Here is a 122,463-nt window from a genome sequence, read left to right as displayed (position 1 = left end):
ATTCTGTATGAGGCTTTGTCTAATTTTCATATTTTTAGGTTGGATCTGTGTAAGTAACAATGCTCTTTTGCGTGTAGAAGAAAAGTGGTCTCTCGGAGAGGAAATTACAGAGTCTAAGTATGGCATGAAGACCAATAATTGAATAATTTTTCTACATTTACAGATAGTTGATTTGATCAGTATGTCTGCCTTGCCACCAGTCGAGGTCGTTTAAATTCAACAAGAGTTCTCAAATTTTTTAGTTTTCTCGAAGATGACTCTGAACTCCATCAAGGCATTATCACTGTGTGATCGAAGCACATATATTAATTTGTTTATGTGGTCATGAATTGTCTTTAAGTTTATATTTACTTGTTGTAGTTGGTTGCTCGTGTTCATGTTTGGCAGAATAGACAGCAGACACTAAGAGCTTAACAATATATGTTGGACTTGTTGCAGTCATGTATAGATGAAGCACTTTGGTTTGTGTTTTCAAGTTTGATGCATTGTGTGAGAGTTCTTCTAGAGCTCATGTAATACTAATAAGGTTCTCAGAAAATTTTCTGATACTCTTGTACTTTGCTGTCCAATGCGTTTCCCAGAAGGCAGGGATATTTTGGATTTTATGTTTCTGCAATGTAATCTGTTTTTTTGTGGCTTTGAGTACATGCAGTATTATGGTCTTTACACAGATGCATATCTTGCAGAACTTGGAAGCTGCAGGTAGCAAGTTTGCAAATTATCATAAAAAAGGTTATGTCAGTATGATAGATATTTCAGCAAGTCAACCATATATTATTAAAACACAGTGAGTACAGTATTATGCTGGAAGTGGATCAGAGAGAGCTAGTTATTCACCTGCCTTGCGCACCTGTTTTTTTCTTTCTTTCTCTTGTTTCCATGTTTTCCCAAAACATAAAGATGTTTACACAATTTCACCTGACTAACTTGCTAATGCAACTGCAGTTGTGACATAATCCTGAAATGGTCTGCTGTTAATCAAATCATTGAGGACAAGTGAAGGGCAATAACTTATGGAAAGGTCAATGGTCTGCTGTTAATCAAATCATTGAGGACAAGTGAAGGGCAATAACTTATGGAAAGGTCATGATTTGTATAAAAATAAAAGTGTGTTAACTTCACTCATTATAAAATCCATATTAATTCTTTCACCAGCTATTGACAGCCGTTCGAAGAGTTATTTATCTCATTGAAAAAGTGTCTAGTCATTCGTATATCACAGTACATAAGAAAGGTGTGCATGTTAGCTATGTAGCAAAATACTCACTGCTTTGCATGCTATCATTTGCCAAAAATTGGTTTCGGTTTGTCAAACTGTTAACGAGTTCTGAAGGATGATATTAGTATTTCGCTTCCACTGTGATTTTCACAGATGATTGGAAGAGAGTGCACTACATACAATCCATTTTCTCAAGATTGGGAATAAATATAGATCTCACCCCAAGTTTAAAGAAAAATTAAATATGTTAGCTCCATTTCATATGCAGCAATACATGGACTAATGTGCCCCAAATGCAAACTCCTAGTGACCCCTATTTTTTGTTGCAAAATATTCAAATTTAGCACATTAAATTACTACATATAGAAATATCACAATAACTGACTGTTAACAAAATGGTAGGCAGTTCATAGTGAAGCTGACAAGTGCAGCTATGAGATGTGCAAGATTTTTTACAAAATAGTTTTAATCATTTGAGAGAGGTTACAACCGGCATGTAAATACCAGCATTCCTAAAGTATACCCAAGGTGAGCAGAGAATGTTTTGGTTGTAACGGATGAAGCTCACTGTTCAGTATGTGATAGACAAGCTGCCACCTCTTTGAAACCGAGGGGTGGACTCTCCTAGTACTGAGAACAAAAATTTGTTTCTGTGCACCGACCAACCGACCAGATAATCCTGTGCGAGCTCTACTTGTCTTTAATAACATTTCGGACACCAGTTATATGACCACCCATTGCAACACAGACCTCATCCCTTCCAACAAGCTGGTTCAGATCCAAATTACAATCTTCTAGAAGCTGAATAATATTCTCCAAAATGGCTTTTGCTTTACACTGTTGGAGTGGCACATCTCACAAAAATTCTTCTCAAATTATTGGTGTTTTTGCTCACTTGATCTCAGGCAGAAAACTAACTCCAATCACTAATTATTGCGTGCCACTATGTTAGCACTCTTGTCTGCCAAAACCAAAAAAGCAAAAGTTTGCTTCACCTCCTCAATTATTTTGCTTCCTAGAACATCACAACAAGTTTCAGTCACTTCAGTTGGAATTTCACGAGATATATACCTGGAGGTTTTACCTCGTAATTCTAAATTATTTTTCAAAATCTCATCTCCGGAGTCAGCTAGGAAGTGCAGCAAATCTGTGAAAACAGAGCCATCATCAACTTTCCTGCAAAGCGGAAGATTATGTGAAGACTATTGATATAATTGACTGAAGTTTCACACAATTTTCTTCAACTTGCCCTTGATATGCCATATTTAAACGTTCATGTACATTTGGTCCCTTTTTGTCCATTACTCGTTCAAATGTTTCTGAAGAAGCCAATCCATCATGATGCTACTTATCTTTTACTTGAAACTGTGCAGCTTCATGAAACTTTGGAAATTTAAGGCAAGGAGAAATAAATGAACTGTCCTTGTAGACCGTGATGTACTAGATGGCTAAATAGGCCAACCATGGGTTGATTGTAATCATTCAGGTTTAAAGGCTTGTTTACAATTAACACTTTATGTCATTTTTAAAATTTAAGTTTTACTAGGTGTCCAAGGATTCCTTAATAATTTTGAACACAAATCATCATTGACTTGATACTTAGTCCAAACACAACCCAATTTCTAATAATAAATTAGTTGTGCTGCTGCTAGTGAAATCAAGAGATGTCTTGTAGAATACCGTTACTGAAATTTTTGTTGACTAAAGTATGTGTGGTATGTATGCTTACACAATAAAATTGAACTAGTGAGTGTTCACCAGAAACTTGTGAATATTGTCTTATTTTTTAGTGAGGAGCATGTAAAGTAAATCCTATTTTGGCATTTTACAGAATGTGCTTAACTGCCACATTTTTTAAATTAAAAACAATGTACTGGTAAAGCACACAGTTGATACGCGTGAGATATATCACATGCACAATATCCATTAAATTGCTACGAACAACTTATAAATCCAACACAGATTCTTTGGCTATTGAGTTGTTCTGCGGAGACACATTGCAACCGCCCGGCAAATTCATCAACCAGCCAAATTTCTTACACTGCCTGCAGAACCCACTAGCACATAGATCCATCCTCCAAAGGCTTCATGTCATGGCGCACCACTTTGTTACTCCATCAGGGCCTGGATCACTGCTCACATGTCATGCTCCACACCAATGGTGTAAAACCATCTTTAGAACCTCCATACACTGGCCTGTATTGCATGTTAAGGAAAAGTACAGAGACGATGGACATACTGGTAAACAGGAAGCCAGCAACCATTTCTCTGAACAGAGTAAAGCCTACATACATTTTTGAAGAGGCAATACCATCTGTTACCCAATGGATACATCGGAACCTGCTTGAACAATATGCCCTGCTGCTAGCACCACCACAACTGCAGCTGCCTGCAGAACATCCACCGATGCAGACGACCCACTCTGGACGCCTCATCTCTTTCCCTGCCTGATTCCGACTCCTCAATACCGACATTCCACTTCTACTGAGGGAGCTAACATGGCATCTGTTATGCGCTAGTGCAGAGAAGTGAAGTGTTAACATAGTGTGTGTATATACAGTGTCACGCGGTGTAACAGCTGAATTGCGGCTGTCAAGATAGTTCCATGGCTGTCAGTCAGAATTGGAGTTTTCAAGATACCAGTCTGATGACTTTTGAACAGTAGAAGAAGAGATACCTGATACTGTTGTGTCCATAGTATAAAGTCCATTGCGGCTGTCAAGATAGTTCCATGGCTGTCAGTCAGAATTGGAGTTTTCAAGATACCAGTCTGATGACTTTTGAACAGTAGAAGAAGAGATACCTGATACTGTTGTGTCCATAGTATAAAGTCCATTGCGGCTATCAAGATAGTTCCATGGCTGTCAGTCAGAATTGTGGAGTTTTCAAGATACCAGTCTGATGACTTTTGAACAGTAGAAGAAGAGATACCTGATACTGTTGTGTCCATAGTATAAAGTCCAAGTCTTTGAGCACAGTGAGAGAAGCCACTGACCAGATGCACAATAAAGTTGTAAGCACACAGTGGTCCACGACATTACTGGACTGTGTATCGTTGATAGACATTGGGTCAAGTGCACTCAGCACACACAATGATAGAATAATAGTGAAGACAGCATTTCTGGTTAGACAGAGAAGTGTGATGCAAGAGGGAGAAAGACAGAGGGTTCTTCGTGGGCACAATGTTACGTCATGGGAAGCCAATGAAGGACTTAAGGTGCAATATTTGCCCATATTAAAAGGGCACCTCCACCCAGCCTCTGAAGAACTACTGAAGAATAATGCATAAACAGAGCCAATAAAGTGGCAAGAGACCTTTGACATTGTCATGGCAAGCACTGGTGGGGCCAAACAGAAAAGGTAAAGAAACTTGGGCATAGGATGCTCAGCAGGATAATCAGAGCAGAGAAGGACAGAGAAGTTAGGCAGTCACCAGTAGAAAAAGTTACAGGCAGATTAGTCGTCTTAGTGTGAAGCTGCAGGCTGGCAGTGGGAAGAGTGACTCAGAGGGTTGCAGCAGGACTGTAGCCACAGGATCATACAGGACCTTAGGTTGCTAAACAGGGGACTCTTTGTGTTTATTGTGTGGCTGTTGTTACTGACAAGTTAACTTAGAGCATATGGAATGGTGATAGTCACTGTTTCTGTATTAAGACTTAGCCACTTTGTGGGTAAACCTCAGCCTGGGCAGTTAGCCTAAGATTGTAATACTTCAGAAATAAACTTAGAAGTTGTTAAATACTTCTAACAGGTATAATTTCAAGCCACATCTCAATCCTTTACCTTCATACAAGGGATTTTTAACATCTTAGATTAGGTCTCCCTCTCAATGGTCTACAGCTAAATCCCTTTTATGAACTGTGTCACAATACCCATGCTTGGGATTCAACATAAATTTGGTGTCAGATGTGGGGTTCAGAAAGGCATTTAGTCATTAGGGAGTTAGGATTCACAGAAGGAAAGTCAGTAGAACTGCTACAGCGATTGTGACACGTTGCAGAAAAATGTAGTTATCTTGCAGATAGCACTGACAGATTGCAGGCACACAGGCAGCTCTTGCACCAAGTGACACAACCAGCACAACTTGTCTTGTCACTATGCACCACAAGAAAGCAGTATGTATAAAACCTTATAGTAACTAATTGTATGTTTAAATTGTTAAATTTGGTAAAATGCTTCAGGTAGTGAAACATCTTCATCCAACGACACTGCCAGACTTACGATTAAAGAAGCGTTGTGTATAGTTTCTAAGCCGTTTCATGGCAACAAGCAAGATCTTAGGGGCTTTATAGAGAATGTAGATGCCATATGTGGTTTAGTGAAGCCTCAGGAACATGAAATTTTACTGAAGTTTATTAAAGCTAAAATAACTGCTGAAGTGAGAGCCAGGTTGCAAGTATGCGAGATAATGCTTACATGGGAAGAACTAGAGAAGGTTCTTCAAGAGAACTAAGTGAGCAAAAAGGTGACAGATTATTATGCTAGTAAAATATTTCGGGCACGACGAGGCCAAGGGCAATCCATTTTGTTGCGGTTGAGTAAAATAGGTGCATTGCAGAGAGATTTTTGGGAAGCTGTGAACAGGGTTACAAGTTGAGAGAACCAGAGGGGTATTATAGAACTGTAGACTCTTTGGGAATAGCATGTTTTATGCCAGGACTAAGCAACGATAGGATTCAGACAGTAGTGAGAAGCCGAGGACACAAAATTCGTTTAGCTACAGGAGTCAATTTAGGATTACAGGAAGGAAGTGCATTATCAAGGAGAGAGTAAGGATTGATACCTAGAAAAAAATTTAATCATGGAAGAAATACTGTGAATGGAACCCAGAGAAAATAAACACTTAAAGTCCAGAATGAGATTTTCACTCTACAGCGGAGTATGTGCTGATATGAAACTTCCTGGCAGATTAAAACTGTGTGTCGGACTGAGACTCGAACTCGGGACCTTTGCCTTTTGCGGGCAAGTGCTTTACCAAGGTCCTGAGTTCGAGTCTTGCTCCAGCACACAGTTTTAATCTGCCAGGAAGTTTCAAACATTAAAGTGTTTCGCGTGTGAGTTGAGAGGACACACAGCAAGTAATTGTAGAAACAAAGAATGATGGGTGCGCGTTATGATGGCAAAATTACAAATCTCTGTTACAGATGTGGCAAGCAGGGTCACACCAGTGCAGAGAAAGATCAATGAAGTTCATTAAAGGGGACTGTAGGGAGGTTGACAGGTTGTTAAAATGGAGATGCCATGAGCGTAATTTGCCAGGTAAATGGTGTATGATGTACAAAAATGAAAAATGTGACTTGTTTTAAATTCAGGTAAAGAGGATACTATGCAAAGGACTGTCATGAAGATCTGTGCCACACACAAAGAAAGTGCCAATGACAAGTAAAACTGTGAAAGTTCAACGGAGACTATGGGGTGAGAAAACTGCACAGTCAGGTATTGTCATGTTAAATAGCTCATAGTTAGGATATTAGTATAACAGAAATGGTGTTTTGGTGTTATACTGCGTAGAATTAAGAAAACTCGAAGGTATTGATAGGTACAGCAGCACAGTTGTGTGTGTTAAAGAAAATGAGTATTCCTGCTAATTGTACTATTAGAATAAATGAAGCAGAAAGATTTTGGGTGAAAGGTGTCACCAGTGAAATGGTAAGTACAATGGATGCAGTGGAAATACACCTGACTGTGGAAGGTGCCAGAAAAGTTGGTCACAAGTTTCATGTGTATGGTCAGTGTTAGACATTCCATACATAAGGTTTAGTTAGAGTATCCAGAAAAAGTGCTAACAACACAAGGGCAAGACATACACATAACCACAGAGGAGCAACCAAAGTGTTATGATTTTGAAGTGGAGTATGAATCTGACAGGGAAATTGGACCAAGAGAAGAGTGGGTGAAAGGAAGATGTTGTTCCGAAACAGCAGATTGTACGTGGGGTGTACATGACAGAATCATCAATGAGAGTTCATAATAAGTGCAATGAATTGATCAGAGGGCAAAGTACAGTTGAAGAATGTCAGGTTAGTTATGGAAGACTTAGAGCGAATAGTGAAAGTACACAAATTAGAAGGCAGCAATGAAGCCATAAATAAGATAGAAAGCTTTATGGAAACAAGTGAGAGTTGATTACTTAAATGCAGAAGGGAAGAGTGCATTAGTGGAGGTTTGCATGGAGTATAGAGACATACAGTATTCCGTATATCACGTGACAAATTTTTATATACATCCACAGTAAAGCAGCAAATACTGATAGCACCAGAACATGTAGGAAAGGTAGTGAATTCCAGATTGTACTGGATTCCAGAAGCACAGAAATAAGTTTCAAAGGGACAGATTGAGAAAATGCTTAAAGATGATGATATCATTGAAAGCATGAGCGCCTGGAGTGCAGCATTATTCTTGGGTATGAGAAAGATGGATTCCAGTGGCAAACAGAGGTGGAGAGTCATAGTGGACTACAGACAATTAAATCGTATTGCTGTAGGCAATGCATTTCTGCTGTCAAATATCTTTTACCAACTATGGCAGGCAAAGTATTTCTCGATGCTTAACGTTGCGGGAGGATATCATCAAGTATTGATGAACGAAGAGGATAGAGAAAAAACTGCATTCAGTTCAAATTATCAGCATTACAAGTGTAAGAGAATACCAGCGGTGCTGAAAGGAGACCCAGGATGTTTTCAGCCACTGATTAAAGCAATTTTGGCGGGTCTGCAAGGGATAAAGTATTTTGTTTATCTAGAGTCTATAGTGTGCAAAGGAAGAAACCTGCAAGAGCACAGTAAGAAGCTCAATGAAATTTTTAATAGGTTGTGAGAGCATAAATTAAAGCTGCAACCAGAAAGGTGTTAGTTCCTAAAGAAAGAAGTGAGCTGCTTTGGCCGTTGTATTGTAGGCAAAGGAATCTTACTGGACATGGCAAAGGTGGAGAAGGTAAAGATCTTCCCTCAGCCAAGAATAACAAACAAACTGAAAGGGTTTCTATGTTTAATTGGGCACTTCCGGCAGTGTATTGCAAACTTAAGCAAAATTGTGAAACTACTTCATGAATTGTTAAAGAAAGAAGTGGAATATGAATGAGGTGAAAGACAAAAAAGAATACTTTTGAGAAATTGAAGGAGAAATTGGATAATACACCATTACCTCAGCATCCAGACTTTGAGAAGCCATCCATAGTGACAACAGACTTCTTGGCTGTACTTTATGCACTGAAGCAGTTCCAACCATAAGTATATGTATGAAGGTTCATTGTGGTAACAAGTCACAAGCTGTTAACATGGACTTTAGGTGTAAAGGATCTGAGATTGAGACTTCTGAAATTTGAAGAGAGTGACTACGAGAAAATCGACAAATCAGGAAGGTTAAACAGTAATGCAGATGCTCTGAGCAGAATAAGGCCCAGAGAACAGGAACAAATAGACAAGAAACAGGTAGCTTGCAAAGATACTAACATAAGAGACAGATAAGAGCTCTTAAGCAAAAGCAGGTGGGAGAAATAATCCTGTGAGTGTGGAACAAGTGCAGCTAACCTAGGCATAAAAAGATAGGGAAACAGATAGTGAAGAGGAAATTGGTCCCCAAGAGAAGGAGAATACATTGGGAGATGTACAATAATCCACTGTGAGGACATCAAGGAATGTAAAGGACTTTCAAGAGAATTAAGTCATACAAGCAGTGGCACAGAATGAAACTTGACATTGAGGACTATATAAGGAAGTGTTCATGCTTTCAAAAGAATAAGTACCCACAAGCGAAAACTTGAATGCCTGTAGGAATTACTGACACAACTGAGACAGTGTTCAATGGACATCGTCAGTATTTTAAACAAATCCAGTACAGGTGAGAGCTATATGGTACTATTTCAGGATGACTTGAGTAAATTTACATAGGTAGTGCCTGCAGAACAACAAGACACAAAACAGTAACTGATGTGTTTGTCGAACATATAATATTAATGTATAACATACAGTCAGTTATTTTAACAGACTTAAGGTTCAAATTTCCTGGGTGAAATTTTCAGAAAAGTGTGTAAATTGTTAAGAATTAAGCATATACAGACTACATCTCAACACCAAGAATCTGGAATTGTACACTTGTCGAATATCTAAGGCATTTTGTAATGAAGGATCAAAGTTCTTGAAACAAGAGGATTTCACTATGCAATTTTTATGTTTAAACACCATACAGCAGTGCAGGGTACACACCATCGAACTCCTGAAGGGAGAAAAGCGAATATACTAGAAATACTGCAATAAGAGTCAATTATTAATTGTATATGAACAGATTCCCCCATGAACCATGGGCCTTGTCATTGGTGGGGAGGCTTGCATGCCTCAGCAATACAAATAGCCGTACTGTAGGTGCAACCACAATGGAGGAGTATCTGTTGAGAGGCCAGACAAATGTGTGGTTCCTGAAGAGGGGCAGAAGCTTTTTCAGTAGTTGCGGGGGCAAAGGTCTGGATGATTGATTGATCTAACCTTGTAACATTGACCAAAATGGCTTTATGTGCTGGTACTGTGAAGGAAGGGGGAACTACAGCCATAATTTTTCCCGAGGGCATGTAGCTTTACTATATGGTTAAATGCTGATGGCGGCCTCTTGGGTAAAATATTCCAGAGGTAAAATAGTCCCCCATTTGGATCTCCAGGCAGGGACTGCTCAAGAGGATGTCATTATCAGGAGAAACAAATCTGTCATTCTACGGATTGGAGCATGGAATGTCAGATCTGTTAATTGGGCAGGTAGGCTAGAAAATTTAAAAAGGGAAATGGATAGATTAAAGTTAGATACATTGGGAATTAGTGAAGTTTGGTGGCAGGAGGTACAAAACTTTGGGTCAGGTGAATACAGGGTTATAAATATAAAATCAAATAGGGGTAATACAGGAATAGGTTTAATAATGAATAAAGAAAAAATAAAAAATACGTGCGTGGGTAAGCTACTACAAACAGTATATGAAAACTTTATTGTAGCCAAGATTGACACGAAGCCCACGCCTACCACAGTAGTACAAGTTTATATGCCAGTTAGCTGCGCAGATGGTGAAGAGATTGAAGAAATGTGTGATGAAATAAAATACACTATTCAGATAGTGAAGGGAGGCGAAAATTAAGTAGTCACGGGGAACTGGAATTCAGTAGTAGGAAAAAGAAGAGAAGGAAAAGTAGTAGGTGAATATAGAATGGGGGTAAGGAATGAAAGAGGAAGCCGCCTGGTAGAATTTTGCATAGAGCATAACTTAATCATAGCTAACACTTGGTTTAAGAATCATGAAAGAAGGTTGTATATGTGGCAGAACCCTGGAGACACTGGAAGATTTCAGATAGATTATGTAATGATAGCCAGAGATTTGGGATCTGGATGAACTGAAAAACCAGAGATTGTAGAGTGTTTCAGAGAGAGCATTAGGGAACGATTGACAAGAAAGGGGGAAAGAAGTACAGTAGAAGAAGAAGTATGGGTAGCTTTGAAAGATGAAATAGTGAAGGCAGCAGAGTATCAAGTAGGTAGAAAGATGATGGCTAATAGAATCTTTGGGTAACAGAAAATATGTTAAATTTAATTGATGAAAGGAGAAAATATAAAAATGCAGTAAATGAAGCAGGCGCAAAGGAATAGAAATAGCTCAAAAATGAGATCGACAGGAAGTGCAAAATGGCTAAGCAGGGATGGCTAGTATATAGATGTAAGGATGTAGAGGCATATATCACTAGGGATAAGATAGATGCTGCCTACAGGAAGGTTAAAGAGGCCTTTGGAGAAAAGAGAACTACCTGTGTGAATACCAAGAGCTCAGATGCAAAACCAGCTCTAAGCAAAGAAGGGAAAGCATAAAGGTGTAAGGAGTATATAGAGTACCTACACAAGGGCGATGTACTTGTGAGCAATATTATGGAAATGGAAGAGAACATAGATGAAGATGAAATGGGAGTGAATTTGACAGAGCACCAAAAGATCTAAGTCGAAACAAGGCCCCAGGAGTAGACAACATTCCATTATAATTATTGATAGCTTTGGGAGAGCCAACCAAGGCAAAAGTCTACCCTCTGGTGAGCAAGATGTATCAGACAGGCGAAATACCCTCAGGATTCAAGAAGAATATAATAATTCCAATCCTAAAGAAATGAGGTGTTGACAGGTGTGAAAATTACCTAACTATCAGTTCAATAAATCACGGCTGCGAAATACTAACACAAATTCTGTAGAGACGAATGGAAAAACTGGTAGAAGTCGACCACGGGGAAGATCAGTTTGGATCTGTAGAAATGCTGGAACACGCAAGGCAATACTGACCCCACGACTTATCTTAGAAGATAGGTTAAGGAAAGGCAAACCTACTTCTCTACAATTTGTAGACTTGTAGAAAACTGTTGACAATGTTGAGTGGAATATTCTCTTTCAAATTCTGAAGGTGATAGGGGTCAAATACAGGTAGTGGAAGGCTATTTACAATTTGTACAGAAACCAGATGGCAGTTATAAGAGTAGAGGGGCATGAAAGGGAAGTAGTGGTTGGGATCAGAGTGAGACAGGGTTGTAGCCTATCCCCAATGTTATTCAATCTGTATATTGAGTGAGCAGTAAAGGAAACAAAACAAAAATTTGGAGTAGGGATTAAAATCCATGGAGAATAAATAAAAACTTTGAGGTTTGCCGATGACATTGTAATTCTGTCAGTGACATGGAGGATATAAGATAAACATCAACAAAAACAAAATGAGGATAATGGAATGCTGTAGCATTACATCAGGCGATTCTGAGGAAATTAGAGTAGCAAACAACACACTCAAAGTAGTAGATGACTTCTGCTATGTGGGGAGCAAAATAACTGATAATGGTCGAAGTAGATACACTATAAAATGTAAACTGGTAATGGCAAGGAAAGCATTTCTGAAGAGGAGAAATTTGTTAACGCCGAGTATAGATTTAAGTGTCCAGAAGTCATTTCTGAAAATATTTGTGTGGAGTGTAGCCATGTATGGAAATGAAACATGGACAATATAAATAGTTTAGATAAGAAGATAATAGAAGCTTTCAAAATGTGGTGCTACAGAAGAATGTTGAAGATTAGATGGGTCAATCATGTAACTAATGAGGAAGCACTGAATAGAATTGGGGAGAAGGGGAATTTGTGGCAAAACTTGACTAGAAGAAGGGATTGGTTGGTAGGACATGTACTTATGCATCAAGGATCACCAGTTTAGTATTGGAGGGCAGCGTGGAGGATAAAAATCATAGAGGGAGACCAAGAGATGAATACACTGATCCATACTGTACTCAAAGTCCAAGAACTTGATAATTACTGGTGACTTTACTGTTGACTTCCTAAATGAGAGCAATAGTAAAGCTGATTTAGTACATTTAATGGAGTCTTATAATCTGATGGCAATAGTAGATTTCCCAACTAGGGTTACTGTTAACAGTAAAAGTCTGATAGATAATATATTTATAGATAAGTCTAAATGCAATGAGATCACTGTACATCCAATCCTTGGCCTTTCTGATCGTGGTGGTCAATTGCTTAGGCTCAATTACATCAGTGTGTGCAACAGTTCCGAGCATTCTTGGAAATCTTTTAGGATAATAAATGAACAGGGCCTTAAAAAATTCAACGACAGCCTAAAAGAGATAGATTGGAGCCCAGTTTATAGGGAAACAGATGTAAACAAAAAGTACAATTCATTTTTAAATGAATTCATGTCTGTATTTGAATCCATCTTTCCCAAAAAAGTAGTTAGAAATAGTCATATAGGCAATGCCAAGAAGTCTTGGATCACTGCAGGGATAATAACATCTTGTAGAACAAAGAGGATGTTATACAGTTCTCTCGGGACTTGTAATGATCCAAAGAAACGCCAACACTACAAACTTTACTGTAGCATTCTCAAGAAGATTATAAATAAATCTAAAAGTATGTGCATAAAATCAGAAATTGAAAACTCAGAAAATAAAATTAGAACTATATGGAATGTAATAAAGAGGGAAACTGGCAGGACAACAGGGAACATGTCTCAGGTAGAGATTAAAACAGGGGACAGTATCATAAAGAAACCTGAGTTGGTTGCAGAAATATTTAATAACCATTTTTTGAGAGCAGCAGAGAAGACAGGCTGTAATGGTTCTATGGAAGAATCATTGTCCCTCCTACAGAAAGCTATTAGCAACAGATCCCACAGTTATCTTTACCTCCAGTTACTGTAAGTGAAGTCATAAGAGTAATTAGATCATTAAAAAATAAAAATTCTGCTGGTGTGGACAATATTTCTAATAAAATACTGAAACACTGTTATAAATTTGTTAGTCCCGTCTTATGCAACATATACAATACATCCCTACAAGAAGGGATTGTCCCTGACAGACTAAAGTTGGCTGTAGTGATTCCTCTCTTTAAAAAAGGTGATAAAAGCATTGCTACAAACTATCGCCCAATATCCCTATTAACTACCTTTTCGAAAATTCTAGAAAAACTCATGCACAAGAGGATTGTAGACCATCTCGACTTCCACAGTATCTTAAGCAAAAATCAGTTGGTTTTCGTGCCGGTCTTTGTACTGAACAGGCAATATTCTCTTTCAGCAACCAAGTTTTGGAAGCCATTAACAAAAAAAAAAATGTCTCCAGTGTGTATTTTTTGTGATCTTACGAGAGCCTTTGACTGTGTAAACCACCAAATTCTTTTGAAAAAGGCAGAATACTATGGTTTAGGTGGTCCTGTTGGCTTGTGGCTACAATCATATCTACAGGATCGGAAGCAGACTGTAATGCTAAATGGCTCTTCTGGAGAACCTGCCTCATCTGAATGGGGCACGATAACGTGTTGTGTGCCTTAAGGCTCCGTTTTGGGCACACTGTTTTTCCTCGTCTTTATTAATGATCTTCCTCTTTGTTCTAAGACAAACAGCAAATTTACCCTGTTTGCTGATGATACCACAATTCTAATTGACAATTTGATTGATCATGATCTTGAACGAACTACAAATACTGTTTTTAATGACATCTTAAATTGGTTCTCCTCAAATGGTCTCTCACTCAATGCAGATAAAACTCGTTATATGAAGTTCCATACATCACAAAGTAATCTCGATGAAATTAACATAAAATGTAGAGATCAACCAATACAGAAAGTTGAAGATACAAAATTCCTGGGTGCATACATAGACAGTAAATGTAATTGGTCAGTTCACATTCTTCATCTATGTAAAAAACTTAGCTCGGCAACATTTGCATTACGGGTAATTTCTTCAGTGGCTGAAGTTGACACCATTAAGGCTGCGTACTTCGGCTACTTCCTCTCATTGATGTCATATGCTATCATATTCTGGGGGAACCAACCACTTGCAAAAAAAGTTTTCACCATCCAAAAAAAAGCAATCAGAATAATGTGTGGGGTCCATCAAAGACACTCTTGCAGGCACTTGTTTCGGGAGATAGGTATCCTAACAACTGCCTCACAGTATATTTTTTCCTTGTTGACCTTTGTGTGCAAAAATTATTCTATCTACCAAGACAACAGTAAATTCCATGGCTATAACACCAGAAACAAAAACAATCTACATTTCAAAATGAAACGTTTCACTCTGGTACAAAAAGGAGTTTACTACTCCAGCATTGAGCTGTTCAATGCTCTACCACTACATATCAAATGTTTTCATACATAACTGCCAAAATTTAAACAAGTTCTCAAAGATTACCTGACAGAGAAATCTTTTTATACTGTGGATGATTATCTGAAAGAAAATGTATACCATCACTAAACTTATTGTGTCTAGAGGTAGTTCAATTGATTTTATTGTGCATTTGAGCATTAGCACACTTTTTGTAACAACAAATTGGCTGTACCTGTATTTACTCTTGTAGGCCTAATATCTGCTTTAACTTTGTGCTCTTATCTTTAACCTTTATTTGAAACTCCTTTTTCTGTTAAGTGGTTGTTATGTTATCTAGCTGACATTGTATCTGTTACTGTATTTATAGTATGTCTTACTTAAACTATGTACAATTTGGCATTGAATTGTTGTTGTATTTATTGTAAGTTTAAATTGAAACCTGTACAATTTGACACTTTCCATATCCTTGTGATTGACTCACTAACTGGATCTACGGAACAAGATGGATGGATATGTGTGTGTGTGCGAGTGTATACCCATCCTTTTTTCCCCCTAAGGTAAGTCTTTCCGCTCCCGGGATTGGAATGACTCCTTACCCTCTCCCTTAAAACCCACTTCCTTTCGTCTTTCCCTCTCCTTACCTCTTTCTTGATGAGGCAACAGTTTGTTGCGAAAGCTTGAATTTTGTGTGTATGTATGTGTCTGTCTGTGTTTCTATCGACCTGCCAGTGCTTTCGTATGGTAAGTCACATCATCTTTGTTTTTAAATATAATAAAAATAAATAGATTCAGAAGGATGTAGGTTGCAGTAGGACTCAGAGATGATGAAGCTTGAACAGGATAGTCACTGTTTGTGTATTAAGACTTGGCCATTTCATGGACACATCAAGTAGGACAGTTAGCTGGAGATTGTAACATTGCAGAAATAAACTTTAAAAAAGTTAAACACTTCTAACAAGTTTGGTGAACTGCATCAAACCTATCTTTGGACTGAAGACGACAACAACAACATGAGCATATTAAAGGCAGGAAGCACATAGATTAGTGAGAGAGTTACCAGAAAAAAATAAGAAAAACAGTAAGAAACAATACATTAAGAAACACAATCCAAAAGGGTTTAGAGTAGATAATAATGTGTTGCTTTATGACAGGTCAGTATGGCAGATCTAGAAAGTTAGATTCACAGTGGAGAAGTCCACCTAAAGTATTAAAAGTTGAAAGACATAATGTATTAATTACAATTTAAAAGAAACAAAAGTACATGACAATAGGTTGAAACAGTTCTTTTAAAGTTCAAGCATGACGCTCAAATAGAGAATATTCCAGCTCATCTGATGGTGGCAAAATACACACATTCAGCTACAGCATATTCACAGAATAATTTTGAAGTTACAAAGTTCCCTGTCTTCATGATTGTATTGTGACAATATAGAGCAAGTAGAAATTTACAGTACTATATGGAGAATTGTTACTTACGTAAATGTGAATGCCATAACATAGCGGTTTCCAAAAGCAGAAGGATGTGGCATGGCAGTGGTGCAGTGATGTAGACGCACACTGCATAAACAAAATGTAGGGATAATAGAGTGTTGTCTGTTAGGCCACCAAGTAACATACCACACAGAAAAAATTACAGGTCCTGAATAACTTGTACAGCAGCTGACAAAGCACAAGACCCAAAGGTGAGGGGTCTTCAGGTTTGTAGGATAATTGAGTGAAATACATTTTGGCACATTAGAGGAAGATATATTACACAGAGCACGTAGATAAAATGGAAAGAAATTCAGAAGGGTTACTGAGGTTAACTAAGAAACATGCGGCAGTGGTGAGGGCCACACTGTCAGGAGTAAACCAAACTGTCTACACCCTGGAATTGAATGAGAGGTTCTTATATCAAGGTTGGAAGGACAAGCATTTCATGAAAACATGTTAAAGAAATGGGCATGGAATTTAGATGATTAACTTCATATGTGACTTCAGCAAGCATATATTGCAACGATTAGCAGTATTTCAGCAAACTGAGGAGGAATATGAAGCAAAACCCATTATTACTGGTAAGAGAAATTCCAGAAGATTACGTAAAAAGAACTGTCACATTGAATCAAAGCATTTGGATGAATCTAAACAGTGGTGAGTAGTTATATGTAATCCCAAAGAGAAAAAGGTTTAGCTGTTTTATATGGGAAGGAAACACCTAAAAACTTAACAATGAAAGATGCTGGTAAAATAAGTTTCTATAATAAATGTAAAGATTATGGAACAAGTGTGTACAGACAGAGTGACTCTCAGTAATACCAGGGAGAAAGATGTGACACCACAAATAAGTTTAGAATTTGGCTGCTGCATAGTAGATGATGAAAAGAGAAATATTTTTGTAGTTTAAGATCAGACTTATAACATTCCATATTCTAACGCATTATTCCATTACTACATACATGACCATAACATTGATTGATATATTAACATGTAGGCAATGTAAATTTTGCAGTTGTGTGTTTTAGAAGTATGTAGAAGTACTGTGATGGCAGCTCTTGTTTGGGAAAAATGTAAGAACTACTATTGTAAGCCAATATCCAGAAGCCTCTGTATCTAGAAGATCCCTTCAGGATACTGAAGAGACAGTAATTTCTGAGAGAAGCACAAAAGATCAGGATGCCTCAGAATTACTTAGAAATAGATGCTAAGATAAGCTGTGTAGTGCAGCAGTATAATCTGTCTTTCCTTCCAGAAAAAATTTTATGACAAAAATGTACATATCTATAAAAGAAAAAATGTAAATGTATAAAACATGTTCAATATCTATAAAAAGATTATTTTATGCAAAGAACCACACAAACTCTAATTAAACAGTTTCACTCATGAGTAAAATGTCAAATGTTGATGCTACTCTAGAGTAATACCAATTTACTTGGTGGAAGAAGTGTTGTTGTTGTTGTTGTTGTTGTTGTTGTGGTCTTCAGTCCTGAGACTGGTTTGATGCAGCTCTCCATGCTACTCTATCCTGTGCAAGCTTCTTCATCTCCCAGTACTTACTGCAACCTACATCCATCTGAATCTGCTTAGTGTATTGATCTCTTGGTCTCCCTCTACGATTTTTACCCTCCACGCTGCCCTCCAATGCTAAATTTGTGATCCCTTGATGCCTCAAAACATGTCCTACCAACCGATCCCTTCTTCTAGTCAAGTTGTGCCACAAACTTCTCTTCTCCCCAATCCTATTCAATACCTCCTCATTAGTTACGTGTTGTGTCAGCAGGAAAAAGCCAAGTTTCATGTTAGAATTAATACACTGAGAATGAAGTCAAATCTTAGGGTGTGGCAAGTGAAGCCACAGGGCAGCGAGCTGACCAGCCAGGTGCCAAGCTGATAGGTAGGTTTGCATGATAAAGTTAGTGGCCTATTGATAGGCATTAAGTCAAGCACTTTCAGCACATGTAATAATATAGATGTCAGCATTTCTGGTTAGACAGAGAAGAGTGGGGTGAGAGGCAGAAAGAGAGAAGGCCTTCGATGGGGACATTACTGTTTCATGAGAAGCCAATGAAGGGCCTAGGACAAGTGTACGCCCTTATTAAGAGAGGCATCTCCACCATTCCACCCAGCCTCTGAAGAACAGTGCATAACAGAGGCCAACAAGGTGGCAAGAGCCCTTCAGTATTACATCATGGCAATGCTGGCAGGGTCAAAGGGGAAAGCCAAACAAAACTCAAGTGCACGATGATCCGAGCAGAGTTGGACAGAGAAGTTGAAGGCAGGTTAGCTGTTTTAGTGTGAAGTGGCAGCAAGGCAGTGCGAAGAGTTAGTCAGTGGTTGCTACAGGAAGAATCTGACAGGATCTTAGATTGCTAGCCATGGGACTCTGTGTGTTTGTCATATGGATATTGTTACTGGCAGGTTCCCTTAGAGCAGACAGAATGGTGATAGTCACCGTTTGTGTATTAAGACTTGGCCATTTCATGGACACATCAACTAGAACAATTAGCTTGAGATTGTAACATTTCCAAAATAAACTTAAAAGAAGTTAAACACTTCTAATAAGTTTAATTTTGAGCCATCTCCCAGGGCTTTACCTTCACACCAGGGATTTTTAACATCTTAGCCATATCAGGTCTCCCTCTCACAACAGTCAACCCTCTAAATCCCTGTTACAAATCGTGTACCCACGTCGCATCGAGTACCCATGTTTGAGCCGCAACAATATTGCTTGGTGCAATTTATATGCTATATGTAATGCATCAGGCATTTAAAAGTATCTTTCACTAAGCAAATTTATTCTCCTTGTTCCTCACAGTAATGCTGGCAGCGAGAAATTTTTTATTATTGTTAGAAAAAACAATAGTGAATATCGATCTAGTGTGGTTACAGCAATGTTGAGTGCTTTGATGATCAATAGAATGAACCATTTGTCATCAGGAAGAGCATGCTACCAAAGTAATGTCACAAAGGATCAGATTTGGAGTGCAAAGAGTGGAAAAAGATTTTTACTGAAGAGAAAATGATATTCAATCACCAGATTCTGTATTGTATAAGTATAGGTAGGTCCAAAAAGAAGAGCAGGCAGTGAATGAGGAAGGGCTAGGAATATTTTTGTACAAAATGCTGAAGATAGGCCTCTCATTTAACAATGTAAGTGGATTTTGTTTCCATGTTTTCATTAATTATTTATGAGATGTATGTATATTGATTTTGGAGTATTTGAAATTTACAGAAATGTTTCTAAAGCATCTATGGTATTTACCAAACTAATTTTTAGGCTTTTCCACTCAACATGATTTTTCTTCATTTACAACTGTTTTTAGTTCTGGAAGATCTTTTTAGGGTTGGAAACTGTCTGAAATACAGTGTTTAAAGGCCTATATCAGGCCTCTAATTTATAAAATTTTACTGGGTAGAGCCCCCTCCATATTTGTGATGTGGCTACTGAGAGCTTCTCCTCAAGGTTGGCAAGGTATACAGAGCATCAAGCCAGTTCTTGAAGAATATGATTAGTTCATGAATACTATTAAGAAGAGTTCTTGTAAATCTATTTCTTGTTGACATCACATCATTTACAATGAAGATCTGAAACCATGAGTAATTTCACATCTAGAATATTAAGGTTCAAATAGAACCCAATGGGTGAAGAAATTGTCACAAGTAGCACGCACCTTAACTACTCTGACAACCTCTTCATAAACAGAAAGCTGGGAAAACTAATGGGAGAATTGTGTAATCAGCTGAACAAAGATCAAATATAACTAACACTCACTCAAATGTAACAGCTAATCAGATTGCCCACCAGATTCTGATGAATGGTGAAACGAAACACAAGTATAAACCTAAGCTACCTACATGAAGGCTGTCTCCATAAAGGAATGAAGAAACAGAACATATGCAAGATTTTAGCATCAGTGAACTGGAAAATTCTAATAAACCAGTGTATATCAGAGAAAGCAGAAATTTGGATGATATTAGAGCATAATAACTAAAGAACTTTGGTATGGTCACTAAGGAATGGCTGACAACTATTTAATAGCTGCTTACAGATGTCCAACATTCCAAAATTATGGTGGAAAGCATACCTAACAACCATTCCAAAGCCGGGAAAACACAACAGGTATCCTTATAACTATAGACTGGTATCTCTCCTGTCAGTTATACAAGATATTTTGCAGAATGCAACTCAACCAACTCATTGAAGGTTTAACCTTCAGTGACCTTAATGCTGCATACAATACTGTTAACCAAGTATCACACTATGTACAAAAAGTATCTGCTATCATCAAGGCTACAAAAACTAATCAGGCTGATATCAATACTGTTGCAGAATTGAAAGTTTTGTATTGATTTTCAAGGACAACAATGTAGAGTATCCAGAAAAATAATCTGGCTCAAGGAAGCTTGCTGGCTCCATTGCTGTTTAATATTTATACAAATCACCAGCCACTTCCTTACAACACAAGAAGTTTTATCTACCCTGATGATCCTCCCTGGCTTGCCAATGTGAACATTTAAAGAGAGAAAACTCATTCTTGATGGTGCTCTGAAAGAATATGACAAAAGAATATGAAAAATTCTGTGCTCTCCATCTCAGGAACAGGGAGGTCTCAAGAAAATTCAAAGTGTCTTGGAGCGCCATCCTCTTGGAACACTTAGAGTGAAGCAAAGAACCTATGAATAACACTTGACCACTCCCTCACCTTCACACGGCGCTGTTCTAATGTTAAATAAAAAACCACTACTCCGAATAACATCTTGAGAAAGTTAACCGGCACAAACTGGGGACTTAAGACACAATTTTTAGAAGCACTGCTTTTGGCCCTGTGACATTCTGCAGCATGCTTTACGAGACATTCGTAAACAATGCAGGAATAGAACTAAAGTACAGGTTCGATGGAGGATTATTCAACCAGTCCAGACTCCATTCAAAAAGGTTCACCAGTACCACTCGTGTGACAGAGCTGCAGTATGCTGATGACAATGATTCTCCAGCTCATTCACCTGCAGAGTTGCAGCTGTCAGTTGATTCCTTCAATAGGGCGTACGAACGATTTGGTCTCTCCATCAATATTCCAAAGACAAAGGTAATGGCGCAGCCAACTCCTGTCTCCTCCGTTCCTGATTTCAGCATATCCATTTATGATACACACTTGGAACAAGTGGACCATTTCCTTTACCTAAGAAGCAATATTGCTGTGATATGAAGAAACTAGAATGCTTCAACCAACAGAAGCTAAGATATATCATGAACCTGAAATGGGATGACTTCATCTCCAACACGGCTGTTCTTGAGAAAGCAAAAATGTATAGAATGGAAGCTCTTATCATTGGGCATCAACTCAGATGGGTTGGACATGTCCAGCGGATGAAAAATGACAGACTTCCACGCCAAATGGGGTACAGCGAAGTGAGCACAGGTAAAAGGCCACGAGGTGCCCCTCTCAAATGTTATAAGGATCAGTACAAGAAAAATCTGAAAAACTTGAACATTGATCCGAGTAACTGGTCCACAATAGCAGAATATCGAAGTTTCTGGCGCTCAGTTACCTCAAATGCTCTTCAAAACTTTGAGCTGGAACGTCGAAGAATGGAGAATGACAAACGCCGGAGACGTAAACTCCTCCAGGCTCAGCCACGCCCTCCACCTTCCATCAGCTGTAGTGTCTGTGGCCGCCTGTTCTACACTACAATTGGATTGCTAAGCCATCAATGACACTTCCACACCTGAACCGTGACAAAGGAAATCTCAGGAGAGAAATGAAAACTCGGATACAAGTATCAGCCGACGACGATTCTGCAGCAGAGTAAGCTTCCTCTACTTGGTATAAATCATCTCATGCCAAAACTGTGGATTTGCACTGATTGAGGCTCGGAGGCTGAGTACAAGGTGTCTAAACCCTATACCCGTTGAAAAGATTTAATGTTTTTCTGGTATCACATCTTCAAATATTCATCTTGAAGATGCTGCCAATCAGGAATGACTAAAGGCTGAGAATGTTGAAGCTGATCTATTGCTTAGCTATGAAGTACATCAGTTTAGACAAAAACTAAGATAAAAGTTTCCTTTGAAAAGTTGAGCCTTTGATGAAATTCCCTCCAGATAAGGCAGCTCTCTTTCGATGGAAATCCATACAAGATAGGATGGAACTGTGAGAACATCTTCCAGCTCACCACAATGAGAGGTGACACGTTTGGAGGTTCCTTAACTGCTTAAGAACTGGTGTTGGTAGTGCAAAGTCCTCCCTTAACCATCAAGTTTCACATCAAAGAATAAGTGTGAATGTGGAGAAAAGAAAACTATGGAACACCTGTGCCAATGCCCTCTTTGTCCATTTATCTGTTCACCACAGGACCTTGTGTTTGCAAATGATAGTGCCCTAGTTGTGGTTCAATTTTTGCAAATTTGGTCAGTGATACTTTTGAATGTAGTTTTTTTCTATGTATTACTTGTCACAGTGTATTGGTAATCTCCTTATGGTGATAGTGCCATTATGTTTACACCAAAGAAACAGGGAGGGGGAAGTAATAGTGGCACACACTCCTGCTGTATTCTTACAAGCGGAGCACTGTAACCCACACTGCCCCCCCCCCTCCCCTCCCCTCCCCAATCAGTTAGTTATCAGTTAGGATGAATGGGCATAGGCATAGAACTGGCAACAGACAATATCCTTGTTGTGGAGTATGTTCTAAAACATGACAGTTGTGACTTTGGTACCTGTTTCACCACACTGCCCCCCCCCCCCCCCCCATCTGGATTCTTCCTGCAGGCACCAGTTTCTCAAAACTCCACAGGTGGGAACTGGTGCTACAACATGCCCTTGATCAGCTTTTTGCTCTTATTAACTCGTGCGCGATGTTTTAGCAGTAATCTCTGTTGTGGGTAATACCCATCTTCCATGGGTTCTTAGCTTTTCAAATATCATCCAATGCAGTCCCCAACAATGTCTTTCCTTCTCATCCCATCTGGTAAGTCTCCCCCAATCTGGGGTTCTCGGCAACTTTTCCAAACTCTACACCTTTCTCTAAACCTCACCAGTCCTTATCCTTCACCCCTCTTCCTTGCCATTCATCCCTTCTGCCGGAAGGAGACAGTGGCTTTGAAAGCTTGCAAACTTTAATACCTTTTATATGTGTTTTCTCCTGTTGCTGCTTGGTGAGTAGATATTTAACTATCCAATTACATTATATTTTCAACAGTTATTTCGTTGATATTTGCTGACCATTTTGCTTTAACTGAGCTGTATTTAAACATATTTTGGATGTTTTATATTTACTTGTGTTAGAAGCCTACCTTTACAGTACTCAATGTTGCACATATTTATTACCTGGCAAGATAAAGTGGTGATGCAGCAGTAGCAGGAACTAACTTGGTCACGTGACTCAGATTAGCATGCATTGTTATGTCACAGTACAAGCATGGAAGATGAGCACAGAAAATGCCATCACGGGAAGGTCAGACTGCTTGCGTTTAACACGATTAAATTTGTTGCTGATGGGAAAGAAAAGCAGTTTATCGCTCCAGCAGAGAAAGTGATGGAATGTGCAGAGAAAGTGTTAAAGTTGAACAACAAGATGGTTTGCAAATTAGGAGGAAGATGAAGGCGAGCAGAGATGGAATTCAAGTTCCTGTGCAAAAGGAGGAGAAGCAAGGTGCTCACAATAAGTATGCCATTGATGATAAGGATAAATATATTTATCAGGCAGCAATTTCTATGGTATTATGAACAATATAAAGAAATATTACACTGTGGGCCCTGAAGAAACAGTGAAAATCGCGTACATAATACCAAAGTGAATCGCAATGAATGTTCTCGAACAAATGGAAATACATAAGCACACATTTACGCAACCACAGAACATCCTAAATGAACAAACAGATTTTAAACATAAAAACTATATAGAAAATTTTATTGAGATATTAAATTAGCATTACGGACAAACATATATACCGAGTGAAGATGGTGCAATGGTCAGCACACTGGAGTCGCATTCGGGAGGATGATGGTCCAAATCGCTTCCAGCCATCCTGATTTAAGTTTTCCGGATTTCCCCAAATCACTTCAGGCAAATGCCATGATGGTTCCTTTGAAAGGGCACAGACTATTTCCTTCTGTATCCTTCCCTCTTCTGAGGAGACTGATGACCTCACTGTTTGGTCCCCTCCCCCAAATCAACCAACAAACATATACATAATGAAAACATTTCATATTAAAGATCAAATAAGCAGCAAAGACTACACGATTTATCAACTAACTTCATAAACTATGTAAAGCAACTTTGTAATCATATAGCATCATTGATGCAGCTATTAAACATGCTGTTAGAAATTCATTAACATATAAAAATAAACTAAAATACCTGCAAATCTCTCACAGCTGTAACTAGTTACCTACATAAATTTTTAATTAAAACACCTTGGATAGCATACACTGACGTGAAGAAAGTGCAACTTGCTGTCACAAATTTCCTATAAATCACAAAATCATAACAAGCATTTAATAAGTGACAGTACCCACTGATGTGATATGTAAGTTGGGAATAACTAGGCATAAGTATCAAAATAAACACACCATACAGCCAATCATCTAAAAAGGGCAAATAATGCTAAAATCCTATTTATTGTTTACAGATAACTTGACAATGACAATTGCAGCCAAAATAGAAATTCAACTGAAGCAGAGGGCTTGATTTGTAAAATGAAAGTCTGGGTACTGTAACCTTACAGAGGGGCTATTTTTAGAAATTCAGACTTCTTTAACTGTTGAAACTTCCTGGCAGATTAAAACTGTGTGCCGGACCGAGACACCAACTTGGGACCTTTGTCTTTCATGGGCAAGTGCTCTTTGTTATTTTAACACTTTTCCAAGCATTTAAAAAGGGTGAACACATTTATATTGGTGAAAAATAAAGTCCTCTCGTACCACATCTCAAAATCTGTGTTCTGATTTTTTTTCCATCAGAAGTACCAGTGAGTACAGTCACAAATCAAGCACTTGCATCACACAGCTTTTCTCACACCGAACTGAACTTCACGGCTAGCAAGGAAGCTCTTAGAAAAATTGTTCTGCCTGTGGAATTTACTTTTAAAGGGACCAAAATAAAGGTTTTATGTGCAAATGAAAGGACATACTTGCAAGAAAGGCATAATAATTAGATTTTTACAGAACAGCAAGGCATCAGAATCAAAGAGCCATGGGTTTACTTAGATGAAACATAGATTCACACATATTACAGCACAAATAAATGTTGGCAAAGTGACAGTGTGCAAGGAGTATCATCAACATTTAATGTTTGTGTACGCAGGAGGTGACATGGGTTTCATTCTGGGTGCACTTTTCATGTGTGACTCAAAAACCCAAAACATCAGACTATCATTCAGAAATGGACAGTAAAAAAGGATTTGTTCCCCTTTGACTCCTTACATACCATCCAGACCTATATCACCTTGATTCGGTGCAAAGACATTTCAAGGTAACAAAATGGGCGGAGGACAGGTGCCCTTAAGATGTTGCAAGGCACGATGATGGATGGTGGTTGCAATGGCCTCATACCACCGCGGAACTGTCCGGCAGTGATTGGGACCTGTCGAGTGTGGAACAGCTAACCTGGCCACGTGAATTATCTTATCGGACAGATCAAGAGTGACTTCATCATAAAACCTGAAAAGTAGGTGTGAACATGACCTGGGAGGTGTATAGAGGCCAATCAGTATGATGGAAAGCCCAGTGAGGTAACCTGGCCATCAGGAGGTGGGAAGGGAATGAGAGAATCAACAGGAAGTGGCCACTACTATCGCAGAGGTCGTTTTGTGGCGACCATATAAGGAAGGAAGAAGGGGTGGGGATCTGTGCAAAAGGTCAGTGGTAGAAAAAGTAGAAGAAGCACTATCCCACAAAGGGCGATGGGCATTAAAATCTCAAAGGAGGAGGAAGAGAGGGGAGAGTTGCCGGAGGAGGGCAGTTATGGCAGCGAGTGTAGGATGGAGATAAGGATTACAAACTGTGACCACACAGTCCAAGTGGACCCAGACAGTAATGGCTTATAATGTGGAACAAAGGGGGATCCATGTACTAACAATTTCTGTAGGGACCAATGAGCAAACACTACTGGATCAGTCACAGGGTCGACCTGGTTCCGACAGAAAGCATGTAACCCACTGAGGGTCAGTGAGTGACCATCAATAAAATGAGATTCCTGGAGAATGACACAAGCTGCCGAATAAAAGGAAATAAGGGATTGCTACTCCAGGAGCTGGCGGCAGTATCCATTACAGTTCCATTGAATAAACACGGAACAAAGATTCAAATGGGAGAACATTCTGGAGCCAATCACGCCACTGGGTCACCATCCTTCACCAATGAGGATGGGGTGACATCCATAAATAAGAGGTCAGACACGGGTTGCAATGGTGGTTTTATGTGTGTGTGTGTGTGTGTGTGTGTGTGTGTGTGTGTGAAGTGCTTGCTTGTGTGAATGAATGGTCTGTTTTTCTCTTCCTTTTCCTGCTGAAGGCTGTGGCCGAAAGCTTAGATGTAAGTGTCTTAATTGTGCCTGTCTGCAACTTGATCTGTCATCTTTAAGGTAAGTCCTCAAAGGATGAAATACCATCAACTGAGGCTACATTGGCCATTATGAGGCTACTTTGGCCCATAGGGCAAAAAAAAAAAAAAAAAAAAGAGAAGAAGAAGAAGGAGGAGGAGGTTATTGACATTCCGTGCATCAATGCTGCACATAGTGCATGCACGTGGTTTCGTGTGTGTGTGTGTGTGTGTGTGTGTGTGTGTGTGTGTGTGTGTGTGTGTGTGTGTGTGTGTAAAAATGATTTCTGTGTATAAAAGAAAGAATGGGGTGAGAAATTGCGTCAGTTATACAGAAGAAGATCTCAGAAAGTGTTTAAGAGAAATTAGGGCAGGTCAAAGAATTGCTTAAGATCTCTATGGGATTCCTAGAAGCAGCTTAAGGAATAAACTGAAAGTGAAATTTGTGAAACAGCATGGTGTTCCAACAATATCTAGCGCTGAAGAAGACAAAATCTTTGCAAAATCATCTCAGTAAAATGGATGAATTTGCCTTCCACTTTTTCAAAGAGCTCTTAAATTTGTCATCAGAGGTATTTAGACAAAAAATGTGTTATCGTGTGATTCAATGATAACTGCCCGGCTACTTATTTATTAAATAATTTATTAGAAGGCAAAATAAAAGACACAATTCTGTAGCAATACCCTATAACACCTAATCCAGAGAAGAACTGAGTAAGATGCCAGATGTGGAGAGGAGACACAGGAAATTAAATGTCCTGCCAGGGAAGAGGATATGTACAATAGAATTGAAAGATTCACCTGCATTTTCAAGAGGTGATAGGTCTGTTTCCAAATAAGAGTAGGAGGCCCAGGAAAAGACAGATGAGGTTCTCTGAAGATGAACTCAGTAAGCAGCAAGAGCCTGCAGCTGTGTGACTACTTCAGAATCAGGATCTATCTGTGAATCTGAATGTAGGCATTTTGTATCTGTTATATACAATGAACAAGACTACCCTTGAGTAATCGTAGCGATGGATCCAGTGGAATGCCTTACAGTAGACCTTATGGAGAAATGAAGAAAGATGCTGAAAGTGGCCTCAGAAAGAAGATGTAATGACATACCCCTGGCTACATGTTCTAAGCAAAGTATTTCCAGTGAAACTACTTGCCAGAAGGGGATATTTTCAAGTGCCAGAGTTAGACACTTTTGTGTAATGCAGAGACCAGAGTATTGCTGTTCTTTTGTTTGAGTATTTTAATTAATCTGTGTTAATCGTATCTGTCTTATATGTAACAAACTTTGTCTGAATTTATAAGAATTTGTTCAGTTTACCTGAAAGTATTGTGACTTCGTATGCTTTCCTGATGTAACAATTCTTGTCAGCCTCCTTGGGTTTGCTGCCAGATCCTAAAAAAAACAAGATTCAATATTTAGGTGCTCCACCTGTCCGCCATCATCAAAATGGCCTGGCCCAAAAGTGTTGCTATCTCACCATAATTCCTTATCACATGTATTTTTAGGCCAAGACAATTAAAATAGTCATTATTTGGAGAACAAATTTCCTGGGACAATGTAGCCCCACTCCGATACATTTGCCCACATTTTGAAAAGGTAAGAACCATGTAACCAAAATCACAACAGCAGCCCTGAGTGTGGTGTAAACATTGAGTAAAGGTCTGTTCATTAGGAAACAGTATTTGTGAATTTATTAGAGCAGACTCAATCAAAAAAATTAAAAGTATATCTGCAAAACATTGGGTTAAAGTAGTCACAGTTGATGGTAAGTTAAAATTTATACCCTAAACCCCACTTTTTTTATATAAAAGAAAGATGTAGAAACAAGACTAATTTTCACCTCTGATGATAACTGCTATTGGAAGAGCATAAGATGTTACTGTGAAATACTGTAGGGCACATTCTCATTTCAGATCCTATTGTGAAATACACTGGGTCAGTACAGTGGAAAAGATAATGGTGAAAAAGTGTATGAGTCAATGGAATATTCCATACAAAGTTGCTATTACCACTGTAAAGATGAACACTGTCCTGAGATCAAAGAAAAACCTGTATATTTTGATAAGTAACGCTGTATTTATATTGATGCCGATATTTTATTCAAACTGCCAAAATCAAATACTTGCCAAAAATGTGATTCAAATTAAATGGAAAAGATAGCTGCAAAAAATGACTGAAAACATTAAGAAAAATAACTACACAGAAATACTCAATTATGCTGGAATACCCAAACAGAAGAGCTCTGCAGTAAGTTGGCAAGAGTTTTATATCTCCTTAAGAAGCTTAAGGATTGTGTTACTAAGGAGTGCATGCTTATGGCATACTATGCCTTTAGCCAGTTTGGAACCGCGCGACCACTACGGTTGCAGGTTTGAATCCTGCCTTGGGCATGGATGTGTGTGATAGGTTAGTTAGGTTTAGGTAGTTCTAAATTCTAGGTGACTGATGACCTCAGATGTTAAGTCCCATAGTGCTTAGAGCCACTATGCCTTTTTCCATACACATTTGCATTATGGAATACTTCTTTGGGGAAACTCTGCTGGAGCAAAAGATGTCTTCCTCTGGCAGAAGAAAGCCATTAGATGCATTTGTGGTTTGAGCAAATTAACTTCTTGCAGACCGTGCTTTGTTGAGCACAGTATACTTCCAGTCATACATACTCAAAGCACTTATGCAAGCCAAACAGAATGCCCACATGTATGAAAGTAGGTCAGATGTGCACTCATATGCAGCCAGAAACAGGAACTTATTAGACATTCCTTGGATACATTTGAGTAAAGTCTAAAATAATTTTGCACGTGCTGGCAAAACATTTTTAACACAATTTCACATGGCACAAGGGAGCTGCATGAAAATAAATTTAAAATGGTGGTAGAGACATGGTTGAAAGAGAAAGCATTTTATAGTACAAGTGAAGTCAAACATAACAACAAAATTTGATGCTCTTTTATACAATGAAAAATATGATACTATTTTATACAATGAAAAATATGATGCTCCTTTTATATAACAAAAAACGAATGTGATTGTGAACTAACAAAATTGTAACTACAACAAAATTTGTCTGTGCAACCAGTGTAACTAATATGGATGAGTAGAGGATTTGCAATATTTATGTAGTAATATCTATATATGTTAACCTTTTATATAATCATTTGTATAACCATCTGTAGAATTATGTGTCTACCCTTTGTATAATTTGTGTAACCAACTGTATAATTATGTAACAAATGATGATGCCTTATACAACACAACAGCTGTCTACAGGTAAATAAATCCAATTCAGTTAAATTCAATTCAGTTACATCTCAGAACAGTCTAGATATAGGCAAGATAATATAAAAGTACAAAAAGAGCTGCATTTTTTTGTTCAAGAACACCATGTGATAACAGTCAGACAATGGAAAATACAACATGGAATGTAACAATATTATGAGAAGGAAAGTTGCCACTCACCATATAGAGGAGATGCTGAGTTGCGACTTTCAATCTACAACAGGCATTGCCCACTCCTAAACTCTCTACAGGGACTATGTTCTATAAGAGGAAATTATGGACATATAACTTCACTATTAACCTCTAACTTGTCAGCAGGTCATTTTCTGTTCCGATGTTGTACGAAGGACTAGCATCATAGTGTTCATAGGAAACAGGCAGCTGCTTACTGAAGTATTTTGAAGATACAATATATGAGAGAATAAGTTGATTGCAATTTCAGAAAACAAAAACTGGAACACTGCGTATATTTGGCTGCTGCTGCTTACTGCAAAAGGAAGATTTTCACCATTGAGCACCATTTCCCACTTTCTGGGCGTTAAACGTTGCCAATTGATCAAGACTTCAGTGTCAGGGAGCAGTGAGTTTACTAACGTACTGTTTGTACATACCCTTAAAGACTAGCTCAACACCTTTAAGAAGTGTGGCCAAAACAGACCATTTTGTGTCCATGTTATGTCACCAGAAGATTTTGTATGCTCCAATGACAGATCTGTGGTCGGTCAGAAAAATACCTCGGGAAAGACACCATATATTACTGTGAGGATGCTGTACGGCTCATGCTCACTGCAGATGAGCCAGTTATCTTGTTAGAATTAAATACATTTTACGGAGGAGATTGGCAGAAAATCGACTTAAACAAATACAGTTATCCTCCAGTCTCACAAGATACTAGTCTGAAGTATACCAGTCTCTTTCAATTGACCCTAGAAGAATCAATACCTTAATTCTGCACTGAAGTGAATGCCTCCTATTTATCACAAATTCTACAAAGTCATAAAAACTAAGAGGACGTCTACAACTGAGGAGGAGTATGTAGGTGCATTTGCAGATGAGATGTGAGAACTTTCAGCAGTGTTATGTTAGTTGCAGCAAACCAATGGTACATCACAAAATATGTTCACCAATGATGGGAAAATATAATCAATTGCACATTATTAATTCAAAGTTCATAATTTTTCTATTGATTTCTGGGCTTCACTCTTTCAATAGTGAAGACCATTTACATTGATGATAAAATTTCAATAACTTCTATGTGAAATACTTTTTCAGCCATATATCTCCATTCATAGCTAATGTGGGTTACCATTATATATCCCCATACCCATCAATTATGCTTGCTTATATTTCTATGTATTTTATACAGTACAGTAACATTCATGCATAGTTATTTTGCTGTGGTAAACTTCCTTGTGGGCTGAAAAAAAAGATTTGAAAACTTGTTTGCTTCATTTAGAAGCTTCCCACAATATTGTGGAAACAAAATACCAACCAGTGAAGTGCATTGTTTATTCCGTGGTGGAGTAAGTGATCTTAATGGTTTGATGTTTCTTCTTTGTTTTTAGTTTAGAGCTGTACTTCCGACTGTAATCCAAGTAAATAAATGTCTAAGTATATGTGGGTTTGATTTCTGACCTACAATATGTTATGAGGCAACATAAAAATTGACACAGAGCCATCTTTTCTCCATGTGTCTGGGGGTAATCTCTCCTGTTGGTAAATCCTATGACTAAGCTTCCTTGTGTAGTATCTTGTTCCAGCATTTTTGTGTGGTAAATTATGGAGACACTCAACTGAAAAGTGACAGTTTGTGCCTTCTCAGACTGTAACAACATAGATTTTCAGAAGAGACAGAAACTGAAGGCATAATATCAAATCTGTCTTCTAACAATTCTAGCCTAGACAATTAGTACTTACAAATTCTTTGCTTGGACCTTCAACGTTCCTTCTTGGGTATGGTTTCATAATGTTCGTCTATAATGGAAAAGTGTAGCCTGCCATGAAAGCAGATGGTAGGCCTTTTCCCTTCAGGTAAGCTTTCAGCATGTGACAAGTTCAGTTCTGTCTTATGAATCTGATTTTTAGTAAACCGCCATCTGAAATTCTTTCTTGGCAACCAATACATGTCTACAAAAAGTTGAAGCAGGTGTCAATGACAGCAGTCAGCACAAAGCTAAATGCCCTTCTACAATTTTAAAATCAACACCCACTTGCAACAGGGCACTGCAAGAATATGCTTCTCATCAATTGTCCCCACACAATGGAGGAAATTAAGTGCCTGTGAGAAAGCACATGCAATTTCACCCTAGTCATTTTCAGTTGTTGGCATGTGAATGAAATTTTCTTTCAGGTTCTGAAAGATTTGCCGCAGTTAATCAATTTGTACCGCAACAGCCAAGCAAACAGCACATACCCCATGGAACAAAACGAGACGAGTTTCAAAAGCACAAGGAAAGATTGCTGACAGCTGTTGCTGTCTTTGGACAAATGATTCTCATGAAAATTAACAGTGATTCTACACATCCAATTTTTATTTGCTTATTGAAATTAGAATGGGATTATGATATGCCAGTTTCAGCAACAGTAAAGTCTCAGATGCATATTCTAGGGCTGGAGGATTGCTGTATATGTATGGACAATGCAGATCTCAAAGCCAATGAGCAAAAGCTTTTGCTTGAGAATCCAAAGGGAATGTCACAGACAGTGAGGACATTGACTGAGTAGGGCCGATTGTAGATGTGAACTCGAGTAAGCTGCTGGGATCGGGCAGCCACGCATAGGTGGTTTCAGCGACATGGCTGCAACATGGTATATAAGATGGAGACATTGGCATCATTGGCAGTTTGTCAGCATGGAACATTCATCCTAGTGGGACACTATGTAGGTCAGGCCTGGGGGCCTGGACTTAATAGAATTTGCTCTGGCTCTGCTGAGGGTTTAACACCTAACTTTGTCTACCTTCCTCGAGGGAAACTTTTGTAGATTATACAGATCAGACTAGCATAATTTCAAGTGTTTGCTCAGATGAACAGCGAAGTTATTGAGTCACTTACATAATATCACAAAATATTCACTTTGATATCACATGGTTAGATAACTAAATGAATGTCCCTCTGATATAAAGCCATTCAGCATCTAAACCATTTAGCAAGGTACAAATGTTACTTTTTGTTTGTTATAATTTTGATTTGATATTGTGTTCGAAGGGGGGGGGGGGGGGGAGGGGAGGGAGGTGGAGTTGGGTTCGAGAAATGTTGGCATTCATGAATTTTGTAGTGGGAGAGGGTGGGTTGATTAGCCTAAATCTGTGTTTCAGTTATTTTGGTTTGTAAGTTTGTTTCATAGAGTTATTTTATATTTATTTTAATATGTATGGTATGTGTGTTTATATGTATTTTTTGTGTATCAAAATTTATGGCGAAAATTTCTGGTCTGGATTAGTGATAGTTAATTGCATTGTATTATGATTTGTAGGTATCACAGATATTGGTTTACCAATGTTGGTGAGGTTATGTTTTCAGTATTAGTTATGAGAACAAGTTTTTATTTTGTGGTACTGCAGAATTCGCTTTAGCTACATGCCGCAAGTGAAGGGTTAGATATCGGATTTGACAATTTCAGTATGTGGGTTTGTGGTATGTAGGTCAAGTGACATTTCATTAGCTTGATTTGGAGTCGGAGTCATGTGTGGTTTATGGCATTGCAGGACCTCATTTGAGCTATATAGGTAAAGTAAAATTTCAGATGATAATTTGTGTATTTTGTTTTTGTTGACTGCTGAGAATTGTTTGCGTGATTATTGAGTTAGTATTTGTTTTGGTATGTTTTCATTATTTGGACTGTTACTGATTTAGTATGTCCTCTTTCAAAACCCCCAAATTCCCAAAGTTGTCCTATTGGTTTCATGTATCGGGAATTAAGTATTTCTAATATTATTTATGTCTGTTCATGTGTGTAATGAGTGACATTATAATTGCCTCTTGTATAAGTTCAAAGTAGGGCTATCTACCATCCTGATGGTGTCATGGGCCGCAGCTGACAAGTGGACTGTAATCTTCAGTATTGCCCAGAAAACTATTTGCAGATAACACCAGCATTTTGATTATATAGTTAGACTGAAAAGACTATCAATCATCAGCAAGCACATCATTGTTGGTTTGGGGAGGGGGGGCCTGTAATTAACATTTAAAAAACTGCAGCCATCAAAAGCTTCAAAATGTCCACCCATTGAAAATAAATAGCAAAAGTTTAAAATTTGTTGATATAACATTACTAGGCACATATCTACAGAGCAATCTATACATACTCAAGTTGTTACAGCTAAACTATTGTCAACCTGTCATTTGCTACAGATACTAAACACAACCTGTGACTGAGAAACAGTAGTACAGCCATGTCATACACTTTTCCAGTCAGTAATCATATATGTAGTAATATTCTGGGGGTATGCACATTGTAGTCTATCATATTCAAATTCCAAAAATAAGCTATCACAACCATATGCAACATAAAAGTACACAATTCATGTCATCCTTTTTTCCTACACTAAAGATACTGAACCTTCCATGCCTGTATACATATTTATTTATTCATCCGTGGAACAATATATATTGTATGGATGTCGTCAGTTTATAACACATGAGCACACATTTACATTTACAATGAAACAGATTTCTCATATTTTGTTTAGTTTTTATAACTAGTCATTCACACATTTATACGAGGGTTATTCCAAAAGTAAGGTCCGGTTATAAAAAAAATCAAAACTAAAATGTTTTTTCAAAACAATTGTTTTATTTACATTCCTTACATCTTTATCTATTTTTCTACATAACTTCCATACTTATTTAAACATTTGTCACATCGTTCAACAAGCTTTTGAATGCCCATGTTATAGAAATCGGCCGCCTGTGACGATAACCAGTCCTTAACTGCTTCTTTCACTTCATCATCTGTGTCGAAGCGCTTGCCGCCGAGAAACTCCTTTAAGTAACGGAACAGGTGGAAATCACTTGGCGCCAGGTCCGGACTGTAAGGAGGATGGTCCATCTGTTCCCATCCAAATTTCTTGATCAGAGCTTGCGTTTCATTTGCAGTGTGGAGTCTGGCATTGTCATGCAACAACAAGATTCCAGACGACAAAAGACCACGTCGCTTATTCTGGATTGCACGTCGAAGTTTAGTCAGGGTAGCGCAGTAGGCGGCTTTATTAATCGTTGTTCCTCTCTCCATAAAGTCGACTAACAATACTCCACGTCTATCCCAGAACACAGTCGCCATAACCTTACGTGTTGAGATTGTCTGCTTTGCCTTGACCTTGACTGGTGATGACGTGTGACGCCATTGCATTGACTGACGTTTAGACTCTGGAGTGATGTGAGAAACCCATCTCTCATCCCCTGTGACAACATTGTCTAAAAGACTGTCACCTTCCTTATGATATCGCTCCAAAAAATCAAGAGCAAAAGCCATTCTTTTCATTCGTTGGGGCTCAGTAAGCAGCCTGGGAACCCAACGGGCACACAATTTGTGAAACTTCAAATGTTCAGACACAATTCTGTACAAAGTTGTTCTACTCACATTCGGAAAATGCATGTCTACGTCTGTAATAGTGAATCGGCAATCTTCACGAATTTTTTTGTCAACTGCATTGACCAAATCGTCTGAAATCACTGATGGTCGGCCACACCATGGTTCATCGTGCACATTATCCCGTCCTTCATTAAAAGCTCGCACCCACTTGCGCACTTTACTGTCGCTCATTATGTTAGGACCGTACACTTCAGTAATCTGCCGATGGATTTCCGCCGCTGAATTGTTTCTTGCAGACAAAAACCGTATCACTGCCCTTACTTCACAATCGGTGGGCTGATCAATTGTCTTAAACATTGTAAAGTGACACTGTGAACTACACTCAGCAACAGTAACAAAGCGAATGGCGGCGTTTGACGCGCAAGGCTTGCCGGGAGTCGGCGCGCATGCGTGTTTTGTCATTGGCGCCAAATTTCAATAGTTACGGCGAATCGGACCTTACTTTTGGAATAACCCTCGTAATTACATCATATTTTGGTGATAATGTCATATGTTGCTAATAATCTACATCTATGTTCAATATTCTTTTGCAGTACAACAACTTTTACTTACTACGAAGGTTTTAAACTTTTGTCTGAAAGTGAGGGGTTCATTTATTTCTTTAATTTCCCAGTGATAATTTGTTATACAGTTTTATCCCATTATAAAATATATTTTTTGCGTCTTTGCCTTGTTGCTTCTACCTAGATGGATGTGGTGACAAGATATTGTTTCATGGTCATGTATTAGGCTGTTTGTGTTATACATGTTGAGATTTTTCTTAATGAACATTATGTTCTGAAAGATATACTCACAAAAACAGTTAGAATGCCTATCTTTCTAAATAATTCTAGACAGTGGACCCTGTTGTTGCTGTTTGTTATTATCCTTATGGCTCTTTTATGTACTTTGAACAAAGTTTGTATGTTACTGGCACTTGGTCCCCAAAACATGATTCCATAGCTGAGGACTGAGTGTAGATATCTGTAATATTTTATTTTAAGACAGGTATTATTGCATACCAGTGCAAGAATTCTAAGAGCATAGCATGCTGTGGATAATTTCTCTGCTAAAATGTTGACATGGTTTGTCCATTTCAGTTGGCTGTCTACATTTAGCCCTAAGAATTTAGTACTTGTTACACATTCTAATTCATTATTATTAACTTTTATTCTAGTGGCATTGTGTTTTTTGTTCAATTGGAAGTTAATATAGTTAGTTTTCTTGACATATAGGGTTACTTTATTTTTTAAGGACCAGTTGTGGACATCATTGAGAGTCTCGTTTGCTCTTTCTAACAGTTGTGTTGGATTTTTCACCTGTTAGTACTGTGTTGCCGTCATCAGCAAAAAGTATTTTTTTCTCCATGTCTGATAGTTTGTGGAAGTCGTTAATGTATATAAGAAACAATATTGGGCCTAATACACTTGTATTTGTATTTGTATTTGTATTTTTATTGATACAGGCAATCATAGTATTGTACAGCTGTACATATGATATTGGACAGGTCAAGAGAGCTGTTTACAAGTAATTTTTACAAATTGATTTTTACATTATTTTGTAGCAAGGAAATTATCTATCTTAAAGAAAACAGTTAATGCAAATCATAGAATTGTAAGGTTGTACATACGATATTGGGACAGGTCAGGAGAACATATTTGCAAGTAATTTTTAATAAATTGATTTTACATTATTTTGTAATGAGGAAGTTAGCTATCTCTAACAAAACAGTAAATACAAATGATGTATGGTAAAATACAAACAGCCAATACAAATGTAATAGTAAAGTAGTCCAGTGTATTTCATAGACATGCACACTATATAATTTTCAGACGTAATTGAACATTTATTGTAAAATTGTTTACAATTTTAACCCCTTCAAAAAATGTTCAACTGCATAAAAGCAATGGTCCAAGAGATATTTTTTTAACTTATGTATGAAGGCTCTTGGGTTCTTTGTTGCTTTGATTTCATTTGTTAAATTATTATATATTTGTATCCCAACATTTAAAACACTTTTTTGGTAGCAGGTAGTTCTGGACTGAATCATATGTAGGTCAGATTGCTGCCTTGTTGCATAGTTATGAATATCTCCATTGAATTTTGGTGTGCAGTCATTGTTTAACAGGTATGACTTGACAAATGAGACAATATTATAAATGTAAGCAGAGGGCAGTGTCATAATGCCATTTGTTTTGAAATGTTGTCTGCATGATTCATTATGTCTTAGGTTACATATTATGCGTATTGCCTTTTTTTGCATTTTGAAAATATATCTACCTCCAGGTGAGTTGCCCCAAAATATGATTCCATACTGTAATGTAGAATGGAAGTAAGCATAATATACATGTATGAGACCAGATTTTGTGACTAATTTTTTGAGTATCCTTAAAATGTAACACACAGTTGATAGCTTTTTTGAGATATAATTTGTGTGTCTCCCACTTAAGATTTTCTTCAAGCCATATGCCAAGAAACTTGACAGAGTCCACACACATAAGCTCTTGGTTATTTAGAATCACATGGGGCATTTCTTGTTTTTGGATGAGAGTCTGAAGTTGATGTATGTTGTTTTCTGTATATTTATAATCAGTTTGTTCTCATTGAACCATTTGCTGAGTGACGATATAAGTGGTTTAATTTTTTGGTTGTGGTCCTCTGTATCAGTACCTGTTTTAGTATACTCGTGTCATTGGCAAATAGTGTGGTACGTCCTGTAGCAAGCTTCGTGCTTATATCATCAATGTATAGCAGAAACAGTATGGGTCCCAGGATTGAGCCTTGTGGCACACCATATCTAATAGGCATTGTGTCAGAGGAGTGGACAGTAGATTGATGGGTGGTTGTATTCTTTTTTTCAAAATTAATTTCAACTTTTTGAAATCTGTTTGACAGGTAAGATTCTAACCATTTGTTTGCAATTCCTCTTATACCTATATTTGCTAACTTCTTAAGGAGTATGGTATGGTCAATTACATCAAAGGCTTTGGATAAATCTAAAAAGATACCAGTAGTGATTTCCTTATTATCCAGTGCTTTTAAGGTTTTGTTGAGATACTCATAAATAGCTATGGTAGTTGTCTTTTGCTTTCTAAAACCATGCTGGTGTTTTGTTAATAAGGATAGTTTATTAGTAAAGTCTTCCAATCTGGTGTAAAATAATTTTTCAAATATTTTTGAGAATGTGCTGAGTTGTGCTATGGGCCTGTAATTGGCGATATCATTTTTAGGGCCCTTTTTGTGAAGTGGGGTAATTTTAGAAGACTTTTGTAGGTCAGGGAAAATTCCATTTGTAAAGGATGCATTTATTATGTGGCAGTTGTTCTTTATCAGGTTTTCCTGCTATTTTGCTAAAATAGTCATTAAAAGCATTTACTATTTTTTGGGGATCTGATGTGACTTCATCATTTAGGTTTAGTTTTAATGTTTTGTTTATAACATGCTTCTTACTGTTTGTTTTATTTTTTACAGCTGTCCACAAGCCTTTCATTTTCTTGTTAGATTCCTTTATAATTTTATTATTGTATAGTTTTTTTGCTTTTTGGATTACTTTTCTGTAGATTGCAAAATAGGTCTTACAATATGACCTAAACTGATCATCAACTTCATGGTGTTTCATCTGATTTTTTAAGTCACGCTTTTTTTGGCTGGAAATCCTTATCCCTTTTGTTACCCATGAGTTTGTGTGTTTGTTTCCGATTTTCCTGGATTTCAGTGGAAATGCAGTATTGAAATGGTGGAAAAATGTTTCATGGAAGGGATTAAATATGTAGTTTACATCATTTTCTTTATAGACCTCTGCCCAGTTTTCAGCCCTTAACAGATAGTTAAAATGCCTTATATTATCATCATTAAATTGCCTTTGCATTTTAGTTGGCTCTGAGCACTATGGGACTCAACTGCTGAGGTCATTAGGCCCCTAGAACTTAGAACTAGTTAAACCTAACTAACCTAAGGACATCACAAACATCCATGCACGAGGCAGGATTCGAACCTGCGACCGTAGCGGTCTTGCGGTTCCAGACTGCAGCGCCTTTAACCGCACGGCCACTTCGGCCGGCTGCATTTTAGTTATTGTGGGATATTGTCCTATGTAATTTAAATTCGTCGTTAGTATTTGGGCTTCATGGTCACTGTAACCTGTGCTGATGACTTTGATTGAGTGGTATAGTTTGTCTGCATTTATGAAAATCTGATCTAGAGCTGTTTTTGAATGTTTTGTGATCCTGGTTGGTGTTTTTACAGTTGGGGATAGGTTGAATGAATTTGTAATATTCAACAATTCATCTTTGTTTTTTCCATGTGTGAGGAAGTAAATATTAAAATCTCCACTTATTAATAGATTTTTGTTTAGTGAGTGAATTTTTGTGAGTAGTGCTTCGAGGGAGTGTTTGAAGGTTTGGATGTTCCGATCAGGGGCCATATATACATTCAGTATCAATAGGTTATAGTCTGTTAAGATAATTAAGGAGAATTCAAAGTCTGTTTCTATTTGCATATTATTGTACTTTGTGAGTCTTTTGTATCTTAAATTTTTTTGACATAGATTGCTGTACCACCTCCCTTACTTTTGTTCCGACAAGAATAACTAGGTAGAGTAAATTCGCCAACTGGCGTTTTTTTTAAATTTTGTCTTCTGTTAACCAGTGTTCAGTAATACAGAGAACATCTAAGTGTGACTTTGTTTTTTGGAAGAGATCTATTTCTAGTAACTTATTAAACATTGACTGCACATTATGGTGTAATATTTTAAAGGATAATAGGGACTGTTTTCCAATGGAATGATTTTTGACACCACTCACCAGGTTTTCTTGTAGTTTTGGTTCATGAAGATTTTGCTCTGCATCTGTTTTCCTTTGGTTTGCTGCTAGCAGGGAGCTACTGGTGTTCTTGCCCATAGAAAATCCTGGCTGTAGGCTGGAGGTCTGCGTTTTCATGTTGAAAATCTTGTCACAGTTTCCAGTGGTACTGATTTGGAGTGTGGCTGCACATTTTTTGCTGTTTCCACTTGGATGTCGTGGGCTGATTGATTTGTGGCACTTGACGAGATATTTGCATAGGATGTTGGTGGTGACCTGGTGCTGACTGTGGATACCTTCTTCTTTTCTAATACTGTTTCTGATGTTTTCCTTGATGACCCTGACTGCATATTCGCTTTTGTTGTAGTTATTGATGGCTCTTCAGCTCTGGTGTTGTTGTTGGTTCAGCTGCAGTATTGCTCATTCTTCCCTGTGGGACACCTATATTCACATGTTCTGGGTCAGACAGGTGTTTTACAAGGGAATTGTTTGAAACTCGTGATATCTCAACTCATTGAACTCTGTTTTCCAAGTATGATTTGAACCACTTCTTTGTCACACCTCTTATTCCTATTTGCCCTAATTTATGAAGTAAGATTGTATCAAAGGCCTTCGACAAGTCTAAAATGATACCACTTACATTTCCACCTTTGTCCAGTGCTTCTAAAATTACTTTAGTGAACTGTGCTATCGGGCCTAAAACCAAATTTGTCATTGGAAAGAAGGTTATATTTATTCAGGTAATTTAGCAGTCTCTTTCTGACTAGTATTTCTATTATTTTCGAAATGATGAACAGTATAAAAATCGGCCTGTAGTTCTCTACATTTTCCACATCTCCGTTTTTAAGGATAGGTACTCTGGAAAGTATACAGATTCGAAAGATTCATTAATTATCTCTGTTAATGGGTCCTTTATGGAGTCTATACAATACTCTTTGTAATAGAACATCTGGGAACCTGCATATCACAAAACAGCTCAGAATACAATCGTAAAATAGGAAACTGCTATAACATGCATGTCTTTTATGCCATAACATACCAGTCTTATCAGTACAGTGTCCTTCACAGTTGAACACAATTATGTAATCAACTTTCTAAAATCATCAGGTTGATATTTAAAAAAATAAAACAGCTGAAATTTCTGATGGACCACTGTTTGTACTCTGTAAATGAGTTCCATGAATGTAGTGGAATTTTATAATGCAAAATTACTTAGCATATTATAGCAATCATATGCATGATGAACTCTATTAATTAATTACATGCATATTGCGTTGACACAGTCCTTTGTATTTATAGTCTAACTTGGCTACAGCAATCACTTGTTGAGAAGTCTTAGTGTTATCATATATATGTAATTTTCATCTCCTCCATATTTTCTACTAATTTACATTGGTACAAGATGTCACAGAACCGAAGCATAAATAAATAAACACAGTTCTTCCTCCCTCTTCTGGGTGTTAGACATATTCAATATACTATAAAAATAAGACTCTAAACTTATCATACACAAACCAGAACAACCAAAGCTGGCCTTGAGAGTTGTCAATAAAAATCGCATCCCTATACACAAATACATGAAAAACCCAACCCCCCCCCCCCCAAAAAAAAAAAAAAAAACACAAACATATAAACCCAGAAGTTTATACCAACAAAATGAACTAAAAATAAAAATAAAGATAACCATAAAAATACTAACATAAGCAAATGAAGAATGATGTGCCAACACCAAAAACTCCAAATCAGTATCTTAATGATCCTGGCCAAACCCACTCTTTTTCTTAATCATCATTTACCCCCTTCCCCATACATACATCCTTGTTCCATAGATCATGAATACGAGATTTCGTATTGATGTGTAATGTGTCACTTGAACATAAGTTTTATTTGCACAATATAATTAATTTTTTTTACAGTTACTACTATATCCAAGAATTCATCTATTGAGTAGAAGGAGATGTCATTCATAAATTCTTTTAATTTGGTTTTAAATGTTGGTTGACTATCTGTCAGACTTTTAATACTATTTGGCAAACGACCAAAGATTTTTATGGCACATAATTCAACCCTTTCTGTGCCAAAGTGAGATTTAAACCAGAATAGTGAATATCATCCTTTCTTCTAGTGCTGTAGCTATGCACTTCACTGCTATTTTTGAATTGGGATGTGTTATTAATGACAAATTTCGTAAGTGAATGTATGTATTGTGAAGGTACTGTGAATACCCCAAGTTCCTTAACTAAATATCTGCAAGGTCGTCTTGGGTGGGCTCCAGCTATTATTCTGATTACACACTTTTCTGCAACGAATACTTTCTCTCATAATGACGAATTGGCCTAAAATATGATGCCATATGAAAGCAGTGAATGAGGTGTAGTAGGCTGATTTACTGATATGTTTATCATGAAAATTTGCAATAACCCTAATAGCATGAGTAGCTGAACCTAATCGTTTCAGCAGATGATTGGTGTGTTTCTTCCAGTTCAATTTCTCAACTATGCACACACTCAGAAATTTGAATATTCTGCCTTAGCAACAGACTTCCGTTCTAGTCTGTATTTATCAATGGTTTTATGCCATTTAATGTACATAATTTTATGAACTGTGTTTTCTGAAAATTTAGTGAGAGTCCATTTGCAGAGAACCACTTAATAATTTTCTGAAAGACATTATTTGCAATTTCCTCAGCTGATTCTTGCATGTCGGATGTGATTACTATACTTGTATCATCAACAAAAAGACTACCTTTGCACCTACATGTATATAAAGTGGCAAGTCGTTAATATATATTAAGAACAATAGGGGACCCAAGACTGAACCCTGTGGGACACCATTCTTGATACCTCCCCAGTTAGAGGACTCTGCTGGTTATTTGCATACTATCTCCCAATCCAAACATTAAATACGATAAATTTTGGAAGATACATTTGCCCAGCACGCTTAAGGAAACATTTAAACAGGCTATATGTTTTGGGTAATGTGCACCTCTAAGAACATTCATCTAAATAGTTCTGTAATGTCTAAATGTGTCATTTCCCCATCCCTACAACAGATTTTATGGCTAACCAATCGCCCCCTAGACTATTGGTAATAGCCCCAGTAACTGAAATTGTGAATTCAATATTATGATCCACGGCAGGATGCTGGAAACCCCTACTCCCCAAATCCATCCTATGATCCACGACAGGATGCTGGAAACCCTATTCCCCAAATCCTTATACAAAGAAAACCCATCTGAAATAACTACAGAACCATCAGGCATATGATCCTCAATATTACCAACACTTTCTTCGTTCGATTGGGAACCTCTTTAAAAACTACATCACACTGTGAGCATGAAATTACAGCCCCCTCCCTCCACCCCTTAATCCCGCCGCAGGTTGCCCCCTTTTATACTTGGTTTTGCCGAAAGGAGTCTCATCAATTTCTACAATGACTCCACTCCCCCAAGGGCCCCCTGTACCTTATATCTTCTCCTCAGACTTCACTACAAAAAGAACACCAGCCTAGAACGATATGCTAACTCCCACGACATCCGTGTATACATAACCACGCAGTATACAATTTTCATTATGTCTCTAGCTTCGATTTCTCAAACCATGTTCTTCATCAAATTGAACGCCATACTTGATCTGTGGTACACCTCCATATGAATAAATCACGAGTACGAGGCGCTGACACACGCATCAGGCGCGTATGTTCGCCGCACTCATGATGTCGAACATAATCATGAAGAAGACCACATAATTGCAAAAAGCGAACGGTTGAATATCTACGCCCAAAGCCTGCTTCATGTCTTTCATATTCATAGGAATAGATAAATCTATATCTACAAACGAAAATCAAAAAGAAAAATTGTCCAAAATGAAACAATTCTCAAACTCATTAAGGATGAAAATAGGTATAAATATCATAGCACTGTATTTTAAAAACAAATTCATTTATTTCATTTTACAATGACGCCGCCTCGCCGCACAAGATAACCGATTTATTATCTATGGCTCGAAATAAAGACAGTGCCTACGAGTTAACTATGATATCATTGGTCAAAGCCGACGTACTGTACCTCATTCTTCTGTTGGCCCTAATACTGCACCCGAATCACAGCGATCGTGGTGTCCGTCTGTTGACAGTTTATCAAACCATATATTTTTACTACATCCAACTTTGAACTTATGTTCCACTTGTAGTCGTAGCCTCTGCCACCTCCGCAGTGCATAATATTTACGCGTTTCTTTCTTTAGAGAATCATACGCCTGGTGTAGTTGTACTGTCTCGCTTTGCTAAGTTGTTTGTAAATTGAAACTATGGCCTTTTTCTCAATGCTTTATTCTGAAATTGAGGAATATCTCGTAATTGTTAAACAACAAAATCCGAACTTTTAAATAATTTCAAGCTGGCTCTTAGTGTTACACTTAAAAGATTCTTAAAAGCTTACTGTTTCGCGCACTAACCTTATATTTGCATGAATCCACACCAGTTTTCGTTTCTTCTTCGTTCTTGAAGTCTTTAACACCCTCAAAGTATCCTTAAACGATAATTTCGGGACCTGTACGCGTATCAGGAGTAACGACTCCTGTAGATGACCTTTTTGGTATGTTATAGAGTACCGCGCGTTCACCACAGAACAAGCACCAAATCACATGTCGCCTGCACTGATACTAGGAAAGCTCTTCCAGTTAAATATATTCATCTCGATGTACAGAGAGTTTCACCATTGGTATGCACGGGCGGTCGAGCCCCCATACATGGAAACATATCTCGATTGTCACTTCACTGTTGCTGTTCCGAATTCGCCTTATGTTTCCAGGAAACATGTAGAATTCACGAAAATGTCAGTGACACAGTTATCTGTTGTATACCTATGTCTTCTTCTATACTAGTCGGAAAACTGGGTCTGCTATATAGCGCAAAATTGTTTTAATTTCGATTGGTTTGAAAAGGCGCCCCCCCCCCCCCCATTTCTTTCATGATTCTCAGTAGCTGATTCGCCAGCCAAATATTATTTTCACTGTTGAAGCTGTGTACCTTCCTACAGTATACCTCCCGTTGTCTTTCAAGCACCAAAAGTTCTCACACTTTAAGTAAATACAACCGCCACAACTGATGCAAACGAGAAAGAGAAAATTCTCATGTGAGGTATGTACTCTGTCTCGTTCTCCGAAATTCTGAGTAATCTCCCTAACGATAAAGAAGAAGGTACAGAAGAACAACTCCTAATTAGGCAGGCATTTCAGGGAGAATATGTGAACAGCACTGTGTTGTGTCCATTCTCCAAGGAAGAGGTGGCGGCACATATAAAATCATTAAAGAGAAAGATAGGCCCCATGACCAAACGGAATTGTAGCGGAAGTAGTGCAATACCTCGCTCCTCAACTGATAACACCTCTGACAAGATTATACAATGAGGCATTGCGCCTCAGGATGTTTCCCTCCATCTGGAAACAGGCCAATATAGTGATCATCAAGAAAGGCCAAGACAAAGACCCAAAAGAAGTAAAGTCCTACAGACCAGTCTGTCTGTTGGACCTGCTGGGCAAGTTGCTAGAGCAGTTGCTACCTGACAGACTGACAGCACACCGAGTGCTGTGTGGGGTGAGCGACAGGCAATTCAGCTTTCAGCTGGGGAGATCTGTGTCCGACACAATTGCCCTGATAGCCAAGGTCTGTGGGTCGTCCCTACACAAGTACGTAGTTGGCATCATGGTTGACATCAGTGGCGCTTTTGACAGCCTGTGGTGGCCTTCACTCTTCTCCTGCTTGCAGGAGAAAGAGTGTCCATGGCCGCTATATGGCTGTCTCAGGAGCTATTGTATGGAAAGGGAGGTCTGGCTATCGTCCCCTTAGATTATGAAGGAGTGTCCACAGGGCTCTGTCCTGGGGCTGCTCTTTAGGGACACAAATATGGAGCTTCTACTGGACAGCCTGGAGAGCAGTGCATATATGCGAGATGCGGTAGCCTATGCACACGATCTCCTCCTACTGTTGGGCAGCTGTAGCTGCGAAGATCTAGAACCTAAGATTGAAAAGGCAATAACCATACTGACACAATGGCGCCAAACAACAAAAATGAAAATAGTGCCCAACAAATCAACATAATTATTATTAAAGTGCCAATTGGCCAGAAATCCAATGGTGCAGATCAGGGGCTCACCAGTTATTCGACGTCACAAGGCACGATACTTGGGTGTCATTATAGCCGAAAGATGGAGCTTCGCCCAACACATTGAAGCAGTGACCCAAACGTCTCTAGAAACACTGAATATCCTCATTATGATTGGGAACAGGAGATTCCACCTATTCCCAGAACTGCGAAAATTATATCATAACACCAGTCTCACCTCCATTGTGGGTTACAGGTCTGGAGTCTGGGCACACAGGCTCACGAGGGTCGTGCTTGTCATGGCCATGAGGAGGGTGCAACACAACATGCTTCTGTGTTCGATTGGAGCTTACCGAACATATCCTTGAGGGGCACTACTGATTCTCATGGGGCTGTGTCCCTTTGACACAAACATCAGGAAACAGGCAGCTTGGTATTGGGTCAAAGGAGCAGAAATTGAAAAGACTGAACATATTCTAGGGGTGCGGATAGGGGATAAATTGTGGCAAGAACTTTGGGATGAAGAAAAGAGGGGAAGAAGAACTTACCAGTTGCTGCCTAATATCAAGGAACAGCTCAAACTTACACACTTCAAACCAAGCAAAGGATTGCTGCACTTCCTTATGGGGCATGGACCATACCTGGCATATCTTTGCCGGTTCGGGAACAGGGCTACCCCTTCGTGTGACTGTGGTGCTAAAATAAGCACTCTGGACCACATGGTCTACGAGTGTCCTCTTTTCGATGACATAGCCACTGAATTAAGACGTCAATTACCAAATAGACACACATATCACCGTTTTTATTTAGTAAGTCTATGCTATCACCTAATCAGAAATCCATCCACATTCAAAATCATTGACAGTCTCGCCAGAGGAGTACTAGCAAAAGTCTTGCAAGAATATCGTAGGGAGAATCAGTGACTCGTAGAATATAAAATGACGTTCCTCGCATCTATCCCATTCCGCCAGGGCGTGGATTGGCCGATCGCTGTGACGGTCGGAGTCCACCACGTGTGAAACAAACCTGGACGTGACTCATATCATAATAATGGTGACTAATAGCAGTTAGGTAGCTTTATGTAAAATGTAGTTTTTTGAACAGTCACTAATAGTACCTGCAGCGACTTCCAGTTAAGGCCAGCCCAGTGCCAGGGGCACGTCCACTGTGATTAGCTCGGTGGGCATGGCCAAAAAGTAGTAGGTTTATAGATCTACTGGCACGCTTTTAACGCTGCAGGAGTTAGCTTGCTAGGATAGGAAGAATAGCATTTCAGTAGACAATAACATTTGCCCATAGCGTAACTTAAATCCTCATATACTGTAGTAAGTAGGAAATTTGGAATATAGTGACAAATGCTGCTAAGAAAACAATTGTTTTGTAGATAACTAAGATCCACTAATATGTAAGGTGGTGGGTTATCATGTATCAATATTATTTGTTGAATAAAGAATTTAAAAAAATTCCGAGTAATAAAGCATATAATATTTATACAGTTTATATTCAGTTGTGGATCATAATTCCCACTCCGTCAATATTTAATTGGATGATAGTTGTTTGTATTTCCGAAGATTGTATACTCTCTCTACACTATGTGACGATTGGTAGTGCTTAATCATGCCATAGCTATCCTCTGCCGTGGTAATGTTGCTGCTCCTGGAGTTTGTTAGTATTTTGTTTCACTTTCGTGGTGTGTGTTTGTTGTGTTTATAGTTTTGTGTTGCTTCAATAGGAAAGCGACGACTTGTCAATGTAAGTGTAAATTTAAAAAAAAAAGAAAACTTATGACTCAAAGTTGAAATCCGATTTCCGTGCTTAGCTGTACTTACCCTAGAATTTTACTTATAGTATTTTCGTTTTTGTATGATATCGATACTGTATATAGATCTCACTTGACAGACTGTGACTGTATATAGTTAATTCACGCTTTCAGATACTTTTTGAGTTTAGTTACCTTTAATTAAGAAAGATGCAAGAGCAAGATCAAGCTGTGTACATTCTAAAATTGAATAAAGCTTCTACGAACACATATTCATTTGATTCACAGAACAGGAAGCGGTAAGAACTGAACATTGCATGTCCTGAATGGAATGTTAGTCTATGACGTTTATGTATATATATTTTTTTATTGTAGCATGATTGTATATTGACATAATTTAACGTGTTTTTCAGTAGTAGTGCCTAATCTGCGGCATGGCTTACATCATAAAACTTAGACCTCAAGGCCCCATGTTAGTTTATTAAACAATGATCATTACTGTAATTTCTGTGAAGTGATATTATTTGTTAATGATTAGGTTGCAAGAAAACTGTGAGCCACAGGTAACACACATGCTGTGCAAACGTATCAAGTTGGAACAGGAAGAGGGAGAATCCTCAAATTATGAAGATAATGAACCAATGGAGTGTTTGGTTGCGGAACTACCTGATGTTTGTACAGGTAAGACTTAATCCTGTAATATATTTATCGTGTAATAGTTTTTGAGTAACATCTTCCCCACTTTCTCTGTGCCTCTTTTGCTATCCTTTTATTGAAGATATGTATCATAATAGGCTTCACTCTGTTAACTAAATTCTTTTGATGGAATAAGAATTAATGAGAAACGGACTCATTGGTAAGAATATTAACTTTTGTTAGGTTGAAGGCCTTGACCACCTAAGAGAATTTATGATTACTATTCACAGATTGACTTATCCAAGAGAGAAGAATTGAGAATTTAGGAATACCGAACTTACTGGTACAACCTATACACACTACCCATGATGTTATCCAAAGTTGGATATAAATGACTTGTTGAAATCCAATTTGAGTAAATTACATGCACATTCACACACCACATAAAGAATTGTGGTTATTCTCATTATATTACATCCATTAACTACATAAACTTACTAACAAATTGTCACCTGCCTACCTTGTATAGATCTAAGACTACACTCCAGATCAGAGATCAAGAGATATAATCTACACTAGCCACTGACCTTGACCAGTGACATAATTTTAATGGTTGCTGTGACGTCACTTTTTAGTTCATATTTTCACAATTTTGTTGTTAGTTGGCATAGTAAATAAATATGAAAGCAAGACGCTTGGTTATGGTAACATACTGATCTGTAGTTTTGCCCAAAGTCTAGGTTAGGTTGAAAGGTGACAGTTTAGTTGTGTGTTGGTGAACTAAGAAATGTCAAAGCAAAGGAAAAAACCTGTCTGTGTTAACTCAATGATCTGTTTGAAAAAAGTCTCTATTGGTAACATGTTACAGTTGCCATGTTGTTGACAATGTTTGTCACATGTTTGCTATGTTACTTGTCAAAGCCAGTGACTAGTATCGAATATTCCTCTTTATCCCAGATCGGCATGTTACAAGTAACATTTCAGATTAACATTTGGTGTCTTTGCCAACTCTCAACCAAACTGTCACCTGCCATTCTAACCTAGACCGTAGGCTTTGATACAGATCAGTGTCTCCATTACAACCTATGTTCCCCAAACTAATAGAGAAGTAAACTTGATGTTATCAGTGTTCTGTATTATCTTTTTTTGTGTTTGTATGACATTTCATGGCTCAGATTGTTGTTGCAGGTCAAAGCCAACACCCAATTTCGGTATCTTACTTGACCTGAAGATTTTGATCTCATTAGGCACATAGTCCATCGAAGTTCTTCACAGAACTTGAATAGTGTTAATGGCCGTTTCTCCTACACACCTTCACTCATTCACAGAATGTGTCTTATCTTAAGCTGAAAGTTCTAAATCTATTTATTTGACTTATGGTATTGGAACTTTTCTGTAAGTTTTCAGCCACAGACTTGTTTTTTCTTTGATAAATGCTCTTCCAATACACACACACATTGATCAGTAACATTGCTGACTGAAATTGAAAACATATTCAGCTTATACTATACCATATGGAATCTATATAACACACACGAGATCTTAGTTTTTTGCAGCGACATTCTTAGATGAATGTTTATTCAGATAGCATGTATGGAAGCAGATTCTCTGGAGACTATGTTGTAGTGATAGTTGTATAGTTTTATTGCTCTGAGGATCACTTTTAGAAGAATGAGGGGCATGTCATGATATCACAGACTTAGAACAAGAAACATAATTGATATATGCATACTTACAAGTCTAGTTCTGACAGGGATGGGACAGATGAGCTGTTGTCTTGTTGTAGGAACTATCCCAGGTATTTGCCTGGAGTGAACCACAGAGCAACCTAAGTAATGATGAGCAGATGAGGATTAGATTCTCATGAGTACAAAGCCAGTCTGTTAACAATAGCGCTATCCCATGTGGTTTCTCCACAATGTTGTTTTGTTTATAAATTCTTGCAAAGAATTTGTTTCATAATGTAAAATGGTAGCACTACAGTATTCATTCATTTTTCAAAATTAACTAAGGCTACACACTGTTATCTGGCATTCGTAATGTTGGACGCCATGTTTCAGAGTCACAGCCAGGCTGTCATTTGTCAACTGAATATAGACTGCAGATTACACTACTGTCACCACATCTGAGTTTTCCCATTTACATTTGTTGGCTTCTCCAACTCACAACCAAACAGTTACCTTTCAACCTAGCCTAGAACTTTCACTATGCTAATTCCTGTCCCCAGGAATTACATTCCCAAAACTAATACTGATGTAAAAGAAGTATTGTTGATGTTCTGCTCCCTTACTATTAATCATGTCAGAAATACGGAAGCGTCCGATCCTGCCCGTCTGCTATGACCCATGACGTCACAGATGTGGCGGAAATGACCATAAACCACGATTCCAATATGGCGCATATAAAGTCGTTACATACACATTATGAAGATGAAAATACATCGGGGAGGGGGGAAGCCGACACACTTTCCACAATAAGCCTAATGACACTAACAGGACAAGCGCAGGAAATAGGGTTTTTTTTGGGTGGGGACAAACTAAATATAAACAAATTTAGACACCCACCCCCATACAAAACCATGCAAGACGACGAAAAAAACCGACATCACAAAACTCCCCAGATACCACTAAACACAATATCATCTGGAATCGGACACTTTCCGTGACCTGTATAGCTCAACAGCAGCTCCTGATCCCATAAATTAGGACCTAACACTTCCCTTGACCTATATAGCTCAAAAACATCTCCCGATACCAATACCAACATTCACAGCCGCACATTGGGACTGAACGCTTCCTTTGACCTGTTATCCTTACGGCATCTCCACATACAACCGTCCCTGGTCCGAGACTCCGGAACTTTAAGTAAGCCTCATTTCTTCACATCATACTGAACACTTCACGACTTCATCCAAAAATCTGAATAGTTGAAGAAATTTTATTAGAGACAACGCACTGTCCCCCATCATAGTCGACAACCGAAAACTGTTGACCCTGTCAGTCATATCCGTACCTACCAAAGACATAAAAAAAGCAATTTACCAAAATTCACACACGATGCCACACTCGCAAACTAAACCAAAAACATCACCTAACACACCACCAGAGAGCACCACTGATTGCATCAAAATGACACCTACAAACATGCCACTCTCACAAACTAAATTCCGCGCCGTTGTGACGTCACACACCACAACAGCCTTACGTCACGGGTCAAAGCCAACAGGTGGGATCGGACGCTTCGGTCGACCCTTCATGTCTGATCTCACACACTACTTCGTCATTACGTTACAGGAAAAAGCTGACATCTGGTATCGCAATAATATTGTAGTGAGTTCTCTTAAATGGTGACCTTGGTCATAAAAATCAAGCCCTTTGTGCACTGACCTGTACTTATCAACTTTAAATGCAGTTTTCATTTCTTTAAACAACCTAATACTGTAGTCTCCTTATGGCAAAAAATTTATATTATCACAAATGTTAAGTTTGCCCAATAAGCTTGGTGTCTGACTTAAAATGATGGCTGGAAGACGACCCCTTACCACAGAAAGTAGTTGCCGTATGTTAGGTGGCTTGCTAAGGATGCAGTAACTAATTAACCTCATCATGGGGCAAACTAGGTATGCACAGAAATTTAAGGCAACATTGATTAAGATGCACTTAACAATAATTTATTAAAATATTAACTTTTTATATCATGATGAAACGCGGCAGGTTTCTTAAACAGTTCTACCACAGATGTGAATTTGAACGCTGGTCTGGTTTCTGATTCGAGTGAATGATGACGAAACTAGAAGTATGCACCATACGGTTCTGCTGACTGCGACAATAGATAAGTCCTGGCACTGTCTGCTTATATACACGCACAGTGCAGCACTAGGTGGATACTGTGGCACTTTAAGGCTGGAGACAGTGATACAAGAGTAAAGCTGTATGTCTGCCGAAATCCACAGATAGCAGATAAATGTTCATTTACAAACTGTTTGCTTGACATTAGGCAGCAGCAGGATAAAGTCCCATGTTTTGAATGTTCTCTATTCCTTCAGACCACAACTATAGCAGATGCTTAGCAGTGAGTGATATATGGCATAAGCATAACGTATTTTGTTATGTGCACAGTTTGAGGCACTAGATCATAACTGTGGTGCCATTCTGGTGACTGGCCTCCCTGTGTCGCATTCTGTGTGTACCGCATCTGCCGGTGGACACAGCAATAACAGTCATACTTTTTTTATCATATATTTATTCATCAACATTAATATATAATTTATAATTTCAAGACTCAAAAAAAATCAGCCATTTATGCCTTCACTTAAAATATTACTGGCACTTTTGTGTTTTATACATCTAAAAAATGCAATACACACACACAAAAAATGACCAACCTTTCAAGGGTTATTTTTCATATATGTTTTAGTTCTTTGGTATATTACAGACTTTACAATAATGATGGCAATAAGTATAATTAGCCTTGCCAAAAAAGAGGTACGAGATGAGTTTCACCCTTAATTGCCTTTTGTATGAAAAAGTCTGAAGTATTCCGGCATGCAGAGAGGTATGTTGCATTTGGAGTAGTATCATTGTGTTTCTTTCCTGCTTGTTTTGCCATTGAATTATCTCGTATTCTTCAAACAAATCTTGAAAATCTGCTGTGATGCTGCTTCATAATGAGGTTTGTGTGGGAATAAAAGAGAGAGAGAGAGACAGAGACAGAGAGAGAAGAAGACGGCAAATAAAACAGAACCAAATTGTAATCACAGCAGTAGTATTTGCAGCAACAATATTAGTGACAAAAAACTGTAGCCGGCTGCAGCTTACCAGAGACACTCATGCCAATCCAGGATCATTGAGCTTTCAAAATTTCTTACTCATCAAACGTTTCATGCTTGTAGCAGAATTACAGCATACTGCAAAGTCTAAGTAGTATACATACGAAACTCCTGACAACGGGAATATACACTGTGTCAATCGGTTGGGTCAACAGCTCTTATGTTCATTGTTGTTTATCTGAAAGTAATTCTAGAAATTGACAGCAGAAGGCAGAAGCACCTGTCAAGGGGCAGGTATAGAAATGCCCGTACGTTGTTCTCATATGAAGAGAGTTCAATTTTCAAGTGATAGGTAGCTCATGCATTGAGAAAATGTGTGTTAGGGCCCTGGTTATACTCGAGCTTGGTCGCCAGAATGTAAAGTGATCATGTTTTAGTTTCCCTGTGATGCACATAATTAAAATGTGTAATGAAATGCACTGATGTAGTCTTTCATTGCCTGAGGAAAGCATGTTCATAATGGGTAGTTGCAAGTATTTAACACTTCCAAGCACTAAACCAGACCAAGTGAGGTGGCGCAGTGGCTAGCACACTTGACTCACATTCGGGAGGCCGACGGTTCAATCCCGTGCCCGGCCATCCTGATTTAGGTTTTCTGTGATTTCCCTAAATCACTTCAGGCAAATGCTGGGATGGTTCCTTTGAGAGGGCACAGCCGACTTCCTTCCTCGTCCTTCGCTAATCCGATGACCTCGCTGTCTGGTCTCCTTCCCCAAACAACCCAACCCCACTAAACCAGATGACAGAATGAGTGTAATGTTAAAAATTTTCTCCTTCTGCAGAAATGCAAATAATAAGCCACATTAAGATTTGGAGAAATGTAGTAATTGAGTAATATTACACACAGTTTGACAATGTTCTCCAGTGTTACACAGCCCTTTGTTTCAGAAACTGCAGCTGAGGAATTAGTTGGAGTGGAGGAAGAAGTAGTTCTAGAACAAGAAGAGATTGTTCCTGAAGTCGGAATCTCTGAAGGGCAGATTGATATGTGAGTTTCAGTTTCACTAGTGTAAATTTGATTAAAGCATGTATAGATGTGTTTTTTTAACTGTGATTAAAGAAACACACACACACACACACACACACACACACACACACACACACAGCCGCTGTTGCCTCCTGACACAAAAGTTACAAGCCTTTCTATGTGTTTGTGTGTCTGTCTGCTCAGCACCTCTTCTATTTAATAAGTAGCTTCCGTTTTCATTGTTCATATTGGTACTTTCAGGATACAATTTATTTCAAGTGTTATAGTTGCAAACAAAAATGTTAAGAAAGTAAAAGCGTTTAATGCTCTCTGCACTGTTACATTAGTTTGGTGAATCTCTTAGTTATTACTGTTTATTAGGATGTCATAGACTAAATAAAGTATAAAGAGACAAAAAATGTTTGAACAAAATTAAATGGTTTTGTGTAGGCGGTGAGGTTTAAACTGGAAACTACTTACTTCTGCGCTGATTATGTGACAATTGCAATATACATTATCATCTTGCGACGTGAAAGTATTTAGATAGCCAAATAGAGTCTCTATAACTTGTTATGAGTGATTGTACCTATCTCTTGTGTCGAAAGGGGGTCAAGGTGGGGGGTGACCCTCCTATAATTATTTTTTAAACAAAATTTACATATGATAACTAAAAATTACCTTTGAGAAGTATAATACAAATTTTGCCTTGTGATGTATCTAGGGTTTATTCCGCCATGTGAACAAAATCTTGACACTTTGTAACACTTCATTCTTAACTAGGCATTGTTGCAACCTCCTTTTCTTCCTCCTCTCCCCCCCCCCCCTCCTCCTCCTCCTCCTCCTCCTCCTCCTCCTCCTCCTCCTCCTCCTTTTCCTTTTCCCTTCCTTCTTTTTCTTCATTCTCTTGTTCTTACTTATAGTGTTGTGATTATGGTGTTTAGCCAGTAGCCAAATAATTGCACGTAGTACTTATAGAATCTTATTGTTTAATGTTCAAATGCATGTATGTGCAACAATAGTGCCGGCCGGGGTACCCGATCGGTTCTCGGCGCTACAGTCTGGAACCGTGCGACCGCTACGGTCGTAGGTTCGAATCCTGCATCGGGCATGGATGTGTGTGATGTCCTTAGGTTAGTTAGATTTAAGTAGTTCTAAGTTCTAGGGGACTGATGACCTCAGAAGTTAAGTCCCATAGCGCTCAGAGCCATTTGAACCATTTTTGCAACAATAGTTGAAACAGCTGATTGATTGTGAATTATGTAAGTAGCTGTGTGTCCAGTCATCCAAGTTGTTACATTCTTTTTGGCTTGTAGGTTATCACAGATTTTGTGGCCTCGTTATTTCCGTTCTGTCAGTGTAGGTTGGGTTTGTACATCTGTGATTGCCAGTTTCTTTCTGATATAAGACCAGATCTCAGATGGGATACCACAGATGAACTTGTGAGTTAATGTATCAACAAGACCAAATGTTTCACATATGAAAGTAATCCGATGTGAATGTTGTATAATTTTTCGTTAGTTGCTGTTTTCTTGTTGATGATCATAAATCACATGACTTTAATATTGGATGATAGAACACTGCTGTGCAAATTCCTCCTGATAATATTCCCGTTTATCTGAATGTAGTTTTTCTGTAGCAGATTTTTCTTGCTGTTCTTCATAAAAAATCCTAGAGTTGTTTCTTTGTTAAGAAATGCTGCAGATTACAGTTCTAGAGCATGTCATTGAACATGAAAAAATATGACTTAACATGTGTTAGCAATATTACGAAAAGGAAAGTTGCTACTTGCCATATAGCAGAAATGCTATTATAGATCTCGCTGTATGGTGAGTAGCAAGCTTCCTTTTCATAATATTGTTACATTCCATTTTGGATTTTCCATTGTTTATCATTTGTTAATGTTCTTGGTACCATTGTTATGTCGACCAGTGACTCCATGTTTACTGGCTCACATCTGTTAATTAAGATCTTTGTAATACCATGGTTCCCATTGCCTGTACTTTTGTGCATGTGGCTGATCAGGAAAGACGTGCATTCTTATCTTGCATTTGTCAAGTTTAGAGCACCCCTCATGATTTGCGGTGCTAAAGTGTCACTACACACTTCAAAAACATTTCCCATCACAGTAAACCACCGTATCACTCGTTGGCTGTTACCTGCTATGGTAACAGGTGCTGGAAGTATCTGTGGCAAGTAATGTTACTTATTGTTGTGATTTTTACTGTTTGCATTTTTTTAACTGTTCAGCTGCCTGCCACAGTACAGTTTGATATGAAATTTAATTTTGTTTCCACCCAATTCCTTGCTGACAGCTTGTCTATTGAGGGTTTTGCAACAACTGCTTGGTTGACACCAGTAATAGAGACCTGTGTCACTGATGCCACTACAGATTAGTAGTAGGGAAGTCTCGAGCCATGGAGTCTGACAGACTTGCCCTTCCATTTTAACCTCCTCCAACATTTCTCTCTTTCTTCCTGGAGAAAGGCTTTAATAGTTCAAAAAGCTAGGATAGTTTCTTGTCTTTTACATGTGCCAGTTGGTAATACTAAAAATTTTACCTCACAAAGGCGTATACTGACCAGCCATTCTGTCTCATAATTTTGTAAAACAGTTAATATATTTATTACATAAAAAGCTCTTGAATATTTTTCTCCGTAGTCAGTATTTTTCAAATTTGAAATTATAGACAAATAGGAGAAGATTTGTTGAATCAGGAAACATTTTGTACTTAAATTACTCTAGTTTTATTATTAAAATATGTGGTTTATCTTTTGAGAAAAGAGATCCTTTTTTTTAAATGAATAATTGTATTTTATCATCACTCACATGGTGGTTTTCCTATCCAAAGTGATGTGCTATTGTTATATTATTGCTGCTTAATTATTAAATAAAAATTACACTATGAGAAGTGCCAAGAATTGTGGCACAACATGTTGAACTGAAATATCTGCTTCTGTGCCCATTGGGATGACCCCAGTTTCCACTGTTTTTTGTTTCTGAAGAGTGACAAATACCTATAAGGAAATATTGGGAAAGCATTATTATGTAAAAAAATACTCGGAACACAACTGTGAAATTACAGCCACTCTTGGTCAGTGTTGTAAATTGAGCATTCTGTGCAAGTATCTTATGTGAGAACAGTCTTGTAAAATAGTTTGTCCCTTTAGGGAAGATGCTAGTGGATCATGACACCCACCCATCATCATCCTTCCTCTTTCTGTTGACTGATAGACAACTATTACAGTTGAGTGGGTGATATGGAGCACCCTCTCCGTTTATGTGTTCTTCAAAATGTAGAATATTTGCCATATGCTTATTTTCGCATACCTGACTCAGCTACCCAATTTTTTACATTATAGAGGACAGAGTACCATTATTACAGGCTGAATCTGGATTCTGTTTGTGACTATATAGGATGTGTTACATCTAGAAGTGAAAAACAATCATAATGCCATTTCTGTGGTAGGAATCTTTTGTGCCAAAATTTTGTTGTTAATGCTGCATATACTGAGTGACAATTGACTTGGAATTCTCTGGGAAATTGATTTTTTATGAAGAAAAGCTACTAAAATCTCAGGAGATTATGGACAGCTGTGCAGACATGTCTGTTGATTGATTGGTGTAGAATGTAAAATCATTTTTTAACAAATCACTCTGTGAATATCTGTTGAGGGAAAGAATTGCTTGTGGAATCATGCATAAAGGAAAATGTAAGCAGTGCATTGAGTTTTCGTTATATTTGTTTCCCAGTCGTGGTCTTGTGATTCTCCGTTATTGTCCATTGGTTCCCTGGCTGTCAGATTAGGTTTTGAATGGTTGATTTCAAATTCAAAGGCTGTGTCAAAATTTGATACACAAATGTGATCCTCCTTCACACAAAAGCAAAGGTGGTTTTTTTAAATTAATTTCTTTGTGAATATGGGCAGATTTAAACATACATGTATTTTTGCTTATTATTGAATTATTCTCTCTGTTTGTTGTTTTTACTTATTTATTTTACTAATTTCAATAGAAAATGATACTGCTTTTAAGAATGTTTATCAAGATTGTTGGTTGTGTTACAATGTTGTAAATATTTCATTAACTCTCATTTCTGGAAGGGAGAGCTATTGTGACAGTATACAACAGCTGACAGATACTGATTGTTTTGTTTAGGTAATCTATGTAATATACTCTTAAGACAAAAAAAAGATGTACCATGTAGGAATTATCCGAGTGAGACGGAAATCGGTAGATATGATGTGATGTGCATGTGCAGACAAAGAAATGATTACAGTTTCAGAAAAGTAGGATGATTTATTCAAGAAAAAGAACTTCACAGATTGACCAAGTCAATAATGCGTTGGTCCACCTCTAGGCCTTATGCAAGCCGTTATTCGGCTTGGCATTGATTGACAGAGCTGAGGGATATTGCACCAAATTATGTCCAATTGACTCATTAGGTTCTGAAAAACGTGAGGTTGTTGGAGGGCCTTGCGCATAACGCTCCAAACATTCTCAATTGGGGAGAGAGCCAGTAACCTTGCTGTCTTTGTGCCTGCCAATCTTACCTTGACCAGCAATGTCACCAAATCTCTTCCTAATTGAGAACATTTGGAGGACAATGGCCAGGGCCCTCCAACCAGATCAGGATTTTAGTGATCTAACATGCCAGTTGGACAGAATTTGGTATGATATCCCACAAGAGGATGTCCAACAACTCCATCAATCAATGCCAAGCAGAATAAGGACCAGAGGTTGACCAACATGTTATTGACTTGCTCAATTAGTGAAGCTCTTTCTCTTAATAAATCATCAAAATTTTTTGAAATTGTAATCCATTGTTGGTCTGTGCATGTACACCATATCTACTGATTTCTGTCCCATTCAGGTAATTCCAGCATAGTGCACAGTTTTTTGTGTCTCTTAGGGTGTACAAATGATTTATCAGGTTTCGGATGAATGTATTTCACAAAGTATTACATAAAAATAGTGATTGACAACTTGTATGAAAAAGCACATTTTCAAGTTTCTTACACATCATTACAAATGTTCTATGTGCTCTCCTTGTGTTATACAACACAAATCTATGCAGTAGTTAAGCTCAGCCCATACATGTTTGAGCATGTCCCTGTCAGTGTTCGCCAGTGCAACAGTGATGTGATTCTGGAGTTCAGCCAGTGTTGTTGGAAAAGATGGTATGTACACATTGTTTTTCGCATATGCTCAAAGAAAAAAAATCACGAACAGGATGTGGCGTCGCAACTAGTGCGCGATCGCCCATTTGTCTATTAAAAGCTTTACTTCAGAATGTATGTGGGCTGCAATGTAAGCTGGTAGAGTATTATACGGTCAGTAACGGACGAGTTGTGTCCTGTAGACTGACGTCACGACCATCTGTTGCAGCTGCGCGTGTGAAAGCAGTGGAGTAGTGCTGGCAGGCCACTTACATTATACGAAACTAAAAATATTAATAGCTAATAAAGGAATAACCTGAGGAACGTTATATTTGATGTACATCCTTCTGTTGTTAAAACAAACAATATGTCAAAGTCTGAGATCAAAAATAGTTGTATTTTGGAAGTTAGTAAAATTCCAAAAAAAAAAAAAACTAAATTTTTCCAACAGTCAAGAATTTAAATAAATACAGTGATGTAATAGTTCACCTTCAGTGACTATGTACGATGATCTGATAATACTTTCAGTGTTCATATATAAATTTGGAAAGTTTTTAGTTTCAGAAAACCTCTGTGACTTTTCTGTAATAATAATTTCAAGAATTCTAAGTAAATATGTGTATTGTGTGTTAGGGTGTGTGTGAATGAGACTGCGTGCATGAGAGTATGTGGGACATTCAGCATTATAAAAATTGTTCATGTAATTCTCTACAAGAACTGGCAAGTGTTCCAACTCTGTAACGTGGGAACGAATCCACTAGTGGTTCCCCTACTAGTGAATGTTGGATGTCCAAGTATGTATGCTTATGTATAAGACAGCCAAAACATTCGTGACTACATAATAAATTTCCAGATATAGAGTAAAGCTTATAGTTCCTTTTGTTTTGTTTATTTAATTAGAGAGTTTTGTGTTACTTAATTTGATGACGTCAATGAGCCTAGAGAAGTGGTTGGTGCTTGCTAGATTTTGGCTCGAGCCGCGCCGTAGAAGTGAGTTCTCATTGGTCGTAAGTGCTGACAGCCAGTGGGAAGCGAGACAGTTGGCCGCCTAACGAGGAGAAATAGTTTTGAGTGTGGGAGAGTGAGAAGGGGGAGTCGCGAGCTAGCTTTGATTGGAGGCGGTTAAGCTGGATGTGACTTTTCGCTTTATGTGTAAGATGAAGTCTTGGGATGACTTCTGCGTTATGGTGCAGTGTTAATGGTATCTGGTAGTGACCAGAAACTGTTTATGCAAACTATAGAGTGTTGTGATAATTCGTTCTGACGAAAATCGCGAGTGAACTTTGAATTATATAGCGTGGCGGTACTGAGTATATTCTTACTGAGTATTTTATGGTGAGCATAAACTTCTACTAAAGACAACCACTGAATATCGTGTGCAGAAGTAATTGGCTGATCATTGACTGTGGTCAAGTAATTGGTTCGGAATTTGGGAAGGTAAAAGTTCTGGCTGTTTTAGGTATGGTGATAACTGTGAGCAGAAACTTTAGTAATTTTCGTAAATGTGGGCTGATGATCTTGCTTAACGGCAATAAAGATCTATTGAAGGTTTAAATTTGAACTTCATATTTAAAGTACGAGTGACATCCCCTTTCCAAATCATTTCTTTGAAGTACATAGACAATTTTCAGCAAATTTTACTTACAGCGGCCTCTGGCGTGTAGCTATGAGGTTACAGTTTCCTCAACACTGCTTTTCTGTGATCTCGTAAGTAGCTGCAGTCAGGAGTTTACAGCGGTAGATCTTTGCACGTAAAGAGGTAGGTGGACAAAAAATTATAAAAGAAATGCATTGCAGCAGCAACATATAATCCGTCGCAATTGGTGCATCGCATGCACGCACGTAAAAAATCCGTTGCAATTGGTGCATTGCACACACGCACGTAAAAAATCCGTCACAAGGAGATCTTGGTGGCCATATCAAGAGTACCAAATCACCCTGAGCACATTGCGCAACCCATATGTTTGATGTTCCTTTGTTCAGGTGGCGATGCATTCCTCTACACCAATGAGGTGGAACTCAATATTGTTGGAATATGAAGTGTGGGTTATCGGCTACTAGTCTTGGTAACAACCAGTCCTGTAACATTTTTACATACATCATACCTGTCACAGTTTCCCAGGAAAAAAGTGGGACCCATAAACATTTCTATGTGACACAGCACAGAAGACATTGACCTTTGGAGACTCTTTCGGTTTGCACTGTAACACTGGGATTTTCTGTGCCCCATATGCAAACACTGTGATGGAGTTCAGCCAATGTTGTTAGAAAAAATGGTATGTACACATTGTCTTTTGTGTATCCCCAAAGACAAAAATCACCAACGGGAGATCTTTGGGGCCACCTGAAGTGTGCCAAATCATCCTGAGCACATCGACCAACCCAGTTCACCATTTAGGTGCAATGTCGCCTCATCACTGAACACGAGTCGGTCATAAATTTGTCATCTTCCATTGCTTTTGGAAACATTCACAAAATTTGTTTCTGATGGTGCGGCAGTTCGGCTACAAATGTTACAACAGCTGTATGGGATACAATTTCTGATGTAATCGCGTCCACGGAATCTTCCACACAGTTGGCTGAGGAATGCCCAGTTCGTGACTTACACAACTTGTGGATTTCTTTGAACTATAAAAAACACATCTCGAATGCTCCCCACTGTATCATCAGTGACAGTTGGTCGCTCAAAGCTTTTTCCTTCACAGAGGCAGCCTATGTACTTGAACTGTCGATACCATGACAGAATGCTTTGATAGGTTAGTGGCTGTATGTTGTACTGTCTTTGCAATGCATTGTGGACGGTAGTGATGGATTCTGTCTTCTAATACTGCAACACACAAAATGCTTTCTATTGATTAGTCACCATTTTGCAAACTATCATCACCTTGCCTGTTGATGAGTCAAAATGAAACCTGCAGTGACATAAACAAAACTTTAAAGTATGCTCTTTTGATCGGTTATTAGTGCACATGGGTGAGCAATATATATTTGAAGCTATAAGACATCAAAACATGATGAACTCTTTTGTAATCACCCTGTATATCACATCACCCCCAGCTGCGGCATAACTCTTTCTGTTTAGCCTTATTGTTTTAGTTACCATTCTTATAGTATATTTTCACATAAACTATTCCTTATTATTGATTAAGCACTCACTTGACAAAATAGAGAGCACATTGCACTGGCAATATAAACAGTATACATTGAAGTGAAATGTTGTCAAGCAAGTGTGATTTGTGGAAACTATAACCCGTCACCCTCTTAGGTCGATGGTAATGTATAATAATAAAATGTTTTGCCATCACCTATTTTCTCCCCTTGCATTGGTTGGGTGCTAAGAGTGAGTGTGGATTTTCTTCTGAACTACTGAAATAACGTGGAAGAATTCCATGTTGAACTCCTGTATTAACTCTTCTTAATGCAATAAGTCATTACTTCCATTCTCAATAATGTTCAGTCTTCAAAATACGTTACTATGACAGACAGATCCTTATATCATCTTAATTCAGACAAGAATCAACCGACTATTTATTAGATTTTTGCTTGTCACATTATTTACGCCATTGTCATGATAACCCTTTTCTCTGTTGCTGCAAAACACCTCAAAGCCTGGGCATGAAGAAACAAGTGGTCCCACAGCAAGTGGAGACACTAACTTGCTGTCCTGCTGTGTAAACGTGATGTGCCCACATCTTTCATCAAACCTGCGCATATTGCAAACCATTCCTCTCTCAGTGTGATGTTCAAAACTTAACTACTGACAAAATAACCTTTCTTCAGATTTCATGAGCATCTTTCATCGTTATGAAGGTTCAGGAGATGTGATATATGCTTTTATCAAAATTGACATGTCACATATCCCTCCACTGAGATACAAGGTGTTGCAAAAGGTTTCCTGCTTAACTTAGTAAAACCACTTGCAATTCATTAAATAAAAATGAACATAACACCATGTAATTCTCTCTTATGTCATACATATAACTTTCATTCGTGTCCACAAACTTATACAAGAGCATGGATCTCCTGATTATTAACTATATTAGAACATTCTTTCGCCACTTTTTATGTCTAGATACCTTCTCTAAAAGTATTTTTTTAAATTATTTTAATGTGTTTTACAATGCATCTCACAAACGCTTCCTTTCAATTAAATCTGTGAATTCTTCATTTTCTCATGAAGATACAGACTTCCTTTAGCTTGGATATGCTGTAATGCACACCCACTACTCTTTTTTTAAAAAAAGGCATAATTCTTTTAACAATTTGTATCTTTTATTATTTTGTTCCTGTTCTATATATGTTTAATTAGATTGATATCTTTTATAGATAGTCTATGTTACTTTTAAACTCTCATTTTCTTGACTTTGTTTTATTTTATACAATACTTAATGTGTAATGTTACTGCGAAATCTGTGAAGAGCCTCCACTTAGCTTACTTTGTATTTGTTCTATTCTTAAACAGTTATGAGTATAGTTTCCTGTTTTATCAAGCTATAGGTTACCTTACTATTGTTGTGATACCCTTGACAGAGATTTGAAGAGCAGTTAACAAGTCCATTTTACTTTTCTACTTAATAGTTACCATGTATGTGTAGTCTCTTTTTTTTTTTTTTTTTTTTTTTTTTTTTTCTCTAAATGCTATAACCATAGTTATGTTTTGTAGGTTTACTAAACACCCACACATAGGTTACTTATATTCCTTTTACAAATACTTGGGTCTGTCAACTCAAGGGCTACATGGTGCAAGTAAAGATAACCTGTTATTGCTAACTGCAAATCACAGGTATCAATTATGTCAAGCATACATGGAAATGCCTCTGTCATAAATCAGCACTATCCAGGTAAGTCTCTTTATACTCTGCCAATGTGGAGAATTAATTGCAAATGAGAACTACCATTACATTACAGTTTCTTATCTCTGTAAGAACTGCTTATACCTTCCTCTGTGGGAAGATAATTCTCAGTTACCTATCATCCTTATGATGCTAGTGTCCTTCTTCGAATCCTACTCTCCTAAAGCAGTTTAGGTCATCCCTTCCATTGGTTCACCTAAACAAGGTGTAGGCCAACATTTTATGGTTTCACCAACCTTTTCCTCTCCAACACATCAGCTGTATGAGGTACGATGCATTCCAGAAACCATCCCTTTGAAACCAAAAAATCCCTCCCACATAGCCTGGCCACCCGGGGACAGCATATCAGCAGTGACAAAAACTTCCTTGCCCAGTATGCTGAGGGCCTCACTGAGGCCTTCACAGACAGGCACTATCCCCCAGACCACCTCTACAAACAGATCTCCCGTGCTATTTCCCCTCACACTTCCAATCCTTCCATCATCCTCAATAACCAGCTGCAAAGGAGTGTCCCCTCCATCACCCAGTATCACCCTGGATCGGAACAGCTGAACCACATCCTTTGCTAGGGCTTTGATTACCTATCATCATGCCCTGAAATGAGGAACATTGTACCCAAGGTACTTCCCACCTCCTAAAATGGTGTTCTGTCAGCTACCCAACATCCACAACATCCTAGTCCATCCCTATGCCACACCCAGCCCCAATCTTTTGCCTCTGTGGAAGACCAAGGTGCAAAACCTGCCCAATCCATCCACCTAGCGCTTCCTATTCCAGTCCTGTCAGAGATTTATCCTACCCCATCAGGGGCCAGGCTACCTGTGAAAGCAGCAAAGTCATTTACTAGCTCTGCTGCAATTACTGCACAGCTTTTTATATATGTATGACTACCAACCAGCTGTCCACTAAGATGAACGGCCACTGCCAGAATGTGGCCAAGAGCAAAGTAGACCACCTTGTGACACAACATGCAACTGAACACAACACACTTTATTTCAATGGCTGCTTCATTACCCGAGCCAGCTGGATCCTTCCTTCCACCAACAGCTTTTCTGAACAGATGGGAGTTATGCTTACCACACATTCTCTGCTCCCATAATTACCCCGACCTCAGCCACTGGTAACACACTGTCCCTACACCACCCACCCAACAGTTTTCACCCCATTTGTCCCATCATGCCCTCCTCATTCTGATCTCCCACCTTTTTTATTTGCAGCTCTCTGCCAACACATCCACCCATCTTTCCCCACTCATCTCCTTTTCTACTCCTTCCCCCCCCCCCCTCTCCACCTCCCTGCCCCACTACTTCCTGATAGTGCGCCTGTTGGCAGTCTAATCCCTGCACAACCCCACCTAAACACTACTATTATTTCCTCCTCCCTGTCTCCTCTGGATTGCTGCTTGCATCTCACGTGATATTGCATTCCGAACTGAGACGGTGGAGTTGGTGGTCGTGTGTGCATGTGGTATGCTTGCTTGCTTGCTTCCGTGTGTGTGTGTGTGTGTGTGTGTGTGTGTGTGTGTGTGTGTGTGTGTGTGTGTGTGTGTGTGGGCGCGCGCACGCGCGCCTCTTTTAGTAATGAAGTTTTTGGCTGAAAGCTGTATGAGAGTATCTTTCAGTTGTGCCTGTCTGCAACTTGATGTGTCTTCTTTACGGTAAATAGCAGTCTGTTTTTTCCTACATTGCCAATAATAATGGAATTATCTTACCCTTTCCCATATGCATTTACTTGAAGAAATTTCTCCTTGGAGTTTTAACTTCCCTAAAGCCGATAAACTGACATTTCCAAGCTCTATACTTCCTTTTGTGTTTTTATAAACTTATAACCATCACACTAACATACCTGTTGTCTCCTTCTCACAGTACAGTGCAATAAATCTCTAAGCCCTTTCATTTCTATTCTGTCTCTACAGTTTACTCATTACTTTTCTAGCTTCAGATTAATAGTTATTATACTGATCTTGAATGCTTCCAAGCCAAATGCTGTTGTGTTCATGTTTTATATTTTGTATCTTCCTAAATCATAGATATTGATCTCCTTCAATCCATTAAGGACTCTACGAATATGAAGTAATTGCTGTGTTTAATCTGTAGTCCCTATGGATTAACCATCTGCAATATGTAATTTACCATGTTCAGAAAAACCTTAGAGAATAAATTTATATGATGTGTCTTTTCCTCATTAAGCATTCCCATAATGCCTATGTACAACCACCATAAATGTGATACCTCAGCTTCCCTTTCTTGGTTAAAGACTCACATATTCGCACTATTTGCATTTTAAAATAGGTGACTATTCCATCAATCATGGGTGCGCTTTCACTAAGGGCAACTATAGTCTTAGCATTATTTTATCGCTACAGCAACAAAACAATTGACTCACCAAATGACTGTTTTTTTGCTTATATGTTAGCACGTCATACTACACTTAGAGAATGGTTTACTTTCCCTTCCTCTTCCCTCTGGTCATAGACCTTAAGATTTGTAATTGTGGTGAATACACTTCATTTTATTTTTAAAAAAATGCTGTCAGTATGTAATAAATACGCAGGGTGTGCACAAAGTTGGGGAACACTTTCAATTATTTACTGTACAAGAACCAAACATTGTATAGATATCATACATATGTCATGTTGAAGGGAAAGCCTGAAAGTTTCGTTTTCATGCGTACCACCACAGCGTAGTTTGGTAATTTGCTGATACTCAGCACTAGTCGCAAACATAGCAAGTTCATGTGTGGAGTGAGTTTTCTGTGTGTTGGAATTTGACAAAAACTAGTTTGCTACAGCTGTTCAACGGATGTTTAGAACCAAGTACGGTAAGAAGCCACCAGCAAGGAAGGCCATTTACCACTGGCACAACAAATTCGTTCCATGTAAGTAGAACAGCTATGTAAGTAGAACCTCCACTCATCCAGTACATTTCGGTAGTGTTAGAACTCGATGCCACTTAGTATGGTAATAGCCAATCAGTATCCAATAACATTTTTAAATTTACATTTGACACTACCATTGAAGGTGTTCTCATTGAGGGTGTTCTCATTTCTTCTTTTATTGATTTTCCTTTATTGCCGGTTAGTCCTACAGTATATGGGTTCTTATTTCTAATTGTTTCGCCACTTTGCTCGTGGAGTTTATATAGATACTGTGTTATTAACCCATGTTTGTCCTAGTGTTATATGTTTAGTTTGGTCTTCCCTTAATATTTTGTCTTCTTTTACTAGCCACACATATTTGCATGCATGCATAAAAGCAATTAATTTTTCTGTCTGTGGACCTACTACGGCATTGTAATGTCCTGGATTCTGGCTCCTGCTGCACAATATTTCATGTTTCCTGCTACAATTTTTAGATAAGCTCCCTTTGAGGTTCCTTGATTTTGGAAAGTTATTGTGAATAGAAGTAATGAGGTATTGTACAAAGAGTTAAAACAGGACTTCAACATGGAATTCTTCTTAGTTATTTTTGTGGTTTGGAAGAAAATTCACCCTCAACTGGGTTTTCTTTATTCATTGTTTGTTTGGACAGAGTCCACTAGTTCTGTGTAGTGCTGTCAAAATGCATTGACGTTATTTAAGTGGTATTGTGTGTGTGTGTGTGTGTGTGTGTGTGTGTGTGTGTGTGTGTGTGTTGTTGCCAGTACTGATTACCAGTAACTACACACAGTACGGAAGGCTGTTTACTAGAAACATTTAAAAAAATTAGATAAGTTATCTAGCAGTATTAAAGCCACCAAAGAAGAGCTGACAGATACCTAGTATTAAAGACAGCGTTATCTAATTGTTTTAAAATCCAAGGGGAAGATGTATCTAATGGCATTAAAACCCAAGGGGAAGATTTGTCTAATGGCATTGAAATTCAATTTCAAGGGAAATGTTTACAAAGAGCTGTATCATCTCTACCCAAGGAGTTACAATCTGGGATAATTAAAGAATGTGACCTAGCTGGGAATGAAGTTCAGCAGCAGTTTAAAGATGTAACCAACGAAACGAGACAAATAAAAGATTTTGCTAAACATGAATTTGCAAGAGTCAATGAGAAAATCTTAGATGCGAAAGAACAAATAGAGGCATTAGCGCATAGTAATGAGTCTAATGGAGTATAAAGCACATTGAATGTATTGACTAGATCAGAGGAGTGGTTACAAGAATTAGTGAAAAAGAAAGTACAAGAAAGGGTTGATGATGTTAATACTATACTTAATTCTGTAAGGAACACTATAGAAAATCAAAGGAGTTTCAGAAGCTATGGGATGAATCAGAAAGGCACTAAAACAGAACTTTGCAAAGGGCAGTCTGCTGGTAATACTAGTATTTTGGGAGATTTGTTAAAGGAACTCTAATTAGGAAACGGACTGGATTTCCCTAAACAGTTTCCAAAATTTAAACCGGATGGGGAATTGCATCCAACTTACGATAATGGTTTTTATATGCGTTTAGAACCACATTTAGTGCTAGAATAGGATTGTCACTTGGATTCTGGTTAGGTCCAAGTTATACAGGCATTGCAGGATAAAATACTGCTTACTTTCCTTTTGAAAATGTCTCCATTCAACATCTTAAGATCATTTGATAGCAACTTACGAAAAATAGCTCCTTTGACATCAGAGCTTTTTGCTGTTAACATTAACTTTTAGCAACATGATAATCTGTTTTATACCTTGTAACCTGGTTGTGAATTTATAAATTCCTTTCCATTTTTGGACTCATAATGTGAGTGTTCTAGCAATTTATCTATTTTGGATACATTTAAATACAGATAATTTCACATTTTCACACTGACTGACCACAAGCATATAACAGTGCCATATGAAGAAAGAAACTCGCTCACTGTCCCAATAGCAAGAACAGTTCTGCTGACTTTTTGTTTATTAGTGACACAGACTCACTATCAAACATGTCAAGCACCAACTGAAAGTCTTTGAGAGAGAGGTTTCACTGATAGTGGTATCAATACTGAAATTTTATCACGTACGAAAACTCTTATGACACATGCAACTGTGTGCTAAAAGAAAAGTTGTGCAGGTTTTTGTAGGAATGTTCTCAGATTAGTAGTATTGTCAATGATATTAAATATAAAAGGGACAAACTCAAATTCATGATTTTGTGTGGAATTGCATTGCGTTGTTTTTAACATGTTCCAGAAGAGCTAAATAACTCATTTTGCTATGAGATTGGTAATCCTGTAAATAAAGTAATTACCAAAAGATGGAAAGCGTCATAGAAATGCTTTCAGTGGCAAATGTGCAAGAGAGGTTTCCTACATCACAGTATAGTTTACTGCTAGAATTCTGTAAACATAAATTGCTAGAAGAATCAACCAATGTATTGCTTCCATGAATATAAAATTAGATATCAGGCTTATCAACAATATTTTTCCTGCAAACCATTTGTGACTGGAACAAGGAAGGGGGAACTGGTAGTGGTACACAAAGTACCCTGTGCCACACACTATAAGGTAATTAGTGGAGTACAGATGTGGATGTAGAAATGAGTGAATTTGTACCGGTGAGCACATTTTATTAAGCTTCTCGTTTCTGAATTTGTGAGCATTTTATCACTTTAATTGTTTTAACAGTGTAACATCTGGTCTAAAGTGTGAGAAGATATTTATGGATGGTCCCAGTTTGAATTCAGCTTTCTTGAAAGTTTCAAATTTGGTTGTCAATGAAGCGATTTTGGATCCATGTGGAATGTGTGCTCGAGTCCCTTGGTGTGGGCTGTGTACGGGATCACTTCCACAATTTTAACCGACTGCCACCCTGGTTACTGCAGAGGCTTAGAATAATTTTAGATGTAGTGCAGTGCAGGACAGAGTGCGCTCCTGCTTTTGTTTTTAATGGAATATTTTTCAATAGCACACAACTATGTAGCTGTCTTCACAGACAGGTCTAAACAGGGGTACTCTGTTGGTTGCTCTGTTGATTTACCGGATTGTGTCCTAAAGATTCGGTTGCCTCCAGAGTTCACTGTTTTTGATGCCAAAATATCCACTACCTCGAGGACACTGGAGCAGATGAGATATACCATTTCTGCTAAATTGTCATCAATTCTGATTGCCTGAGTGCCCATAAGTCTCTGCAACACCTGCATCCAGCTGATAAAGTTGTTCAGAATATCCAGGATGCCCACCACTGGCAACAATGGCTGGGGAAGGAGGTGTCTTTCTGCTGGGCGCTAGGGCACATGGGTATTGCGAGGAACGAAAGAGAGGATGTAGCAGCCAAGAAGGCATGCCTTGATCCTAGGTTAGTTTAGTGTGCCATCCATCTGCATGCTATCTCCTTGCTGTTGAGGTACAGAATCATGTGTCGATGAGAAGAAGAGTGGCTGGAATTGACTGATAATAAGCTGTGTGTAGTGAAGCTCAGCCTCAGTACTCTAGCACATGGGTTCTTGCTCTGGCAATAGGATCCTCCAATGTGTGGTGCTTGTGGCATACAGATAACAGTGTGCCACATTTTACTAGTCTGTGTTTTATTTTCAGACCATAGGGCTGCAGCAGATTTGGTGGCAGATATATCCTCTATCCTGTGTTTTAAGTGACAATGAAATCATTGAAATGAATGTTTTAAGATTCTGTGATCTCTCTCTCTCTCTCTCTCTCTCTCTCTCTCTCTCACACACACACACACACACACACACACACACACACTTAAATTTGATTCTCCTGATGTCATAAGTTGTGACTTAGACTATCTCAGTGGTGTATTGAAGGACACTGCTACTCAGTGGTATACTTTCTCATACCTGAGAGCCTTGGAAACTCCATTACAAATTACGTCAGTTTCATATTATAAATGCAGACTCAGATATTCTTCATCTCATTTTTATTTTATCTGGTGGTGGCAGACTTCAACGGTAGAGCAAAGATTATTACAATAACTCTATACCTCAAGGAAGTCATTGAATTCATGAAGAAAATAAAACATTTCTTCTTCTATTTTTGAGTGCAGGGTTAGTAACTGCTTTAAAAAGAGAGCTAAGTCACAAAACACTAAATTTGAATGTTTTGTGTTATTGTGATGTAAAATCACAAATACCATTATTCTTTTTTAGAAATTTCATATCTTGATGATAATACTACTAATCACTCGATCAATAACATAATACATTCCTCAACACAACTGATTAAAATCCAAAAATTATATTTCTTCAAACATTTAATCTTGCTACACATAAAAGAATTATTTTGAGGTATCAAAAAACAGTGGCTGCACAATGTTTTGAAGTTCATCCTTGTAGGATCTCCATCCAGTGTGGTATGTACTATGCCAACAATATGTGGACCATTGCTGCATGGTAACACTTGAAGATGTTCAAAATCACATTAGTTTACTCGCCGCAAAAATTGTTTATTTGGTGTTTGATACTTGTAAGGAACTCAAGATGGCTAAAAATGTTATTGAGTTCTTCAGTCCAAAAATGGTTTTATGTAGCTCCGTGTGCTAGTCCAGCCTGTGCAAGCCTCTTTATCTCTACATAACTGCTGTAATATGCATCCGTTTGAACTTGGTTACTGTAGTTGAGCCTTGGTCTCCCTCTACAATTTTTACCCCCCACAGTTCCCTCCCTTACAAAATTGATGATGCTTGATCCCCCAGGATGTGTCCTATCAACTAGCCCTTATTTTAGTCAGTTTGTGTCATAAATTTTGTTTCTCCCCAATGCGTTGCAGTCCATCTTCATTGGTTGTCAATTTGCTCGCATAATCCTTGGCATCCTTCAGTAGCACCACATTTCAAAATATTCTATTCTCGTCTCATCTAAACTTTTTATCATTCACATTTTACTTCTGTGCAAGCCTACACTCCAGACAAATACTTTTTGATTTCCTAATACGAAAATGTGTATTCTACAATCTGTGTCACTCTCTTCTCAACTATTACTTCGGTTTCATATCCTTTGATGCTTATAACTGCAGTCTGGTTTTGTACAAGTTGTGGTCAATCTTTCTCTCCATATGTTTTATCCCTGTAACCTCCAGAGTTTCAACACGTGTTTTACAGTCAGCATTGTCAAAATCCTGTAAATCTACAAATGCCATAAACTTAGGTTCACCTTTCTTCAGTCTGTCTTTTAATATCTTTGCCACCCCCTCCCGCCCGACTTTGTACTTCACTCTGTGTTACCAAACTCATGACTCCCTGAGGTATCAGAATGTGTCCCATCAACAAAGTAATTTGCTCCCAGCAGTATTTGTTTATTTTGGGTTTGATACTTGTAAACAACTCAAGATGGTTAAAAAAAATTATTGTGTTCTTCAGTTTGAAGACTGTTTGGTGCCGCTCCATATGCTAGTCTATCCTATACACACCTCTTTCTCTCTGCATAACTTCTTTTAGTCACTTTGTGCCTCACGCATTCCTACATTTCTCTAGAATCCAGACTGATTTTCATGGAAGTCAGCTTTTACCAGTCTTACCATTCTTCTGTAAATAATTGTTGTCATTATTTTACAGCCATGTAATATGCAGACTTGTCTTCTTATAATTGTATCTATTGAATTCTTTTTGCAGTCTGAGGGTATTTTGCTTTTCTCATATATCTTGCATTCCTGATAGAATAGTTCTTTCATATAATGTTCTGCCATACATCTTAATTTTTCTGAGGGTGTGTTCTACTTCAAATTAGTTTACTTTTTGTAGCCTTTCTATGTGTTCCTTTTGTTTTTCAGCCTCTCCTCGTTTGCGTAATACTTTTTTTGCCATGAGAGCTCTTGACTTTTCTGCAGCTGTTCCTCTTTCCTCCAAACGTTTCTTTAATGTTGGTATAGGCATTATCCCTATCTTTCTCATAGTAATACATGATTTACAGCTTTGATTTCCTTTTCTAGTTATTCTTGTTGTGTCATTTTGCATTGCTCATCACTCTAATTTTTTAATTGTTTGTATTCCCTTTTGGCTTCTTTATTTGCTGCATTTTTATATTTTTCCCCTTTGTCAATTGACTTGAATATCATGGGTGTTATCTACTTGGCCTAGTATTTTTTTCTACTTGATCCTCTGCTGCCTTCACTATTTCATCTTTCGAACCTACCCATTTGTCTTTAACATACCTGTTCTCTGTTTTTCTCTGTTTCAGTCAATCATTGCCTGAAGCTGCCTTTGAAACTCTCATCAACTCCTCTCACCAATTGTTGGTTCTTTCAATTTATAGTGGTCCTGTCTCTTTAATTTTGCTACTTCAATTTTAATCTGCAGTTTATAACTAGTAAATTATGGTCAACATTAAGGCAGTGTCAGTGCTCAGTTATAGGAAGAGTGTCACGCATTCCTTCAAAAATTCATCTCCAAAAGATTCCTCTGATATTTGTAGACCTGTCTGTTCATAAAAGTTACAGCAAGTCTTGAGCCCAATCTTATTGGAATTGTTCATTACATAACTTGAATATGTTTAGATACATGTTCCATACATGCTGAAATGAATCAGTATTAGGTTTCTGTAGAACTGATACCTTAAAGCATGAGTTCCATGCACTTTTAACAAGCCCAAAAATAATAGATCCATTGTGAACTTACAGCTTCCTCAGAAAAAAAATGGTCAGTTCATTTGGAAGAAGGAATTGATTTTTGTTTTCCTCATAGTAGTATCAATGTAGAATGGGGTTTTCTCTGTAAACAAAGAGTCTCCGAGGATATGAAAGAGGAATCAAGTTTCACATGCCAGCAGGTCTATGGTGTAATTATGTAGCATGCTGGGACAGAAATTCACCCTAGCTAAAGCACATTCTTTATTCATTCAAAATGCAGAGCATCACCATGAAAAACAGGCTACTGCAAGCTGGAAGTCATCCAAGATGAAAAATGATACTACACAAAGTTAAATAGTTGGACACAGAATGGATGGAAGTTTTGATAAATACCCAAAACGAGGTAGAAGCAAGTCAAGAAAATAAACGGTTGGGAACAGCAGAAATTTTTTTTTCTTTAGAATAAATCTACAAGTAATACGCCAGAAAGAGTGTGTATAATAAACTTCAGAATTTGTTGTAGATTTCTACATAATCATTCTGAAAAAGTAACACTGCGGCAGCAAGCAATGTAACTTAGAAGAGCAGTAAATCAGAAAGCAGTTGCATAAGAAAGCATTGGTATTTCAAAGATGATGACTTAATAGTAGCAATTTGCAGTGCTATTATAGTTACAGAACTGGTATGTTATGTTTTTATTACATCCATAAATTTTGTTCTTATAATTCTTGTAGCTCAAAATGACCCGGTTACGCAGTTACATTGTTATTACTCGTGACTGTAGAGTTATCTGATGCCTCTTCTTCTGTATAACCTTTACCCAAAACTTTGGATTTGATGGGATTTTATCAACAAGATAAAGCAGAGTGCTTATCTAGTTTGGGTGTAGGCCTATCCAGTGTAAGAAATATTTATAATGAAACAATTCAAATTCCCCATAATAATTCTACTACAACTATAATATTATAATAATTGTGTTATTATTGTATATGTTTCTAGAAATTGTAAAAAAAAGTCTTCAGTCTTTTAAATAACTGTTTTCAGTCCCAATCACACTACTAAGTGACATGGCAACTAACATATTTCATTTTCAGCCATGTGCACTGTATTCATAAAGCTCACTTTCTTAATTTTAGTGTGCATTTAGATTCAGGTGTTTTGTAATTCTCCTAATTGGTTGTTTTCTGACTGCAGAGATGATGATGACATCCTCGTGCAACATATGGATATACGGGAACCCTTGTCCAAGCTTCGTTCCCTACTGGAACAAAGGCTAAATACTTCACTCACAGAATATAGCTTCTGGCTGCAAGATGCCCAAACGGTATTGTAATTTTGCATTTAGTGAATTTTTGCTTTTGCAATTTATTTTCAACTCGGATTAAATTTATTTTTTATTTGGTGTTTCTCATTCTTAACTCGCGTCTACTTCATGAACAAACAAAAATTACTGTGCATTATTTGGCTTCTCTTGTCTTGTCACCTGTTCCATTGGCAGGAAAACCTTTAAATCTGCCCATCCGAATCCCACATTAAGCCATGGTAACAGTCATTGGACTCATGAGAGGTAATTTTACAAAGTGGCTCTCTTTGATTTTCCTCATACTTATAGAATATGACTGTCAGTGCTCTTGCATGAATTTCCTAGACCAGTATGACATAATTCTCAAAGGAACTTTTTGAATAGTGAATGATTTCCAAGCACTGTTAATTAAAGGAAAATATTTATCATATTAAAATAATTCCTTGTAGTTGAATGCATAGCATGTAAGTCTTATGTTGGCGAGGTTTTTAATTTGTTTCTTGCTAGTAACAACATTTTTCTTATTTTTATTTACAAATTCCATTGTCTCATTAACATTTTGTCGAGCTATATTGACTTCCAAAGTTAATCAGTGCCTTCACCTCTTGGTTACATGTTCAGACACTTTAAATGTGCAACTGTTAATGGTTTCTTAATCATTTTTACATTTGCAGTTATTAAAGCTCTTCATGTCATTGTTTACATTCACTGTCCTTTTGTTTTTCCTTCTTTTCCTTTTTTGCATCCAGGTGCGATGTGGCCAAACACACTGGCACTTTTCGTTATAACTGTCCATCTTCATTGTGATCAGCATGGACAATTATATGACTATTGACAATGATTGCAAACTCATTTCATGATTTTATGTCATTTGTAGGCAAACTCATTGCAGTGAAGCATCTCTTTTCGTTTCTTCTTCTGGCTGCAGTCACGTCGCCTGTGGATGCTGGCACCAGTACTGAAACACTTTGTTTTGGCTCCTAAGCTGCACTTCTGGTGTCTGTGTTGATTGAATCTTTAGTATCTTTGTTATTGGAGTTACTGAAATTGCTATTGCTGTTATTTTTCCTTCCACACTTTCATATTTCCCCCTTAATAAAGTAGACGAGTTTTGTCTGAATCGTCTTCTATATCTACCACATACAGGAATAGAGAACTGTTGTCAGTGTCAGTATGGCTGGCAATCTTTAATTAGGAAAAAATGTTCTCGAAGAGACTTATAATTTTTTCTTTCATAGAGAGAGCAGTTTGTGGATTCAAATTCTTCTTACAAAACTTTTTTCAGTGCAGCCACACTTTTCCCTCTGGATAAAAAGCTTAGCCACTCCTTCAAGCAATTTTCTTCTCCCGAAAACAGGCATTTTTAATTGGTTTCAACTCATTCAGATTCTTGAATTCCAAGTTTCAGTGTTTCACAGGATATTCATTACTGCTGCTAAATGAGTTAAAAATAGCATCAGCATTATGAAATGATAGAGAAAATTCACTTTACTCATTTGGATGTGGTGAGAATTATGCTTCGCTTTTATCATGTGTTTCTACATTGAAATATTTTTTTCTTCTTTTCATCAATAATCACAATCATTTACCATTACCCTTTTTGATTGCATCGTCACACAATGCTTGGCAAAGTATAGTGGTCCTTGGGGTGTCGCACAAGGGAAATAAAAGTTTACAATTGTTCAAGTTGACAGCTCTTCCCAGCATGTCATTGTAAAATGCTATTAGTTACTCCTAGGCACCCCAATTACATAGCAATTTTCTATTGTTTCCTGTAGTGAACTTCTCAGTATCAAGTTATGGTGCCAAACTCAATTTAATAATATCTCTAAAGAGATTAAAGTTATCCAAACCATTAAACAGTGAGAGGGTGATTCTCACTCAGAAAATTTCTGACTTTGATAGAAATAAAATATGCATTTGCAAGGCAAAGCCCAGAACTGAACATTACCGCTAGAGACAGTGCATGGCTGAACTGATCTGTACCATTTTATGAAGCAAGTGTTTACAACCTCCACAGTCTGCTGGACCAAAGCTGTGATAACTGAAATCATTGCCCATAGCACCAGGTGAAGAGAAATATTGAGCATAAAAGAAACCATATAAATTGATTGTGTGCTATGTCATTGGTCTGTTCTGATATGACTGCTGTTCAGGAGGTCTTTATGTGATACTAAGTCGATCAAAGTAAGAGCAGAAATTATTCTGTTGCTGCCAGCTGTGCAAAATTGTGGCAGTAGATTATATTTTTATGGATTAAGAGGTTCTATCATTGAAAGCAAAGGCTCAGAGAGAGGACTCACAGAAGGCTGGAGGAATCCTTGTAAAGAAGTTAGTTACGTAATTAATAATTTATTTAATATTATTTGTAAGTGAAGTTTATTACTTCATCATAGGAAATGTAATTTTAAGATATCATTATTGTAAGAGTAATATAAATATTTGTTTTTTGCAGCTTGAGAGTCACAAGAACTTGGTTGATCAATGTGTTCAGGGTGAAGGACTAGTCCAAATTAATGTGCAAATAAAAATTGATGGAGACATTAGGAAAATAAACATTGTTGATGTGCTGAAACCAGCTGAGGATATCGAGCTGGGTGATGAAATTCGTGAGTTATCTTTAATATGTTTTTGCTTTGTTGGTGTAAGCATAACATTATCTGGCAGTATTAATCTAAACTCCTCTGTTGTATTATGATCTTTCAAAAATAAAAATACCTTCTGCTGGACCAAATTGTCTCCTGTTGCTTGTAGACAAGGTCAGTGGCACATCACTAGTATAATACGATTGACCCTAAGTCCTTTTTAGCCAAATCAGACGCATTAAATGTTTTATGAACAAATAATGTCTCTTTCATTAAAACTGTGAATCCAGTCAAAGAAGCAGAAATATACCTCACGATAGTCAGGAAGAAACACTTTCAGCTGTACCCCAACATCATGGTACCTTCTCTAAAATACTTCCCTGACAATAACCAAAGGTAACAAAACAATTAGTAAACATATGAGGCAAAATACAAGTATGCTGCACCCAAATCAATAATTAACTGAGATGATCTTCTTGGTGCCTCACACGGAGACTGCCTCGGAGCTATCCAGATAGCTTCAACACTGGTAAGAAGAATCATAATCAACATTGTATGTGTGTAAATCGCCATTGTCCGTGTGTCAATCATTGTCTCTCATAATTGTCATTGTCCATGTGAGAATCATTGTTATTTGTATTGAGTATGTTTAATGTGTTTGCCTCGTATATCAGAATAAACGAGTACAGCACAGGCGAGTGATTTGAACCACACACCACAGGGCCATAGCGTGAGCCACGCCACTTGACTGTAGCTCTGTGTTGCTACGCAATCGAGCCTGTGCATAGCAGCAGAGTATACTGATCAGACTTTATTAATAATAATGATACAAAGTGATTTGGATTGTGTTTCAGTGACAGGATAAGTTGTTGGAAGTTAGAAATAACAAGCTGCAGTCACTAAAACACACTACTTGTCCGTGATATAGCTGCATCCAGTAGTGTGCCGTGCCATTTACATGATAGATGTCATGGGAACATCAGTGTGACATATGTGGGAAGAATGACCCGATTTGATAATTAAAGAGGCAGTGTATCATTTAAGTGGAGACTTGCCATCTATACCGAATGATAATACTCAACGTGGAAACAGCAGCTGTGCTTCACTATCTTTCCACTCTTCCTTTCAGAGATGTCTCTCTAGATAATTATAAAAACCAGATCATACAGTTAATGCTTTAATTTTTTCTATTTTATTTTTTCCATTGTATTTTCATAAGTTTCATTTGTATGTAATTTATTTTCAATCTTTCCAAATAATTAGTATGTGGGTACCAGTAACCATATTGTTGTGCAGCCTTAAGATGAACAACTGCTACTTCAATTTAAGAGAATAGATTGTGTTAGAGCTTTTTTGTCTTGATAACAAAGATTCCTGAAAAATGTGCACACGCAATTCAAGACTAAGCAAGCATTAGAAGGTGTTATTTAGTGTATAAGATTTAAACATAGCTGAATAGCATATTAACATAAATTTTAATTTTACATAAAGCAGAGGAAGATGAAGAGGAAGAAGAACTGCAACAGCAGAAACCTCAAAACGTTATTCGATGGGTAGTTGATAGCAACTATAAACGGGAACAAGAAAAACTGAAAATACCCACAGGTAAGTTCAAAAGAGAGAGAGCTTCCTTTTTTCAAATGGCTTTGCATAACACAACATATAATGTAATTCAGTGTTAATTTCTAGATATGTAGTATGTGGTTCATCTGATAAACAAGACTTTCCTGTTGGAAACATATGTGTTGCACTTTGCAGGTTTCATAATCCTTTCCCAAGGGAAAGGAGTTTACAGCACTTCTATTAATTATTAACTCTAAATGTCTCTTGGCATGTTGACTGATAGAATTAACTGTATCAGTAGAAGTTGAATGAACTGCATTGATATCAGTACCTTCCTCTGTGCCACCAACCTAGTCATTGTTATAGTGCGTTTAAAATTAGTTGTGACTTTTGACATTTGGCTCAGCGAAGGGCACATGATGCTGTTGCCCAGGTAACACCAATGGCGAGCCGGCTTTCCCTACCATGCCACCAGCAGTTCGGTTGGTAAAGTGCCCCTGTTGCCACGCCATGGATAAATACTACCGTGTCGTGCTGCATATTAGATTCGCTCCTGTTTATTAGCTCTCGTTGTACAGTGATATTTTCTGGTGCTGAAGTGTTCTGCAGTAATCACGTATTGAGATAGTGTTTTTTGTTGCCGTCGCACTAATAAAAACAGTGCAGCACGTTTGAACATGAGATTCACAGTAAAAGTGGTCGTCCAAAATCAAATTCACCGGTTGTGAGGATAATGTTGTTCTGCATAATATTCCTCTGAATTCGACAATAATAATGGAGAATGCACCATACCACTCCGACGTGATGGATAAAACGTCAACACTGCATGGAGGAAAGCGAATAATTTGCTCTGGGTACAAAAAAATGTTCCGTTGGATAAATATGAAAATAACTTGTGTAAGGCGGAGTTAATGGAACTTTTGTACAATCCAAAAACACCACGCTGCCAGGTCGATGAACTGGCTGACGCTAAATTGTATAGTTTAATCAGAAATGTGTTTTGTAAAGCACTGTGGTGTTTACACCAACTGTGCGATTGATGACAACTTTACTTTTACTTCCATCTTAGATGACTCAAGACAGATACTCCTATAATGCTTGTGTTTGTGACTGACTTCAGTCACAGGTAACTGATAATGTAATCAGATATCAGATATTTTTTTTTTTTTTTTTTTTTTTTTTTTTTTTTTTTTTTTTTTGTCTGCGTTTGTTGTTATGGTCTTCAGTCCAAAAACTGCTTTGATGCAGCTCTCCATTGTGTCCTATCCTGTGCAGGGCTCTTGATCTCTGAATAACTTCGCAATTTACATCCTTCTGAATCAAATTGGTGATCTGTTGATGTCTCAGAATCTGTCTTATCAACCAATCCCTTCTTTTAGTCAAGTAGTGGCACAAATTTATTTTGTCTCCAGTTCTATTTAGTACCTCCTCATTAGTTATCCGATCTACCCATCCAGTCTTCAGCATTCTTCTGTAGCACCAAATTTCAGAAGCTTCTAGCCTCTCCATGTCTAAGTGGTTTATTGCCCATGTTTCACTTCCATACATGGCTACACTCCATACAAACATCCCCAGAAAAGACATCCTAACACTTAAATCTATATTCATGTTAACAAATTTCTCTCCTGTAGAAATACTTTGTTGCCATTGCCAGTCTACATTTTATGTCAACTCTGCTTCAGCCATCATCCCTTATTTTGCTGCACAAATAACAAAACTTGCCGATTATTTTAAGCATGTCATTTCCTGATCCAATTCTCTCAGCATCATCTGATTCCATTATCCTTGTTTTACTTTTGTTGATATTTATCTTATATCCTCCTTTCAAGATGCTGTCTATTCCGTTCATGTGCTATTCCTAGTCCTTTGGTGACTCTGACAGATCACAAAGTCATCGCCAAACCTCACAGCTTCTTATTTCATCTTATTTGCATTACATTATATTTATGTCGAAACTCGGCTGTTAGTCATTACCAAGTGCTGATCATTTGTAAGTCTCCGTAGATTCCATTGTGGTACACAATAATATCCTTGTGGTACAATACTTTTGCTTCTTGTGATATCTCCTCATTAGAAATGACACAGTGAGTTCCATGTGTTTGGAAATTCTCAGTTTAATTGCACGCTTGTTGTGGTATTCTGTAAACAAATATTTTGTGTAGTATGCAATGGTGCAGAATTATATTGCTGGATTTCTCGGAGACAAGTAACACTGCATTGATACAGGTGCTGATGTCTACAGCCATTTAGAGCTCTTGGATGCACAGTGTGAGCTGATTTTCAACAACAGTTGCTTTTGGAGTCCATGTTAATTTCTATGCATCTGTTCTGTCTCCAAGAAAGTCGTCACACATGAAAACAAAATAAATTCTGTAATCCTACAAGAAATTTAACTTACTGAGATAGGTCTTCAGTATCTTAAAGACTAGATCAAACTGTGCCTTTTTCCTGCCTTGTGGCATGCTCTGTTGTTCCAGTAATCTACGATAAACTGTTGTTAGGACCTAATGGGTATCCCTTCGGTTTCAGTGACATTTCCTCTATTGTGCAACTTATGTTGTTCAGTCCTATGCTGACTTATTTGTACACATGTTATTTTTGCTGCTGTGAGATGATTGAAAATAAATACTGTGTTTTATCTTTGGCGTAACAATTACTGAAGAAGGTGGAAGGAGACGACATAAATGAAGACAAAAGTAAAGTAGAAACGTTGTATGAGAAGGAAGCCTGACATACAAAACAGTATCCAAGTGTAAGTCATTATATGCTGAAACATGATAATTCATGTTGCCTCTTTGCTAGGCCTTCTGCAGCTGATGTTTGTGTTGATGAAAATGGTAGTGGTAATTTATTTTAGTTATGCAGACATGTGGAATATCATCTTCCTCTGCTTCAAAAATTGCCTGGTACTTATTGGTTTCTCAAGAGAGTAATCAAAAGAAAGCAACTCCATACAATTTAGGCCATTCAAAATTACGCGAACAGCTTAAATTTCCTACTGACAAAATAACTTTCTTCCTGTTTATTATGTATGTAAGTGAAATTCTTTCCTGGACAATAAGTAGAATGTCTCTCTCAGATCCAGCAGAATGGTCAGTGACACATGTGCGGCACTGGCTTACGTGGGCAGTGCGTACATTCAACCTGGCAGGCCTACGGCTTATGGACTGGGCCATTACAGGAAAGCAGCTCCTGGCCCTCACACCCACTGAGTTCCACCGTAAAGTGCCCTCCGACCCAGGAGGTATATTTTGGACCCATCTTGAGCTTCTGCGAAAGACAAAAATGGTTGGTAAGTGGATCTTGTATTTATCTCATTCACAGTAATGGTTAATTGTGCAGGTAACAAATGTGGGAATATAAACCTGGTACAACATTCTGATGATTGAAATAGTTGCATAGAATTTTTTTCTGTATGTTGATTCATAGTGCATTATGACTTGTATGTGTTGTTTGCACAGAAATGTTGGTAGTGTAGCCAAAGTAAATCATTTCATTGATTGAGGGTTTAATTATTCAGTAAGAGGATCTATTAGAGAACAACTCTTGTTTCTTGTGTTTTATTATTTTTGTCTGGGGTATTCTGCATGAGCGAGCTCCGTGCCAACACAAGAACATTAAAATTGTTCTCTCTCTCTCTCTCTCTCTCTCTCTCTCTCTCTGTGTGTGTGTGTGTGTGTGTGTGTGTGTGTGTGTGTGTGTGAGTGAGTGAGAGAGACATTCACTTGCTTTATTTCTTCGTTGATGGTCCTCGGTGTCGAGGTACTGCATTGTAATACTGGCTGAAAAATGGGGGGGTGGGGGGGCGGAAGTTCAACACTGACTTTTTTAAATGATGTAGCCAACAGTTGCATTTGATATTTGATAGTTCTTTACTTTCACTGGTCACAACCCCCCAATATTACACAGTTAATATGGCCAGTTAACTATTGACAAATTTTGATAAGCCTCATTAACAGTTTGCAGACATACGTCAGCATACTGCTACAATAGTTTACTGTTGAACATCTATGAGCAGTAAAACCTAACAACACAGTTCTTGCAGAATAATACGCTACATATTGAACAGACACCGTCATTGTTTCAATACACGGCCTATTTGTGTTACACCTCTTTTGCAGTTAAGTTGATGCATTGTTGTTCTAACCAATACAGGTTTCTCGTCCGAAACTCTGCTGTGGACTGGCCATCTTGGAACCAAAAATCGGGCCCGTATATATCATCACAATAATGGGCACTGAAACTATACATTGTTTGATGTTACAGAAATTACAACTGTAAACATTCTTCATTCAGTTAATTGAATATAAAGAAAAATTCCGTCTTTTTAACAGTTTTTTTCTACTACGAGGGTTAAGCCAAATTATTTGTTTAAATGATGGACTTAACAGATATAGTTACTTAGACAATACTTTTGACAAAACTAGCAATTACTGTGGATTTAATTAAGGGTTGGCTTTGCTAACTTGTTTTCAAGTAGAGTCAAATAAATACTTTAAGAATGCCAGTGTTTTGTCTTCCAAATGTTTATAATTAGTACAGAATTTATATTTGTTTATAAGTCAACAATAGAATTTAAGTAAGAAACAATTACCGATTTCACCCTATAACAAAAGATATTAACTAGGACTAGTTGAAATAAATTAGAAAATCAATTACATACATAAAACTAAGCACAAAATTAGATCTGGTGGTATATTCTTTAAGACTAAGGGCGAAACCTGTCTCTCTTATGAAAATGCAGATTATACTCATGTATGTTAATGGTAATTAGTTAAAAAATAAAAAAAATGTATTAAGGAGGCAGATGGCCAAACAGGAGGGGAAGTAAAAAGATCCAGCTTGCTTCGTCACCTCTCTCTCTCTCTCTCTCTCTCTCTCTCTCTCTCTCTCTCTCTCTCTCTCTCTGTGTGTGTGTGTGTGTGTGTGTGTGTGTGTGTGTGTGTGTGTGTGTGTGTGTGTGTTTTGTAATCAAAGGTACAATAAAAGACTTCCTAGAAATCAGAGTCAATGAGTCCTGGTTTTGGTGGAAGCAGAGTTCTTCTACAGACATAAGAAGAAATATCAATGAGCTGAGTATTGGCAGACTTCTCAGTCCTGAAGATCAAAGATGAGGAAATTTGTATGTCAGATGAACTGGAACACGACTAAGCAATAATGCTACATCCATCTGAAAACTAAATAACTAGATTCAGTGTCAACAAGGAAGTTTTTGGCAGTACAGACATTACTATTCAGTGTCCAAGAGAAATGATTGATTGACACTGAAACATCAAGAAGCAGTAGTATAGCTAAAGACACAAAAACAAAAATACAATAAATTTGAATAATACATGCTTTTAAGCTGAGGAATTACAAGAATACGCCATACAACCAGGGTTCATTTATTAAAAGTGAAGACGGAATTCGAACTACTATGAGTAATGAATGGTTATATTGACAATTTCCCCTGAGATATCCAGCGACAATCAGGAATTTCATCTATATCTACTGACATACAGACAACCAAAGTACCCATCATGAACGGCACTATATGTCATTCAGAGCATAGAAGGTTGGCAACTGTCCATGAGGCTGTAGTCCAACAAACACCTGCCAAGCAGCACACAGTACTGAGAGTAGCAGATGATGCCAAATGGCAAGCAGCTTTGCAGCTGTCCATGGACAAAATGCCGTAACTCAGTAGGTTCAGATATTTTTTCTTCTTTTCAAAGTGCAATGTTGTGACCCCATGAATACAAAGATTAAATTGAAGTATTTTGTTATGACAACTTCTGTGAATATAGTTGTTTACAATTAGGTTCTGAGGCATCAAGGGATCACCAATTTAGTATTGGAGGGCGGTGTGGAGGGTAAAAATCGTAGAGGGAGACCAAGAAATGACTACACCAAGCAGATTCAGAAGGATGTAGGTTGCAGTAGGTACTGGGAGATGAAGAAGCTTGCACAGGATAGAGTAGCCTGGAGAGCTGCATCAAACCAGTCTCAGGACTGAAGACCACAACAACAACACAATTAGGTCTCTGTGACATTAATATGTTCCATTGTTATGACAAGTGCTGTTACATACACTATGTTACAACTAATTCATGACAGCAAATACAAATACACCCATTCCTCTATTATGACAACTTATGTTGGAAATAGTTCACTACAGCTGTGCTATTGCTGTATATGGTTATAAATTTTCTTTAGTTTGGGAGTAATATGATGGCATACACAGACCACAGCATAACCATGCAAGAGTTAATGCAGACAGTTTTCCAACAATTGGCTCACTTAAATAAAATAGTTATGCATATAGATGACAATGTCACCCAAGGTGAAAACAGATTGCTGCAAATTGACACCAGACATACAAATTTAAAAACACAGTTTAATGAATTTGCTACCTCACAGAACAGTAAATTAAATACATTGGAAACAAGACTGCATATGGGCTTCAATCGTGTTTCTGAAATAGATAGGCAGTTAGAGATAATGGAAACCAAATAAGATGATACTTAATGAGTACATGTTATTAAGGCACAAGATGACAAATTAGTGCAAAGAATTGAGATGTTAGAAAAAAACTGATGGGTACTAATACAGTGTCACATACTTATATTAACAAAATATTGATGTTTTGTCAGTAATAATTAACAAATTGGAACCTAGATTACAAAAACTTGAATTAAGTAAGGACATAAGTTGTAAAGGAGTACGTACTAAAACTACAGAGTTTGTAGACAACAAATCTGCATCTACTGCAACTACATGTGTATTATCAGGAACACCAACAGGTCACAGCAGCAATAGTTTAGTGCAGACACAAATGCAGTGATATCAAATAACACTTTGAGCTTAGAGGAGACGAAGAAAGAATGAAGAAAAGAGGTAGAAGACCTGTTGCTATTAAAGAATGGATAGTAACTAGTAACTGTGATGACTTTACCACAACACTGAGCAAATGATTAAATCAGAAATTTCCCAAGTTTTCACCCAGATTTATTTCTAAAGCCATTTAAGAACATCTTACCCGATTCTTAATCAGATTTTAATAAGATATGATTTGTGATAAACCATTTGATGGGTGACACTGCACAGTGGTGTATGTCACAGCTAGAAGAGTTCACAACTTACATTAATTTTAACTGGCCACCATGATTGCCAGACCTTACACCATTACATTTTTGTTTATGGTGTTGGATGAAGTCTGAGGTGTTCAAATGAAAGGTAAATATGTGAGATGACCTGCTTGATCTCATCATCAGCTCTGCTGCCCTCATTAGGTGAACGTGCGTGGACATTCGGACAAGCAACACAAAAATGTTTCTTAAGGGTGCACAAATGCATTGAGGTTGATGGTGGGATATTCAAACATTTGTTTGAACTGTACAACAGATGTAATGTGATGTGTATGATAATGCTTAGAGGTGAATATGTTAATATTTTTCAGTTGGTGTATTGTAAAATACATATTATAATGTTAACTAACTGATGTACATATTGAGATATTATTGATGTCCTGTCAAATGAGACACCACTGAGATATGTCAGTGTGGGCCACTTTGCAGTCTTTTTATAGGGATATTAAGGATCAGTGGCTTAATGGGATATTCTGGTTGACCGTATCTTACGTAGCCCATTTGCAATACTAAATTCCACTGCCTTCTTTCCAGAGATCGCACCTAACAACTCACATATAGCTGAAGATTAGTAATATTATTATTTAGACAGGTTCATTCCGATCTAGCAGTTGAATTGTGTGCAATGAATGGTATTCGTGCTTCAGATATTATCTTGCAAATGTAATTATGTGAGCTCAATCAAAGATTCTCTCTGTCAGTGCATTTTGTTTACTGTGCTAACCAAGGATTACTGTTAACACCAAGACCAGCAAGTGCAGCTATGTCTGGCTGCCTATTTGAAAAATTCTCAAGCCTAGCAAATGATTATTCATGCAATTTATGATCACTTTAGTTACTTCCTGAATAATAAAACTGATTACTTTTCATTGATAATGTCTATCAGGTCCTTAAGCTTTGAAAATATTCAAGATTTGACAGTGTATTACAAATTTTCATGATTTCACGGAGTCAAGAGATTCTACACCACTTTCCCATGACAGTGTAATAGAATTTAAATTTCCATTAAGAAAAAAAGATCATTCTTACCCAGATCTTCAAACACTTATCAGTGCACATAAATTGGATTCTGTATTTTCTAAAATAATGAATTCCAGAAACACTTTTATCTTCTTTTCTGAGTAACATATGCCATAGCATCTAAGGGAAGCTTCCAGCATCTTCTTCAGGCTCTGTGAAGGCTACATGTGGTGACGTCACCATTTTGTGCAAGCCTTGAAGATCCCTTTGGATGCTGCCTAGCAGCAGTACCCCTCACAAAACATAAGGAACAAACAAATGCACACATCTGTAGGTTTCCAAAAATTAAAGTAATACGCATAAACATTTTCTCTGTTATATAATACTTAAAATTAACAAACGCGGATGGATACTTACCACATGTCATTGCTATTATAACTGATACAGTAAAAAGCCCTGTATCATCACACTGTGTAAACCTGAAAATGTGTTGAATAATGTAGAAAGTGTGTTCTATCCTGGGAAACATGTGGACTGTGGCATATGTTCATATGAAGTTTCTTGCGTCAGATGATTGTGCCTGTCATATCCCTGAATAGTGACCATTCTTCCTGGGACACCCTGTATAATGAAGGATGGGAGACTGCATGTAATGGGTTGAAGGTGTTGATCTACGTAGGCATTTTTTAAGAAGGATTGAGAGGCAAGGCTGGAAGTCAGAAATTCCTGGAAGGTTTGGAGAGGGTGATTTTGAGGAAGAGGAGATGGGTTCCGCTGTGACGGAGGACGGAACTGTTCCAGGCAGGGTTCAATTTGGATAGTGTCTTGGGGAGTTGGATCATTAGGGGTAGGATTAGGATCATTTTTCTTCGTGGCAAAGTGATACTTCCAGCAGAGAGTACGAGTGTAGGACAGTAAATCTTTGACGAGGGCTGTTTGGTTGAATCTGGGAGTGGGGCTGAAGGTGAGACACCAACCACTTTCTCGAACGCCTAGAATCCTTACCCAATCCGTTACCCCCGGAAACCATCCTTGTAACCATTGATGCCACTTCCTTATACACAAATATCCCGCACGTCCAGGGCCTCGCTGCGATGGAGCACTTCCTTTCACGCCGATCACCTGCCACCCTACCTAAAACCTCTTTCCTCATTACCTTAGCCAGCTTCATCCTGACCCACAACTTCTTCACTTTTGCTGACCAGACATACCAACAATTAAAGGGAACAGCCATGGGTACCAGGATGACCCCTTTGTACGCCAACCTATTCATGGGTCGCTTAGAGGAAGCCTTCTTGGTTACCCAGGCCTGCCAACCCAAAGTTTGGTACAGATTTATTGATGACCTCTTCATGATCTGGACTCACAGTGAAGAACAACTCCAGAATTTCCTCTCCAACCTCAACTCCTTTGGTTCCATCAGATTCACCTGGTCCTACTCCAAATCCCATGCCACTTTCCTTGATGTTGACCTCCACCTGTCCAATGGCCAGCTTCACACATCCATCCACATCAAACCCACCAACAAGCAACAGTACCTCCATTATGACAGCTGCCACCCATTCCACATCAAACGGTCCCTTCCCTACAGCCTAGGTCTTCGTGGCAAACGAATCTGCTCCAGTCCAGAATCCCTGAACCATTACACCAACAACCTGACAACAGCTTTCGCATCCCGCAACTACCCTCCCGACCTGGTACAGAAGCAAATAACCAGAGCCACTTCCTCATCCTCTCAAACCCAGAACCTCCCACAGAAGAACCACAAAAGTGCCCCACTTGTGACAGGATACTTTCCGGGACTGGATCAGACTCTGAATGTGGCTCTCCAGCAGGGATACGACTTCCTCGAATCCTGCCCTGAAATGAGATCCGTCCTTCATGAAATCCTCCCCACTCCACCAAGAGTGTCTTTCCGCCGTCCACCTAACCTTCGTAACCTCTTAGTTCATCCCTATGAAATCCCCAAACCACCTTCCCTACCCTCTGGCTCCTACCCTTGTAACCGCCCCCGGTGTAAAACCTGTCCCATGCACCCGCCCACCACCACCTACTCCAGTCCTGTAACCCGGAAGGTGTACACGATCAAAGGCAGAGCCAACGTGTGAATGCACCCACGTGATCTACCAACTGACCTGCCTACACTGTGACGCATTCTATGTGGGAATGACCAGCAACAAACTGTCCATTCGCATGAATGGACACAGGCAGACAGTGTTTGTTGGTAATGAGGATCACCCTGTGGCTAAACATGCCTTGGTGCACAGCCAGCACATCTTGGCACAGTGTTACGCCGTCCGGCTTATCTGGATACTTCCCACTAACACCAACCTATCCGAACTCCAGAGATGGGAACTTGCTCTTCAATATATCCTCTCTTCCTGTTATCCACCAGGCCTCAATCTCCGGTAATTTCAAGTTGCCGCCACTCATACCTCACCTGTCATTCAACAACATCTTTGCCTCTGTACTTTCGCCTCGACTGACATCTCTGCCCAAACTCTTTGCCTCTGTATATGTCTGCTTGTGTCTGTATATGTGTGGATGGATATGTGTGTGTGTGTGTGTGTGTGTGTGTGTGTGCGAGTGTATACCCGTCCTTTTTTCCCCCTAAGGTAAGTCTTTCTGCTCCCGGGATTGGAATGACTCCTTACCTTCTCCCTTAAAACCCAAATTCTTTCATCTTTCCCTCTCCTTCCCTCTTTCCTGACGAGGCAACCGTTGGTTGCGAAAGCTAGAATTTTGTGTGTATGTTTGGGTGTCTATCGACCTGCCAGCGCTTTCGTTTGGTAAGTCACATCATCTTTGTTTTTAGATATACGTATATATATTTTTACATTGTGTTTCTCTTATATTTTTTCCTCATCTTCATTACTGGCAAACACTGTATATTAAACTGTCACTGTTTCACTGTTTACAAGCTGTAAAAACAAACATGGCTGTCTGAACATGGCTCTAGGACTGACTCAAACTTTCATTGCCACTGATGCTTCCATCTGTGATTTCTGAAAGCTACTGGCAGAGGTTCTCTCATGGCGTAAGTGGGAATAGCAGCAGTCATGAAACAGAATCTGCTGTAAGGTATTAATATGAAATGAATTAGGTGTTTGGCAATAATAGGAGGGAACATCAGTGAGTATGAAAGTTTCAATCGGGCATGAAGATGTGCTCATATAGCCTAAAAGTTCAGGCAACTGCTCATCATAGATAAGCAAGGAATCTTGTTTTGAGTTGCTACATATTCATTACATTTAGGTTAAAGATATCTGAACAGTTTACACTGATATCTTTTCGTTTCAGTGCATTTGATTAATTCTGTACGATATACTCAGTGAAAGTGGTATGTCTCATGTGAATTAGATAGGTTGAATTTTGGATTACAATGTTATTGCTTCCTGTATATAATGGTATTCCACTTCATATCCTCAGACCAGGCAGTGTCCAGACATGTGTTTTTTGATGATGACTTCACTTTGGCTGAACTTGAAATCCCGCTCTCTGATCACTGCCATGCTTGTTCTCAGGAAGAGCTTCAAACAGAACATCCACAATGAATTAGCTTAGATAAATACAAAATAACTGACCAGCTATTACTTAATGATTTATGCTAGTTGTAAGTCACCTATCTTACCACTCGAAATGAAACTGTTTTGGGCAAACTCCTGAATTAAACATTTCAAACACAGTCTAGTGTTCCAGTCTATCGTACTTCTTGCAGTGACTGGGATGGCACAGTTAGTGACTGCTTTGTTATCCCCTTTAGTCTCAAGAGAAGCCTGACCCACATAGAAAACTATAAAGGTTATTCTGTCCTGCAAATGCAAATTTTTAGAGATTGCAAAAGAAAGATGTTGGCAAATGCAAAAGAAAGACGTTGGTGACTGAATTCTAGAAATTTTTGTTGTGTTATTAAAGCCTTGAGAAGTGTTGCATTGGAATTTAGTATAAATATGTGTTGTTAATGCCTAGAAACATTTTGTTTTTCCCCAGTGGTCATGCAGAAATCTCAGTCAGATCCCTCATCGCCCTCTGTCACACCACCTCCAGTTATTGCCCGAGGCAGACCAACTCGCATTCAGCAGAAACTTGGAAAATTGCCACGTGTTGTCGGTCTCCCGCTTAGTGTTGTTGAAGCCAGTGGAACACTCATAGGATGTGGGAATCGTACAGGTAGGTTTCCATCAATTTCCTCACAAGTTTCAAGATAATTTACGAAAATGGGTTATATGTTGCCTGAAAATTTTATTGTATTTTTAATCTCATTGGCAATTAAGCATAATGTAACAAGTGTTTGCATTCCTGAAAATGTTGTTTGATATTTTTGTAGGCAATAATGGCCAGATACAACTCTGGCAATTCCTTCTGGAACTTCTGACTGACAAGGAGCATGTTGAAGTGATCCAGTGGGAAGGGACAGAGGGTGAATTTAAACTTACTAATCCAGAAATGGTCGCCCAGCTGTGGGGAGAGCGAAAGAACAAGCCAACAATGAACTACGAGAAACTTTCTCGTGCCCTCCGTTATTATTATGATGGTGATATGATTGCCAAAGTGAGTAGTTTGGATTATACTAATGCTCTCTGTAGCACACTTTTATTATAGCACTGGGAGACTTTGGTATGGGTTATTGTTTATGGTCTTCCTGAAGGTATCACAGTGACATACTCCTCGTAGAACAACTGACAAGGGAACTTTTCATGTTGAAACACACTTTAGTTATTTTTTCTTCACTGTTAACCATTTCTGAAAACTTTGCTGAGATGAACTGGAAATTACTCACAACAAATTATGAAATGAGATTTTTTGCCTGGCCTCTTCTCTTAAAATTGCTTAGCGTGCAGTCCTAAAATCTCACAAGAGGCATTGTAGTACTCACTTGTCACGGCTTCTGCTGGTTTGCACAGTGAGTGCTGAATTACTCATTGAAAGTAACTAAACATTTGCAGAGGATACGATTTATATTTTATTCATTAAGTGTTTTCCAAATTGTTTAGAAGTATTTAACATTTTAAATGTTTGGATAATAAGTTGCTGTCTCTTTAATCTAAGAATAGATCATCAATGCAGCTAGCTGCTATCTCTGTGTAATGTCTTGTCTGTATAGATGTGTATCTGTTGTCTTTAAGATCCCTTCATCTTCACACATAAGTCTATAAAGTAAAGTAAGGCCCTCCCAGTTCTTGGCTGATCCGTGATAAGACAGGTGGATTATTAGTATTATCTCTATTTTCATTCACTCTTTCTCTCCTTTTTCTTCTTCTGCTTTTACGGCCTCATTGGACCACTTCAGTCAATCATTTCTGGTCCTCTTCTTTGGTATTTTCCCCTTCCAAGTGGCCCAGTATCTCTTCATTCGTTCCGATGCTTTTCGTCGTTCCTTATCTGTAAATACCCTTTTCATTGTATGTCGTTTGTCAATTTTTGGTTTAAATCTTATTTCTGTGTCCCTCAACTTCTTTAAATTTGGCGTTTTGTTCTGCAAATCATCCAGAGTTATTTCCAGTTCTTCCATATCCTCTCTTATTTCCTTAAGCCATCCTCCTTGTTGTTTCAAATTCCAGAGTTTCTCAATAATTTTCCTTGATAATCCGGTTTCTGGTGTCCTCAGAATGTGACCACAAAAAGAGATCCTTTTCTTTCGTATAGTATCAGTAATGGGCTCCAGTTCTCTGTATACCACTTCATTTGGAACTATCCGCCATTGCCCAGCTTTTTGATATTTCTTATTTATGCATGTTCTAGCAATTCTTCTCTCTACTTTTAAAATTTTGTCAATTCTGTTTTTCTGGGCGACTTTAAAAAGAGTTTCACTTCCGTATGTAACCTCTGGTTGAACCACCGTCTTGTAATGTTTTAATTTTGTTTTAATTGATAGACATTTTTTATTGTACGTAGACCATGTTAGTTTTTGAGCTTTTATCATTTTATTAGTTCTTGCTCGCCATGCAGGTTTCTCGTCCAATTTATGTGTTATAATTTCACCCAGGTATTTAAATTGTTTCACTATTTTAATTTCCCTATTGTTCACTGTGATGTGATGTATTACAAGTGGATCCGTTACCATTATTTCAGTCTTTTCAAATGATATCTGGAGTCCTAATTTTTGTGCTATATTTTGTAAGCTTGTTATTTGTTTCGTGGCTTCCTGAATATTATTAGCTAGTAATGCTAGGTCATCAGCAAATCCCAAGCAATTTAGGTTTATTTTATCTTTCTTTGTTCCAATTTTAATATTCATAGGATTTTCCTTGTACCATTCTCTCATTACATATTCAAGAGCACAATTGAATAGCAATGGTGATAAACAATCTCCCTGTCTCAACCCTGTTTTAATCGTAAATGGTTCCGATATTTCTCCTCTAAATTTTACTTTGGATTTGGTGTTTGTTAAGGTTAACTGTATCATTTTTATTAATTTGGGATGAAGTCCAAAATTCCTTAATATTTTCGTCATTGAAGATCTATGGATGCAATCATACGCCTTTTTGAAATCTACAAAGGTTATGACTAGTTGTTTTTGCCTTCTTTTGTAGACATCCATAACTAACTTCAAGGTGATTATCTGTTCTGGGCAGCTTCTCCAGGATCTAAATCCTCCTTGATATTCTCCCAGTTCCAGTTCTGATTGATATTTACAGCGGTTGTATAGTATTCTTGACATGATCTTATACGTGCAGTCCAAAAGGGAAATTCCTCTATAGTTTTCTGGATTTGATTTTTCTCCTTTGTTATGTAATGGATGTATTATAGCAGTAGTCCAATTTTCTGGTAATTTCTCTTCATTCCAGATTTTTACTATGCATTGGTGTAATGCTATCTTTACTGGTTCTGCTGCATATTTCCAAAGTTCAGCAAATGTTTGATCTTCTCCACTTGCTTTGTAGTTTTTGAGTTCTTTCAAAGCTCTGTAGACCTCATTAATTGTAGGTGGATTTATATTTTCTGCTGGTGTTTTAATTGGGGTTTCTGTGTTTATCTGAAGAAGTTCTGGGGGATCTTCACAATTTAGTAACTTGTTAAATGTTTCTGCTAGAATTTCTGTATTTTTACTATTGCTATGGGCTAGGTTATTATCTTTATCTTTTAACATTAATGTTGGAGGATCATATCTTTGTAATTGTCTGCCAAATATTTTGTAATAGTCTCTTGAGTTTGTTTTTTCACTATTTGTTTCTATCATTAGAAGTATATCTTTTTGGTACTGACGTTTAACTCTCCTTATTATTTTTTGTGTTGTCTTCCTTTGTTTTGTGAGTTCCAAATATGATTTTTCTGTTTTTTCATTTTGATGCCTTAACCAGGCTTGGTGTCGATCCAACACTGCTTCACCACATTCATCGTTCCACCACTGGTGTTTTTTCCTTGGATTTATAGGGGCAACTTGTTCAGCTATTTGTTTCAATTTGGGAATTATTTCTTCCAGATCATCTGTTATTTTTATATCCCTGGTTTGTGCTTCATAATCCTCATTTTGTATCAGTTTATGAGGGTCATAGGTTCTCTTCTTCTTCTGGTGGGATTTTTTCTTTGCTAATGGGGTTAATTTAATTTTAATTTTTATCATGTAATGATCTGATTCGGTATCTGTCCCTCTCAGTACTTTCACATTGTAAATTTCCTTGTGGTAATTCTTATCCATGCAGACATGGTCCAGTTGCCATTCTCCTTTTTTCCAGTCTGGATGTTTCCAAGTTTTTAGTTTACTTGGTCTTCTCTTAAAATACGTCGACTTTGAGATCATGTCATGGTTTCTGCAAAATTCCACTAGTCTTATGCCATTTTTGTTTGTTCTTCTTTGTGCTGGCAATTTCCCGATTATGTCTCTATATCTCTTTTCCCTTCCTAACTGGGCATTGAAGTCTCCAATTAAAATTTTGATGTGATTTTTATTAATGTTATTCGTTGTTTGATCTAAGAGCTCCCAAAATTTTTCTACCTCTTCTCTGTGTTCTTTTTCATTATTTTTATCATTTGTCGGGGCATGGGCATTTCTCTCCTTTATCTATGTATAGTTTTTAATATAAGATTTCATTACGTGATAAAAAGAATCAGCCAAATAGAATCTTTGGTGGAGTCCTTCGTCTTGGGAATCAGCGGCTGGCTTGCTGTAAGAGATGTTGACATTTATTATTACTCTTAAACACTGCAATCAGTCGGGAGAATCAATCGTTTGGACAATTTGTTCCTTTTACGAAAGATTGCGAATTCCAGATGTGTACGAAGCCTTTTTGGACGATTTAACGCAGACTCAGTGATTGCTGGCTCTCTTCAACACAGCTGAAACTTCCCCACTAATTACAGGGCCAACGTGATCAACAAATGATTCAGTAAAAACCTCATTCGTTCATTCACTCCAGAACAAAAAAGTCACAAACCTTATTTATGGAGGAAATCGCGTATTAAATCCATCTCCATTACATGTCCAGATCTCCGGTGATTCCATGCCTTAATTATTTTCCTTTTACAATCTCTTTCTCTTCAAAACAGACCGCCATACGCACAAATGTTAATTGGCTCGCTTTAGCGAGAAGAAAAGCAGAATATGTGTCTCTCAGATACACGTTAATCCCGCAACAGATACTCCAGAAGCTGTCCTAGTTACCTCTCTAACAACCATGGAGAATGCATATATGCATCTCTGTTACTTCAAAGAATAAACGCACTAGAAAATACTTTGGCGTCGGCGAGCTGTCGCCGCATATATTACGAGAAAATCAGATCAGATAATTTTTCCAAAGTGAATGAATGTGGATGGTTTGATTGAAAATGATTAATTGGTGCATGGTAGAGGGTATTTGCTGTGGTGACATTACAATGCCCCTCGCAGCGAGCGAAGTTTGTGAGCCTAATTTTGATTTACCGAACACACTTCGCGAGCTATCTATTAGTGTGGGTAACCCGGAAGTGATGAATGTCAGTTCTCCGACTGGAAAAAAAAAATTATGTTTAAGACAGACGAAGAAATGAAACATTGAAAACAGAAGAAATGAGGAGACAGGTACCGCGACTGTATTGCTTTTACGTGCATCAAGGTGTTATGTCTGCTGTGCACAACCAAGGAAGATGATCTTTCATGAAACTATTATCAGGGTCTACCCATTCGGGGACTTTCTTAAGCAGGGAAACCTTGGAAAACCTCTTAAGCCTAGACCCCCAGCCTACGGTACATAGAAGATAGGAAAGCCTACAGAAGAAAAAAAAATAATTTTGAAATTGATCTCTAAAGGAAAGATAGGGATAGATTTATATAACGATTTGGAGAAGAGTGATTTGTGCCTCTTGCTAAAAAAATTTTACAATCAATTACTCGAGTTTTTTTACAATCTTGTTCTCAGGACAATATCTTGCGGTGCTGGAACTCCCCCGGATCTTGCATGTCCCCGTCGTCCACATTTGTAGTCGGTCTTCTACGCGGCCCACAATGGGAAGAGTAGAAGGGACAGGGATACCAGATTTTACATGCAACATTCATTCCAAAAGAATTAGCAATGACTGAAAAGGAAACTCTTCCTGTAAAAGAACTAGTTAGGTTGCACCGTCCAAGATTCTCCTTTTTGAAAACAAAATCCCTGTGGCTTCATGCATCCTTTTTCTTACGATGTACTGCAAGGAATTTAGCCATTGACTTAAGATTTCCATTTATCCATTGACTAATGCTGTTGCCGAAAACATCATAATATTTACTCAGTTTGAATTTTCTTTTTGATTTCGCATCACCACTTGTGCTTGTAAGTCCAAAAATTCTGACACATTTTCTGTCAGTGATTTATTCTTCGTAATTTAAAGGATTCATGCAACTTGCAGTAGATTTTGGATTCAAATCATCGAATAATGGAAAGTGTGGTTCATTTTATACAAAGACATAATCCATCATTTCCTTGAAAAGTCATATCATTTATCTATACTCATAAAAATTTTATCCTAAATACATATATTTCTCCGCTTGAGTGCTGTAATGTAAAAGTTATTAGTAGTGAGGAATGTGGATTCACTTCTTTCATTTATTCTCTGATTCATCCGGCATTCATACATGCACATATATGGAAATGGATTTTCAAACAAACTTCCAAAGTGAACAAGACCCATTAAATAACTACTAATTCTATGAATATTAATTTCTTTTGACATTCAACAATAAATCAAGAACTCTTAACCTCTAATTATGACACTTTTTTGAAGTTCAACATCAATCAGTTTCCCCTCGCGTTTGATGCGAGTCTCTTACAAAGCATATCTGTGTCGTCTATATCGATTCTAACTCTCGCGCCAACGTCAATTGTTTTGCGCGGGAAATTATCTTTGCGGCATTAACCGTCACTCATGATTCACTACTTAACCGCAAAACTTCACTTCACACGTTTACACATCTAAGCGTGCACTTGAAATTATATATGAACATTCACTGGGAACCTCTTTTGATTATGCAGCGTCATTTTCGGGAAATATTTCTTTATTCTTGAAGGTCATTCAGATCCTTTATACTTCTTGATGACATTAGCAATGCTAAAGTTCTATGTTTACCCAAACACAGGTGAAGCCTATCTCCACTATCTTCTTTGCAGCACTCGATAGTTATTGTTAGTCACTATTTCTACAACCTGTGTCACTGATTAATTATTTCAGTTTAAAGTTTTCTAACACTAAACACACACAGTTTATTGTTATGTTTTTACGAGCGTTCATCTCTGTCACTTGCAACACCATTCATCCCCATCTTCTAATCTTCATTAAATTTTTTCAAGTCGTTATGGGAAAATAACCCTTTAATTTTGTTAGATCCCGGGTATGCTAACAGATAAGCCCCAGGGTTTGGAATTTGTAGAATGATGTATGGGTCAGTATATAATAACTCCCATTTCTTTATACTCTTCTTTATTAAGGATGATTTGGTATGTCTTTTGACTAGTACCTTTTTTCCAACGTGGTACGCCTGTACTCTCTTGATTAATTTGTCATATTATTGTTTTCTCTGATCAGCCTTTTGCGTCATATTTATGATGGCTTGTCTTATTTTTTCTTCCCAAGGCATCTCAGTTTCCTGAGTTTTGGGCATATGATCAGTCCAGAAGTTTTCTTCTTTTGCCTCAAACATCAATTCATGAGGTGTATAACCAGTGGAGGAGTGGGGCATGTTGTATATCTGCTCAAATTCTTCCACATAATTTGCCCATGCAGTCTGCTTATTATGGCAATCGGTCCTCATAAAGCGATTGAACTCTCTAAAAATTCTCTCAACCAAATTGCCTTGTGGGTGGTAAAATGATATTAGTATGTGTTTCATACCGACTTGAGACAAAGCCTGTTTCCATCGGAGTCCCGTGAATATCTTAGCATTGTCTGTTATTATCGCCTTAGGTATACCAACATGCGGAAGATAATCCCTTGTCAGTCTTATTACAATTACTTTGGCTGTAGCCGCCTTTATCGGGTATAGCTTTACGCATTTCGTACGCACATCAAGAAATGCCAACACATATCTAACTCCTCCTCTTGAAGTAGGTAACGGTCCACACAGATCGCACGAAATTAATTCTTTTGGTTCTCAGACTAATATAGAGCATAATGGGTGCTTACTCCCTTTTGAATCTGGCTTTTCTTTTTGACAGATTATACATTTCTTCAAGACCTCATGCACTCTGCACTTTATGTTGGGAAAATAACAGTACACACTTATCTTGTCTGCACATTTTGCCGCACCAAAATGTCCCCAGGTTAAGTGGGTGAACCATACGAGTTTCTCTATTTGCGCATCAGGTATACAAACACACCAACGTACTTTGTTTGGCCTTCCACAGCGGAAAAATAATACGCCATTTACCAGCTTGTAATAATTTGCCATCTGATCCGAAGGTTGCTGTTGTAACCTTTGAATGACACTTCCCCATTGAGCATCTCTTGTCTGTAACTGTGCTATACGCACACACAAATTGACGTAGTACATCTTATATGGATTATCCTGCAGCAGCAATACAGGGAATTCTGAGTTATTATTTACTTCAATTTCTTTAGTCAAACCCTGTGGTGACCTTGATAGAGTGTCAGCAATAATGTTTTGCTGTCCTGAGACATGCATGATCTTAAATTGGTATTGTTGCAGAGCGAGAGTCCATCTAGCCAGTCTGGGGTGTAACAGTTTACACATTTGTAAAAACGTTAATGATTGATGATCGCAATATACGACAGTCTTTGACCCATATAGATAATAATGAAATTTTTTAAATCCCCAGATGACCGCAAGAGCCTCTAATTCTGTCATCGTGTAAGATCATTCACAGTTGGACAAAACACGACTAGCAAACGCTATAGGACAGAACGTGAGTTATCCATTTATCTTGCGTACTTGGAAAAGGCACACTCGAAGGCACACATTCGAAGAATCTGTTGACAAGTAAAATTCTTCTTGCATGTCTGGATGGTACAAAAGCGGTGCATTTACTAATTGCTTCTTTATCTCTTCGAATGCTTCTTGACACTCTAATGTCCAGAGCCAGGGCACATCCTTCTTCAACCGACTATTTAGAGCTGCTGCATTCATCGCCTGATTTGTTATGAATCTTCTAAAAAATGAGGCAAGGCCCATAAACCCTTTTAATTGCCTGCTATTCCTGGGTGTTGGAAACTTACTAATTGCAATTAGCTTCTCCTTGCTTGGTAAAATTCCCTTTGTGCCAATTATATGCCCCAGGAACTTGATTCTGTTTACTGCAAAATGGGATTTCTGTAGGTTAGCAGTTATTCCCGTGGTTTTGAACACGTCCAACACTCGGTTCAGTAAGGTAATATGCTCCTCCCAAGTTTTTGATGCAATATGCAAATCATCAACAAACACTGTTATACTGCTTCTGAGTTCTGGGCCTAGTGCATAATCTAGAGCTGCTATAAAGATTCCAGCGCTAATGTTAAGTCCGAAAGGAACTACGGTGAATTGGTAGCTTCTTCCGGAATAAATGAAAGCCGTATACTTCCTTGATGACTCATCCAGCTTGACTTGCCAATAAGAGCTCCACAAATCAATGCTCGTCAAATATTTGACATCCTGGAACCGTTGTATAAGTTCGTCTATGTTTTCCGGATGTGTTCTTACTGGAATTATGATTTTATTTATTTCTCTGGCGTCGAGTACCAGTCTAACAGTCCCATTTGCTTTTGGCACGACTAACAATGGGGAGCAGTATGGGCTTGTAGAGGGTTAGATAAAAACCCCATTTCAACATGCGATCTATTTCCTTTTGAACTTGAGCCTTTAACCTCCAGGGAACAGGATAGAAAGTTCTACAATACGTTTCATGTGGCTTAACGTAGAGATGGCATATGTATCCCTTAATAACTCCTGGCCTTTCATCAAAAATGTTTTCATACGTTAATAATAAGTCATTGAGCTGCTTCTTCTGATCTTCGATAATGCAGTCGTATTCATTTAACTTTTCAAACACTAGTTGACCGAAATCTTCTTTGATGTGGAACTCATTAATTATGTGCTGTTTAGAATTTTGGGCCGTCCTGATTACTTGCACACTGATCCCACAATTATATTTCCTCGTAAGGCCTTTTTTTTTCAACAACTCCAACTCAATTCCTTGTTTATTAACATTCAACAAAATTTTTCCTGTTTTGAAATCTATTCTGCATCCATATTGACGTAGGCTGTCGACTCCGATAATGCAATCTACCACCAAATTTTTCACAACAAGGAATGTGCTTAATATTGCTACCTTTCTGAATTCCACACCAAGTAGTGACTGCACCTTTACATTAGCTGATCGAGCCCCAACGGCACCTATTGTTCTGCAATTTTGAACTGGAAAGACTGGTACTCGTCATATATTTCTGATCCTGTTGAATACTGCCTCCGAAATAACATTTGTGGTTGCAGCTGTGTCTAAAACCGCCACTATAGGTACGGTCTCCATAATGACTTGCACTTCGGCTACTGCCACCTGTTCCTTATCCTCATCTTGCGGTTCTAAGTCCTCGGTCAGTTCATCTGCCAGTAATCGTCCATCATTATACGTTAGCATGGGTACACATATCCTGTTGCCCCTCAACCAATTGTTGACCGCTCCTCCGGGGCACGAGTGGGTCCTTACGAGTTTGTTGGATTTTGATTTGTCCGCTGGTTGACATCATCCGTCTCTTCAGTAATTACCGGTTGCTTCGGAGATGTCCGTCCCCACTGATGTTGGCTATTTGAATTCATTCCTCCCGGTTGATTCCAATTTCTATTGTTGTTATTATTCCAGGCTTGGGGTCTGAAATTTCTTTCGTTTCCCCACACAGGGTTGTATCTTTTCCCGTTCCTGTTGTTCCTTGAATTGCCCCTCGCAAAACCATTGCCGGGATTACTATTGAGATTTTGAAAGGTTCCTCCATTATTTAACGATCTCTGTTCATTCCTTCTAAGTGTCGATTGATCGCCATTGGTGTAACCCATACTTCCACCTTGCCTACTGTTTGGCAGAGGTTCTATCGCCCTATATTGGAATCTGTTATTACGGGCTTTCTGATTGTTCTCTTCGATAATATCTATATGGTCTAACGTCGTGAGGAACGACTCCAAGTCTTTGTCGTTGCCGTAAATCAATTGATTCCGGATGCTAGTTGGTAGTCTTGCCTTAAGTATGTTTATTATGTCTGGCAAGGGCATAGGTCTGTCCCAGTATCTCGTTTTATTTATATATTTTTCGAAATACCTTCTAAGGCTTCCTTTTGAAAAGGAGAAAGGCTCTGGGTAGAGCACCTCCTGCCTTAGGCGTTCCTGTACCCCGTCTGACCAGAACTTTGATAAAAACGCCTTCTCAAAATCGTCATATGTCGGGCAAACAGAAGTCATGTCCGACGCCCAGATTGCCCCCGAACCTTGTATATATCCTGTAACAAAACTGATCTTCTGCCACTCCGACCAATTTCTGGGTGGCACTCCTCTGAAACTTCGAATAAAAACAATTGGATGGACCCCCCTTTTGTCAGGGTTAAAAATCTGGAATTGCCAATGCTTTATCATTTTTTCTTCGGCATGCCAAAGGCTTTCGTAATCTCCGGTAGATAAGAATTCACGCGAACAACCAGCTTGTGGCAATTTAATTTTTGAATTACTTGCACAAGTCGGTATTGTGTGCGAATGGGCAGTAACTGGCTTTATAGTCGTTGCCAACTTCTGCTGCTGCCCTGTATTCATTTGTTCTGAGCTTTGTTGTGAAGCGCGCATCGACTCTTCTATCGTTTGTTTCCAATGCTCAAAATCAGCAGCTAACTGCTGTCGCACCTCCTCAAGTCCTTTCGCAAACAAATTCTCTTCCTGTTTGCCAGATAAATTCTGGAATGCTGCCTTAACATTTTGGTCAATGTTTTCACACAGATGTTCAACGCTTTCCTTTAGGTTAGTCTGTGTACGTGCCAATTCGGGAAGTTGCACAATTGCACATGCCAAGGCATCTTGCTTTTGTACTAATTGCGGAACCATTTCCACTTGTTCCCGTACATTTTCTATCTTAATAGCCACATACTCCTTCATTTCAACACGTACGCGCTGAGTAGATTCCTCACATTGTGCTTTCACCAATTCTATTTGTGCAGTTAATTTTCGTTCCATCTCTTCAGCCTGATCTTTGAGTTCCTTGGTCTTCGCCTCTATCCGCTGCTCTAATTTGGAAAAACTGTCTTGTAACTGCTGCTTAATCTCAGTCTGGACTAATTTCATCTCTTCTTGAGTTTGAGTGACTGTCACTAATTGTGCTTTAATATCGGTTTTCAGATTTTCCTGCCCTTCAGTAACTGAGGCTAATTTTGTATTCAAATCATTTTGCCCTTCAGTAACTGAGGCAAATTTCACATTAATGTTGGGTTTTCAAAGTATTCATGCTCTCGATTATCATCTGCATCTGTCTCGTGATAATTACCAATGGATCTAATCCTTGCTGCATACTTGCTGTTACACCCGCAGCCGTGTCTACAGGGCGTTCTGTTGTGCTATCTGTAGCCATCGGTCCTACAACACTTCTTACTGATTCATTATTATCAGTGCTAACAGTTGAAGGCAGGTGCGTGCTGCTTTGCTCTACTTAACTCATCCTAAATATTGCCCTAGTTAAAACCATATAAATGTTTTACTGTCACTATATGTAACTCCCTTCACACAAGAGTACTTCTGTGTCTAATTTCCTAATGTACATATACAGATAAATGCAACTGGGACAGATCAATCAAAACACTTCCTATATCTAACATGAACACAAATAATCAGTATTCAAATATTAAATAACACTAAACAGAAAAGCGTATACTTCAACTGTACTAGCAAGCTTTAATAATAAAAATATAGATCTGGCCTTTTCTCTGCACCCAGCGTGCTGTCTTTCGGCTTTATTTGTGGATCCAATTATATCACCTGTGAGTCTTTCGTCTCTTTTCCAAGCGTCAGTTAGGTTAGCTCGTCGTAGTTGACATGAAACAGAGAAGAAAATTATTTTAGCAACGTCCAAAAACGTGTCCTGTCATGGTCGCCATTTTAACATTTTAAATGTTTGGATAATAAATTGCCGTCTCTTTAATCTAAGAATAGATGATCAATGCAGCTAGCTGCTATCTCTGTGTAATGTCTTGTTTGTATAGACGTGTATCTGTTGTCTTTAAGATCCCTTCACCTTCACACATAAGTCTATAAAGTAAAGTAAGGCCCTCCCAGTTCTTGGCTGATCCGTGATAAGACAGGTGAAAAATTAGACTAATGGAGGATTATTAGTATTATCTCTATTTTCATTCGCTCTTTCTCTTTCTCTCCTTTATCTATGTATAGTTTTTAATATAAGATTTCATTACGTGATAAAAAGAATCAGCCAAATAGAATCTTTGGTTGAGTCCTTCATCTTGGGAATCAGCGGCTGGCTTGCTGTAAGAGATGTTGACATTTATTATTACTCTTAAACACTGCAATCAGTCGAGAGAATCAATCGTTTGGACAATTTGTTCCTTTTACGAAAGATTGCGAATTCCAGATGTGTATGAAGCCTTTTTGGACGATTTAACGCAGACTCAGTGATTGCAGGCTCTCTTCGACACAGCTGAAACTTCCCCACTAATTACAGGGCCAACGTGGTCAACAAATGATTCAGAAAAAAACTCATTCGTTCATTCACTCCAGAACAAAAAAGTCACAAACCTTATTTATGGAGGAAATCGCGTATTAACCCTTTTAGTGCCAGACATTTTCTCAAACGATCACGTTAAAAGTGCCATGCGATTTTACAGTAAAATGCAGACCTCTGCCATACTTGCAATAAAATCGAAACTAATGCATAAAGGAATGTAATTTTTTTTTAATTTTTAGGGAATGCTGCTGGCTACAGTAATATGTGCAATACACATTGTCAAAGAACATATTTTCAGAGAAAAAAATATTTTCATGATGGGGTCTATCGAAAAAAATTAAAACTTTGATTTCAGTTTACTCTGAGGCCCATCAAATGATGATATACTCAAAAATTTCAGGTATATATAGAATCTCTGTAGTTTCCTTAACAAAAACACCATAAAGGAATACAAATTTTTTTTATTTCACTAAGGAAAAAATCAAAAAGAACATAACATTACAAAAAAAAAATTGTTTTGCTCTGAACGTGTTCTCAGTTCTTCAGTCATAAATCACTGACAAATGTGAGGTTGCAGTTATGACAACTACTTGCACACATGCTGACCAACACATGAAGGATGCGGTCCTTTCTTGCAACAAATACACACTGTTCGTGAACGCCGCTTCTTATCCTTCGTAGAACAAACACTACAGTAGCGTTCCTTTCTCCCTGGAAGAGTCTCTACACCATATACTGTTGGAGCAGGTACATTTATATCTATTGCACTTGTGGTTGCAGTCCTTGCCTGAAACCACTGTTGAAAAAGTTTGCAAATGACTATGCTGTTAAACTTCAGCCGTGTCAGTGGTTTGTCGTTGGGGTTTAGACTTTCCTTATACAAAACATATGCATTCAGCAACATCCTGGCAATTATGCTGAACACTACCTTCTTCCACATCTTGACAGTCCTTCTCTCATCTAAATAGCAGTATGCCATCATATCAGATGAGTCAATGCCACCCATATACTTATTATATTCAAAAATAACATCTGGTTTCTTGACCGACTGTCTATTGCGAATTGTCTTTTCTGATGTAGCAGAGGATGATGTACTCACAAAGAGGACTGGATTTCTCTGTGATTTCTTCTGTCTGAAGCCACAGAGAAGTATAAAAGATTTCTTGAAAAACTTTAGCTGGCCTACAGCATAATTCGACAGAAGACCACGTGGCAGGAAATTTCTGTTTCTTCTAAGTGTTCCCGTTAGATAAGTGCCAACTGAATACAGCTTTTCTGCCAGAGGAATAGATGTAAAAAAGTTATCGCAAAACACATGGTAACCTTTTTGCATGTAGCTCCCAAGAGCTAGTAGTTTCATGACGACTACATATCCCAGGCCATTCTCTTTTATTTCGTTTTTGTCATCATCACTTTTTGCACCACGGTATGCATAAAACCCTAGGCAGTAATTTATGACTGAATCACACAGCATCCAAAATTTGACTCCCCATCTGTGATGATGTTTATTGGGAAGGTACTGGATTAGCTGTGAGTGCGCCTTTGTCCCAACAAGACTTTCATCAACACTCAGTTGCTGGTGTGGAGTGTAGTAGCGACGGAAAGCATTGTTGGCAATATCCACCAACACTTGAAACTTGGCTGTTGGATCATATAATGGGTGACCAGGAGGGTGAAGTTTCGAGTTGTCTACAAAATGGAAAAACCGCAGCAACAACTGAAACCTGTTACGTGAAAACATTTGTGAAAACCACGGTGTCAACAGGTTTGCATCAGTTGACCAATAACTAAAAATCGTCGGTTTTTTATCAGTCCCATATTCAAAATTACTGCTATAAAAGCCCTCATTTCTGCTACAGTTGTTGGTTGTCACTGTTTGATTCTCGAATTTGGCGATAAATGCGTTGACTGAATCACCTGGCGAGCGTATCTGTTGGTCTCTGTCACCATAATCGTAAAAAGCTGCAGTGAGAAGAACAAATTGAAAAAATCAATTGGTGTGGCGTTTGCTGGTATATGTTTAGGGCCTGGTACGTCTGCATACACAAAGCTTGGAGGAGGTGGATTATCTGATGCCTCATCCATTACTTCAACAAAAGTATTTGCACTGCAATTTAGTTGTGTTTGGTCGTCGTCGTCGTCATTTGCTGATGCACAATCGTCACTTGAAGAAAACGACGAGTCCTCTTCTCCACCTGACATCCCATAATCCGATTCACTTTCTGTAAATCCTGCAAATTCATCTTCACTTCCACTACTTATCATATTATTGTCTAAATCACTTGTATCGAACCGCAACTTCTTACTTGGCGACGCCATGCTGCCGCGAAATAGTCGGTAAAAAAACACCACCAGAGAAGTTTATTTTACTCGAAATATCGCACTGACAATCGAAAAGAAGATCGATATGCTGTGCCTTCGACCTTCCTCCTGCGTCTTAGCTAGGAAATACTAACAACTTTGCCTTCAAGCGCGGAAAAAATGAATGAGAAAGGCATCACGATCAGAACGTTACTGGCATTTTTTGCCGAAAATCTGGATCACGATTAGATCGTATTTGGCACTAAAAGGGTTAAATCCATCTCCATTACATGTCCAGATCTCCGGTGATTCCACGCCTTAATTATTTTCCTTTTACAATCTCTTTCTCTTCAAAACAGACCGCCAATGGCACAAATGTTAATTGGCTCGCTTTAGCGAGAAGAAAAGCAGAATATGTGTCTCTCAGAAACACGTTAATCCCTCAACAGATACTCCAGAAGCTGTCCTAGTTACCACTCTAACAACCATGGAGAATGCATACATGCATCTCTGTTATTTCAAAGAATAAACGCACTAGAAAATACTTTGGTGTCGGCGAGTTGTCGCCGCATATATTACGAGAAAATCAGATCAGATAACTTTTCCAAAGTGAATGAATGTGGATGGTTTGATTGAAAATGATTAATTGGTGCGTGGTAGAGGGTATTTGTTGTGAGGACATTACAAGTATACACAAATAAAACAAGATTCCCAAAAAATTGGTGACAATTTTTTCTTTGAAACTGTTGCCTTGCTAGAGAATACTGATGCAGTGCCTCAAACTTATTTTTGTTCTTGATAAATGTTTCACTTAGGAAACTGTATTTGACAGCCCTATGAATCGCAGACAAACTTTGCAGTTTTCATGCATAATTGGACCAAATTTAGTAATGAACTCTCTCTCTCTCTGTGTGTGTGTGTGTGTGTGTGTGTGTGTGTGTGTGTGTGTGGCCTTCAGTCCGATGAATAGTTTGATGCAGCTGTTGATACCATTCTGTCCTGTGCAAGCCTCATCTTCTCTGCAGAACTACCACAAACTACTTCCATATGATCCTATTACTGTCTTCAACTCTTTGGTCTTCCTCTACAGCTGCTCTCCCCCCCCCCCCCCTCCCCCTCTCACCCTCTATTGCCAAATTCATAGTTACTTGATGCTGCAAAATGTGTCTTAAAAATCAATATCTTCTTTCAGCCAAGTTGTCTCAAATTTCTTCTTTCCTCAATCAGATTCAGTGTTCCTGTATTCATTATCTGATCTACTCATCTAATCTTCAATATTCTTCCGTAGCACAACAATCAAATGCTTTCACTCTCTCCTTGTCTAAGCTGTTTATCTTGTAAGTCTACAATCCAGACAAGTGCTTATAGATAGACTTCTTATGCAGTGTGTATATGCGAACAAGGAAAAAAAAAAAAAAATTCCGGATTTTTCCCAGTTAAAAATATGTTTTCTTCTCTGGCAAAAATACACTTTTTATGGTGAAAATACACTATACCCCAGGCAAAACTACAATTTTCTGTGTTAAGTGACAATATATTTTCTGTCGGAGCTGTAAAACTTCAATCATTTGAATTGTAAAGGTTTTGTACATGAGTCTGGAAAGTCCCACAACTTTAGAAAATGAAATCCAGCAAAAAATAATGTATTTTGGAAAGATCTTTGCTGCATGGCAACATGTACACTGCGTAGTTTCATAGTACAAAGGCATAAGTATGAATTCCATCATATACAGCACAGTAACTTCTGAAGCACTGAAGTCAGGATTGTAGTGCACATTTGTTAGTCAGTCATAGTTCACGTCACATGATCTTACCAGCCAATGACAGCAGATATTCATAGCATAGGACGCGGATGTAGTCAGCCAGAACACTTCAACTTTTCCATAGAAAAGCCAATTACTTGTGAAGTTGCTCAAGAACTCATCTCACACTTTCTTTAATGATAATTATACTTTTTGCCATTGTTATTGTGTAACTTGAAATTTATGAAAGAACTAAAATAAATATGAAAAAAATAACCTTGAAGCTTGATCTTTTTTAGCATCTGTTACCACATGTATCAAACACAGATATGCTAGTTAATTTTAGATGATGCCTTAAATGGCTGGTCTTTTGCATGTGAACATTTTTCAAATGGCTGATCCTTAAAGTGTTAAGTTTTGAATGAGAGTCAAACACTCTGTGATTTAAGAAATTCGTCACGCATTTTCATGTGTAACATAAATTAATTTTGCATAAAAAGAAATTTTCTTTGAAACTAACACTTCTCAAACTAACATTTGCAATATTTTCCTGTAACCTGTTATAAATGTAAATAGTTGTGATGCCATGCTCATGAAAAACAGTTTTCTTGTTATGAAGTATTGTAGAGTCTTCATCCTAAATCCTGTGACACATCTTACTGTTGGCAGACACTTCTGTATGTACTGTGTTTGATTGTTGTGAATGGCACATTTTCTATGCAACTAAACTTTTGTTTTGGTGTTATTCTCTTGTTTATGTTTTATTGCTGCAGTATTATTCTATAGTAGTGGGCTAAAGTAAAATTATTTGTTGGAGTATCAGTTCTTACTAGTTTAGTTTCTAAAACAATGAAAAGTTCCCGAAATTCTAAAAAAATTCTGTGCTTTTCCCAGATGAAAAAATTCTGCCATTTTTCCTAAATTCCCCAGATGTACCAGGGCATAACATTTAAATTTGTACATATTCAACCAAATCAAATTCCTCTTTTTCAGAATGCTTTTTGTTCTATTGTCAGTTTGAATTTTATATCCTCTCTACTTCTGTCATCGTCAGTTATTTTGCTATCTATGTAGCAAAACTTATCTACTACATTCAGTTTCTCATTTCCTAATCTAATCCCTTCAGCATTGCCTGATTTAATTCAGCCTAATATTGCTGTATTATGAGCAGCGTCACATACACTTATAGTTTTTGGAAAAAAGGGGGGAGGAGAAATCTAGTAGCGTATCAGTGAGTGGAATACTAAAAAGGATGTTACCTGGCCGGAAGGTATGGTAACCTGTCCATAATAATAATCTCTGTTAATGTTCTGTAAACTTGATTCACTATTAGAATAATTCTCAGCAGAAGTACAGTCATTGTACCAGTATCTGTACTACTTTGTCAATGTACGTTTGAAATGCAACTGATAATTAACGATTATTCTATCCAAGAACTTTCATTGTTGTTATACACGGTGGTTATAATTAAGCTTTTAGTACTTGAGCCATTGTAGCCAGAAAACTGTTTACCATGTGGATATCTAACTTAATAGAAATGATGCTCAGACTGCACTGCAGGATTATTTGTGTTTTTTGTAATGTTAGTGTTATGACTTGTTAGGCACTGGTAGTGGTACAGTGACATAAGGTTGAAACGCAAACATCAGTGTGTATTACAGTCACAGTCCACATGGGCATGGACAAGGTGCTTTATTCATAAACCTGTTTTATCAAAACAATAGCAATAGTGTTGCTGCTCTTCATGAGTATCATTGTGTTAAAGGAATATGGAAAAGTCCTCTCTCCACAACTTGATTGAAGAACACGATTCAGAAGTTCAAATTAACTGGCGATTTGAGGAATTTCTCGTGGGAGAGGCCTGTGAACCTCTCTCGTGCACATGTAAGCTCTGTGTGGTGCATGTGCAGTTGAGCTGTGCAGAGCTACTGAGACTGTTCAAGGTCACACTATGACTGTCCCAGGGCAGCCCAGAGAGCTACGGCACCAAGAAGAATCACTTCTCTTCTGTTGCCAAGATCAATGTATGTGTGTGTGTGTGTGTGTGTGTGTGTGTGTGTGTGTGTGTGTGTTTTTCTTTAAATCTAATCTTTATTAATATTGATAATATAATGTTATGTCTCCAATTAATCTAAATTCTTCTGTAGTGCCTTATCCCTTCATCCAGCAAGAAACACTCTCCTCCTATTACAAGAAAAGAGCACCAATTCAGCATCACTCTTATATGAAGACTCCTCAAAGTCCTTATTAGCGAACCCTGACTTGTGAAAGGTGGTGTATACAATCACATCTCTGTGGTGCAGCTGAGTGTGTTTCTTGTTGGATTAAGGGTCCTGGTACTACAGAAGAATTTGGATTAATTGGAGATGTAACAGTTTATTATCATTTTTAATAACGATTAGTTTCAAGTGAAAAAATACACACATTGATCTTGCCAGAAATTGAGATGTGGTTCTTCTTGGTGTTGTAGCTCCGTGGGCTGCCCTGGGACAGTCACAGTGCTACCTTGAACAACCTCAGTATATCTGCACAGCTCGGTTGCACACGCGCAACACAGAGTTAAAGTCATGTGACTATGACATCACAGAAGTTGGCAAGAGGGAGGTTCGCCAGCCCTAGTTTTACTGGCCAGCAAAGGCAATTCTTTAGTGATGACAGAAGTGATTGCACAACACTGCAATCCAATGTGTGTATAAGGGGCCCCTTTTCTGGCGAGAGTTTGAGGCTGCTGCACAGGCAACTGCATTCAATGGAGCTACTGAGATGCCACGTAATGGGAGGTGTTGACATCAGCGTCATCACATGTGCTGTTGTAATGGCCCTTACTCCATGCAGGAACTTCCATTGTTGATAATGATTTACAATTTTTAATACCTGGTCAGGAATCCATATGAAGGAATTTTTTCCCACAGAATGAAAAATGTAATATTTTTCTTTCCCAGACTTTGATGAGTTTACCACCTGATTTCACACACAAATCCAAAGTTTTCATTCCATTTGTGGAGATAAACATTTAATAACGGTAACAATGAGCAAGTTAGGCTGATCACATTGTGTTGTGTATGGATGCACATTTTTCCTCAATTAATTAAAGTGTCCATTTTATTGTCTGTTTCTATTTTTAAAATTTAACTTTTGATTAGCTTGTAAATTTATTATTAATTAAAACCAGTGGAGGCTTCAGAAAAAATTCAAAAAGATATGTTTAATGTCATCATTATTTCCTATTGATTGTTACAGATTTTTGCAACTCCATTTTTCCACCTGAACAATCACATACAGAATAGACAAAAAAAATCCTTTGGACATTACTGACATTGAAGTGTTTCATGCGACTGTCATTCAATAGATACACCCCTGTTTTCCTTCATCTTACATGATAATTTTAATTTCCAACAGTTCTCTCATTGATAGTGCATAATTAAATGTAGCATTATGCACCATAAGTTCTCCACAAGTGTAATTATCTTTCATTTATTTTATTGTTGGTGGGTTAGCTGTCTTCAGTACTGAGTGTCCCTGTTGTTACTAGCCATGTGATTGCACTATTTAAATGTTCACTCAAAAGTTGACCCACCATTTTTCACATCACTCAATTTTCATACATTTTCTGTAGATGACTTTGGTTGATGTCTGTTTCAAAACACACTCACAGTCTCGCATCACTTATACGGATAGTTTGAACATAACATTTTTTTAACCTTGAACTATGGTTGATATGTTTCCAACATTTCTCAGAAGTTGAAAGGAAAAGTGTTAAAAATGAAGGATAGTATTCATTTTTTGTGAAAGCCCTAAAGTGAGAACTGCGCTGATAATCAGATGTTCTCACTTTCCCAGTTATGCTCGCTACACTCAATGAACTACAGCTGGTGCCATCAAAGAGTGTCCATGTCTTAGTTTCAAGTGTCAAACCAGGAAAAACATCTTTTCATGATTTTATTTAGGTAATTTTTCGAGTTTTTGCCAGCTGAAATTTGGCAAGTGGTTTTTCAGCGACAGTTAAGTAGGAGTGGCAAAAATATTATGGTCAGTTACAGCATAACAATTTGAATCTTTTATTCTAAGAAGAAGAATATGTTCCAAGTGTTGCATTTCACCACCATTTAATGGAATGATGCCCCAACTGTGACCAAACATGGATGGGTGAAGACAAAAATGTAATTGTGTTAGATTAGATTAGATTTACTTTCATTCCAATTGATCCGTAGTGAGGAGGTCCTGCAGGATTTAAAACATGTCAGAAAACAGGTCCCAAGTGGAATGATCATCTTTTTTTTAAATGAACAATGTATGACAGAATTATTTTACAAACAATCATTTACTAAGATCACATTAATGCCCTGAATTTAAAAAAAATGTGTTTTATTTGTAAAGTAATAAACATATAATAGAACTACTTATAAGAAAGAAACATTCCACATGGGGAAAATATATTAAAAAACAAAGATGCTGTGACTTACCAAACGAGAAAGCGCTGGTAGATAGACACAATAAAAACACACAAACACACACAGAAATTTCAAGCTTTCGCAACCCACGGTTGCTTCATCAGGAAAGAGGGAAGGAGAGGGAAAGATGAAAGGATGTGGGTTTTAAGGGAGAGGGTAAGGAGTCATTCCAATCCCGGAAGCGGAAAGACTTACCTTAGGGGGAAAAAAGGACAGGTATACACTCGCACACACACACATATCCATCCACACATACACAGACACAAGCAGACATTTGTAAAGGCAAAGAGTTTGGGCAGAGATGTCAGTCGGGGCGGATGTACAGAGGCAAAGATGAAGTTGAAAGACAGGTGAGGTATGAGCGGCGGCAAATTGAAATTAGAAATTAGCGGAGATTGAGGCCTGGCGGATAGCGAGAAGAAAGGATATGCTGAAGGGCAAGTTCCCATCTCCGGAGTTCTGACAGGTTGGTGTTAGTGGGAAGTATCGCGTGTGTGCGAGTGTATACCTGTCCTTTTTTCCCCCTAAGGTAAGTCTTTCCGCTCCCGGGATTGGAATGACTCCTTACCCTCTCCTTTAAAACCCACTTCCTTTCGTCTTCCCCTCTCCTTACCTCTTTCCTGATGAGGCAACAGTTTGTTGCGAAAGCTTGAATTTTGTGTGTGTGTTTGTGTTTGTTTGTGTGTCTATCGACCTGCCAGCGCTTTTGTTCGGTAAGTCACCTCATCTTTGTTTTTATATATAATTTTTCCCACGTGGAATGTTTCCTTCCATTATATATATATATATATATATATATATATATATATATATATACACACACACACACACACACACACACACACACACACATCCGCACATATACAGACACAGGCAGACATTGTAAAGGCAAAGAGTTTGGGCAGAGTGTCAGTCGAGGCGGAAGTACAGAGGCAAAGATGTTGTTGAGTGACAAGTGATTTACGAGGGGCGGCAACTTGAAATTAGCGGAGGTTGAGGCCTGGTGGGTAACAGGAAGAGAGGATATATTGAAGGGCAAGTTCCCATCTCCGGAGTTCTGATATGTTGGTGTCAATGGGAAGTATCCAGATAACCCGGACGGCGTAACACTGTGCCAAGATGTGCTGGCCGTGCACCAAGGCATGTTTAGCCACAGGGTGATCCTCATTACCAACAAACACTGTCTGCCTGTGTCCGTTCATGCGAATGGACAGTTTGTCGCTGGTCATTCCCACATAGAAGGCTTCACAGTGGAGGCAGGTCAGTTGGTAAATCACGTGGGTGCTTTCACACGTGGCTCTGCCTTTGATCGTGTACACCTTCCGGGTTACAGGACTGGAGTTGGTGGTGGTGGAAGGGTGCATGGGACAGGTTTTACACCGGAGGTGGTTACAAGGGTAGGAGACAGAGAGTAGGGAAGATGGTTTGGGGATTTCATAGGGATGAACCAAGAAGCTAGGAACGTTAGGTGGACGGCGGAAAGACACTCTTGCTGGAGTGGGGAGGATTTCATGAAGGATGGATCTCATTTCAGGGCAGGATTTGAGGAAGTCGTATCCTTGCTGGAGAGCCACATTCAGAGTCTGATCCAGTCCCGGAAAGTATCCTGTCACAAGTGGGGCACTTTTGGGGTTCTTCAGTGGGAGGTTCTGGGTTTGAGGGGATGAGGTAGTGGCTCTGGTTATTTGCTTCTGTACCAGGTCGGGAGGGTAGCTGCAGGATGCGAAAGCTGTTTTCAGGTTGTTGGTGTAATGGTTCAAGGATTCAGTACTGGAGCAGATTCGTTTGCCACGAAGACCTAAGCTGTAGGGAAGGGACCATTTGATATGGAATGGGTGGCAGCTGTCATAGTGGAGGTACTGTTGCTTGTTGGTGGGTTTGATGTGGATGGATGTGTGAAGCTGGCCATTGGACAGATGGGGCTCAATGTCGAGGAAAGTGGCATGGGATTTGGAGTAGGACCAGGTGAATCTGATGGAACCAAAGGAGTTGAGGTTGGAGAGGAAATTCTGGAGTTGTTCTTCACTGTGAGTCCAGATCATGAAGATGTCGTCAATAAATCTGTACCAAACTTTGGGTTGGGAGGCCTGGGTGACCAAGAAGGCTTCCTCTAAGCAACCCATAAATAGGACAGTGTACGAGGGGGCCATCCTGGTACCCATGGCTGTTCCCTTTAATTGTTGGTATGTGTGGCCCTCAAAAGTGAAGAAGTTGTGAGTTAGGATGAAGCTGGCCAAAGTAATGAGGAAAGAGGTTTTAGGTAGGATGGCCTTGAATATATCCTCTCTTCCCATTACCCACCAGGCCTCAACCTCCGCTAATTTCAAGTTGCCGCCCCTCGTACGTCACTTGTCACTCAACAACATCTTTGCCTCTGTACTTCCGCCTCGACTGATATCTCTGCCCAAACTCTTTGCCTTTACATGTGTCTGCCTGTGTCTGTATATGTGTGGATGGATATGTGTGTGTGCGCGAGTGTATACCTGTCCCTTTTTCCCCCTAAGGTAAGTCTTTCTGCTCCCGGGATTGGAATGACTCCTTATCCTCTCCCTCAAATCCCACATCCTTTCGTCTTTCCCTCACCTTCCCTCTTTCCTGATGAAGCAACCATGGGTTGTGAAAACTTGAATTTTGTGTGCGTGTGTGTGTGTGTGTGTGTGTGTGTGTGTGTGTGTTTTTTATTGTGTGTATCTACCAGCGCTTTCTCGTTTCGTAAGTCACAGCATCTTTGTTTTTTACTACAAAAAATGAAACTTGCCTAGCTTGAAGAGGGAAACCAGATGGTGCTATGGTTGGCCCGCTAGATGGCGCTGCCATAGGTCAAACGGATATCAACTGTGTTTTTTAAAATAGAAACCCCCATTTTTTATTACATATTCCTGTAGTACATAAAGAAATATGAATGTTTTAGTTGGACCACTTTTTTCGCTTTGTCATAGATGGGGCTGTAATAGTCACAAACATATGGCTCACAATTTTAGACGTACAGTTAGTAACAGGTAGTTTTTTTAAATTAAAATACAGAACGTAGGTACATTTGAACATTTTATTTCAGTTGTTCCAATGTGATATATGTACCTTCGTGAACTTATCATTTCTGAGAATGCATGCTGTTACAGCATGATTACCTGTAACTACCACATTAATGCAATAAATGCTCAAAATGATGTCCGTCAGCCTCAATGCATTTGGCAATATGTGTAACGACATTCCTCTCAGCAGCGAGTAGTTAGACTTCTGTATTGTTCGCACATGCATTGACAATGCGCTGATGCATGTTGTCAGGTGTTGTCGGTGGATCACGGTAGCAAATATCCTTCAACTTTCCCCACAGAAAGAAATCCGGGGATGTCAGATCCGGTGAATGTGCAGGCCATGGTATGGTGCTGGTTGGTTGGTTGGTTTGGGGAAGGAGACCAGACAGTGTGGTCATCGGTCTCATCGGATTAGGGAAGGATTGGGAAGGAAGTCGGCCATGCCCTTTCAGAGGAACCATCCCGGCATTTGCCTGGAGTGATTTAGGGAAATCACGGAAAACCTAAATCTGGATGGCCGGACGCGGGATTGAACCGTCGTCCTCCCAAATGCGAGTCCAGTGTCTAACCACTGCGCCACCCCGCTCGGTCATGGTATGGTGCTTTGACGACAATCCACCTGTCATGAAATATGCTATTCAATACCGCTTCAACCGCACACGAGCTATGTGCCGGACTCCCATCATGTGGGAAGTACACCACCATTCTGTCATGCAGTGAAACTTCTTGTAGTAACATCGGTTGGGCATTACGTAGGAAATCAGCATACATTGCACCATTTAGATTGCCATCGATAAAATCGGGGCCAATTACCCTTCCTCTCATAATGCTGCACCATACATTAACCCACGAAGGTCGCTGATGTTCCACTTGTTGCAGCCATCGCGGATTTTCTGTTACCCAATAGTGCATATTATGCCGGTGTATGTTACTGCTGTTGATGAATGATGCTTCGTCGCTAAATAGAATGCATGCATAAAATCTGTCATCGTCCAGTAATTTCTCTTATGCCCAGTGGCAGAACTGTACACAACGTTCAAAGTCGTCGCCAAGCATAGAAATATGGTGCGGGTGCAATCAATGTTGATGTAGCATTCTCAACACCGACATGTTTGAGATTCCTGATTCTCGCGTAATTTGTCCGCTACTGATGTGCGGATTAGCTGCGACAGCAACCAAAACACCTACTTCGGCATCATCATTTGTTGCAGGTCATGGTTGACATTTCGCATGCGGCTGAACACTTCCTGTTTCCTTAAATAACTTAACTATCTGGTGAACGGTCTGGACACTGGATAATTTCATCCAGGATACCGAGCAGCATACATAGCACATGCCCGTTGTGCATTTTGATCACAATAGCCATACATCAATACGACATCAACCTTTTCCACAATTGTAAATGGTCCATTTTAACACAGGTAATGTATCACGAAGCAAATACCGTCCGCACTGGCGGAATGTTACGTGATACCATGTACTTACACGCTTGTGTCTATTACAGCGCCATCAATCACAAAGCGAAAAAAGTGGTCCAACTAAAACATTCATATCTCTTTACATACTACACGAATATGTAATAAAAAATGGGGGTTCCTATTTAAAAAAACACAGTTGATATCTATTTGATCTATGGCAGCGCCATCTAGTGGGCCAACCATAGCACCATCTGGTTTCCCCCTTTAAGCTAGACGAGTTTTGTTCTTTGTAGTTTTTTCATTTGATGCTTATTTCGTGTGATATTTGGCCCGGTCACTATCAATGGACCACCCACACAAATCAGTTGGTTCTACTGAGAAATTCATCAATGGAGTAGAAGGAGTTGGCCCCCAATAAATCTTTTAGGCTTCTCTTAAACTGAATTTCATTGGTTTAAGCTTTTTATGGCTGCTGACAAGTAATTGAAAATGTGTGTTCCTGAATAATGCACACCTTTTTGTATAAGAGTAAGTCACTTTAAACCCCTGTGAAGATTATTCTTATTTCTAGTATAGATTCCATGATTGAGCTGTTGGTTTGAAAAAGTGATATATTTTTAATGACAACTTTCATCAAGGAATAAATGTATTGGGAAGCAGTAGTTAGTATCCTTAGTTCCATAAACAGGCTTCTGCAGGATGTTCTTGAGTTCACATCACATATAACTCTTATTGCACATTTTTGTTCCTGGAAAACTTTAGCTTGGCTTGATGAATTACCCCAAAAAACAATCCCACATGACATTATGGAATGAAAGTAAGCACAGTATGCCAGCTTTTTCATTTTTATATCCCCTATGGCTGACACAATTCACATTGCAAATAGATTTGTTAAGACGCTTCAGCAGTTCTGTGGTGTGCTCCTCCCAGTTGAATTTATTATCAAGCTGTAATCCCAAGAACTTAACACTGTCCACTTCTTCTATCTGCTTGTCATCGTATGTTAGGCATGTACTTGTGGAACACCCCTTACAAGTCATGAACTGCATGTAGTGTGTTTTTTCAAAGTTTAGTGACAAAGAATTGGTTAGGAACCAGTGTTTAATGTCCACAAATATTTTATTAGCCGATCTTTCTAAGACTGTACTCGATTTGCTATTTATTGCAATGTTTGTATCATCGGCAAACAAAACGAACTTGGCATCTGGTAATGTTACTGATGAAAGGTCATTGATATACACAAGTAAAAGTGAGGGCCCTAAAATGGAATCTTGTGGGACCCCACATGTAATTAGTTCCCAGTTGGATGATGCCTGATAGTGTAATACATGTCTCTTTCCTGATAACACCCTTTGTTTCCTGCCAGAGATGTAAGATTTGAACCATTTTGTAGCATTTCCTGTTACACTACAATATTCTAATTTACTTAAAAGGATATTGTGATTTATACACTCAAATGCCTTTGACAGATCACCAGATATATGAGTTGCCTGCAATTTTTTGTCTAATGAATTAAGTGCATTTTCACTGTAAATGTAGATAGCCTTCTCAATATCAGAACGCTTTAGAAATCCGAACTGCACCTTTGATGGTATGTTATTTGTGGTAAGATGGTTATAAAGCCGATTGTACATTACCTTTTCTAAAATTTTTGAGAATGCTGGCAAAATTGAAATTGGACAGAAATTTGATGCTGTTTCTTTATCTCCCTTCTTAACTGGCCCACCCACTACAACCACGGTGTCTTCCTTAGTGAAATCTTTGCAAAGTGATCCTAAATCCTCTGTCACCTGCTCCAGACCAGCACTAGGTTTAAAAAAAATTGGTGACCTGTTATTCTTATCCTAGTTCATCCTGCAAAAGTTGGCCAACACCTCTTCCGTGGGAACTACCTAACAACAACACTTTCTTTCTGTTTACTTTTTTCCCTACATTCTTACTTTTCAATTTGTTGCTGAAAGTTTGTTGCGCCCAGTCTACACCTGCAGTTGCTTGAGGCTCACTAGCTTCTAACTGAAGCAACAAGACAAATCTATTTTCTACGTTCACTATGAAGCTGTCAGACAAAGTTCTAGGCCTGTTCCTCCTGTTGCCTGTTGCCACTTCCCACCTCTCTTTACCCTTCTCTCTCCTTAACCTGTCAAGATCTCCCCAGCCTGAAGGACAGCAATTTTCCCCTCCTGTTCTGGTATCTTCCTATCTCTACTACATATCCTACAAAACCACTGATGAGTCTCATTTACTTCCCCTATTCCCACGCCACTACAGGCACCCACTTGGAAAAAATTACAGCACCTGTCACACCAAAGCCCCGACCTAACAGTTCTAAGGCAAGTCAAGCACTTTTCACACATGATAAACATAATAGTTTATTAAGAATAAGTCAGTTTAATTACAGATAAACACGAAAATATACGGCATTGTATGTAAACTAAAACAACAGTGCAAAGTTTATGAAACAACTACTTTCCAGAAATGTGAATTAAATAATGAAGAGGTATGCTACAGTTAAATTGCTGGAGAGAGCAAAGAACAATTAAACGAAATTCTATAGATTTGCTGAAGCAAAACGTAAACAGAAAATACGACTGTAACCCGACTGTACGATCTTTTTGCGTTTTCTGCTATACTACGTAAAGAAAAATGAAACCTTTAATGGTAAGCTAAGAAAGCACACTAATACACCTATTTACCACATAATCAGTACTCAACTAAATGTTTTTATAATTTGAAATGACTTATCTTTACAAGAACACCAAAACTCGTGCTAGGTGCCTGGCTGCAGTGTTTTGCTAGGAGAACTCTGGTAATCATATGTTACGCAGATGTGGGCACAGAGAGAAATGGATATTACGCAAGTGGTGAAAATGTCCATGGGACACATTGCTCAATTCAGGAATGTAAATTTATGCTTCAGTATAATAAATTAATTTTTCATTATGGCCAATTAGTTCGAAATACTGCAACAATTCTATTACAGAATCATGCATTCTGACTTTTTTGTTGAGGGGTAGTGGTTAGGGGAGATTGTGAACATTCTGTGTTCATGGAAAATGGGCTATTCATTCTCTCAACCTGCCCTCTAAAGATGACGCATTTGCTGTTACAATAGTACTCTTCAATTAGAAAACTAGTAATATGTCACATTAGCATATGATTTATTTATATAAATATGTTATGTTAGTATTTTGAAGGAAGCTGGTTGACATATAGAGGTTGATATTTGAGACACACAAAGCAGTACTACTCATAACTAAGTTGTATATTTCTTTTTATTCTTTCAGGTGCATGGGAAACGTTTTGTGTACAAGTTTGTATGTGACCTGAAGAAATTACTTGGTTATAGTGCCCGTGAACTGCATAAATTGGTCACAGAGTGTGCAAATGCTCATGCTCAGGCTCGTTTAGAGTCCAATTTTTCAAGCTGAGCTGTAAATAAAAATGCCATACTGTAAAAAGTATAAATATGCATAAAAATGTTAAATTTTTATGTTCCATGATATTGCTATTTGCCTGATTTTTGTCTGTGATTTCGATCTATTTGTGACCTAGATTGGTTGCTGGAGGAAGTGAATGTTTACACCAGGAATAAGGAGAAACTCACAGCAAGTTACAGCAAATATAATTAAATTGTAATGAAGCAAACCTGACTACATAGCTTTCCCCCCATAACTGTTCATTTTTTGGAAATTGATTAAGGTGCCAAGTCAGAACACTCGTGTACTATGAATGTGCTTTAAGGTATACAGAAAATTAGTTGTCACACTGGTAACATACTATTAACTCCTGTTCTGAAATGAGTGTGGTTTGTTTGGACTTGAGGGGGAAAAAATTAAGAATTTGCAGTGAGGAGGAAATGCTTGTTCAAGAAGCTACACATACATTCATTGTATTGGTGACTGGCCGAAAAACATTGCGTACTGTACTTAAATAGGGGAAGAAAATTTCTATTTACCAGAGGGCAGGAGCTGTAAAGATAAACAAAACAACCTTCTGATAAGTAAAAGTTTTTCTTATCTGTATTTTAAAACACTTTCCATTTGGAGTGGTTTTTTCCACTCTCCTGGTAATCATATTAAATATAAGTGATGTGTATGGATGTCTATGTTCTACATCTGTGTCAATAGACATGCATTTACCCACTGAATGTCGTGAAAATTTTCCCTTTATCCCGATATTCTAGTTGTAATCAACTGATTCTGCAAAAAAAAAAAAAAATGATGATGATGATTTCAAACAAGGAACAGTCTTTTGTCTTCCCTGGGGTCATTCTCTGCAGGTTAGTAAAATCGTTTTTCCATGTCCCATTTACAATAAGTGCATCCCTAATCTACAGTAAGGTGACAATAGCTTTTATTGCTGCATATTCTAGTTATTCAGTTTCAGTAGCTTCAGTATTTCTTTAAAAATTGGAGTTTGAGCATTCACTTCCTCCTCTTTGTCCTTAACCATGTGTTAACAAATTGCTAAAAGAAATATATTTTCTGTGAAAAATAAAACAATATATCTTATGTAAATAATTGTCAGTTTTTCTTTTGATAGTTTCACAGCCAATATTTGAACTTGCAGTGAGGAGCTATGTTTAACAGTAGCACCAATTAACACTGATGAGAAATTTGTGAATATGATTC

General features: G+C 38.2%; 1 protein-coding gene across 4 annotated transcripts; it reads left to right on the top strand.

Annotated features, from left to right (window-relative positions):
* Positions 1–48,263: 48,263 nt before the first annotated feature.
* On the top strand, positions 48,264–121,979 carry LOC124711732 (DNA-binding protein Ets97D-like). 4 transcript variants are annotated; one of them, XM_047241943.1, is made up of 11 exons: positions 48,269–48,344; positions 48,526–48,650; positions 48,890–49,032; positions 54,713–54,803; positions 75,458–75,587; positions 78,022–78,175; positions 79,643–79,756; positions 82,794–83,006; positions 91,792–91,971; positions 92,129–92,352; positions 121,117–121,979. In XM_047241943.1, exons 2-11 carry the CDS (start codon positions 48,562–48,564, stop codon positions 121,258–121,260), a joined length of 1,482 nt encoding a protein of 493 aa, XP_047097899.1. In that variant the 5' UTR covers positions 48,269–48,344; positions 48,526–48,561; the 3' UTR covers positions 121,261–121,979. The 4 variants fall into 4 exon arrangements, with proteins under 4 accessions (XP_047097900.1, XP_047097899.1, XP_047097898.1 ...); XM_047241942.1 differs by having other exon boundaries at positions 54,704–54,803; positions 79,646–79,756; XM_047241941.1 differs by having other exon boundaries at positions 54,704–54,803.
* Positions 121,980–122,463: the final 484 nt, after the last annotated feature.

The sequence above is a fragment of the Schistocerca piceifrons genome, chromosome 8 (genome assembly GCF_021461385.2).
Source record: "Schistocerca piceifrons isolate TAMUIC-IGC-003096 chromosome 8, iqSchPice1.1, whole genome shotgun sequence".
NCBI lineage: Eukaryota > Metazoa > Arthropoda > Insecta > Orthoptera > Acrididae > Schistocerca > Schistocerca piceifrons.
Note: the sequence above shows the minus strand (reverse complement) of the source record. Positions and strands in the feature narration are given on the sequence as shown.

Bases quoted from the DNA above. Each gene is read 5' to 3' on its own strand.
- LOC124711732 (XM_047241941.1), top strand. From the start codon at position 48,562: ATGCAAGAGCAAGATCAAGCTGTGTACATTCTAAAATTGAATAAAGCT. The intron at 48,651-48,889 runs GTAAGAACTGAA...GTTAATGATTAG, and splicing joins GATTCACAGAACAGGAAGCG to GTTGCAAGAAAACTGTGAGC. The intron at 54,804-75,457 runs GTGAGTTTCAGT...TTCTGACTGCAG, and splicing joins TCTGAAGGGCAGATTGATAT to AGATGATGATGACATCCTCG.